Raw genomic sequence first — 144,179 nt, 5'->3', positions numbered from 1 at the left:
GGGGTGGTACCGGCTCCAGAGGTGGTGTGAAGGGAGGGAGACCCGGGCCCACCCTTTCCTCCGGGTCCCAGCCTGGGGCCCTAAGTGCAGGGGTCTAGTAGCCCCCTGCACGGCAAACGTGGGATGCGCTCCCTCAACACGTCTGTCCACGGACGCCAAAAGGGACCCGCCCCGGGCTGCTTCCTCCCCTATGCGGGCCTCAGGACCCTGTCCAAAAGATCCCCGGAGCCTACTGTAGTTCTCATGTCCGGCTTGGTGGATGTCCCTGCTTGGTGTCCGATCTTGGGTCCGAAGGTGGGAGGTACCTGCGGCGGTCTGGGGCCTTCGGGAAGTGATGTCTGCCCGCCAGCCACTCTTGGGGGTGGCGCTGACCCAACCACAGCCCAGGGCTTCCCTGGGCCCGGCCTCGTAGACTGCCCCCTCCCTCGCTGCCGGCGGGCCCTTTTGAAATGGTCCACCGGTTGTAACGTGCCTGTGGGCCCCCCCCCTCCCTGGATGCGGCGGACTCGCCTGCCTTCCCCTGCCCGTCAATCAGGGCGTCCACCTCTGGTGGCCGCACGCAGGGGGCGGGGCCAGCCGCCGCTCAGTTGCGCAGATGCGGGGGGAGGCCCTGCTGTCGCCGCCCATTCTGGGTCCGGCCGTAAGGACTGGGCACCTCCGCCGGGGCCGGGGCTTCCTCTGTCCCCTCGGCGCGGCTTACCATGCGGGCCAAAAGTGGCCTGTCACAGTGTCTGAAAATTGTAGGTACTGGGGGTACTTATAATTTTTTTTAAAATGTGAACTTTATAAAAAAAAGTTGAGAAACACTGACCTAGAGCACAGCAACTGCAGAGTTAGTGTACACTTAGTGCTTTGCCAGTGTGAATACCTCAGTTACAGTGTTGGGAGCTGATTTACTGCACTGTAACTTGCCAATGTAGATTTGGCTTTAGATTTTATTTTCTGAGAGGCAAGGAACACAGTTTACCTCTATTTATATATATATATATATATATAAAATCATCTAGAACACAGTCTCTTGGTGCTACCAGAATATATATTTGAATAATATCCACCACCCAGCCCTGCAGGCTGAGGCTGGTTACTCCATATATTGCATTACCACTGCACTGCCAAATGGTTTGGCAAAAATAGCTGGAGAATAAACTTGCTGATTTATCAGGCAGGAGTATACCTTTAAAGCTTCCAACTTTAAATACATGCTGTTTTTGTAAGGAAATTTGACAGCTGGAGCTTGGTTTTATGTAAAGCCTGCTTGTAGTTTCAATAAACGGTAGGCCTTTGCTAATGATACAGACTAATCTTAACATTCAGGATTTTGAAACGTCACTGGGTTAAAGTACCTCCACTAAAGGCATCATCCTGCAGTCACTAGAAGTTTTGCCATTGACGCCATAAGAAGAAGGGGGGTCTATGAATGCAATGTAATTAGGGCAATGATCATGAGCACAGATGAGCAATAAGCAGCCCATAGACTGGACAGGGTTAGCCCCTGCTGCAGTGCCAATGCTTTACTTACCTGTGTGTCCCCAGGAATGTCCACTTGCAGCTCCTGTTGGCCACAGATCACCATTCCTGGCCAATGGGAGCTGCAGGAAGTGATGTGGACCAGGACACAGCTTCCCACAGCTCCCATTGGCTAGAAACAGTGATCTGTGTCCAATGGGAGCTGCAGGTTGTGGTACCTGCAGATGTACAGGTAAATAAAGCACTGGAGGCTCACCAGGAGCTAATGCTGGCAATGGGTTCTCCAGCTTATTGTCCATCCGTAATCATGAGGCTACGAATCAGTAATAGCTAAGTTCTAACCTTGGCCCATTCGTGACTTGTTGTGTGGCCGCACATGAGTCTCTTGACTTCTGTTAAATGCACTAGCACAAGGCCAAACCTGGGAGGAGGGGGGACATGCAGGCCCAGGGCAGCTCCTCTCCTGCTGCAGGCCCCTCTCATGCTGCTGCTCTGCCCCCTTTTCTGAAGCCCACTCCCCCAGCAACACAAGCTGGGAGATTACCAGGGGCCTGGCTCAGGGTGGCTGCAGGCAGCTCGGCTCCCATGTTCACCCTGGTGGTGATAGCTGGAGTGACCTGGTAACCTGTTCTTCACTGCCCTCTCCCAGACTGCTCCACTCCGCTTCACTACAATGGCAGGAAGCAGAGAGCATTGGGGTCAGGGCACTCTGCTTCCTGCTGCCATGGTGAGGTTGAGTGCAGTGGCCTGGGAGAGACTGGCAGGAAGGGCAGATCGTAGCAGGCTGCTGGGTTGCTCCAGCTCCCGCTGCTGCGGTGGGTGGGTAGGTGTCACACCCCTGCTGTTGCCCCATCCCAGGCCTCCAGGTAATCCCCCAAACTGCCCTGGACCCATTCAAAGGATGGTTGGGGCAACTGCCCTGGGGCCCCCCAAAGTGGAGGGCCTGGGGTGGCTGCCATGAACCATCTAAAGGACAGGATGGTTTTACACTAGCACTTACCTTCCAGTATTGAATGGGTTAGTTAATGTGTGGACAGGGCTTTGAAAAGGTTTGGTGCTTAGGGTTAAAGTCTTATTCTCCTGTCTCTGATGCTGCCTAAACATATAACTTTGCAAGCTAAGCCAATGTATTGTGCAAGCTCCACAAAAAGGGCACAATTATCTTCACAGCCAGTGTCAGATTACCAGGGTGCTCTGTCTAGACAGTTTCACAGCGCCTGCCAACCAGTGTAACCTCTTCCTTGTTTGATCAATGGCATTCTTCCTATCTCAGCTCATCTCAGAGTCAGGGATTAGGTAGCTGGCCAAGAGTGGGATGAAATTCCTAGAAGGCAAATAGCACATAACAGCCCTATTGGTCATACCAAAGATCGTTAGCCCAGTAACCTGTCTTCAGTGTCAGGTGCTTCAAAGGGAATGAACAAAACAGGCAATCATTGAATGATGCATCCTCTGTCATCCGCTCACAGGTTCTGAATGTCAGAGGCTAAGGACACTCTTGTGGGGCAATTACACCCCGTCCCCATTTGGGGTAGGTCAAGGATGTTGTGGCTGCAGTTATGTCTTCCTGCCTTCCCTACTTGTTCCAGCAGTATGGCCCTATGACCAGAATCAATAGTTGCCCTCTCCCTCAGGCTGTATGGCCTAGCGGCCAGTGTCAATGTAACTGCCTTAGGGCAGTGTGGCTCGGTGGCCAGAGACAACAGAACTGCTCTCTCCCTCTCTCTCTCAGGCTATATGGCCTAGTGGACACAGTCAATATGCCTCACTTCCTCAGCCCAGTTATGCAACGTACTGGCCAGAGTCAATATTGTTGCCCTTCTTACCAGGGCTGTGCAGAGTCAGGGAAGTGGTTGACTACTAAGGAGGACCTAGTGGCCAGGGTAGGACGACATGGGCTCTCCCTCTCCACAGGATCCCAGCTCAGGGCTTTGGCAATGGCAAGTGTGTGTGCCACAGTCAGCAGGGATTCAGTTCTGTAACTGGTCCACTGACTAGTTCCCCTGGGCTACTTTCTCCTGTATCTCCCAATGCTGGAGTCAGGATGTTTTCAGCATCTCTGGGTCCCGCAGCCTGCACAGCTCCTGGCAGCTCCAGCCCCCCCACCAGCGTCCACAGCATGTGGACATCTGCCTGAAGCCTCTGGTTTCCATGGCCTGTGGCTTCAGCTGCTCTCTGGCTGGAGCCTGTGGTGGTCATCCTGTCTCTGTGGTGGTCAGTCTAGAACAGTGGTCACCAAGCAGTGGATCGGGATCTACCAGTAGATCTTGGAGCCTCTGCCAGGTGATCCTGACTGGTTTGGCCAAGAGGCTCTCAAGTGTCCGCACTTCAGCTGCCCCCTCCTCACACTACTGAGCACCTCCTGCCCTTTGCCTTGGAGCTGCTCCTCCCTCTGGAAGCCTCCTGCTTTCTGTGCAGGGGAGGGAGAGGAGGGGGGCTGAAGTCAGGGTGCCCCCGCTCACTCTGTATCCTTTCTTCACAGAACAGAGCGGGGGAACAACAGGGAGGGAGGGAGTTTGCTGGCTGCTTTTGGGAGTGCTGCAGGGCCCTGCCTTAGCCCCACCCAGCAGCCACCAGCAGTGCCCAGCTGGAGCCCACATCCCAAACTCCTACCCCAGTCCCTGCTCTAGCCCCGAGCACCCTGCATTCAAACACCCTCCCAAAGCCTGCACCTAGAACCCCCTCTGACATCCCAACTGCCTGCCCCAGGCTCAGCTCAGAGCCCTTGTCACACTCCAGAGCCCTTAATCCAAGACCAGAGCCTGCACCCCAACCCTCTGCCCCAGCCTGATGAAAATAAGCAAGGATGGGCAAGAGTGGGAAGATGGAGTGAGCAGGGGCGGGACGGAGGCGGGGCAATGGTATTTATATTTGAGGTAGATCTTGGATTGCACTTAAATTCAAAAAGTGATCTCATGCTCAAAACCGTTGGAGACTACTGGTCTAGAATGAGCTTAGCTGCTCCTTTTAATACTGCAGCAGCTGTTGGAGCATGCCCAGTAGGGGTGAGGGGATATGGCTTCCTCTACCCACAGTGTGGAGATGCCCCGTACTAAACAAGAAGGGGTTAAGTACACACACACCCAGAGCATAGGGACCTATCCTCCGTGAAGCAGTCTCTTTTGGTTCCACACTGCTATTTCCAGTCTGCCTCTTACCTTACTGTATAAAGGTATCTTAGTGACATTATACTCTAATTCAACTATCATTTAATTTGCTCTCCCAGATCGTTCAAATATGCAGTTATGCATTTTTCTTTGTTTATTTGGTTGTTCTCACAGATTCACTTTTAAGCAGCAGCTGGGATCACTTTGAATGGGTATGAATTTTAAGAACAAGCGGATGTTAGACTTGTGGTCAGTTTCATTTCTTGTTTCAGTGTTTCATTTTTGGACAGTTTGTGGTTAGCTTAGTATCCACGTGGGGGGTTAGAAATGGGCTATTGGCTATTTGTTCTCCCAACTCCACAGGACTGGAAATTGGAAAAGATGCCTTTTTAGTGCTGATGGGAGTTGGAACCAGAGGAGTTCCCTAATTCAATGTAAAATGTGGGAATTTCCTGGAAGAATTCCTACTTGCATAGACCTTAGACAGCTATGACACTCAGTATTCCCTCCAGAGCAGAGGTGGGGAACCTTTAGCCCAGGGGCTACATTCAGCCTGCTGCTTAATGTCATCTGGCCTGCAGCAAAGCTCTGTGCCATAGATTGGAAGCCTCAGCATGTCCCATGTCCCTACAGCCTCTAAACACACAAGCGATAAGGGGAGCTCTGTGTCTACTAACACTGAGGGAAGTGGCAGTAGGCTCCTAAGTTCCCATTGGCCAGGAAAGGCAGTCAATGGGAGCTGCAGGTGCAAGTAACATGTACCACTCAGAGCCACCTGGGCCCCTGCTTAGGGGAGGGGGGCAGACATATCAGCAGCTTCATGCACCACCAGGGCAGGCAGGGAGCCACCTTAGGCCTGCTGCTTCACTGACCAGGAGCTGCCTCACTTAAGTGCCACATGGGCAGAACCCACATATCAACCCCCTCACCCCAGGCTAGAACCCCCTCCTGCATCCTAACACCCTCCCAGACACTGCACTCCAACCCTAACCCACTCCTGGCCTCCAAACCCAGAGCCTCCTTTGACACTCCAAACCATTCATTCCTAACCCATGTAACCACCACTGGCCAGATTTGAACCTGGGACCTCTGGAGCTTAGTATAAAAGCCTCTGCTGCTTAGGCTGTAGAGCTCCCTTATGCTTATCGCTTGCTGTAAGTGGTCTAAGTGCCACTACGTGGGATGGACAGTGAACCACATTAGGTGTGTGGGTTACACCCAGGCTATGTCTACACTGGCAAGATTTTGCGCAAATACTTTTAACGCAAGAGTTTTTGCGCAAGAGTTTTTGCGTTAAAGTATTTGCGCAAGAGAGCGTCTACACTGGCATGTGCTTTTGCGCAAGAAATGTGCTTTTGCGCAAAAGCATCCGTGCCAGTGTAAACGCTCTCTTGCACAAGAAAGCTCCGATGGCCATTTTAGCCATCGGGCTTTCTTGCGCAAGAAATTCATGTTGCCTGTCTACACTGGCCTCTTGCACAAGAACAGTTGCGCAAGAGGGCTTTTTCCTGAGCGGGAGCATCATAGTTCTTGCGCAAGACGCACTGATTTCACACATTAGAACTTCAGTGTTCTTGCACAAGAACACGTGGCCAGTGTAGATAGGTAGCATGCTTTTGCGCAAAAGTGGCCGCTTTTGCGCAAAATCATGCCAATGTAGACACACCCCCAGAGCCTGCCCCCCAGACACAGCCTTTGTCCTCTCCTGCAACCAAGAGACTGGAATAGTTTATTATTATTCCGGAATAGTTTATTCTGAAATAACTGTGCAGCGTAGACATAGCCACGGTGTCCTGTCTGTAGCAAGCCACCTAAATGCATTTCCTTTGTATTCATTAGCTCTTCCACAATTAGAATCATAAGACTGGAAGGGACCTCTTGAGCCCATGTGGTTCGGTCCCCTGCACTTCAGCTTTTGAATGAATAAGACAAAACCTGTTGTGGTTTCTGCCTCCTTAACAAAAATACTTCCTTGAAAATTAACATCTCAAAAGAACCATCAGGTTTGGTAGTGGTGGGATTGTGTACTAGGCTGGAATAGAATGAAGAATCAAACAGACAGACCTTGCCCTCTCCCCTTCCCCCCACCTTTAAAATGTTCACTGGGGAGGAAAGTGAATGAGATTCTGCATATACAGGTGTGAAAAAGCTGAAGGGATCTAAATCTAGTCTTGTGCAAAAATGTGTTCTCCGGGACACTGGCCTGAAGTCAATAAGGCTGCAAAAATGTAACTGTCCCCAGGAATTGGCCTTTGTTTCATTCCCTTCTCAAATCGCAGTCATTCTATGCTTACCCAACATTTCTCACTTAGGAAAAAAAATAGTTTGAGTTGGGGCAGAAAAGAGATTCACTTCAGGTATATTTAGCTTTCAGTTTTTGGAATGAAACCAGAAGTGACAGTAAGGCGGGGTACCAATGCAGAAAGATCCAGCTAGGGCCCTCAGCTGCAGGAGGAGGTGGGTGTACTCCCAGCGGGGCTCCTGGAGCTCTCCTGCAAGCTGCTGTGCTATGCAGCAGGTAGGTGAAAGGGGATGGCTGGAGGTGCACCCCACACTGGTCCAGGACTGCCTGAGACACTGCCCCCCTCCTCCCCCCAGGGCTGGCCTTACCATGAGGCAAACTGAGGCGGCTGCCTCAGGTGCCAGACTGTGGGGGGAGGGGGTGCCACTAGGACCCAGAGAATTGAGACCTTTCAAAGTTTTGGCCCAAGCGAGGGGGCATCATTTGAGTTCCCCATCTCAGGTGCCAAAATGTTGTGGGCCGGCCCTGCCTCCCCAGCATCCTTTAGGAAGGGCAGAAGGAGCTGAAGCCTCCCCTCAGTTCCCACCATGCTGCCTGTTGCTTACTGTTCTGTCAGGGAGTGAGAGGGGGCTCCTCCTAAGCCACAGGGAGCTGCTTTGCCTTTCTTTCTTTCTTGCTGGCAGGAGTGCTCCAAGCTCCAGCAGGGCCATGTGAGCAACCTCACACCCTCTTCCTCAACTGGCAGTCCCTAGGGCGCCGTGGGCCTGGGACAATCCCCCTCATCTACCTCCGGCCCTGCCCTATCTCTTCTCCCGCAGCCCTGCCACACTCCACCCCTTTCCCTAAGTGCCTGCCCCAGCTTTGTCCCTGCCCTGCCCTGGCCTCTTGCCAAAACAATGGGAGGGCCTAATGCTATTAGCCTAGTGGATAATGTGGCCCTGCTTCCAGAGTGCCCAGAGATGAGCCCACCATCCATTTCCCAGGGCCTAGTGAAGTCTGTCGCCAGCCCTGAGCCTAAGCTTGGGTAGGAGGGGGCTGTTGTTGGGGAAGCGGGCTGGGGGGAAGGGGAGAATCTCTCTCTTGTCAATTTAGAGCAGCTACCAGACAGCTTACAGTGGCGCAGCTGCAGCTGGGCTGTTGTGTGAACTCTCTAGTGCAGCCATAGCCATTGTCCTATGATTGCAGAGATGTTAATTGCCCACTTCACCCTGAATGGCCTCTAATGTGTGTTAATTACTTATGCTAAACAATCTGTTACATTTTGTATACAGCTGTGATGTCCTGGTTACTTCCTTCCTCCCCCTTCTCCTTTCCCAAAAGAGCTCAGTGTAGCTCAAAACCATGTTTCTAGTCTTTTCCCCAACAGATGCTGGTCCACTAAAAGATACTCCCTCATCCACCTTGTCTTTTTCATATAACATACATACATACACATACTATTGTTTCTATATTGCGGTGGTTGGAAACACAAATGAATGAGGCAGTTGTCCTATTACTTTTTCAACTGAATGAACCCATCTGAGTTCAAGAGTTCTAACACAAATTGAATTGATCAACTAAAATTATATGTGAATTAATCATATTTCTGTGAAAGAAATATTCAGTAATAATTAACTACCAGAGACACACATTGTACAATTTGCATCTTTCGCTGCATAGTACCCTTCTTTACACAACAAACTAATCTTAGGGTTAAGAACAGTGGCAGTGCAGTCCCTAGGGTGCTGTGAGCCTGGGATAATCCCACTCATTTACCTAGGGTTGCCAGGTGTCCGGTTTTCTACCGGACAGTCCGGTATTTGCACCATCTATCCGGTAGAAAAATTCAGAAAATACCAGACATGTGCAATGTCCGGTATTTTCTGAATTCCTAGCTGGGTGCCGGACGGAAACCTGGCAGGGGCGGGGGAGTGACTGGGAGGCAGGGCTATGATTGGCACTAGGAGCCTGTGGTCGTGTGCAAAAGCCGGGAGGGGAGGGGGGGCTGGGACTCCCAGCCACTCTCCCCGCCCGGCTCCTGCACACAACCAGAGGCTCCCAGTGCCAATAGCGGCTCCGCCTCTCAGCTGGGAGCCTCTGATTGCACCAAGAAGCTGGGTGGGGAGAGTGGCTCCCAGCCCCTGCCCCCGTCCGGCTTCTACAAGCAACTCGAGAGAGTGATTGCCGGGGGTGTGGCCCCTTGGACTCCAGCTGCGGCCAGGTGCTGCACTCCCCCTACCCCCCCATCAGCTCCACTTCCCGCCCCCCTTCTTCTGGCCCCCCCCATCTCCCGCCCAGCCCTGTGGCCCCCGACCCTCCCCAGCTCTGCTTCCCAACCCCCCTTCCTCCCAGTCCCCCGTTCCTCCTGGACAGCCCCGCGGCCCCCCCAGCTCTGATTCCTGCCCCCCCTTCCTCCCGGCTAGCCCCGCGGTCCCCGGACCCTCCCCTGCCAGCTCTGCTTCCCACCCCGCCCCCCTTCCGGCTGGTCCCTCCCCCCCCGCCCATCATCAAATGTGTCTGTTTTTTTGGCGGTATCTACCTGGTAACCCTACATCTACCCCAAGCCCTGCCCTACCTCTTCTCCCCCCTGCACTGCCCCACTCCATCCCTTCCTCTAAGTGCCTGCCCCAGCTTTCCACGATAACCATGGCTGAATGCAGGGGAGAGGGGCTCAATAACTGCTGCCAGCATCAGGCCTCCTACTAGTCCCTTGGGTCATCCTGGGCTCCACAGGGTCCCCAAGGCAGCTGCCCCAACACGTCCTGTGGGCTGGATGGCTCTGAAGAGTGGTAATATAAAAAGGCAGTTGTAATCTTTATGGATAGCCAGAACACTTTAATGTTCTTCTGAAATCTGAAAGAGGTTTCTCTTGGAGAAAGAGCTATTTCAGCCTGAGTTAGTCTCCAAAGAGGAAAAGATTCTTGTCTTTTAAGAGGAGTGTGCCAGGTTGCAGGATTCAATAACCAGATGAACCCCAAGACATATATATATAAAAAAAAAGGAAAAGTGAAAAACACAAATTCCTCTTTTTAGTACAATATACCCAGCAGAATAGCAAATCTGAACATCTTTCAGTCACAAACATAACAAAGTTAAACACAATGAAGTTCCCTAACTTCACAATGAAGCCTTTAGGAATTGTCTCTGAAGGGATTATTTTCAGACCATGAGAATGCAGAATATTCAAACATTTTCCTCTCTCAGATGACAGTAAAATTAAAATCCCTATTATCACTATAGATCATAATTTCAAAACTATGATTTTGGCAACTACAAAATCTGTATATGCATCTTTTGTACTTGCATATCCCATATTTTTGTGCACAAATATGCATTTGCATACAGAAATACAGATTTTGCATTCAGACCCTTCTCTTGTGAACACACCCCTATTTATCTTTTCATACAGGAAATCAAGAGAATATGGAAGGGGAAAGAACATGTGTCTCTTCCCATTACCAAATACTCAACTTTTGGTTTCAAATTCCTCACTTGTCAAAATCTCCCAACGTTCCCCTATTAGCTTCTGAGAGACAGCTATGCATTTTCCAGTATGAAAAGCTGCAGCACACAAGTTCTGGGGGCAAAGTAAAACACAATGGCTATGTCTACAAAGCTCCCCTTTGCGCAAAAAATATGCAAATGAGACAAAGGGTGGAATATCGCCATGCTTCATTTGCATAATTAATGAGGCTCCATTTTTGCACAAAAGGGTTTAGTGCAAAAAGGAGCTATCTACATGGCTCCTTTTTTGCGCAAAACCCCCCTTTTGTGCAAGAGCTGTTCTTCTGCATTTTTTTTCAGGAAGAATGGCTCTTGCACAAGAGGGGGTTTTTGGCCAAAAAATTTAGCCTAATTAATTATGCAAATGAGGTGTGGAGATATTCCACACTTTGCCTCATTTGCATATTTGTTGCGCAAAACAGGGGCAGTGTAGACATAGCCAATAAGTTTAATATCAAAATAAACAAACCAGGGATATGATAATGATTGTGCTTGGCCAATAGCATGCGGGCAGTGAAGCATACATCTAGGGCACATCTACACTATACCCTTATTTCAAAATAAGCAATTTAGGAATAAAAATTCTGAAATGGCTTATTTTGAAATTGCACGTCTGCACTACAAATGCTCATTGAAATAGCGCTGAGCTATTTCAAAATAGAGCATCTAACATTGATTGGAGCCTCAATCGCACATAAAGCCCCGCAGTTCATCAGGACAGCAGTCACTTCCTGGAGCAGCTGACTGAGGCTAGCTAAGGCTCGTGCTTAAAGGGGACCCCCCTACATAAGTTTGTCTCAGGCTCTTCTCCATTGCCTACCTTCTTGAGGGATAGCACACTCTTCCCACTGCCTGCTCTGGTTGCCCTTGTAGACATCACAGTATGTTAGCCATGGAGCTGGACCTGCTGTAAAGCAGACGCCAGCTTTTAGTCCTCATGCCGCACGTTCTGGTGCAGTTACTGCATGTTGCCCACATGGCTCTGGAGCAGCAGTACCCACCATGCCCTGCGGGGAACCTCTTCTTCTCTCATCTCCTCTCCTCTCTAGGCTCTACTCATGTAGCACAACTCCTTCCGCCCTCCCCGGTACACCGTGCACCACTGCTTCTAGTGACACCAGTTCCGACTGGTGGGACCGCATCGTCATGGAGCAGTAGGGGCTCCAGAACTTCTGCATGCAGAGGGACACCTTCCTGGAGCTGTGCAAGTGGCTCACCCCTGTCCTTCGGTGATGGGACACCCACATGCAACCTGCCATCCCTCCAGAATAGGGTTGCATCACAGTTTGAAAGCTCACCACGCCGGGCAGCTACTCCTTCATCAGGAACCAGTTTGGTGTGGGGAGATCAAACGTCGGGGCTGTGCTCGTTCAGGTATGATTCTCTCATGATATTGTCACTGGAGGGTGGTGAACTTCTGAAATGAAGTTCCCTTGGGAAGGGCAGGAGGTGGGGTGGTAGAACCTCCCTCTCTGGAAGGTTTGTCAGTCCTGCCTTCACAAAGTCCTGCCAGGTGATGGGGTAAGTTGGGGTTGGTCCTAGTGTGTGGGAAAGGGGTTGAGCTCGGAACTCCCGAGGATCCTGGCAACCCTGTGATTCCATTTGTTGTCTTCTACAGGTAGTGAGGACCATCAATACCATCCTGCTGCACAGGGTCATCATCCTGCTGACACGGACCCCATCATCCCCTGCTTTGCTGCCATGGGCTTCTCCAGCTGTGGGGGGTGGGGGGAGCTTTGACAGCACCCACATCCCCATCTGGGCCCCTGACTCCTGGGCATCAGACTACATCAACCAGAAAGGGTTCTTTTCCATGGTTCTGCAGACTCTTGTGGACTACTGAAGCCACCTTACGGACATTGTTGGGTGGTTGGGGAGGGCGCACAATGCCCACATCTTCAGTGCTGTTCCAGAAGATGCACGTCGGCACCTTTTTCCCTGACTGCACCGTGTCAGGTTGGAGATATGGACATGCCCATGTGCATTGTGGAGGATACAGCTTACCCTCTGCTCTCCTGGCTAATGAAGCCCTACCCTAGACCCCTTGATACCACCAGGAAACATTTTAAAACCAGGCTCAGAAGGTCCTGCATGGTTGTGAAGTGCACCTTCAAGCGTCTTAAAGGGAGGTTCTGTTGTCTCCTCACCTGCCTGAACCTTGGCACTTGGTGGCATCCTGCTGCGTCCTGCACAACCTATGTGAAAATAAGGGGGAGACATTCCTGCTGAGCAGCTGGCAAAGGGTCTTTGTACAGTCACACGGAGCTGCTGTCCAGCAGGCCCACCAGGACACTGTGCACATCTGGGAGGCCCTGAAGGACAGTTTTAGCCAGGACCAGATGTGAGACTATCTCCTGGGCCTCCCCACAAGGGGTCTCAGCAATGCTCTTCTGTGCCTTTCCTCCCACACCCCTGCCTTCCCTTGTCCTCTCTTCCCACCTCCCCCCCTTCTCCTGCAGATACAATAAACCCCTTTTTCATTTGGAAAGAATAAAATGTTTTTTAAATTTGGGGTAAATGTAACTGGGGAGGGGGAGGAGGGAACTGGAAGGGAAAGAGCGGGAGGAGAGGCTAAGGCAGTTGTCCCCAACGCGGTGCCCACGGGTGCCATGGCACCTGCTGGGGCATTTATGTGCACCCGCCTAGCGACCAGGGCCGGCCTGAGCCATTCTTGCACCCCGGGTGCCCGGGACATGCATAGCCCCCGCCCCGGGCACACGGCAGCCCCAAAAGGTTGGGGACCACTGGACTAATGGATGGGGCTAGGACTGGTGCCGCCTTGTGTGGGGCCCTCGGTGGTCATGGGGGGAGCTAGTGGGGTGAAGCCGGAGGGGCGAGGACAAGGGTGGGAGCTGGGGAAGGAGTTGGAGCAGGAGTGGCAACAGGAACAGGGGTGGGTGGCTGCTGAACCTCTCAATAGTGGCCACCCAGTGGTTGACAGCAATGGTGAAAGCAGCACACATGTTCCGGACCTGCTGCAACAGCTCCTGCCAGGTGATGCAGTGCAGTTCCAGGTCTGCATCCAGTCTGTGGTCCTGCCTACGTGCCCTGCAGTGATGTGCTCCCAATGCAAGTCTTCCTGGGGTTGCGGCACCTGCCGGTCTCACAGGATCGTGAGGTTGGCACAGGAGATATGGCTTGTACCTCACTTGCAGCTGATCCAGCTGTGAAGAAAAGTGACAAGGGCAGTCATCCCAGGAGACAGGGTCTCTGAAGCCCAGCCCTCATCTCTGAGCCAATACCAAAAGGTCTTGGGTCAGATGAAGGCGAAGTGCTTTGAGCAAGTCCATCTGTGGCCTAGACAGTGGGCCCTACCCTGCAGGGGCACAGATGTCCCAGGAAGGCCTCACTTCTCCCATGGACAGGCCAGGAGCCTGCAGGTGGGAGGGGGGCAATGGAGCAGCTCAGCTTCCCTCTATGCTGCAAACATGCTGGATCTGGCAGTGGTGGCATCCCACAGGGAGAGGACTTGTACTCCTACCCCCTGGAGGAGGTGGGGGAGGGTGTTGGGGAAGCTGTGTGTGAGCGGCAGATGCTGCTTGGTAAGGAGGTGCTACTGGGTTACCCTCCACTCCCTTTCTGTCCCGGCAGGCTCCCCTGGCAGGGGCTCAGTCGCCTCACCACACTTGCCTGGGTGTGGCTGCCACCCCGAGAGTGTGGGCATTCCTGTGTGCAGACTGCTGTGTGTGTCCATGACCCCAACATCCTTAGTGGTGGGTTGTGGTGGGAAGGTGTCTCACCATGGGGTCAGGAGTAAGACTGGTTTCTCCAGAACCCTTGCGAGCAGGAGTGCAAAGTTCCTGTGTGGCAGCCTCATTGTGGCAGTCCACTCCGGGCTGCTGCTCCATGTGCACCAACATGCACAGGTTGCTGTGTGATCCCCAGGCTGAGAAGGCCGGGTGAGGAGCGTGTAGCTCCTCACCACTTCTCCCCGGGTATGTCTAGGGAAAGTAATGCAGCTCATCTGATGGGCCTTCCTTAGCCTTGTCTGAGCCCTGGATGACATCCTGGGCAGGGGGTATTGACCCAGAGACAGGGTGACCTCCTGGCTAGTGGGTATGGTATTGATGCTAGCCTCCTTATCTTCTTCCTTCTACACCTCCTCCTCCTCCTTGTCCGCAGCCACACCCTCTGGGAGGCTGGAGACAGGTGTCTGCAGCCCAGAGTCCACAACAAGGTGGGGGAAGGGACTGACACCCCACTCCTCACAGGATGCAGTGGAGGTGCTTGAGATAGAGGAAGGAGTGGGATGCCACCCCAGAGTAGGAGCTGTGCTCCCTGGCCTTGGTATAAGCCTGCCTCAGCTCCTTTACTTTCACTCGCACCTGCTCCTAGGTGTGGGTGTGTCCCTTCTGGCCCAGGCTGTTGGTCATCTGTCCGTATATGTTGGCATTCCTATGTTTGGTGTAGAGATACTGGAGGTTTGCCTCCTCCCCCCAGACCTCAATGAGATTCAGGATCTCTGCACCAGATCAGGATGGTGCCTTCCTCTTTTGCCCCTGGAAAGGGACTTGGGAGCTGGCTGCAGCAGTGCTAGCAACTGTGGAGGGCTTAGGAGGCATGCTGGGGTCTGCCATGGCAGCAGGGAAGGCAGAGCAGGGCGTTGGTGTGTGGCATAGGCTAGCAGGGCCTAAATTGCACCACAAGACTTTTCCCCTGTGGCTGCAGCTTTAAGGGCTGAAGGGGAATTATAGAGTTCTGATGAGTGTGGACAGAGTGGCTACCAGGGCACCTGTGAAAAGCTCTGGAGGCCACTTATTTCAAAATAACCACACCTGTCCTGTCTAACCACAGCTGCCCTGTCTAAACACACCGGCTGTGTCTACACTGGCAAGTTATTCCGGAAAATCAGCCGCTTTTCCGGAAAAACTTGCCAGCTGTCTACACTGGCCGCTTGAATTTCCAGAAAAGCACTGACGATCTAATGTAAAATCATCAGTGCTTTTCCGGAAAAGCTATGCTGCTCCCGTTTTGGCAAAAGTCTTTTTCCAGAAAACTGTTCCGGAAAAGGGCCAGTGTAGACAGCACAGTAGTGTTTTCTGCAAAAAAGCCCCGATCGCGAAAATGACGATCGGGGCTTTTTTGCGGAAAAGCACGTCTAGATTGGCCACAGACGCTTTTCCGGAAAAAGTGCTTTTCTGGAAAAGCGTCCTGCCAATCTAGACGTGCTTTTCCGGAAATACTTTTAATGGAAAACCTTTTCCGTTAAAAGCATTTCCGGAAAATCATGCCAGTGTAGACGTAGCCACCTTATTTTGAAATAGCTATTTTAAAATGGGCATTATTCCTCGTCAAATGAGGGTTACAAACTCAGAATAAGAAGCCTGTTATTTTGAAATAATGGGCTTGCTGTGTGGATGCTCACTTTGTTATTTTGAAATATCATGAATTATTATAGGGACTGCTGTGTAGACATACCCCTAAAGTCTCTGGTACAAAACTCTGGTCTTATTTACTGATTGGAATGTGGATTGGGACTTAATTATGTCTTGTCATGCTTGAATAGCTGGATTTATTTAATTCTAAACTAGTAGATCATTCAATTTAATGAATGTTAGTGACTGGGTCTTGGTAGTCTATGGTTTCCAAATTATTGGTAATATTTTTTAAAAAACCTTTTTGATAGTGGCACTGGAACTATATTTAGGGTGAAAGTGCTGAGCTGCACTTCTTCCCTTTCTGTCTGTGATGTCCATGTTTGGAAAGGGAGTTGTTAGTGTGAAGGCAAGTACTGCTTCTTTTAAGTCTGTAATAGGAAGTCAGGGAAGAAGGCAGAATTTTACAGTGAAGTAAAGAGACAGAAGGCGAGAAGAGGGTACTTTGTTATTAAATAGAGTCCCTTGCTCAGTGTTAGAAGAAAGCAATTTTTCCATGATTCTTTGCCATTGTAGTAACGTCATCACATGAAAATAATGCCATAAATACAAAGACATTTAATCATCAGTCATTGTGGACTGGCTTGAAAATATGTTTGTTGTAATCAAAGTCAGCTAAATCTAGATATGTGATGAGTGTCCTTAGCCCGATGAATCACCTGCAAATCCTATGGGTCCAGCCAATCCACAAGCAAGTGTTTTTAACCAGGTGACTCTCCAAAGCAGGTCTATTGGCTTGGCTCCTAATTACAGCAGTCATGCCAGTCTGCTCAAGATTAACTACCAGTACATTGTTAGGTATACTCCTAACTGCCTGCTAGTTCTGACAGACTATCCTTGCAATACTCTATACCTGTTCCTGTCCTTGCTCCATCCCATGGCTGATTGCTAAACTGTTCTGACAAGACTGTTCAATGTTTCTGAATAGTATCCATTTTACCCCTAGACTCAAAACTCCTCAGGGTAGAAATCTTTTTTTGGGGGGGAAGGGCACAGTTCACTTATTGTACTGTACAATGTGTACTAAGAACTTTATATACATATGCTCATTGTGATTTAGACAGCACTTTAATGCAGGTTAAGTCAATATGGGTGGCTTTGGGAGTTGAAATGCATTGTGACTAATATTTATAAATATTTTGTATATTACAGCAAAACCTGACTTAAGCAACCACCCAAGAGACCTGCAAAAAGCAGTTGTTTAATTGAAGTTGGCTTTTATTAGAGGTTGCATAAAGTTTTACTGGCATTACTGCAGATATTTTAAAGTGGTTTGTCTATTGGAAATTGTCTCAGTATTAAGAACCTAATCAGAAAGTCGTTTTTTCTCAAGTAAAAATTCAGTAAAAAGTCTAAATATATTAGGCTATGTTGTGTATTAATTATATCAATCAATTTGAAATCCCAATGAACATTCTGTGGATTGGGAGGGTTAATCCTGAGATCAGATCCAGAGTTATTAGAATTATTATTATAACTAGCAAGTGAGGCCTGATATTGATCAGGCAAAGTCATTTTGTGTAGATTACACTTATAGGAAAGTTCAAGAAATAAAAAATTCTGTTACATATATTTAATTATGTGCTTGCAAAAGGGAAGTAAAAGAATAGTTTTAAATTTGTATGATTTCAACTTCAAACATTAGTCATTTTATTGAATAATTTCCATACATAGTAAATTTGAATCAGAAACTCGTAAAGTTTCCATTACTCTTTCCATAACTAATTTTTAATTATTTTGAATATTTTTGAATTATTTTGTGCTTTGTAACAGTAAAAAATTTGCTTGCACTGAAATGGCAGTTGAATAGGTGACTCAATTTTAATTCTGTTAGCAAATATTTTTATGAACTCTAATCACAATAGTCATGACTTTTTTTCTAATGAAAAACAAAAATAATTATTTAAACCTTTCATCCCACATATTCCGGTGTAAAAAGTAGCACATTCAGCTAATATAAGTGGCAGAACTGTTTATGCAAAATTTGGTATCTGTAGGTAATCACAAAGTATAACTTTATTTTGCACAAATAAACCCCCAAACAAACTAACTCTTCGAAATATATAATAGATTATGGAACTCCAACATGCACAAAGGAGACAATTACAATTTAGAAAGGCATTTTGTCCTTATAACACTTTTATTCAGCACAATTAACAAAGTCATATTCACTCCAGCCAGGCATCCATATACTCACACCATCCCTTGCTGAAAAAATTAAAGTGTTAGTCATCTTCCTCATCACTGTCAGAGGTCATCATCCTGGCATCTCCCAAGGCACGCAGGCTGGGAGACAATTTTTATAATGTGTTCTGCTGAGGCCACTATGCCTATTGAACATTCAATTCGGGTTTCAAACCCTTTTCCTTATTTAAACTTCCACACCCTACTAACATTAAAGGGCTTTTCGATCCTAGACCAATGGGCCTTTCACCTCGGGTATTTTAGCATATGTGTCAATTGGTTCCATGACATTATTGTGGCCAGACATCTGCTGATGTTCCTAACATAAACATATCGTAAGCTGGTACAAATGGGCATCTTGTGGTTACCTGTCAGAAGTGAAGTCATTACATTAATCTATCTTATGATCTGGGGTTACTCCTGGTTAACTGCCTGTTCTAAGGCTTTTTGTACCTTATGCCTTGATCAGTTTAGCTAAGCTTTTATCTTATAGGCCTTGAGGTTTGTAGGTTCCCTGCTTTACTGACTTAAATTATACCTGTGTCTTACCTAGCACTTGCCTATATCTTTAGGCTACCACAATGAAGAAAAATAACTGTCTTGGGGTTCAATACAGTCCTGACCTTCCCAAAGTAATTTCCCCCCCTTTACCTTCCAAATAGCCATTGTTGTAGTGTTTCCCCTGAACTCTGTGCAATGGGATGGACAAGCAGAGCTGATATTAATCCTTTGTTCACCAGTTAATAGGTATATAATGCTTTGTAGAAAATTGGCTTTATTGATAGTTTAAAGCTGATTCAAAACTGAAATTGGAGCTGATTGGGAACTGGATTTCCTGTTCCATGTCAAAATGTAACAAGAAATGAACTTTTCAAAATATCCCGTGGAAAGGTAGTTCTAAAATTTAATTTAAAAAAGAGTCAAAATGACATTTTGTTTCAGGCTGCGAAGTCAACTAAAAGGGAGGTGGAAGCCTTGGGAGCTTGAGCTGTTGTGGAGACAGGAGCCTGGGAAGCAGGGCTCCTCAGCTTTCAGGCCCGCAGTTCCCTCATCCAGCCTTCTAGGTGGATGTTGAGGACACAGAAGGATGAGCTAGCAGGAAACCAGGTAGATTTCCAACAGAAACCCGCCTGACTTCTTTCAGAATTTCACTTGCATTCCAATGACAATTTCATCATGTTCCAATGACAATAGGAAAAAGACAACTGGGGCAAATAGGCATTTTCTGACAGAAAAATGTTACACTGAAAAATTTTCAACCAGCTCTAATTGAAACATTGGATTACCACCATAGAATAACTGGATACTTAATGATTTCTTAAAGTGCGGCTTAGATATTAATGTGTTGTGTGTCTGAAAAACATCACATAGAGATGTTTTTAATGGAAGATGTGGCAGTACAATGTGCCATGGCTCATGTTATCTCACTATTCTACAAGAAGGCAGTTTAGAAAAAAGGATACACACGGTTTCTTTGATATTAGCTGCAGTAAATACAAATGAAAGATTAACTACCAAGTAATGGAAATAGAGACATTATCTCCATAAGAATATACCAAGGATACAGGTCAGAGCAAAGTTAATATAATTGCTTTGAGCAAATATATCAAGAAAACTAAAGTTCTGATCTGACCAACATTTACAAATGTGCTTAAATTTCAAAATGTACTTAAGTATTGCTGGAATCGAGGCCTAATATATTTATTAACTTAATAATTACTGCATTGTCCTGGGGCAAATACACTGTTTTCATTTATTTAGATTTATACATAACATAAAAAGCACCTAATAACAATAATAGGATTCTAGGCACTTGTGCTATAAATGAAAAATACAAAGGAACACAAAGAAAACATACATAAAGGGGGGAAAACATTCTCGAGATGGATCTTCTCAATCTTCTATACATAGATCCCAGCTACCCTTCCCCATTTGGCTTCAGGTCATATGTCTTGGAGATAATGTGGTGTTCTTGAGGCATATGCAGTAATTGGCTAATTTGATGTGCAAGAACATATCTCTATTTCTGAGACATAGGCGGAACTGGTAATAGCAGTGCTGATAGCCTTGTAATTTGAATCTGCTGATTCTTTTTCAGTGATGCAAACTGTAATGGGCTTTCCTGCTCTCAACATCTCTGTAATGCATTCAGAGGCTATTATATTAATTGGAGTGTGCTCCTCTGTGTGAGGTGGACTTTTAAAGACCATTTGGAAGCCAGATTCTCATACCTTTGTTCATGCTGAATAGCACCATATGTCAGACTATCACAAGTGAGTGCCAACCTCAGGACAAATTGTTACAAACCAAGGTGCAACCCCCAAATTTGCTGTGTTTTTTATAGTTATATTTTACCAACCCAGTAACAAGTGTGAACTCCTCAAGCACTCTTACAGCCTTAACATGGAGTCACAGACAGTCCTCTGGGGCACTCCTGTCTATCTTTCCACCCAGGCAAGGCTGCTGTTGTGATAGGAGGTCTTTTATACAAACAATCACAACAATATTCAGGTTATTCCCAGTTCCAAAGGACCAGTCACTTACTCCATGTCTATTGTACCTTAGATCTCTCACCAAAGAAAATGCTTGTAGGCAATCCTGTTAATAAACTAGCTAAAGATTTATTAACTAGGAAAAAGAGAGGTATTTCCAAGGATAACACAGGTAAATATATACATGCAAATGAGTTAGTCTGAAGTTCCAAAATGTAATAGAAGATGCTGTAATATGCAAGACCTATATGTCCTTTAGTGAGTGGCTGATTAGCTACTGGGCCAATAGAGTCTATGCTCAGAGGCCCTGGCCAATTGAGGACCTTCATAAAAATGGTGCCCTTGTCCTTGCTTTCTGGCAGGAGTATCAGGGGATAAGGTGGTCTGCAGGTAGCAGGGTTGGGCATAGGCGCTGGAACTAGGGATGTGAAGGACTAGTCGTCAGTCTAGTTGACTAGTCACTTCCCCCTCTCCCCCCTATCCCCCGCCTTGCTGCCTCTATCAGAAAGAAGCAACAAGGTGTGGGGGGGGAGAGGTGGGAGTACTCCAAAGTGGCAGCCCTTCTTGGAGCCTGGGGCCAGACCTTGGGCTCCATGCGGTGTTACTGCTTTGAAACGCTGCGTACGGCCTGGGGCCAGCTGGGTTGTCCCCAGGCTGCACATGGCATTTCAAAGTAGCAGCACCACCACGTGGAGCCCAGGATCAGCTGCGGATTCCCCTGCTGACCCCGGGCTCCATGCGATGCTGCCACTTTGAAACGCCATGGGGAGCCAGCATCAGGCTTCTTGCAGCATTTCAAAGTGGCAGTGCCGCACAGAGCCCAGGATCAACTGGGGAGTCCCCAGATGACCCCGGGCTCCATGCGGCACTTTCGCCTTTGAAGTATAGCCACAGCCCTAGGGTTGTTGCTATACTTCAAAGGCAAAGGCGCCCTATCGACTAATTGAATAGTCGGTGCAAAATGCAGTGGATTAGTCAATTAATCAGTTTTTAACATCTTTAGCTGGAACTGGAAGGGTGGGGTGTTCTGCACCCCTAGCATGAAGTGGTTTCCATTCTACTGAATGCTTTAATTTCGTGCAGTGAGGGTATGTCCACACTGCATTCCTCTTTCGAGAGAAGAATGCAAATGCAGTCAAGCGAAATTGCAAATGAAGTGCTGATTTGAATTTCCCATGCTTCATTTGCATAATTGCATCCGGGCGCTATTTTGAAATACCCTACTTCGAAAAAAGAAACGCTGTCTAGATGTGTTTATTTCGAAAGAAAACCCTTCTTTCAAAATTAACCTTAAGTTTTAAAGGTAATTTCGAAATCAGTATCAGGAAAGGAGAAGATTGAGAGGGGACATGATAGCAGTTTTCAGGTATCTAAAAGGGTGTCACAAGGAGGAGGGAGAAAAATTGTTCTCCTTGGCTTCTGGTAGGACAAGAAGCAATGTACTTAAATTGCAGCAAGGGAGGTTTAAATTGGACATTAGGAAAAACTTCATAGACTCATAGACTTTAAGGCCAGAAGGGACCATTATGATAATCTAGTCTGACCCCCTGCACAATTCAGGCCACAGCATCTCACCCACCCACTCCTAAAATAATCCTTTCACCTATATCTCAGATATTGAAGTCCTCAAATGGTTTAAAGACCCCAAGATGCAGAGAATCCTCCCACAAGAGACCCATGCCCCATGCTACAGAGGAAGGCGAAAAACCTCCAGGGCCTCTGCCAATCTACCCTGGAGGAAAATTCCTTCCCGACCCCAAATATGGCGATCAGCTGAACCCTGAGCATGTGGGCAAGACTCACCAGCCAGACACCCAGGAAAAGTTCTCTATAGTAACTCCTATCATCCCTCCATTGGCTTATTTACCACTGATAATGAAAGGTCAATTAGTTACCAAGATCATGTTATCTCATCAAACCATCCCCTTCATAAACCCATCTAGCTTAATCTTGAAACCAGATAGGTCTTTTGCCACCACTACTTCCCTTGGAAGGCTGTTCGAGAACTTCACTCCTCTAATGGCTAGAAACCTTCGTGTGATTTCAAGTCTAAACTTCCTAATAGCCAGCTTATATCCATTTGTTCTTGTGTCCACATTGGTACTGAACTTAAATAATTCATCTCCCTCCCTGGTATTTATCCCTCTAATATATTTAAAGAGAGCAATCATATCTCCCCTCAGCCTTCTTTTGGTTAAGGTAAACAAGCCAAGCTCCTTGAGTCTCCTTTCATAAGACAGGTTTTCCATTCCTCGGATCATCCTAGTGGCCCTTCTTTGTACCTGTTCCAGTTTGAATTCATCCTTCTTAAACATTGGAGACTAGAACTGCACACAGTATTCCAAATGGGGTCTCACCAATGCCTTGTTTAACGGCACTAACACCTCCTTATCCCTACTGGAAATACCTCACCTAATGCATCCCAAGACCATATTAGCTTTTTTCACGGCCATGTCACAATGGCGACTCATAGCCATCCTATGATCAACCAGCACTCTGAGGGCCTTCTCTTCTTCCATTACTTCCAAATGATGTGTCCCCAGCTTATAACTAAAATTCTTGTTATTAATCCCTAAATGCATAACCTTACACTTCTTACTATTAAATTTCATCCTATTGCTATAACTCCAATTTACAAGGTCATTCAGATCTTCCTGTATGATATCCCGATCCTTTTCTGAATTGGCAGTACCTCCCAACTTTGTGTCATCCGCAAACTTTATTAGGACACTCCCACTTTTGGTGCCAAGGTCAGTAATAAAAAGATTAAATAAGATTGGTCCCAAAACTGATCCCTGAGGAACGCCGCAAGTAACCTCCTTCTAACCTGACAGTTCACCTTTCAGTATGACCTGCTGTAGTCTCCCCTTTAACCAGTTGCTTATCCATCTCTCAATTTTCATATTGATCCCCATCTTTTTCAATTTAACCAATAATTCCCCATGTGGTACTATATCAATTGCCTTACTAAAATCGAGGTAGATTAGATCCACTGCATTTGCTTTATCTAAAAAATCTGTTACTTTCTCAAAAAAAGAGATCGGGTTGGTTTGGCACGATCTACCTTTTGTAAAACCATGTTGTAATTTGTCCCAATTGCCATTAACCTCAATATTCCTAACTACTTTCGCCTTCAAAATTTTTTCCAAGACCTTACATACTACAGATGTCAAACTAACTTCCTAACTGTCAGGGTGGTTAAACACTGGAATAAATTGCCTAGGGAGGTTGTGGAATCGCCATCACAGGAGATATTTAAGAGCAGGCTGGACAGACACCTGTCAGGGATGATCTAGATTCTAGAATGTGCTCAGTCCTGCCGTGGGGCCAGGGGACTGGACTCGATGACCTCTAGAGGTCCCTTCCAGTTCTAGTATTCTATGATTAATGTATGCAGCAACTCAAAACATTTCATAAAATCCAAGCACTAAATACATTCAATATCTGCTTTAACAGTGCTAACGCACAAGTCATCCCATCTGGTTTCCAGCTAGGCATTTGTTCATTGAAGCCCTGGGCTTTGGCTTGAGTTGGCACCAGGTCTGCCAGTGTCATACCATGCTCCACAAATAGCCTGTTGAAGTAAATGGGGCTACTCATAGAGGAATTTGTTACCCAACATGAATAAGAATGTTAGACTCTGGCTCAGAGGCACTAATGTGATATGACATTCTGTGATTCAACCTAGACCACTAAGGGGCTATGTCACTGCCTGCCCTGCAACTCTGATTGCCTTAAATGTTCTGTAGCTGTGGCTCACAGCCTGGACACCAACAGCCAGCTGATAAGCATGCAGTTCCCTACGTATCTGTGTGCTATACGGCCTTGGTTCAGTGCTTCCTGACTTCCTCTAGCTTTGGTTACTACTTGCTGGATGACCCCAACACACTCCCAATTCCACATTCCTTCAGAATCATCCTTGAAGTGTCCAGCCCTCTCCTGGAACACTCAGGCTATGTCTGCACTACAGAGTTTTTCCAGGGTACCGGTGGTTCTTTTGGAAGCCCTGTATTCCGCATTTTATGAGAAATAAGGGCTCTTTCGAAAGAGGACGTTTTCCCCACATTTAGCCTCATATAGACGGGCCAAATGTCGGAAAAGCCTCTTCCGAAAAAAGAATCAGAAAAAGGTACGCAAATTGCAGTTTGCAAAGAACTGCAATGTAGACATAGCCTCAGAGTTGTAAGAAGGTTTGCTGCTTCTTTAATTATGTTAAGTGGAAAAATGATCAGTGCAAGTCAAACACAGCAATAGGTTGCCTTCAATTCCAAATAAAACAAACTTATTAACAGAATGATAGGTTTTAAGTGAGATCATGCATAAGGGATAAAGACAAAAATGATAATAGAAAATAAAAATAAAATATGCTTTGTAGTAGCTAAAGCTAACTTAACAAGCTACACTCTTTATTCAAGGTAGATTTCTTACCAATCTTACTTCCTTCCATACATGGCTGGCTTTCTGTCAGTCAGAACCTTTCACAGAAGTACAAGGTGCTGGTTTTCCTTGTCTATTTAGGTGAAAGTTGCCAAAATGACTCTTTGTTTTCCCTAATATTTCTCAGAGTTCATTGGCCCTTTCTAATAGGCAGTATGGCCTCCTATTGGTCTTCCCTTCCTGTGGACTACCTATCTCCCTGATGGTTTGTATGTAAATGGGCTTCCATTATTTTGATTCCATTATGCTACCTTCCCTCCTGTTTCTGTGCTTGGTCACATAATATCAGTAAACATTCCTAATTCCTCATATAATGCTAATAGATACCTTCTACAATAGCATTAATCACCAGCATGTCACAGGCTTTCATGAAATACATTACTCAATACAATTCTGTAATGTATTAATATTATACACAAATAGTTGCTTAAATTGCTTATTATTTGAGATTCAGAGCCCTGTAATGGGCTATTTCTTCTACACCGAGGACTTGGTTTATCTTCTGTGTAAACAGACTTTCATTATCTCTGCCTGATGACCCCAGGCTGATCAGATAAACAAATAAAAATTCCTTTGTATGGGGAAGACTGGACTTATACATGTCTTGCTAAACATTTCAGCACATTTGTAATTTTGTATCTGTTACCGTCCATGCATCTTGCAATAGTATTCGTGATTAATGAGTTATGAGTTTTACAATGTACATATATAAATACACACACACACACAATCATGCATGCCACCTTTCAGGTCTATGGCATGACAATAACATGTGAGGTCTGGTAAGTATGTCAGGCCTGATGAGTTGCTGACAGAGAGTAGTGAACACCAGCTTCTGTGTCACACTTCAGCACGCTAGACAAGAGATCCCATTGATATTCCAGACAGAATGCTATGAACTAGGGCTATACAAAACAACAGATATTGGAAATCATTAGTCTTTCAAGCCAGTTTACTGCATTTGTGAATAATATGAATAGCTATTAAGCCTTTGTAAATAGATGCAGTTACAGGCAGCACTGTAAGAAATTAATAACTGGAAATATTAGGTTTACATGCATTGTGTTTGATAGAAACCCAAAATTATAAATATATGATGTAACTTGTAATATTATGGAAAATTGAAGCTGATATGTCTGAATACTAGTTCAATTATAATTAAAATGCTGCAGCTGGATATGATGAGAGGAGGAAAAACCCTGGTGATTGTTAGTATAATTATACATGAGCATTTAATTTGATCAGGTGGCGAGGAAGAGTCTCTACACATCTCTTAACTCGGGGATCTCCTGTCTCCAATTCAGCCAAGTGTTTGGTGCTCACCACCGCAGTGCATGATTGTGAAAGCATGTAGCTCAGGAAATAGAGCCTGGATCCTCTGGAGTATATTTCATTTAATAGAGGTGAACAAATAATTGCTTGTTCAGTTTGTGCCAAGAAAAAAAATTGGATTTAATTTGAACTGAAGCCATTTTTATTATATTTATTGTTGAACCTAAAATTTGAAAAATAATAGTTTTGAATTGACCATAATATTTTAGGTTAATTCAAATCAATTTTTTCCAAACTTTTCATTTTGATTATGCTCTTTTTGGGTGCTTTTCACCATTTTAAAAAACAAAATGCTTTTCTGAAATGGAAAAAGTGTAAATGAAATATATCAAAGTGAAAAAGTTGAACCAAAATGTTTTAAAAAAGGAAATAAATACTTTGACTTAAAAAACAGGTGTTTTTCCCCAAAGCCATTTGTCAAGTGTGAATAGTTTCTGAGTTTTGAAAAATTTATTTTTTTTAGCAAAAACTGTATTCTCTGAAATAATTGAATAATTTTGCCCAGTTCTACTTCTAATGCCAATCACATCATGGTGAGGACTAGGGATGTAATAGTGTAGTTGTTTAACCAATTCACCAATAAGCAAAAGCTCATTTCCCCTCCCCCTTGTCCCTGCCCCTGCCAGTAAATATTTTAGCAGGCTGGACAGCAGCCCAGCTCAGTACTGATTCACACTTGGTCTGGAACATACCCCCACTGCAACTCTGCATTTAAACTGTATTAGGAGGCAAGCAGGCAGGCAGGCCAGCTTGTTTCTAGCTCGTGCCAGGTCTGGGAGCTCAGATTCCCCCTAGACAGGGGCTGCTGCTGCCTCTTAATCAGAGGTGACAGGCATCTGGTCTGCAAGGGGGGCTGTTTTTGAGACTGGCTCTCCTCATGGACCACCTCCCACAGAGGGCAGGCCACTCCTTGGGAGTGGGGCAGGAGCGCAATGGCTGCCAGCTCTGCCCCTGGGGACTATTGAATATTCGACTAACTGATAAGAATTAATGAAGTCACTCAACTATTCAATTAACCAATATTTAACATCCTTAGTGAGGACCTGATTAAATTCATGACCATGAAAAACATGACACACACCATGAAATCTGGTCTTTTGTGTACTTTTCCTCTATACTATATTATAGAGAGAAAGTGTATAAAAGTACAAGTATTTTCCAGACTGGAGGTCCTAACCCAAAAAGGACTTGCAAGGCTATTGTAAGGGGGTTGAGGTATTGCCACCCTTACTTCTGCACTGACTTCAGAGCTGGGCAGCTGAGGAATGACAGGTGCTGGCCAGATGCCCAGCTCTGAAGACAGAACTGCCACCAGCAACTGTGCAGAAGTAAGGGTGTATTGCCATTCTTATATCTGCACTGCTGCTGCTGGGGAGGGGCTATCTTCAGAGCTGGGCATCCAGACATCTGTTCTCTGGCTGCCCAGCACCAAAGGGAGGGTAGAAGCAAGAGTGGCAGTACTGTGATCCCCCACTACAAAAGACTTGCAACCCCCTCTTGGATCAGGACACCCCGTTTGAGAAATGCTGACTTACCGGCTTTATGTGTTTATATTTTTCAGTTTTAAAATATATATTCATTCTTATAACACCATGAAACTTAAGATTTAAATATCTGAAACTGAAATTCAAGATGTTTAAAATTCCATGACGATGAAATTTACAAAAATGGATCATGAACTTGGCAGGACCCTCCCCATGGGACAAATGGGAAAAAATATTCAGTGTATAGTGGAGAAGAGCACATCTATTGTTATAGCAGACTTCTCGTAAAATTGGGAGATGAATCTGTGTCAGCCATTTTCCTTGTGCTACTAGCTGCCATGTATGTTACAATAGAATGTTTCCCAATAGAGGGTGGGATAGTATAATTATCTAACATTAAAGCCCGGGAATTTAACAATACAGGCAGTCCCTGGGTTACATGGATCCAACTTACATCGGATCCCTACTTACAAACGGGGTGAGGCAACCCCGCACTAGCTGCTTCCCGCCAGCAGACCAGGGAGATGCGAAGCTAGCGCCCCCCACAGCAGACCAGGGAGATGCGGAGCAGCTTTTCTCAGCAGACACCTCAGCTTGAGAATAAAGGACTGAGGGAAGTGAGGTGTGGGAGAATAGAACTGAGCTCTGGAGAAATGTTTGGCTAGAGTTTCCCCTACAATATGTACCTGTTCCGACTTACATACAAATTCAACTTAAGAACAAACCTACAGTCCCTATCTTGTACGTAACCCGGGGACTGCCTGTATTTTTTTCAGGAAGTACTTGATGAGACAGTATTGTCTTCGTGGGAAAATAGTAAAGCCTGGCTACTGCATTATCTTGATTTTCTTTTTATGCCCACACACTGAACAATATATTATTTCAGTGCTAAGCCATACTCTAGGGTAAGATTTTTAAACTATCAGTAGTAATAACTTATAAATAAACACAGAATGGATGCTGCGGTAATGTAGCCTGGTTACTTTCTCAGCCTTAATCTGTCCTTGTGAGTGTATGTGTCTTGAGTCAACAGGAAGGGCGACACTGCAGAGTGCCCTGCAGGATGTGTCAAAATTAAACTTCCTGTTGAAGTTAGCTCTTCATAGCATAGTAATTAGTAGACAGAGTTTGAAGATTTATTATATAAGAATCAGAGAGATTGTCATGTTAGTCTGTTTTAGCAAAAACAACGAGGAGTCTTGTGGCTTATTAAAGACTAACAAATTTGTTAGGACATAAGCTTGCATCTGACAAAGTGAGCTGCCATCCATGAAAGTTTATGTCCTAATAAATATGTTAGTCTTTAAGGTGCCACAAGACTTCTTGTTATTATATAAGAATATGTCTCTTTAATCAGTAAAGTAATAATTGCCTGATATTTATGCCATGTGCCATCCTTGGCATACATAAAATGCTATACTATAATGCCAAGTCCTGTTTTCATTAGTTGAAATAATGGCAGAAAATTTTCTAAAGGAAAAAAATAGGAAACTTGAAATTTTAGGAGCAGGGGAAAAAGTTGGGTATCCTTTCATTATGGTTGAAAAAATATTCTTCCCCCCAAAATTAAAAAGCAAATAGCTCCAGGGAAAAAAAAGGAGTCTATTCCAAGTTTTAGCTATACAAACATATGCTACAAAATTTGGGTTGCAAAGTAAAGCATTCAAAAACAAGGACAAACTAAAATTATGATTGCTAGTGCAGCCTTAACTCTGTCCCTTTAGTGCATGCATTATAATGCATTTTTTTAATTATATGAAATTAGTTTGCTACTTGTACTATAAACTCTCTTTCTACAGGACTCCTGTCAAATTCAGTGCATAAGTGGGATGAGTCAATTGTTCAATATTTATATCTTCTCTGTTCAATGAGTGAATCCCTGTTTCACTTACTGTCCACCATTTTGAGCTTTGCTTCATTCACTAGACAGCATTTGGGCAGAGCCATTTCATCCATAGGATGGTTTGGGGTGGTCACCTCAGGCCCCATGCTTTGGGGGGTTCAGCAGCAGCCACCCCAACCATCCTATGGGTATAAGGGCCCGGTCTGGTACAAGGTGGCAGTAGGGTTCAGGCTCCCCCACACTCACTGCAGTGGCAGGAGTCTCAGAAAACAGAATAACCCAGCAGGCCTGCTCTGCTGCCATCTCTCAGCTAAGTCACTGTGCTTCACCACAGTGTCAGGAAGCAGAGTACCCCAGCCACCCCTTGCTCTGCTCTACTGTATTCTACTCTGAGGACTTGGGAGAAGAGAGCACATCTGGCTGAGGTCAGGCAGGGCACTCCACTTTCTGCTGCTGTGGTGAGCACAGGAGGGCACAATCCCTGCTGCTCCCCCATACCAGAACCCCTGGTAAATCTCCAGCTCCTGTCTCTCAGAGGAAGGGATTGTGGAGTGGAGGGTGGGGTGGGAGTAGAGCAGGAACAGGAAAAGGCAGGGCAGGGAAGAAGCAGCAGTGGGAGTAGGGTTGCCAGGTGTCCGGTTTTGAACCGGACAGCAGTATTTGAGCTTTCTGTTCAGGAAACAAACTGAGAAAATATAAATGAGAAAATACAAATGTCTGGTATTTTCTAAATAAGATGTAATGTAGATTGTGATGTAATGTCAAGTGTGTCCGGTGTTTTTATTGAAACCACCTGGCAACCCTAGGTGGGAGGCTTGGAGAAAGGGGTGAAGTGGTGATGGTGATGCAGGTTGGGGGGATGCCCCCATGCCCTTCTAGGTATAGCTCTGCATCTGGAGAACCCTTTTCTTGAGAGGAGACTGGAAGAACTTGCCTTGGTCAGTCTCGCAAAATGGAGGTTGAGAGGGGATATTAATTGCTCTTTCTAAATACATTATTGGGTAAATACCAGAGATGGCGAAGACTTATTAAAACTAAAGGACAATGTTGGCACAAGAAAAAAATAGATAAACTAACCAGGAGCCTAGTCAGGGTGCTGGATGTAAGTTTTCTAGCCATCAGAGGGGTGAGATTCTGGAACAGTGTCCCAATGGGAGTTGTGCGGGGAAAATAATTAATTAATATCCAGATTGCTGGATAAATTTATGACAATTATATGAGAGGATTGCTTGTGATAGAAGGGGACAAGGCTCACCAACGCTGGAACTCAATTTTGAGTAATGTTTTATGTTTCCCAAAACTTTTGCTTCAGTGTTTTAGCTGACTATCTGCAGGGATAAGGAAGGGATTTTTTAAAATCTTCCCTTGAAGCATCTGGTAAGACCACAACTGGAGATTGGATGGGGAGGGCCAAGGGCTCTGAGGTTGCTCCAAGCATTTCTTCTCTCAGGTGCTGGGCTGGCTGGTTCTTGTTCACATATTCAGGATCTGACTGCCATTTGTAGGGTCAAAAAAGAATTCTCCCCCAGGTCAGACTGCAAGTGACCTTGGGGTTTTTCACTTTCTTTTGCAGTATGTGGGTGTGGATCATTTGACAGGATTATTTGGGTATATCTCACATAATCATGTCATTGCTTTTGTGGATGCCTCGGGCATTAAGTGCACCTTAGTCCTTCCTATTTTCCACCTGTGACACATAATAGTCTAGTCTCCTGGACTTTGATCTAATTTTGGTTGATGGTTTAATGTATGAGTGCTGGTGGCCTGTAATACAGGCAGTCCCCGACTTACATGGATCCGACTTATGTCGGATCCGCACTTACGAACGGGGCTTTTCTCGCCCCGGAGCTCACGGGCGGCGGGTCGCCACCCGTGTCCTCCGGGGCGAGAAAAGCTTCTCCCGGTCTCCCTGGTCTGCTGGGGGGGTCCAACAAAGCCGCTGGACCCCCCCCCCAGCAGACCAGGGACACCCGAACAAAGCCGCCGCCTGGGCGGCTTTGCTCGTTTGCCCGGGAGCAAAGCCACCCAGGCAGCGGGACCCCCGCTGCCTGGGCGGCTTTGCTCCTGTCCCCCTGGTCTGCTGGTCTGCAGGCGGCGGCTTTGCTCGGGTGTCCCTGGTCTGCTGGGGGGGGGTCCAGCGGGTTTGCTGGACCCCCCCAGCAGACCAGGGAGACAGGAGCAAAGCCACACGGGTGGCGGGGTCCCTCCGCCTGTGCGGCTTTGCTCGGGTCTCCCTGGTCTGCTGGGGGGGAGGGGGCGCAGCTAGTGCGCCCCCCCCCCCAGCAGACCAGGCTTTTGTTGCGGAACACCTCAGGTAGAGCAGCTGGGGTGCTGCCGGGTTGGTCCTGTGGGAACCTACCGGGCAGCGCCCCAGCTGTTCTGTCCCAGGCTCCAGATTCAGCAGCTGTTGAAACTGATCAGGCTGATTCCAGGAAGCTGGGGGCAGAGCAACTCTGCCTCCAGCTTCCTGTAGTCAGCCCCTGGTCAGTTTCAGTGGCAGCAGCTGAATCTGGAGCCAGTTCCGACTTACATACAAATTCAACTTAAGAACAAACCTATAGTCCCTATCTTGTATGTAACCTGGGGACTGCCTGTATGCAGGAGGTTGCTAGATGATCTATCTGGTGATGCCTCCTGGCCTTAGATTTTATGACACTATGACTCATTCTCTGCACAAGTTTGATGGTATGTGCAATGAATGAAGCAGGGATGTGTAGTGAATTGGGACATATTCATGTTTGTTTGGTGGGCAGTGAATGTCTTATTTTCTGGTCCTAGAGAGTTTTATCTAGACATCCAGAATCAACCAGCTGATCTTAACAGTCACCATGAGATATCTTATATTGGGCCAACTCCTGTAGATGGAGGATACAAGCTTCCACTAAGAGAAGGTGTTCCAATAAAAGCTATTATCTCATCTGCTCTCTCTCTCTCTCTCTCTCTCTCATATTATGACTACAAGAACACTATAAACAGCAAGCTTAAGAATTTTTTGTTTGTTTAGTGTAGGTGTAGCTCTGTCCAATTTAGGGGTTTTGCGGTCTACAAGCATGGAAAATTAGAGAACATTTCAATGTTTACTTAAACTTTTTTTTTATCCTTCAATCACTGTGTGTATAGCTATGATTGTTGCTATGATTATTTTTTGGAATACTGCAGAGAAAATTATCTCAATTAACTTTCATCTGAGGTCATTACCAAAGGCTGCAAAAGCAAAACAGAAAAGTGGGCAGAATGTGTTTTTTATGCCTCTAGCTCAATCTTGAGTTGCACTTTCAAGAAAAATGAATGGCTAAAATACAACCAATTTTTTCCCCACTGGAAAACCTTATACTATGGTAATCTCAATATCTAAAACAATGCACAGAACATTCAGTATGTATTTAACTGATAAAATGCAAAACTTTTTCATGGCTGAGCACCTTTTCTGCCCCCAGGGGACAGCTGATGACTTAGCAAGTTCACTGTAGTCTAAATTCTCAATTCTAAACATATGAAGAAACCAAGTAAGAAAGCAGTAGAGTACATATTTGAACTATACATATTATAAGGCTCTTCTCTTGTCTATTGCTGTTTACTAAGCAACCATGAGTAGGAGTAGCTGCTGTGATTTGTTGGTTTTGATATTTATAAATATGAACATGTTATGTATATGCTGTGGCCCTTTTGTTCCTGAACTGTGTATTGTATCATCAGCTTTTACTACCTTTTGATGTGACTAAGTAAATAAATGTGTTACTAATACTAGAGAGACAGGGTGGGTGAGGTAATAACTTTTATTGCACTTAGCTTGTCTCTGTCACCAACAGAAGTTTTCTAGCCATACAGAGCCCCTGTTCTTTGGTGTGGCTCAAAAGCTTGTCTCTCTCACCCACAGAAGTTGAGCCAATAAAAATGATCTCATCCACCTTGTCTCTCCAGCATCCTGGGACTGCCATGGCTACCACTGCACTAATTTACTGATACAACAGTGGTAATGACTTGTCTCAGGAGCTTGGAAGGACAAGTAGGGAGCAAATTTGGTTTAACCTGCAACCTAAGCAAAAGAAGGTTTCCCCCCCCCCCAGCTTTGGTATTTAAATTCTCAGGTGATTTTCAAAATCTCTGAACCAAGAACCATTTGTCTCACCCTGCCCTGCTAACGTGAGCAAAGAACTAGATAAAGCACAGCGCGCCCTGCAAATCACCAGTGCTTGTCAAGGGTCAGTTTGAGCAAATCGATCCGTGCGCACTAGTGGCAATGAAACCATGTCCCCAGTCGCGCGAACAGAGGGTGACACAGGGAGACTTTGTGCCGTGTGTGTGTGAGGGGCAGGAGGGGGGAAGCTGAGAGCTACTGAGCCAAACTGTAAACGCGGATTCCGATGCAAAGCACGTCAAGCCGGGGGAGCTGGCTTGCAGTATCCCTCGCTCCAAGGCCTTGCAGGGAGCTGCTACCTGCGTGGCTGCGGCGCACTGCCCGGGCTGGGGGCTGGGCGCTTGGCGCGAGCCCGGGACCTGCGCTTGCATCAGCACCTCGCCCGGGCTGCGCTTGGCCCCGCCTTAGCAACCCAGCTGTCTCCAGCGTCAACACTGGGGCGGCCGCGCCTTGGAACCCGCCGCGTTCGTCACAATAGGTGGGGAGCGGCGGCGGAAATTCGGAAGCCAGGTGAGGGGAGTTTGCGCGGGCCGCGGCGGCGGGGGGCCGGCAGGGGGCGCCGCTGTGGCCGGGATGGAATGTCACGTTTCCACGTGGGGAGCGGAGCTGCAGGGCCCGCCCGCCCGGCGGGGTTAAACCCGCACCTCGTCCCTCCCCCCCCTGCCGCTGGAGCCCTCTCCTGCCGCGCCTGGGGCTGCCCCCGGGACAGGGGTGCAGCTCCCAGCCCCCACCGGGCCCAGCAGCAAATTAAATGTTCGTTGTCGTTATTGTTCCTTCCTCAGGACAGCCCTAAAGCCCCAAGCTTCTGGGGGCTGTTGCTGCGCTGCCCTTAAAATACCCCACGGGCTGCTGGAAGGCGAGAGGTAAGACTAGGCTAGTGCAGCCCCTACCGTCCCTCCGCACTCATGGCTGGTTTGCAATGCGAGCTGTAGTCGTGGGGGTCAGAAAATCAAGCTGTGGAGCCCTACATCGCTCTCCATCCTTCCTCCCCAAGGCATGTCTTTTCCTTCCCTCCAGTCGTGCATTATCACGTGCTGTGTTTCACGACCCATCCCTTACCTCAGTTTCGTAGCATTGACACTTCTGCATGGCTCCTGGCTTCTAAAAGGGTACGTCTACACTACCGCGTTTTGTCGACGGAAGTTTTGTCGACAGATACTGTCGACAAAACTTCCGTCGACAAAGAGCGTCCAGACACATTGAGTTCTGTCGACAAAGCAAGCTGCTTTGTCGACAGAACTCCATAGTCTGGACGCAACGTTACAGGCAATAACACCTTCTGTCGACAGAGTTCTGTCGACAGAAGGTGTTATGCCTCGTAAAATGAGGTATACCAGCGTTGACAAAACTGCTGAGTTCTGTCGACGTTATGTCGACAGAACTCAGCGGTAGTGTAGACGCTGGTATAGTTTTGTCGACCAAAGTCCACTTTTGTCGACAAAACTAGGTAGTCTAGACACACCCAAAATGTCCTAGCAACTTCCCCGAGCCCAAGACATGGGATAGGTGTCAGATCCTTAACAGCCCTTTCTGTGTTCCCCCTCTCCTCATAATCTTTCAACTCCTTTAAGATCTCATCCTTCCCTAACTCCCCCCCTCCACATGAAACAGCCTTCTATCTTAGCCCCCTGACTACATGTTCCATGCTAGGGGCTCACACTTTGCCAGATTCTCATTGGTTCTATTCCAGTCTTGAAATCCCCCAGGCTTTCCCAAGGTGTTCTTGTATTTATCAAATAGTCTAGTTTTCCCAGCACAAGGTAAAAAACTCAAGATGTACAGTAAGCAAAGGTGCAGGGGACCTTTCTGTACTGGGAAGAGTGAAAGGATAAAGGTGAATTTTATTGAATATAAAAATCTGTTTTGGTTCAGAATTTGGGTTCAAGGTAAGCTGATAACCTCAAATCTAAAGGAAAGGCACATTTGATATTTCTGTTAAGCCATTTCATACTCTTGTCAAAGTTTCTTTGTGTAGACAACTCCCCCCTACCCCAAATTCATTTCATGTGCAGATGCTGTTCATTTGGGATGAGCAGGAATGGTATTTACACTATAAAATGAAGAAAAATCTATAGTCAAACCTTTGTGCAGCTGCAAAAATCGGATGGTTTCTGGGATCCACAACTCAAATGCAGAGGACTTGAAAATGCTGACCAGTTTAGTTGTTAACATGAGGCTGCTATGATAACAAACCTCATCTATTTCTGGTTAGAAATCACTCAAGTAGCTGTTCCCCTGCAAAAACATATCTCCTTTAGTTGTCCAATAAAAGTAATTGTCTTTGAATGTTATATTGACAGCTAAACCTGGCTAATAATGAGTAATTTTATTAAGTTAAAATAAAATTATTCTGTACACATGGGGATATATGTCCTATGCCTAACATATAAGGTTGCAAAGAAGACTTGCTTTTTGTCTTACCAGAATTGCTAAGAACTAAGGTTCCTAGATTATAATAGTTAATAAAATAGTTATGTAAAAGATAAAAATAACACTTGATTCTACAAAGGAGGAATAGTCCTTTTGTTACAGATTAGGTATACTGTAATTTATCCTATCTCTGTAGTAATGCCTATGGCAAACTCCTTAATGACAGTAGTTAGCAGGTGGCCTGATAGTGATTCATAAATATTTTTTGTTTGTTTTATTTAAAAAAAAAAAACCTTGAAAATCTAGATGTCTCAAAATTGCCTAGTCAGCCAATATATGCAATCATGTGTTCTTGTTAGTCTCACCTGTCTCACCCCTTGCCTTTTTGTTACATTTTTCCCACATTTAAGACCTTAGATGTGCATGGTGTTATCTAATGGGACAACCTCCATGATTATAGCTACTTATGTGTTTCTAAGCCTGGCTTTCTAGACAAGAGGGGGCAAACTTTTTGGCCTGAACGCCATATCTCAGTATGGAAACAGTATAGAGGGTTGGCCGGAGTAAGCGTGTGAGGCACACGGGGCGGGAGGGTGAGGGCTGTGGCTGGGGTGCAGACTCTGGGGTAGGGCTGGGGATGAGAGATTTGGGGTGCAGGAGGATACTCCAGGCTAGGATGGAGGTATTTGGGGGGGGAGAGTGGATCAGGGCTCAGGAAGCGATTTGGGCCACACAAGGGGTGCTCAGGGTGCAGGAGGCAGGCAGTGCTTACTAGGGATGTAATAGTATAGTTGATTAACTGAAAAGCAAAAGCTGATTGGTTAATACTATAGCCTACATGCATTTCCTCCCTACCTAGTACATTTTTTTAGCATGCTGGCCAGCAGCCCAGCTCAGTCCCGGCTTGCACTGGGTCCTGGGCCTAATCCCACCGCGGCTCTGCATTTAAAGTAGCCCAGCTCAGTTCTGACTTGTGCTGGATCTGGGCGCTCAGACCACCCCACACTCCGGAAAGGGGCTGCCTGGGGACTATAGAATAGTCAACTAACTGATAAGAATTCATGAGGTTAATCAACTATTCAATTAACTAATATTTAACATCCCTAGTGCATACCTGAAGCAGTTCCTGGAAGCAGCTGCCTGTCCCCCCGCCGCCCGCCCCCGGCTCCCACACAGAGGCGGGTCCACAGAGCTCTGTGCACTGATGCCCTGTCCTCAGGCACTGGCTCCTAGCTGCCTTTGGCTGTTGTTCCTGGCTAATAGGAGTTGCAGTGCTGGTGATTGGGGCCGGGGTAGCATACAAAGCCCCCTGGCTGTCCCTGCTCCTGGGAGCCGTGCAGAGCTACTGGGGAACGGAGCGAGGCAAACTCTCAACCCTGCTCCCTGGTGGGAGTTCAAGGGCAGGATTAAAAGGTCCGATGGGATGCTTGTGGCCAGCGGGCCACAGGTGACCCTTCCCTACTCTAGATGGTAAATGCTTTGTGGTACAAGCTGTTTTATTAATTTTATACTTGAAATTGCCTAGGTCTCAATTATGATCAGGCTTCTGAATGATTTTGCATTGAATACTATTTGTTTGGTTTTAATTCTTCAGGTTTTTAAGAGGGAAAACAAGAGAGACCCAAAATCAAGAAGTCCAGAATGACCGGCAATCTGTGTAAAAGAGTTGCCTGGAGTGACCGTGAGTATCTTAAGAAGTAGATCTACTTTGCATGTATTCTACGATGATTTACAGTACAAAGCACTTGATGTGCATGTTATGATTGGCTATTATTAGTACACGGTCCCAATGTATAGGGTGAAGTTTCTTATAGATTTGAAGGATTGCTTACTGGCATACTGGATGTAGCCTTCCCAACACTTTTGTTTTGAAAAAAAAAAAAAAAAGAGCAATTTTTGGTGATTAAATCCAATTTAGTGGAGTGAATGTGCATGGAGGAGGAAGAGGGATATGGTAGCTGGGAAACATATGGAATTGAAGGTGACTTTCCATAGTTAAACACACGTTTCTGTGGAATGAGAAAAAGGTAGAGAGATAAGTATAAAAATGCTTGGGAAGAGGACTGGTGAGAGAAGTGATGGTGGAAGAGAATAAACAATTTTTTGGTAAATCTCAACACTGTTTTTTTTCCTTTTCTCTCTTTATAGAGGTTACCTTTGATATGAAATATGAAAGAGAACAAGAAAAGTCTGATTCTGACGTTGCCCACAAAGGGAAGTCAAAAGAAAAGGAAAAGCGACTGAAAAACACATTGTGGAACTTGGATGTACAGCCTCTCATCTCATCCAATAAATGGCTTCAGCTTCATGGACTCAAGAGAAATAAACTGTCCCTCTCTCAGATTTTATCTCAAATTGGATTTCAGCACAGGGAAGGTATGAGGGAAACCAATGGTAAAAACTAAATCTTGATTTGGAATAGTCCAGACTTCAATGGATTTTTTTTTTTAGCAACACAGTATATGTTGTGGAGCCTTTAACATTGTTTCTTTTCTTGGTACTATCTTAGAAAAGAGATAGGAAAGTCACATTATGCTTCTTAACTGTAGCTTGGAAACATATCACATGTGGCTTCTCATCTCTGGAGCAGAGAAAAAGGGTGTTCTCTTTAATCAGCACCATCATTTTTCTCACTTTAATCTTGATCCCAATCTAGCTACATTTGTGAAATAACTTTAGATACAGAATGTTCCAGAATCAGAACACACACAACCTTTCCCCTAGCACCTGAAATGTAACTGCCATAAGGACCTTATCCTTTGTGGACTGAAAATGCAAAGATTCTCCTGAGCTCCATGCCATAAACTATTATTGTCCTTCCAGTTGACCTGTGTGCATGGATTGTCGGAGAGTTTTCCCTTAGTGGTATCCAGCAGGGGAGCCCGCTGGAGTGGTGCTGGTATATAGGTGCATATATATCCCCACTTGCCCTCCATCCCCCTCAGTTCCTTCTTGCCAGAATGCTCTGACGCTGGGGAGGTGGGTGGGATGTGGATTGGACGTGAGCAACACAACTTGAAGAACACTTATGAAAGTAAGTAAACATTTTTTCCCAGTTGTGCAGCAGTTGGAGGAGAGAGTTTGTGAGAGAGCATGATTATAAATCATTTACATAATAATGCTTTGCAGCGCACAATAAGGCATTCCTGACATGAAGAATTTGCCGTTTAAAATGCAGTAGTTGTAATGCATTAAGAATTGGTTTTAGCTGTTGAATTTACAAACTTAGCTGGCTTGGACCCTGAAGAATTCAGAGTTTAGCACTACACATCCAGCAAAACTGTGTTCTTCCCTGCTAGAAGAGTTGCTTTCATTAGTAGAAGGCTAGAGGTTGTATACTCATTCTTTTCTGGATTAAGAAGTTAGACAATCCTCCAAGAAGTGAATGCTTCTTATAGTAAGTTTCACCAGCAAAAAGCCACTGGGTTAGCAGGGGAACAAGCTATTCCCTGGCTCTTAAATATTACCACGCCCTATGTTTTTCTGTCAATGGAGTCCCAGTTATGTAGAGCTACTGCCAAGAAATTTTTGTTATCAGGGGAGCAGAAAACATGCTTTTCCTTCTTCAGGGTATGCAATTGAAGATTTGTTTTGCAGCCCAGGTAGGCATAGCTGTGCTAATTTTGATCTAACTAGCATGATAAAAACAGCAGCATAAACATAGTGGCACCAGCCTCCAATGAGCTATATGAGCCCTTCTAGGGACATAGTCACATTGCTAGCACATGCTGAAGTTCCTGCTGCCTCTGCATCTTTGTTGTTATTTTTAGTGCACTAGTTAGTTTAAAACTAGCAGTGCAGTTATGTTACCTGTTCTGCAAATAGCATATTTTCAGATGCAATATATACATGCCTTCTGCTGCATTTACTTTTGCTCCTTTCAATATATGTCGTGGGAGAGCATCATCCATTCAGTTTTTTTCTCTCTTTTGACTGACAAATACTTGTACTTGCATTTATGAGGTAAATGGAGAATACAAAAGTTGAATTTCAGAAATCTGAAGTCCCAAATACCTTGTTTCCAGTAAGCAAGATGATACTTCCCCCCCATTAGATATAACTAGACATGATTGTAGAAAACAAAAATAATTTTTACAACTCAATATAAATAGAATATTTTTAAAGCTCACCAACATCACACGGATAGTACAAATCTTCTATCCCAGTTGCATGTACCTAAATTCAAATAGTAATTCTTTTTAGGATCAATCTATCTGGCAATGCAACATGTAACACTTAGTGGAAAAACTTCCCTTTTATCCAAAAAATCTTACTGACCCTTCAATAGAGGCATTGGTGAATGTGGTTCTTAGATAGCTGTAAAAATGTTATTTGGCTTACCAACAGAAAATAATTTAATGATAGTGCCATTTATTCTCTGTTCTTTTGCATATGACTTAGAAAAACAGTTTATAATAAAATAATCTCCAACTTGAAACCATTTATAATCTTGAATGTAGATTATGTGTCCACCTTGGGGAAATTTGTGGCTTCTCGGTATGCAGATGGTCTGTTTCCTCAATATTTGAGAGCACAAGATGGCAGAGTATATAATGTAAGTGTGACTGACTTTGTTTCAATAGAGTAATAACATTCCCCTATTTAAAAGATAATGTCAGTGTAACACTGATTGATTGAAGTGTCTCCGCTGCTAAAGAAATGTTGCCAGGAAATTGATGTATTTTCAAAATGGGAACTTTATCTTTTGCTGATTTTTATTTCTGTTGCACCAAATGATTAATGATACAGAAGCTGGGTTGCTTTTCTGATGACTGGTGATACACTAGCCCATATGAAATGTGGAGTAAAGCTTTGAAGAATATCCTGAAATTTCTAAGTAATAGATTTACCCTATAATGACAGGGAGAAAGCTTAAAAGGAATAGGACTAAACTGAGTGGTTACCAGTGAAACAAATGGAGGCACTCAGATGAAGAAACATATTGTGATGTCATAACTGATCATTTATTTCCAGCAGGAGGACACAAAGGACTTAAACTAGTCTGTGAATATAGTTTGATGGAACTCTGCCCAGACTTGTGCTCTAAGGAGCATGTTAGTAGTAGCTGCTATCTGTCCCATTATTTGAAAAGATGGAGTGTGAAGAAATCTGTGCATCAGTGACTAAGAAAAAAATTAATTCATAAAAGTAAAGACTTAAAAAAATGAATAGCATATCATCCTCTGATATCCAGAATCCCTCCCCAGTTATCAAGCATCCAGAACATCTATCGAGTGTAAAGCTGGCAAAACATAAAATTTCTGAGTGTGTTAGTCCACCACCTTTTCTGTGACCAATTCAGTTTTTAACACCTAATCCTGTGTTAGACTGCTGTATGTTCCTGAGAAATGATTTTCAGGACTACTGGGGCATGCTCAGATAGCATCAATACATAGTGTAAGGTAGGAACTAGACAATGGAGGTTTGCCTAATGACACTCTGAGAGAGAGCTCAAAGTTTCTATTTCTGACAGAATTTTATTTTGAAAACTCCTAGTCTCCAAGCCTGCATGTTAGCTCTTGGAGAATCTCTGGGAGGTGGGGGGATAGCATGTAAATGAACTTACATAAATTAACATAGAGTTAAATTTAGTAACAATCTTAAATGAATCAATCTGTAGCACGGAATCTCTATGGATAATTATTCCATGCTTGAGTAACAAGTAGGAATATACTGCTGACCCCCTCCCCTCACCCTGTGACCAGGATGGAAATGTTGACTGTGGAATGCTCAGGGAGTTTAGAGAGCTACAAACACAGAAAACCCAGTAATAATAGGGTATTTCAACTATCTCCATGTTGACCAGGTACATGTCACCTCAGGATGAGATGCAGAGATGAGACTTTTAGACACCATTAAAGACTGCTTCTTGGAGCAGCTAGTCCTGTAATCCATAAGGGGAGTGACAATTCTTGATTTAGTTTTAAAACAAATTTAGCTGAACTGCTCAGTAATAGGGATGTCAGTGACTAGTCAACTATCCGACAAGCAAAAGCTTATCGGATAGTCATCTAGTCCCTCGACAATGTGAGGAAATGCCCTGGACTGAGATGTCAGTAGAAGATGTTTTGGAACAAATAGATAAAGAGAAATAAGTCAATCTGTTGCTTCTCTACCAGATGACTGGAAGATAGCTAATGTGATCTCGGTTTTTAAAGAAGGCTTCAAAGGTGATCCTGGCATTTACAGGCTGTTAGGTCTAACTTCACTTAGGGACGTAAGCGACTAGTTGACTAGTCGAGTAACTACTCCCCAATACTGGGGAGGGAAGAAGAACCCTGAGCCCTGGGGCGGATCCAGACAAGTCGGGAGCCGGATGCGGCCCCCGGGCCTTAGGTTCCCTGTCCCTGACCTATAACTTTGCCTAGAGTCAAATGTCTTAAGGGCTAGAAAGAAGGTCTTAGGTTTATTTCCCTTTTGTTATCCAATTATTTTTCTTTCCAGTTGTGGGTCTTGGCTTTGCTTATTTTATTGATTGGGCTGGAGCTTATGGAAAATAAGTCTTTATATTTAATTTGCATTCCTGAAATTTGTACCAAATGCCTCAATATAAATATTTAGGCCCAACAATGTTTGGAAACAGAACAGAAACGCTGGCTCGACAAAGAAACATTTTAATTTTCTTCCGTTGTTTCTTATGAACAAGATTGAGATTATACTGCCCCAGAAAAGAACTATACATCCCCTTATTCCCCCACACAGCATTTTAAGAGCAAGTCACAATCTTGCCCTAACTTAATAACTAGTTTCCAAGTGTCTCAGTTTATCTATTCATCTGCTTTGCAATCTTTTCCCACCCTCAATGCCCCTATTTCTTTTAAGTCGCTTACCTTGCTCTGATCTATTCACAAACAAATCATGCAAACTAGTTGACGCTGCTCTGAACTTGTTTTAAATATTGTGGAATGCAATCAGAATAAAGCACAGTGGCTTTTCCATTGTATGTGAGTGATTCAGAGGCATTTGTCAAGTATTTTCTGCTAAATTAGTGGAAGAAAAACTGGTTGTTTCTCTTGCTACCTTGGCTGGCATATCTGGCACTATAAATCAGTCATTGCAGCTTTGCTGGATTTGGGATTGCTTTGAGTTATTTGTTTCGATCTTTGTTTTCATTCATTTATATTTAAATAAAGCTGACAGCCAAAAAAGAGCTAATTCTTCATTTTGTGGACTGTCTAACTGGAGCTATTGAGCTGTACAAGCAGAGAATGGAATGGCTAACTGGTGAAAGTCGGCAGATATTTGGAGTGATTCAGGAATCATGCATCATCATTGTTCTGGACTTTGGTACTGTGTGTGGAACAGAATTTGACCTATGCCGTGATGCGCTTTCTATGGTCCTCTCACAGCAAGTGGCCCAGCTCGCTAAGTTTAACCTCATTTGGTAAGGGAAATTATATTTATTTCCTACTTTTAGTTAATGAGATTAAAAGGAGCACTATAGAGTATAGATCTCTGTTCTGATGATAGACTTGCTGCAGTAGTCATGATCATTATTATTGTTTGTATTGTAGTAGTGCCTAAAGCCATGGTGTCCAACCAGTTCTGAGGCAAACTAGCCACACTCAACTGGCCAAATAGCCACATGTGGATAGTGGCTAGCATGTTGGACACCACGGGCCTAAAAGCTACTACTAAGTTGAGCACCTCACTATGTTAGGTATCACATGTCCAAGACTGTTTGTTCCCTAAAGAAACAAGACAGATTGGGAGAAAGGAAGTATTGATGTGCAAATTTTATAGGCGTGACACCATGCTGCAGAGCAATAGTGATTTTTCCCAGTGTCACACAGTAAATCATACAGCAGTCGATCTGGGAAACAAAACCAGATATCTTGAGTCCCTGTTCAGTGCTTTAACCAAGAGACCAGATTCTATTCCTAGAATGAGTAAATTAATTTGTACTTAGCGACAAAGAGGCCTAGTTTTCCAGATTCATATGCATGTGTAACTCTCGGTATACCATGCCCAGTGAGCCCACCAACAGAAAGAACAATGAGTCTGCTCTACTGCCTAAGCTTTTAGTTCATGTGATACAAGCTCATGCACTAAACTCCAGTGGTTCCAGGTTTGATTCCACCTGCAGATGATCTGGGTCTGCTGGCGTTACACATGTGCAAACTTTTCTTAATATAAATGTTTGCACACACAAAACAGGATTTACATTCACATAAGGATGGAAGTTTGTGTGCATGCAAGTTATGTGTATGCTAAGGTTTGTGAACAGCTTAATACTATTTTGAAAATTGGCTTCAGAAAGTCTATTAAAGTTAGATTGTGACTTCTAATGTCATTTTGTACACGATTTATGCCACAGACTTGATTCCAGTATCTCCTCCCAATAAATCTGAGGTTTGAACAAGTGAGCTTATACAGGCAGTCCCCGGGTTACGTACAAGATAGGGACTGTAGGTTTGTTCTTAAGTTGAATCTGTATGTAAGTCGGAACTGGCGTCCAGATTCAGACACTGCTGAAACTGACCGCCAGTTCTGACTTACATACAGAATCAACTTAAGAACCCCAAGCGTCCCCAAGTCAGCTGCTGCTGAAACTGATCAGCAGCTGATTCCAGGAAGCCCGGGGCAGAGCAACTCTGCCTGGGGCTTCCTGTAGTCAGCGCTGGTCAGTTTCAGCAGAAGCTGACTTGGGGACGCCTGGGGCAGAGCAGCTGGGGTGCTGCTGGGTTGCTCCAGTAGCGCCGCTCCTCGGTGCTACTGGACCAACCCAGCAGCACCCCATCTGCTCTGCCCCAGGCGTCCTGATTCAGCCGCTGCTGAAACTGACCAGCAGCGGCTGAATCAGGACCTGGGGCAGAGCAGCTGGGGTGCTGCCGGGTTGGTCCAGTAGAGCCCAGAGCGGGCGCTGCAGGACCAATCGGCAGCGCCCCAGCTGCTATGCCCCAGAGTCCAAAACAAAAGCCTGGTCTGCTGGGGGGGGTGGGGGGAAGCACACTAGCTGCGCCTCCTCCCCCCAGCAGACCAGGGACACGGGGAGCAGAGCCGCAGTGGCAGCGGGGTGCCGCGCCTCTGAGGCTTTGCCAGAGCAAAGCCTCAGAGGCGCGGGACCCCGCCGCGGCTGCGGCTTCAGTCTGGGTGCCTGTGGTCTGCTGGGGACGGTCCCCAGCAGACCACAGGCTCCCGGACTGAAGCCGCAGCCACGGGGGGGTCCTGCGCCTCTGAGGCTTTGCTCTGGCAAAGCCTCAGAAGCGCGGGAACCCGCCCGGTGCCCCTGGTCTGTTGGAGACGGTCTCCAGCAGACCAGGGGCACCGGAGCAGCTTACGAACAGGGCTTTCTCGCCCCGACCTCCGGGGCGAGAAAGTCCCGTTCATAAGTGCGGATCCGACATAAGTCGGATCCGCGTAAGTCGGGGACTGCCTGTATAGCCTTTGAAAAACACCCACTACATTTTTTAAAAGGTGATCTGCAAAGTTATATAAAAATGGAGGCACAATAAAGTGAATTTATCAAGCTCTGGGGTATTTAGCACAAAAATATGTTATCTTTTTTAAAAATTTCTGTGATGATACATCATTGCTATCCCAGATTTGCTAGAAACTCTCCAGAATGATGCTTTCTGGAATGTCACAGACATTCTAGCCACTTGTTTTTCTTTTTTCTTCTTTCTTTTTATATACACACATGCATGCACACTGCGCACGTTTGTAACGCCTTCAAAGCAAAAACTTCAAAGCACTTTAAAAACACCAATGAACTCAGCATCCCAACTTTCTGGTTTGGTAGGTAGGTAATTATTAATCCCATTACAGATGGTATGGAGGCTAAAAAATCACTCTTCATTCACAAAGGTGACACAATAAGTCAATTTTTAGATAACATGGTAATTTTTTTTTTATCTTCGCAACACTTATTGTTGGAGTATTTCTGTTTTCTTCTCACCACATCTCACCAGCCTGTATAGTTTGCTACTTCTCAGATAGATCTTTATTATTGGTTCTAGCATGTTTAATGAGAGAGATGCTCTAGAAACTGATCTTAAAGCAGCGTTATTTATAAAATAAAAAAATATAAAATCATGACTGGTGTAAAGTTAGTAGATAAGGAAGTGCTATTTACTCCTCAGAACACAAGAACTAGAGGTCACCAAATGAAATTAAGAGGCAGCAGGTTTAAAACAAACAAAGGAAGTACTGTTTCACACGATGCATAGTCAACCCGTGGAACTCTGCCAGAGGATGTTGTGAAGGCCAAGACTATAACAGGGTTCAAAAAGAACTAAATAAATTAACGGCAGATAGGCCCATTAGTAGTCAAGGTGGGCAGGGATGATAACCGTAGCCGTTTGCCTGAAGCTGGGATGGGCAACACTTGATCATTACCTGTTCTGTTCACGCACACTGGAGCATCTGGTATTGGCCACTGTCGGCAGTAGGATGTTAAATTTTGATTAATTAACTAATCAAATAGTCAATGGGATTTCCATCGACTATTCGATTAGTCAGTAAGGACTAGCGCAGTATCCCAACAGGGGCTCTTGTGCATTTCAAAGACTGAAACACCGTGTGGCGCCGGGATCCAGGGGGGAGTCTACTGACCTCGAGCTCCATGCAGGCGCTTCCGCTTTGAACATTTCAAAGTTGGAATGCTGCCACTGTGCCCCTGTCCCCTCCCAGAACTCCCCCCCCAGCACACCCTCTTCCTTCCCCCTGCTCTTGCTACCTCTTTCTGATAGAGGCAGAAGGTGGGGGGGGGGGGGGAAGCGACTAGTCGATTAGTCTCTTGCATCCCTAGTTGGCAGACAGGATACTAGGGTAGATGGACCTTTGGTCTGACTCAGTATGGCTGCTTTTATGTTCTTTAGTTATCTTAATTCTGCTTAGGTAATATCTGCCTTAGAAACTAATTTTCAAACTTGTAGTGGATTTTGAGGTATTTTGCTTCTCTATCTCATTGCTTGTTAGTTTTTAGACTCTCCTGTCAATGGAATACCACAACCTCAAGAATTGGTGGTTTATTATCATTAAAAGTCTAATAAAGTCAAAATATTTTGAGCTCTGCTGTTGTATGTTGCTGGTGGCTCCTTATTACTCCTGAATAATCATTGATGTTATTTTTAGCACTGCACAAGATCTTGTGAAGTGGCAACAGAAAGCTGTTCCTCTGTCTGAATATTCTATAGAGTCGGCTGTTAAATGGCTCTGGAAGTTGGACCATATGCCAGCCATCAGCCACACTAGCTCTGCTGAGGCTCTGTTGGAAGCCATAAGTGATAATACAGTAAGTTTATACATCTCTTCTGAACTCTCCAGTAAACTCAAGAATATTGAGTGGAAGAACTGGATTGCAAGTTTTATTCTAATAAATTATGATGGGCTAAAGAGAGAACTTGTGGCTCTCTAGAAGGTATTACTTTCCAGTAGATTTACAGCCCATATCTACCAATACCCTATATATAGTATTTTTGCCATTAAATCTATTTATTTTTAAAGGGCCATATTATGGTACTCATTAAAAGAAAGCCAAAAGATATAAATATAAATACCATCATTTAAGCCAGCCACTCTGCTACCAGATTTACCCATTTCTTTGTAGTATGCTCATTTATTAGGATTACTCTTCTGAAATCAGAGGTGAAGGTTGATAATTCTATCAATGTGCTGCTTGTGTCACGTGTGTTCTCAAACAGAGCTCTACTTTTTCCTTCTGCCAACTCTCTCCCAATGGAGCTATCCTGCAGGACCTAAGTTCCCCAAGACTGGGTTCTTCCAGTCTTAGAATCAGATGAAAACACACTTTCACAGTGCACATATGAGAGGGCTGGTTAATCAGCACTCAACAAGCTGACCCCTTATATGTCCCTGGGCTCAGTAGGCTGTGTTGGACAACAGTGCCAGGCTGTGACCCTCATCTGCCCTTGAACTCAGTGGTCTGGGTTAAAAAGCACTTTAAGCTGCCATCCTCTCATACCTCCCAGGTTCAGCACTTTCTTATCCCCACTTTCATTCAACAACCGTTCTGCTAATAACCCATTTGATGAGCAAAACCCCGGGATATTTGGGTGGTACAGGGATCTTTAGCTTAGGTGCAAGGAATGTTGTTGTAGAATGAATGGGGAAAGTAAAAAAAAACAAACGTAAAAAGGGTGGAGGAGTGAAAGAGAGAGAAGCAACCAACTTAACCATGACAATTATTTATTTCCAGGAAGTAACCATCCAAGGGGAGCCAAACAATATTAAATCTAACTTAAATCTGATTACAAATGTTAGGGCTAGCAAACCTAATCTGATCACATAAGGCAGGGTCAGAAGGATATAATGAGAGGCTGCGTCTAGATTGGCATGATTTTCCGGAAAAGCATTTTCGGAACAGAGCATCTAGATTGGCACGGACGCTTTTCCGCTTTCAGTGGTTCTTGCCTTGGAATTGCTGTTCTCTATTCTATACTCTATGCTAATGGAGATGCTTTTCTGTTCTATCTATGATGTAAATGAGGCTCGGGGAGTTTCTGGAGTTTAGGCGTGTGTTCCCCTGCCTATTCATTACAGAAGCTGGGGAAGAGAGTGGGGAGTGGTCTTTCAGACAGATTGGATACTATGATCTGGTTTGCCAAGAACACAGACAGAGTATGTAACAACCCCACACCTGTGGCAGTGAAGACACATTAGGCAAAAGTCATTTCTGGTGAAAACTGGTACAACTTGCTTAAAGCAAATTCAGTAGTACATTTGGTCCTCCGAGTTCGGACTGAGTTATCAGTTTCCACTGGGGATATGCAAAAGGTGAATACAAGGTTCCACTTGAGTCTTGACTTTAAGAAATTATTTTAAGTGGGATATAGGCTTAATGTTTCTCTACCATGGATGGATGTCACCCTGGATGAGTATTGACTGGTGTAAGTTGATATGAAAATTAAACTGGAAGCCACTGCAGGGAGCGGGGGCTTCCTTTTGAAATGTACAAGAACTCCATCAACAGGCCTGCCAATGGGAGAGCAAAGGAGGCAGTTGCCCTGGGGCCTGGTAATTCAAAGGGGCCTAGGGTTCCTGTTGCTGCTGTGGCAACAGCAGTGCCCTGAGCCCTTTAAATCACTGTCACCGTGCTCCAGGCAGCTTTTAGGGCTGTTGGGAGTGGTGGGGGCACCATGCGGTATGCTTCAGGCAGTGCTGGGAGGGGCACTGCTGTCTGGGCAGCACTAAGGGCTGCTTGCCCTCAGCCCCACCCCTTCTGGATAGCGATGTAACCGACTAGCTGATAAGCAAAAGCTTATTGGCTAGTCGATTAGTCGCTCCCCCTCCCCTTGCTGCCTCTAACGGAGAGAGGCAGCAAGGGGGTGGAGCAGGAGCCAGTGCTAGGGGGAGCCAGCTTAAAAGTCAGTTCTATCTAACACCGTCTCCACAGGGGGGAGGGGAGGTAGAGGCACAGTGGAAATGGTGCGAATGGGGATTGAAACAGTCTCTGCTTGTACCACTTCTGCTGCGATTCTGCTTTTGAAATGTACAAGAGACCTAATGGGGCTCTTGTACGTTTCAAAAAGAAGCCCCCGCTCCCTGCAGAGCTTCCGCTTTTGAACTGTAGCAAGAGCTCGGTAGTTCAAAGGTGGAGGTGCCCTTATAGACTAATCGAATAGTCGATGGAAATCTCATTGGCTATCCAATTAGTTAGTTAATCTAAATTTAACATCGCTGCTTCTGGGAGCATGGAGCCAGTTTCCTTCACACTCCCCCACCTTGCCCTAGGGTCCAGCTTAGCTGTCATCTCCCCTGCTCTTTAAGGTTGTGTCTACATTTTGAGCTGTGGCTATAATTCCTAGTTCAAAGAGACATACACGTGCTAGCCCTGATTGAGCTACTCTGCTAAAAATAATGTAGCAGTGGCAGTGTGAATGGTGGGACAGGCTTGGTACTCAAGTATATAGTGGTCCAACATGTTAGGTATATTCTCGGGATAGCTAGCCTCTCCTAGCACTTTGCAACTGAACCTACACTTTACTTTTAGCATGCGTGAACTTGGATTTACAGCCTCAGTTTAAAGGGTACACATACCCTTTAGAAGGCAAAGAAGGAAACAATCACTAGATCTAATGGAGTATTGAATCTGTTTTTCTGTGCTGCTATACCTCACCGCAGCATGAAGACGCAGATTGGTTCTTGAATACCTTCCCAGGCTCAGTTAGTATTATCTTCTCTTATTTCCCTTAGTGTGTGGTCCAGAGCTCCTTACTGTGTACATGGGGAGCTAGAGTGGCTTCTTTTTAAAAGTGATCATTTACCAATACATACACAGTGCCTGAGGTGCCGCAGTTAGTGCCATATTCTGTCTCTGCTATTATGGTGTGATGGCATTGGGACTGGTTCATCTGGCACTTCAGCCAGTTTTATGCTAGTGTAACTCCACTGACTCACCTATGCTTTGCACCAGTGTAAGTGAGGAGGAGAGCCCAACCTCTGTTAGCCTCATGGCTCTCATAATGAATCAGCTCTGATTTTTCTTTCCTCATGTCAACACAATGCAGCGTTAGAATAAATCCAAAGCAGCTATACACAAAATAAGTCTTCCTATTCTTCTTTTAATACTATGCATAATGTATCTACCATAGGTTGAAGCTGTTTATTACTTTGCTGTGGGTGATTTTCCAAAGGACATGAAGCAGCTACTCTTGCAGAAGGTTTCTAACAGCCCATACCCAATCCACACAGTATCTTTTAATGCCAAGGAGGAAGAAACCATTCTTTTCCTAAAGGAGCTGAGCCATCTAACCTCTGGAAGGTATGGAGAACACTACTATTAGTTAGTGATTTCAGTACTTTTGAAGGACTATACAATAGGAACATGTGACTCCATACAACTTACCTGGGAGGTAAGTGAGTATTATTCCAATTTTACTAATGATAAAACTGACACACATAGATTAAGTAATTTTCTTAAGATCATAGAGGAAATGATTGTTAGTGCTGGAATGAAAATTCAGGTGTTCTCGTTCTCAGACCAAATCCCCCTCCACCCATATACTCCTGGTCTCTCTTTAAGCCTGTTTCTCATTTGTACAGTAAGCTATCTGTCAACTCCTCCTATTCTTGGCTATGCAGAAAAAAGGTGTAGGAAAAAAAGATGAACACACAAATATGCTGAAACAGATGACTGGCTAATTTGTTTTCTATATTGAATTGCAGTAATAGCTGTCAGCAACAGTGAGGAATTCATAACCCTTTTGTATTAGGTATTGTACAAACACATAATAAAAAGACAACCTCTATTTCAGCTCACAGTTAAAGTTATGACAAGACACAGGAGGTAGACGAGACAATGAAATGGGTGAGTGGGGTTGGAGAAATAACCATAAAGCAAACATATTATTGACTTAATTACAATCTGTAGAGTTACGCAGAGGCTGCAGTGATCATAGTTAGCAGCTGTGCTAGGTAAGTGTTGGAAAACTAATATGGCAAAGTACAACATGTCCACAAGTTCTTGGATATATTGGGGACAATTTCTTGTTTCACACAATGGAGTAAAATAACTGAAAGGATAGCCATTTTAGACTTAATTCCATCTAACAGACAGGAATTGGTTGCTAATTTCAGATTGGTTGCTAATCTGAAACTTAAAAGCAATTCGGGTGAAAGTGATCACGAAATGATAGATGTCATGATTCTAAGGAAAGTGGAGTGAGAGCAGCATATGATTCCATGCTGATGTGCCCAGTGCCCCAACTCCTTGTATTATTCCTGTATCTTTTTTCTCTCTTTCCCTTCTCAGGCCACCAAATTTCCTCCAGTTCCACTCCATCCATTTATTATCTGAAATTTTGCACTACATTTACTACTGTTTGCCTACAGATGCGCACACACACATTTTGCATGATGGAGCTGCTGTGGGAATGTAAAATTGGTTGCATTCAGCGTAGAGTACCAAATGCTATCTGTAATATTATTGTACATTATATGATATTCTGAACTTATCATTAGTCCATTGTCAGATCCTGCTTCCATTTCTGAGCCTGGTTCATCTTGCTTTCATTCTAGAATATGAAGTATTATTACATGCCAGTATGTTCAGAAGCAGTGGTGGTACTCTACCTATTCTTAATCACTTTCAGAGAAAAGGTCAAAATCTCAGTCACTTTCCTGGCATAGAAGCTGGACTCATGAGCAGTAGTAGGTTTTGATGATCTGCTAAAGTAACTGTTAAATGCATGCTATAATGTAAGCACACTGCCCCTTTTGGGTCCCTAAGTCCAAGTTCCTGCTCCTGAGACTTGCTTGTGCTGCAGAACTTTCCACCTTGGTTGCAGTTCTGCCTGTACCCAAACTACGTAGGCTGTCCTGCATGATTATCTGGAAATCATAAGGCTAGTGTGGCTTTCTCCCTTTTGTGCACTGTCACAACCTTGTTCCTCTGCTGTATCATGAATACCATGGACCCCAAAGCAGTGCATAATATATGTCCCATGGTAATCACCACCTGCAAGAGAAAACAGTTATTGTCACTTCCTCTTTTTATATCAATAGATTCCCTCTGTCCTTCCTTCTATATGGTTTCAGGTGCATAGTAAACAATCATTGTTTTACCCTCCCCCCAATTCTTTTTCTGAACCATGGATGGAGTAGTCTTGTCCATTAGTAGAAACTCTCCCAGAGTCCCAAGTGGCTTTTGGAAAGGGCTTTTTATTTGAGATATATTGCACAAAGTTTATCTCCTACTTATATGCTTTGCCAGAGGCTTGGCAACCAATTGTCTTTTTTTTTTTTGGTTGGGCCTCATTCCATGAGGAGTAACAGTTAATTTGAACTAAGGATTTAGTTCGAATTAATGTTTCACTGCTGCTTGTAGCTGCGCGGCAGTGAGTTCAGACTAGTGAAATTTCAAAATGGCGACTGGACGGGAACATGCAAATAAAGCCCGGGATATTTAAATTCTGGGCTCCATTTGCATCTCCAGTCGCATCATTTGCCTACCTAGCTCAAATTAACGAGCTAGTGTAGACATACCCTTGGATACTTGAAAAAATATTCCTGATCAGCATGCTGCATCAGGTAAGAGCTAATAATAAGCTTGATGCATTGACATGAATAATTAAACAATTCAGAGCATTTATGCTAGTGTCTTCATATTGAAGAACGGTATTCCCTCTTCTCAAGTACCCAATTTCTGGCCTCTTCACTATATGGATATAGAGTAACAAGAAATCAATGAGTTCTACAGAAGGACAGCAAAGATGTTCAGAGGTACATAATGAAGGGATAAACTAAGGATGATTTACATAAATTACTTAGACGTGAAAACCTATTTTATATTACAGATTCCATGCATTTGCTGAGAGAACTGACCACATAGATGTCATTGGACTTGTACAAAAGAGTGAAGAGGATGGAGACAATAAGACTACCCAGAATTTAAGAAAATTGAAAGGAAAGGTGCCTATAGGTAAAAATAATAAAGGCTGTTCTTTCTTAAAACCTTCAGAAGAATCACAGTACAATTTAGGAAATTTAGCTAAGTGTTAATAAAAATAAGCCTGAGCAGTGCTCCCACTTCGCCATCTGGGAGAGGGGGCAGGACAAATGGCTGGTCTTTCTGAAGAAAAGGGAGGGAACCATGCAATTAATCAGAGGGAGGAGGAAGAAGGAAGGAGAAATGGACAAAGATTTGTGTATATGAGATGAGAAAAAAACAAGATAATTTTGTTTGGAAAGAGGGAAAGGCGCAGCTATACCCATGCTGGGGATGTGGCGGGAGCATTTTAATAGATGGATAAAGGTATGCTGCATATCTGAAATTACTTCTATGCCACTTTTTCTAAAGATGAATGAGGAGTAGCTTTAATCACCCAAAAGTGAAGTAATCCCTTTGAAATACACTGTATGGCATGTCTTAGTGCTATTGTGGACTAGCATTTACAAGTTAAAAAGGAAGCAAATTAGCCCTGTGCAATTACTAAGCATTATAGTCATGGTTATGGCATCACTGACAGCCAATCAGGAAGCTCCAGCTGTGTCTAAATTCTAAATCCTTTCGGAGCAGAAAATATGTTGACATGATTACTCTGTTCTTGCACGTCTGAAGTCTTTTGTGTTAGGTTGCCTCGTTGAATGATGCAGAAGGCAATAATAATAGAACTGCTGATTAGCCCCTACTATGTTTAGAAAGTGTTTTTTGCATATGTGAAGTAAAAGGAAATAATTGGAAACTGAGGCTATGTTTACAGTGGCAAAGGTGTACTGATGCAACTGCGCTGCTGTAATATTGCTCGTATAGTCACTCTATCCCTGTGAGAGAGAGCATTCCTATTGACGCAGTAAAATCCACCTCAAGGAATGGCAGTAGCTATGTTGATGGTATAAGCTTTCCCACTGATGTAGTGCTGTGCTTCTTCTGGTGAAACCTGTCACTCGGGGCTTTTTTTTTTCACACCACTGAGTGACATCAGTTTAGAACTAGAGATTTACTTTTCTGAATGTGCTGTTTTATGTACATTAAAGAGAAGGACATGGAGGTTCTGATGCTGTCTTTTTGCATTGTGAATACAACAGCAGTAAACTGAATCTTTTTGTTCCATTTTATGGATTGAAGGAGGCTATTTCACAGATGAAAATATCTGAGAGTCCTCGAGGTTCCCACAGAGTGTCATTCTTTGGCAAATACAAAACTCCATTTTTTACTCCCGCTCAGATAATATTCTTCAGTGAGTGAAAAATGAACTACTTAAGAACATTCCGTTAATTTCAGACAGGGGTCTAATTCTCACATCCTGTAGCCATTTAGAAAGTGAGCATGAGACCTGACTGAATCATAAAAGTTTGGATCCCTGCATCATTTCAGCAGAACCCAGGATCAGCTGGGGAATCCCCAGCTGACCCTGGATTCTGGGGAAATGCCACGGGGAACCTGGGATCAGCTAGGGAGTCCCCAGCTGACCCCCAGGCTCCACGGCACTGCCCCTTTGAAACATCGAGGCGGCATTTTAAAGGGGAGCGCCACACAGCTGAACCGGGGATCAGCTGTGCTGTGGCTGCCCTTTGAAACACCACCTCAGTGTTTCAAAGGGGTAGCGGTGTGAACCCCCAACTGACCCTCGGTTCCCCATGGCATTTCCCCAGAACGCAGGGTCAACTGGAGACTCCCCAGCTGATCCCATTCTGGGGAAGTGCTGCTCGGAACCTGGGGTCAGCTGAGGAGTCCCTAGATGACCCCAAGCTCTGCGCGGCATTCAGTGCATCATGGAGCCCAGGGTCAGCGGGGAACACTGAGTTCCCCGCTGACCTTGGGCTCCATGGCTTTAAAATGCACAAGAGTCCTTGCTGGGGACTCTTGTACACTTCAAAGCTGACATGCCTGCGTGCAGCCCAGAGTCAGTGGGACTTCCTACTGGCCCCAGGCTACACGCGGAGTTCTGCATTCCTCCTTTGAAATGTAAAAGAGCCCCAGCGGGATGTGGAAATGACTATCGATTAGTGGAATGCGCAAGTAACTATTGACTAGTCGAGTAGTTGATGGAAATTCCATTGACTACTCGACTAGTCAATTATATACAATTTAACATCCTTAGTACAGGGCTGGCAAGGTCCCTATGAAGCTCTGTGTAGCTCCTGGAAAGCAGAGAGTATGTTGCTCAAGCTTCTAGGTGTAGAGGCAGTCACAAGGGCTCCATGCACTGCCCCAATCCTGAGCATCAGCTCTGCAACTTCCATTGGCTGGATCACACAACTCTCAGCTCTGAGTCCCTTCCTGTACTCTGAACTTCTTGGCTTCAGCCTGGGGCTCATCCCGAGCCCAGTCCCTGAGCTGGTACCTCCAGGTGTAGCCCTCACCCTGGCCCACCCTGGTGTTTTCACCTCAGTCCAGAGCCTGTATCCCCTCCCACACTCCAAACCCCTGCCTCAGCCCAGAGTCCCATCCTACACTTCAAACCCCTTGGCCCCACCTAGTGTACCTGGTTAATTTTTGAAGTTTTGCCTTTAAACATCAACATTTTAAATAATGCTGCTGTGTTCTACTGCCACACAGTGACTGAGGCAGGGAAGTGCTGGAAGAAGTTAAATTCCCCATCTTGGCTTGTATTCAAAATAAGGCCACATCTTCACTTCCCAGAAGATAGATGCTGTGGCAGTCGATCTTCTGGAGTTCGATTTAGCAGTTCTGCTAAAGATCCACTAAATTGAATGCTAGAGGCTCCCCTGTCGATGCTGGAAATCCTACTCTTTGTGAAGGGTAAGGGAAGTCGACAGGAGTGTTTATTGACCTCCCTCTGTGAGGACAGCAATGAAACTCAGCTTAAGGGTACGTCTAGACTACATGCCTCTGTCGCCAGAGGCATGTAGATTAGGCTACCAGACATAGGAAAATGAAGCGGCGATTTAAATAATCACCGCTTCATTTAAATTTACATGGCTGCCGCACTGAGCCGACAAACAGCTGATCAGCTGTTTGTCGGCTCAGCGCGGCAGCCATGTAAATTTAAATGAAGCGGTGATTATTTAAATCGCCGCTTCATTTTCCTATGTCTGGTAGCCTAATCTACATGCCTCTGGCGACAGAGGCATGTAGTCTAGACGTACCCTAAGGTACATTGACTTAAGCTACATTTTTCACGTAGCTGGAACTATGTACCTTAAACTGACCTTTGGCTATTGGTGGACCTGGCCTCAGTTTGAGCAACTTAAAATGTCTAATTGTCTTGCATTTGTCTATTCTCCCTTTGTAAAGCCTGATCTGAGTCAGGTGATCACAGAACTAATTAATATTCCAATTCTTTCTTTCTTTCTTTCTTTCTTTCTTTCTTTCTTTCTTTCTTTCTTTCTTTCTTTCTTTCTTTCTTTCTTTCTTTCTTTCTTTCTTTCTTTCTTTCTTTCTTTCTTTCTTTCTTTCACTTTTAAAAATGTTGCTGGTTTGGCAGGGCTTTTTGTTTTGCTGGTGGCTGTAAGGTACTTTCATGTCATGGAATAACAGGCTGTAATATGGGATAGCTGTTGGGAGGTTAACACTGGAACAGATTGCCTTTGGAATAGGTGTGATGATGTTCAGAAATTGGGAGGTAGATATTGGGTGCTTGTTGAGGATAAAATGTTAGTGGTAATGTGTGTGTATATGTATACACACATATACAGACATGGTAGAAGTTATACTCTCTTTGCTGTCCACAATCAAACCAAGCTAAAATGCAGTATTCACAATTTTAATTTTTAGTTATTTCTTGCTTTTTTGGAGCATTTTAGCTATCACTACTTTTGGTTATAATCCCCTTCAGGCAGAAAGTCCCATCTTTATTTGTACTGAGAAGTACATGTCTTGCACTGTAATAAGTAGTAAATAGTTAGTAAAAGGTTTTTTAATGTCTTGGGCTCAATTCTAAAGTTCTGTTGTTAATTTTAAAATATTATTCTAGTATGGATTTGAACACAGTTAATTGACTATTTTACTCTTTTAACACTGAGTCAGTGATACAATTTTAAATGTTTGCTTGGCATGAACTAAAAGCTTGTTGTGTAAAGGAAATATGGGGCTTGATTTACCTTTGTGGTGTTCTTGCTTAATGTTGGTGCAATTCTGCTGAAATCAGTGGCGTTACATAGACACAAAATTAGTGCAACACAGTGGTAAACCAGGCAGAAGAAAACTAAGTTTAAGTTCAGCTTTCATTCCTGCTGCTATTAGAGAGTCCATATAAAAACTGTAGGCATATTTGTCCAGCTGTCTTTTGTCTATTTCCAATGTAACCCCATGGACATCACTGGGTTCTCTTCCCTTTATGAAGTGGAACTGTCGAGTTCTTCAGGTAGATCCAAGGAGACAGTTAAACTGACAAGCAGTGCCGCGGGAGTGGGTCTGCTCTTGATTTCCCCCTCCGCTTCCAGCAGATATACCATGTCCACGATTGAAAATCAGGTAATTGCAATAAAAGTGGGCCCCAGCAGCATTGCTGTTGAGGACTATTAATACTTAATGGGAAAAATGAACATTAAGACATGGTCAACAGGAGAGCCAGTACCGGAGAGGAGGGCAGGAGAAAACAAGGATGAAGAATAGGACAGTATGATTGCGATCACTTGGGAGACTGTGCATATAAAGGACACTGAAGTGTATATTATTATACAGTATTTTTATTTGTGAGGGAGAGTTCTCGGGGGGAGGGGAGTCTCAAGCAGTTTTTTTTCTTTCTGTGACTTTTGAGGTGGAAGAAGATGAGTGTGGGTGTGAGGATTTGCCTGCGTATGTGGGATAGAGAAAAGAGAGAGCTGATCCCTTCAGGTGGATTCATTGCTGGGCATGATGCTAGGCAGTCTTTGGAGAGACTGGATTGATGTGGGGGACTAAACACCAGGTAGGACCTGCTTTGATATCTTGTCCTTGGTCTTGTAAATCCTGGTTGTGTTGCTTGGGTACAATATATTCTGTGTTGCTGGATTGTAGTCATATGCATTTATCTTCTAACGGATTTGACATCAAGTACATCTGCTATTAAATGGACATAAAAGAAAGAAGTGATAAACGTCAATAAATGATTTACAGTGAAATATTGAATCCCATTGTTACCTAGGGGCAAGGGCCACTAAGAAAATATAAATTAAAAAGTGACCCCTTGTATCAGGGAGGCACCCTGTTTCAGAGGATACAGGCTCCTTTCCCCTATCTACCATCGGTTGAAGCAACCCCTCAGTGTGTTCTCCCAGTGTGATGTGTAAATAAAGGACACCCTAAATTAAGATAAAAATGTACTAGGGAATTAAATTACAATAATGGGAAAAATGGGGATGTTAAGGAAGAACCAAAACAATAACACAAATGATAGTAAGCATCCTTACTCAACTGTGACTAAATAACCGTATATAGCAGTGTAGGGATTTCATCAGAGACGCATGACACCTGGGCCCAAATGTTCCCTTTGGTCAGGATGAAAAGAAGAGAAGACAGAAAAGAACTCCAAGAAAATAAACCCCTTTTACATTTCGAGGCGTCAGTGGTATTAGGCTGGATGGTGCCGTGCTGTCAAGGCCTGAGACCTACTATCCTAGAGCTAATTGAAAGCTCTCAGGGAAGAACTCCAGGGAGATCCCTGTGGAGAACTTCTGTGATGGTGGTGGATCACTGATCATTGATATTAACTCTTCTCTCTTCCTTGTCACAGCTGTGGTGGTCTGATGCTTACAGGAGCATAGATGGAAGAAGCCACACCCCCTCAGCAGCTGCGTAGGGCCTTAAAATGCTTCTGTGGTGCAAAACTCTGAGGTGATGGCATGTTCTGCTTGTTGGGAAAAACCAGTTATGGCTGATGAGAGCCAGCACAACTCAGAGTCTCCAGCTGCTGACAGGCATTCTGACCAAAATGGAGTCCTTGGGTCCAAAGTTCACTGCCTCCATTTTGAATGGTTTTAACTGACCTGTTTTAGTCCCAACACCATGCTGAAACATCATCAGTACAAGCAATAAGTTTTCAAAGCATTTACATTAGAAAGATGCGGAGAAGCCAGCAGAACATTTTAAAAGTGACTGTCTTTCAGCTTTTCAACGGAAACATTAAAAACCTTCACAGAATTAAATTGGAACCCCTTTAGTAGGAGATGATGATTTGAGAAGGAAATGTCTTTTTCTGATTAAATCAATGGAGGTTGCATTCATTAGCGCAACATTATGTTCATTACCTCTAGTAATACAGATGATTGATTTTATATTTTATAGTTTTATTTCCACATCACAGTGACTAGTGCATGTTTAAAGGCCTGATAGTTGTAGCTGATTGCAAATTTATAGCACATTTATTTTCTTATATAACTCTGCTTTAGTTTTGCCAACTCTGATTCTTTAAGCGGCGTTTCTTTAAAAATAAAATAAAACTGAATCAAGCGTTTTGATCAGAATATTTTTCTTCTGAGGTCAGTGAGAGACGTTTTGCTTTCAGTTTTATGCTGTGGAATGTTTCAGTTTGCTTGTTCTTTTTATGAGTTTGATTTTCCTATTAACTTGCATTGCTAAAACAGACCTCTTGAAATACAAGAAAATACCAGGAGATGGCAGTGTACAAAAACTAATTATAAAATATGATGTGGAAAATTAACTGCATTTCACATTTAAAATGGTGTTGCCGTATTTGCAAAATTTATACATATTCGTATAAGGCAATTCTGGGATGTTTATTGAACAGGTGAAATTAGTGGGTTTATTTAGTGTAGATTAACTGATACAGGTTGGACCTTGCTAGTCCAGCACCCTCGGGACCTGATTGGTCCCAAGGGAGAGGATTTGCCAGGCCAGGGAAGGTCCCTCCTCTTGTGGCCATGATGCCACCGGGCTAGGGCTCCAGCCTGCCCCCGCTGCTGCCTCAGCCCCCTGGGTCCACTGCTGCCGGGGCAGGAGTACCATGGCCAGAGCTGCACAGCTGGGGCAGTGCTCCGCAGCCACCTGGCTCTGCGGCCGGGTGGAGGGACAGGGCTGCAGCTCCGCAGCCTGGGTCAGAGCTCCCTGGCTGCCACTGGGGCTAGAGTTCCCCAGCCTCTGGAGCCAAAGCACAGCCCGAGCTCCCTGGCCAGGGCCGGAGATCAACACTGTGCTCCTGACAGAGTCGCTGATGCCGCTTACAGTACTCCTGCCCTGCCGCCAGACCGCCATCTTCCTGGGCTCTGTGGTCCAGGAACATCCGTGGTCCATACTGGAGTCCAGGGTAAGGGAGGTACAACCTGTCATTTATTTTAGTAAAAATGGGCTTGAGTATATTATCAAGTGTGACATATCCTGTAATTGCTTGGGTACACTGGACAGGACCAGAAGATGTTAAGATATAGTTGGATTAATTCAGTATTGTAATATGTAATTCAGCATTATGTTTGTAGAGAAAGGTGCACTTATGATTTAATCCTTTTATATCTCTTATATGTTCTATTATGTCATTCTTCCATCCATTCCATAAACAGTATTAAGTTCTCACAGACCACTCTGTCTAATTTATTCATAGCATTGTGTAGACTTCTTGAAACAGAACTACATGCTGTCTCTATTTTTCAACTTTGAACTTTCAGTTTTTGTATCCTTTAATTCCAGAGATCAACTCTAACTTTGGGTTTTGCACTGAATAATTTGATTTGTATCTATCTGCATAATTGAAAACAATGTAAAAAAATTACATAGGTATCATTAGTGTCCCCATAATTAAGGTTTTGGTTAGTTGTAGTGGGGGAGAGGAGGGAATGTATAAAATGTATATTTCTAAAATTCTGCTCTTTAGAGGACTGCTTTAATATTTGTTAAAGTTTCAAATATATATGCTCAGTAGTTTTAGGATTTTGAAGCAACAGAAAATGTCTGCTTTTTTTTAGATTTTAGGGTTGGGCTTTCTCATATAAAAGCCAGTTTTAATTAAAAAAAAAAGAAAAAGAAAAAAAAGAACCAAGGTCTGGATTTTCCCCTTCTGCGTTAACAACCATAGGGGATTTCGAAGAGAATTTCCTTGTAAAGTTTCCCTATGCTGAGAAGAAGGATTTGCCTCTCACCATGGAACAAGCTAAAACGAAAACCCAACAGCCCAACTCAGAAGGCTGTATACCTCTATTCTGAGGCTATGCCCCAGGCAGCGCACCTTAAATGGAGCATTGTTTCTGATGCTCCTCTGCTCTCTCTCTCTCTCTCTCTCTCTCTCTATATATATATATATATTCCTTGAACACCTGTTAAAGACAAGAGTTCCCCCTGCAAAGGGACCCTATGGAAAAGGTAATGAAGTGGTACCCAGGCAATTCCATTGATTTTAAGGGTTGTTGAGCGTGTGTAAATGTAAAACAGAGTTTGTCTGAAATCATCAAAGTCTGTGCATTATTTATCCCACATCAGCTGGTGTTAGAGAAGATGTTTTCCTGATCTGGAAAGAGTTGGAAGAGGCCAGAAATGCACTGATACAACTTCAGAAAATTTTATCAGAGTCTGACCTGCCTGTATCTGGAAAAGGTATTGTTTATAGTTCCCTATAGAAAGATACCATTGTGTTCATGATTAATTTGTTTCATATGTGGGCCGTTTTGACGAACTGCCTCCTTATGAATGATTTTTCTTTTTAAGACCATTTATAATAAGCAGAGCCAGTTGTGACATCTATAGTTATGGTTTTGTGCGCTTACTTTTATAAACTTTAATTTACAGTTTATTTTAACTTTGTTAAACTTTCTGGGTGAATTTTTCCATGCTTGCTCTCTGCTTTTTGGAAAGGTTCAGCAAAAACTACTCCATTGTCAGGGATGGTGTCCCTGGCCTCTGTTTGTCAGGGCTGGGAATGAGTGACAGGAGAGGGATCACTTGTTGTTTACCTGTTCTGTTCATCCCCTCTGGGGTACCTGCCATTGGCCACTGTCAGAAGACAGGATACTGAGCTAGATGGACCTTTGGTTTGGCCTACTATGTTCATTCTTATGTTCTTAAGGTACAGCGTATAATTACACAATCACATGCTATTAGTTCTACAGAACTTCTGCTTCATTCAGTACACAGGTTTGGCAGTGAATGAGACAGGGATTCAGGGAAAGAAAGGACATACTTTGGAATAGTACTATGGAACTAAGTTCCATTTGTGGGGTTGCCAGATACTGATGTTGTGCAAGATTTTCCTAATAAATATGTGCAAAGGACCTGAATTAAGGTTACATGTACAATTTTAATCCTGGCATGTTCCAATTTATAAGTGCTTGACTTGGCAAATTTAATACTGTTTTAATGTACTTTTAATATATAATCACTGTATGTAATTAAAAATATTTGTATCATACACCAGATTTAATTAAAGAAAACATTATATTCAAGTATGATGTATAGCTGAACTCTGTTAGCTCATCCCTCTCCTGTCACTCATTCCCAGCCCTGATAAACAGAGGCCTCGGGTTTGTAATTTTTGGCCCAAGTATCGTATATTAATCTTCTTTTTCAATAGCTTACAGAAACTCTTTGGTGTACTATACTTAGTGCAACTAGTTATGTATGTTTTCAAATCAGCAACCAAAACTGACCCTCCAGTGCTTGAGACAAAACCTGAGGATTATATAACTTCTAAAAAGTGGTTGCAGAAGAATGGCTTGAAAGCTCAGAAGCTGACTTTGTATGAGGCACTAGCTGACTGCACTTTTCGGCATGCTGACGGGGTGGTTGACATAAAAGCCAAGCCAGAGGATGAATCTTTACAAACTGATGCTGTAAGTACTGTTAAGTATGCCTCAAATGCTGTGATCTTTTTAGCTTTTGTCTGGTTTTCTGCTTCTCAGACTTGTGACAACACTTTATAGATGAGCCTCTTACACAGCATGTGGTCTGTCACTCCATTCTTATTTGGAGGATTGCAATAAAACTTTGTTAACGGAACAGGATGAAAAGGTTCATGTGAAATGGAATGGAGGTGACCTTCTTTTTGCCCTAAAAGGGCATCTTAGCCTCTCTTTCCTCATTCACCATGTAATCCGCCATAAAGGCTGGGGGAATGGTTTCAACCTGCTTTTCCTTATCTTCATAACTCAGTAGAATAGAGCAAGTGAATGTTTACCAGTTTCTTCTCTGTTCCACATTGGTCTAGGAGAGGTAGAGTTGCTCTAATACTACTGGGTTTCAAAGCAAAATGTGTGGGATTGGATTATTCTGTGTTTTGCTTGCTTTTCCTAAACTCTATCAGAGCACTTTTCATTATACTACTTCTCCTGTTCTTTCTAGCTAAGAGCAGGCCAAGGAGGACAGGGAAACAGTTTCTATTGATTTCTTATCAGGAGCTAATGTCTTGAACAGGCTTATAGTCTGTGGCTACTTCTGCAGCTATGCAGTTGCAGCAGGTATAGATCCCTGCCTTTTCAGTGTATTTTTTTTCAAATATTGTTAAGTATGTTGCAGAGATCACATTTTAAAACACCTTGCCCTTGTAGGAGACGAATAAAAAAATAATCCATGCCAAATACTGTGATAAATTTGTACACACTTACTGGAAAGATGGATCTGTGGTTCATGTGTATGTTTCTACTGAGAAGTACAGGCAGTATGAAGAGAGAATGAAGAACGCTCTTGGACAAATGGAAAGAAGGTTAGTTTGGTTTCAAATGAAATCTGTTCAGATCTTTGCAGTAATGCAGAAAAGTGTAAAGTTTACAGCCATGGCTGATGGAAGCAACTAGTAAGCACCCAATAAAAGTTATAAAGCAGTTATTATCTTTTGTAAGTCTGATGTGTATGTGTAGGAACACTTAGTATTCATTTACTAGAAAAGACTGATGTATGTATTGAGCAGTTTTGTAACCTTCCGTTCTTCTGAGTGGAAGGAAAAACAGTCTGTTTTCTGCAACCAGGAGTGTATGATCAGTGAGATGTATTAATATAAGAAGTTGAAAAAATTACCTTTTAGTAAAAGGCACTAAGGTACTTTCAGAATTTGCAATGAAACGAGATAGGCATTTATTCCAAATATCTGTGAGCTGAAAGTTTCTTCTTCAGATCAGACGCTACAATAATAAATACTAAGTTAGATAGATGATAATTTATAATTGTTTGCACATGTATAACACCTTCCATTAGAGCATCTCAAGTGTATCTCTTTGCAGAGGAGCCAGCAATAATTGCAATCCCTCTGCTCTTCTGGGAGCACAGATTGTTCCCAGTTAGTAGTACCCACCCCAAGAAAAGGTGGAGTGGGGGTTAGGCTATGACTCTCTGGTACATTGTGGGAATCACTTAGATTAGTCATGGATTCTGTCCACCATCTGCTCTGTAATCTTGAGTGCCTTAATGATATGCACTTATGACATAAAGCAGTGGTGGGCTGCACATGGCCCAGCGGTGTAGCCAATAGGGGAGAGCTGGAGGGAACAGGAGACATTGGGCTGCCTCCCCCCATACTGGTGTGTGTGTACATGTTGACCAGAGGTCCTAGGGATATACCCAGAGAGCAGGATCCATGCATGAGGGCTTGCCCTGTTCTGCTTACCTGCCTGGCACTCCACTCCAGAAGCGGGTTCTAGCCCCGCTCCTGACACTCCATGGCTGGAGCACCAAGCAGGTGAATGGAGTGGAGCAAGTCCTTGACCCTGCTTCCAGGCTAGAGTGTGTAGCAGAGTGGGGTAAGCCCCGATGGCCTGATCCCACTCTCTGGCTGGAGCATCCAGCAGAGGAAGGGAACAGGGCTAGCTTTCCATCCCACTCCATGGCGGGAGCATGCCTGGCAGAGGGGGTAAGCCCCCCCCCCAAAGCCTCAACCCCACTCGCTGGCTAGTGTGCCTTGTGAAGTGGGTTATGCCTTTAAGCCTGCTCCCCAGCTGGAGTGTGGAGCAGGCTGGCGGAGGGGGACAAGATCTGGGGCATGAGGAGTGCCATTGTGGGCTGCGGGGCTGAGTCTGGATGCAAAGGGTAACCTGCTGGGAGGTTGCAAGACAGTTTGTTTACATGGCCCTCTGCAGGCACAGCTCCCTAGAGTTCCCACTAGACCCAGTTTGCTGTTCTCAGCCAGAAAGAACTGTGGGAAGTGGTGACCAGCATGTCCTGCGGCCCTTGCTGCTTCCTGCAGCTCCCATTGTCTGGGAACAGCAAACCAAAGCCAGTGAGAGGTATGGGGGGGCCCATTTCTGTGGAGGGTCAATGTAAACAAATGGTCACATGGCCTGCCAGCAGATTGCCCTGATGGGGTGCAGGTTGCCCACCACTATCTTAGAGCCAAGTTACTCCTTGCAGGGTGCCTCCAACAGTGCTTCTAGCCCTCTTAACTACCAGATACGTGGATTTTTCCCCTCTGGTTTGTCACCCCCAGAGGTGTGAAAACTGACCTGTTATCAGTTCACATTTACTCTCACATGCAGTTTGCACAACAGAGACCTGCTTCTTGGAGTAGAACCAAACAAAGGTTTGTGTAATAGAAAAATCAGAGATTCAAAGATTAATTTATGAGGAAAAACAAATATATACAAGTCACACAGAGAATAAATACACAGTCTCAGTCTTTCTATTTAGATAAATTCACTTTTCTAATGTAAGTTACCTATTGACTGAACAGTTTTGCAGTGTGCCCCAGAGTTCCACGGACAGCACCATGCCTAGGTGCAGACTCAGTTTTTGGATATCCTTCACTTCAAACCTCTTCTCTCTTAAGGATTTGCAATTTTTCTTTCTTTCTCTGAGACTCTGGGGATACATAGATGGTGGAAATTCCCTTCTCTCTTCATTTTCCAAGACTGAGGGTTTTGTTAACATTTCAAGATATTGCAGTGTTTCCTCATTAATTCCACTGCTGTCACTTTCTGACTGGGCAATGGAAGGGTACTTGAAGTTAGTTTTGTGTGAACAGCTAATCTGGACAGTGTTTCATGTTTGAAATACAATATTGTATTTCCTGCCTGATTGCTTCACTCCTCTGTGAAATTGCACCATAGCCACATTGTTCAAAACATATATGCACTCTTATGTTCATAGCCATGACATGTGTACACCTCTCCCAATGATCATGAGGGTGAGAACATCACAATATTTCATAAAAGATCTTTCTTGATTATATATTTATACACAATAACATTGTATACAACCATGTGATTCAGTTGTTTATTCTTTGGGGTTCAGACCTTTTGTTCCCCTCTTGGGGTATCTGAATCCTGATTGTCACACCCTGCTCTCTGCCCTAACTAGATCTTCTGTCTAGCCAAAGAAAGGTGCTTAGTTCTAGAGATGGCTCAGCAGTGGAGCTCCCTAGGAGCTCCAAGAGGCCATTTGCTTCTCTAAAGCATAATCCTTCCCAGAGCATCTGCTGGTACAGTGCTGCTCTTCCACACCCAGTGGTTTGGTGTACAATTAATAGGCATCATATGGCCCTTATTGTATTTGTCTATAAGGGGTTATAACAGAAATAATTGTGTTCTAGGATTTTTCTCTATAGTTTTTCATGTTTCTTCCCACCAGGGGTATCAGTGCCTAAATATATTTAGCAACATCTAGGTTTTTGTTGTTATTCCTTGGATTATCCTATCTTCATCATCTTCTGGTTGAAGTTTACATGCCAGTGAAAGCTCCTAGGAGAAGATTTGAGAGTCAAGGATATTGTATTTCAAATCTGAAGACATCAGCATAGATTTTCTATTTTACATGGCTTGTCCATTAGTCATGAAACTTTGGTAGCATACATCAAATGCTTTTGTGAAATACTCAATGAAAAAATGTCATTTAGCAGCAAATATGAAAGGAATATTTTATTTTCTGTGGCATCAATCTCCTTTTAACTTGCATAGAGGCAAGTAATCTTTATTTCATGTCCATTGCACCATTTATTAATAGCCCACGCTACAATGTATGCAGGAGCTACAGCTCTCCAGAGGAACCTACAATGGAACTAGTTAGAGGCATGAATCAGGAAAGCACTCAAGCACACATTTAACTTTAAGCCTGTACTTAAATCCAGTTAATTTAAAATTAAGCATGTGATTAAGTCTCCATTTGAGTAAGGCTCGTTTAAATTCCTAACATTACTGTTATTTAAAGGGCTTAAGTTTCATGCTGAATCAGGGGTCTGCTCATTCTGGAAGATTATTGATTTTATAATGTTACCATATTGCTTTTTGCTCCCTGTCTGTCCAAAATATTATTGAAATGTTGCCTTTCACAGCATGACACCATGTTCAGTTGGCCAGTTATTTTATTTATTTATTTTTTAGGGTTAAATGGCTTCAGCAGGGAAGCAGAGGACTCTTTGGGAATGTGCTTGAAGATCATGTCTATATTCTCATTGATACATCTCAGTCTATGAAGAACAAACTTCCACTTGTGAAGGAGAAAATATTTCAGCTCATTCAGGTTAGATTCAGTGGGGATTCCAGTGACTTGATACGTGTGGAATTCTAGCATTTACAGTTCATTGAAGCTTTCTTTCCATTGTTTTCAGTTAAATTTATCCATTTTAAAAAAATGGAACATTTTGCAAAAACATTAGATTTTCCTAAAAAAGCTCTCAGTTCGGGTACCTAGTATCAGCCCTCAGCAGCAGAGAACAGGGTGTAGTGAAAATCCAGCTCAGCCCTGGGCTGGATCATGCCCCCTGTGGATAGAATTTGTTGAGATTTTAGGTACGTGCTAGCAACTCTCTACTGAGTGTATGTGAATTATGATTTTTTTGCTCCAAAGGCTTATAATTAGAGGTGGGTGACACATTTTTTTGACAAATAGTTTATTAACCACAAAGTGAATTTTGGGATTAACCAGACTAGTTTGTGAATTTGTGCAGAGTTCACTGAATATTTTGACTGAACTGAAAGAGTAAAAACATTTTGGTAATATTGCAGTGAAACATTTCATTTCAACCTGCATACATTTTGTTTGGACTTTCAGGCATTTTGACAAAAACAAAGAATTTATGAAATAGCTGGTGGTGAAGGAGAAAGTGGTTGTGGTGCCACTCCCTTCCTTATAATCTTTAGCTCAGAGGCAAGGGCATTCACCGGGAGATCCATGTTTAAAGCTAAGATTTTGCTGGGGATATTTTTAGTAAAAGTCACTGCTAGGACTTGGGCACAGAAGCCTGAGCCCTGTGACTTGGGGCTGGAATCAAAATCCCTCCACCCAGCGCTTATAGCCTCTGGGGGCTGACGTTGCAGAGGTCACATAAAGTCATGGAGTCCGTTATTGACTCGTAGCTTTACCCATGTTTTAATTCCCCCCTCTGCCTGATGAGGAAAAGGGGTTAGAACTTGGGTTTCTCACATTAAAGGTAAGTGCCCTAATTACCAGACCACAGTCATTCTCATTCTCATTGTCATTCCAAAGTGGAAAGTCATTCACGACAAAATTATAAGCAACCAGAGGGTCTTATAATGGGAAATGTCAGGCAAACTAAATACAGATTAAACTTCTAAAGTCCAGGACTTTCTGGTCTGGCAACATCTATATGGTTTGGCAGAATCACAGATATTGCTGGATCAGAGATCCCTGGCTGACAAGGTTCAGGGGATGGAAGTGCAGCTTGGGTGGCAGCAGGCCAGTGTGATGGAGAGTACAGCCCTGCCTGGGCCGCAGGCATTGGGGGCTGGTGCCCGGGAGTGCAGCCCTATCCGGGCTGGATACAGTGGGGCCTGGCGCCCCCAGTGCAATGGGGGGGCGTGTACAGCCCTGACCCCAGACAGGAGCTCAGCTTTGGCAGGACTGGAGTGGGGAGCAGGGCTGCCAGCCAGGAGGGGAGTCTCCTGAGCGTGCCAGAACAGGGAGGTCCTGCCTGTAATAGGTAATGCTACTTATCCCCCACCTAACATATATGTATAAAGAATACTTGTTATTATTTATTGGGATTATACTATCAATTATATGTGAACGAGAACTGCTCTTGTGGATGTTGCTCTCCAAACTTAACACGGGCTCATTTTTTTTTAAATATTGAGGAAAGTGCAACTGACTATCTCTTACAGGAGCAGCTAAGAAACAAACACAGATTTAACTTTGTGAAATTTGATGCTCAAGCAGTAGCGTGGCAAGAGAAACTCACTGAAGTTAATGAAGAGAATTTGCAAGATGCTTGGCTTTGGATAAAAGAATTGGAGGTAAATTAGAGAGGAACATATAAAGGAACATGTATAATCTAAGTTACACTTACACCCCCTATTTGTATAATAATCTTTCTTTAAGTTAATTTGACTAGGAATGTGGCAAGTTTGCTGAGGAATTCTAAAAGGCATTTCTATGCAGTAGTTGTATAGAGTTTGTATTTGATTTTAGTGGAGCTGAGAGACAGCGTATTAGAATAGTCTAACAGTTTTATATTGAATATTTATTATATAACATAAAAAGCATGTCCTTATGATACTAAAATTATTTAGTAATATGTATATATTTAAGTGATTTATTTGTGGAGTTCCTGGGGTGGGCAAAGTGAAGAAGCTGCATAAGGATTTGGAAGCTGTGAATTAAATATAAAGAGAATATCTTAATATATCTAGTAAATTGTAAGAAACTGTATATAGAGAGGAGGAGAAAACATTAACCTCTGAGTAAGGACTTACTGAATGTTTAGAATCAGAGAACAGATAGTTTTGTGCATTTGAAATTGAATTTTCTGGACTTCCTCCATTCCCTGCAAATAAATTACTGCTTTAGTAAAGCCACATATGTTTAACCATATCATGCAATATTGTACATACTTTGAAAAGGGATCTATTTGGCATAATTTCAGCCAGTCAGTGAGGAACATCCATTTTCTTTGTTTTTCAGTAGGGTTGGCTAAGTGATTGTCTTTAGGTTTGCCAGATACCTTCACAAAAAATCCCAAACACGATGGGGGGAAAAAATTGGTTGATCAAAAAAAAAAAAAAAAAAAAGGTGGTGGTGGTGGTGGTGGAGAACCAGACTTGTTGAGCAAAAGAAAGAAAAAAAAGACACTGTGCCTTTTAATTCTTGCGTGTTCCCAGATGCGGCAGGGGGAAAATGGCCCCACCGGCCTTCCGTCCAAGAGAAGGTATTTACATGTCCGGTATTTTCTGGATTTTTTTTTTAACCGGACAGAAGACGTGATTTTCAGACTGTTGGGGTGTAAACCGGACACCTGGCAACCCTGGTTGTCTTTATGAATTTCCTGTCATGCACTCAGCTCTATCTCTTTTTGTTCTTGTTCTATTCCCTGTACTTTTCAAACTATTGCCAAGCATGACATCTGTGGTTGACCTTCAGTGCTCTTAAAACAAGATGCATATTAAGGATGTTAACGACTAGTTGACCATCCAATAAGCTTTTGCTTTTGCATATCGGATAGTCAGTCGACTATTTGACTAGTAGATTTTCTCTCCCCCCCCTTGCTGTCTCTATCAGATAGAGGCAGTGGGGAGCGGGGAATGGGTACTTCAAAGGGGCAGTGCTGCATAGCTGAGCCCAGACTCAGCTGTGAAGCACTGCCCCTTTGAAATGCAGAGGTGGCATTCAAAAGGTAGCACCTCACAGCTGATCCCTGGGTTCTAGGGAAATGCTGCGGGGAGCCCGGGATCAGCTGACAATCCCCAGGTGACCCCGGTTCTGTGTGGCTTTTCAAATCCGCAATGCAGCATAGAGCCTAGGGACTCCTGTACATTTCAAAGCTGGCACACCGCGTGCAGCCTAGAGTCCTCGAGTATTCCACTTTCTGCCTTCTAGCGGGGACTCTTGTACATTTCAAAGGAGGAATGCGGAAGTGCCCATTGACAAGTCAAGTAGTCGATGGAAATTCCATGAACTACTCGACTAGTCACTTAACCACTATTTAACATCCTTAGTGCATATAAGTCTGAGATCAGAAGGTGGCTTTAAAAAGAAAGTAAAGGAGAGCAGCAAACGACTAGGATTCATTGTCTGAACATCCTTTGCAAAGCCCCTTCCTTTCACTAAGGGCATTGCTCTGTAGTCACTAAAATGGAGCACCCAGAGGGACACTCTTTGAAGAAGAGGAGGAGGAGGAAGAGGAGGAGTTACTTACCTTGTGCAGTAACTGAGATTTTAATATGATATTCCTGTGGGTGCTCCACTGTTCATCCTCTTCCCTTCTGATTTTGAGTTCAAAGATTTATGCTGTGGTGGATAAGGAGTGGAGGGTAGTTTGGTTGCACTGTGCTATGTAGCATCCAGGAGTAGTGCAAAACAGGAAGAGATCATGTGTGGCCCAAATGTATCCTACTATTGAAAGTCAACGATTTTCAGCCAGAATGGAGAACCCATAGAGACACCCATTTTGAAGAACCACAGTTACTGTGCACGGTGAGTAACTCTCTCGTCAGCCCTTTGATTCCAAAGTTACACTTGTTTGCACAGACATGGAATACTGAATTAGTGCAAATTATACTATTTTACCATGTACATCAATTTTTTTGAACAGCTGACACACAACACGTAATTTATCTCATCTCACTGCCTTATTGTAGTATCTGTAGTTGCTAGAAAAAAGCTCATGGTCTGTTTTAGCAGTTTAGCAATATTTTGTGTATTTCTCTCTCTCATATTTTGGTTTTTAGGTTGGAAGTTCCACAAATACACTCAAAGCACTTCAAATTGCTCTTGCTGATAGTGACACTCAAGCCATTTATCTTCTTACTGATGGGAGACCTGATCAGGTATTTGTGAAACAAGAAAATAGAAATGGAATGAGAACCCCCTCATCCATGGGATGGTTTGGGATGACTGCTCAGGGCTCCCTGCTTTGGGGGTCCCGTAGGGCCCAAGAAGGCCTGGGGCATGCCCCCACAGTTGCCAGCAGGAGCCACGGGAAGCGGAGTGACTAGTAGCCTTCTTTGCCTGGGCTGAGCTGGGCTTGGGGAAGTAGAATTGACTTGGTTGGAGCCGGGTCACTCCGCTTCCTGTCGCTGTGGTGAGCGTGGACAGTGACCTCTTCTTCTGGCACCAGGCCCCCTAGTAATTTCCAGAGTCGCATTGCTTTGGGAAGGGATGGAGTGGGGGTAGGGCAGGGCCAGAGCAGAAGTGGGAAGAGGAAGGCTGGGGACAGAGCTTGGATGGGACTTAGGGAAAGGGTGGAGTGCAGGAGGGGTGAGGGCTGAGCAGGGATGGGAAGAAGTAGGGCAGGACCTAGGGTGGAGGCGGGTTGTCCTGCACCCTGCATTCTTGAGATGGCCCTGACTGGAGTTGTGTGATGATGTGGTGGTAGTAGCAGAATGCCAAAGCACTGCTTTAGGGATGAAAAAAATATCCAGGAGACTAAGTCATTTGAAGTTGTCTGTTGCAAAGTTGATTAATTTTAGCTCTAAACTAGTGATAATGGGGATTATGGATTTATATCCTGAACTCTTTAACAGCAACTCTGTTTTATCTGATGTATGGCACCTAATATAATTCTGTAGGAAGCTTTTTTAATCAACTGGTGGCTGCCTAAAAAGCTGTTGGGATATTTTAAAATCAAAGATTAAATAGTGAAACTTGTATATATTGTAATATTCATAGAAAAAGTCTCACGAATTAAGAAATGGAGAAAAATTGAAAATCTAATATATTTGGATTTTAAGACCCTCTCCCCCTTGCAGCATTACAACTGGAACCTTGCAATCTTGTTCTCTGCATGAGAATCAGAAAGTGATAATGACTAGTGAGAGGATAATAAGATGCTCCTTCAGCTACAACACTTCCTCCCATTCCCAAGTAACACATACAAAGTAGGCAATACAAATGGCACCTTAGAGACCAACAAAAATATATACGTTACACAAGGCATTTTGGGAGCATGTCCTGTACGTTATCTCTTTGCTTCACAGCCCTCCTGGGGCTTGTGGCTTGTTTGCGCTATTTGGAACTGCCAGTTCTTGCTGTGCACTCCAACATCTGCTGTGAGAAATCATGGATCCCAGACTTCTCTCCTATGCTGTGATCACTATGACTGGGAGAGCATTCATTGCAGCAGAGCTACTTTTGAATTTAGTCTGAGGAAGAAGACTCGGATGCAGATGACAGTGTGAGTGGCAGGGACAGAAGTGAAGTGACATTGCATTGGGCCGTCACAGAGCAGCTGTGCACAGTAAAGCATTGATTTTGAGCTACAGAAACCAACACTGAGTAGTGGGACTGCATTGTCATGCAGGTGTGGGATAAAGAGCAGTGGCTATAGAGCTTTAGCATGTGTAAAGCAATCTTCCTGGAGCTGTATGCTGAGCTGGCCCCTGAACTGCAACACAAGGACACCTGAATGACAGCGGCTCTCTCTAGAGAAATGTGTAGCCCTTGGTTTGTGGAAGCTGGCGACTCCTGACTGCTACCGTTCAGTTGCAGATCTGGAGTGGCGAAGTTGACCGTTGGGGGCAGCACTTATATAAGTGTGCAGGGCAATAAATTGCATTTTGTTGTGTAGGACTGTGTTTCTGGGAAATGTGGATGACCTAGTGTCCGTTTTAGCAGAAATGGTCTTTTCAAACTGTAATGGGGCAAATGATGGCACACACATTCCCATTGTAGCGCCACCCACCTGGCCACAGAATAAATCAATCAGATTACTTCTTGATTGTACTTCAGGTGTTTATGGATGATCATCATGAGTAGTGGGAGAAAGCCCAGCTAGGAAAGGCAAGCCTGAGACCCTGCCCCTTCTGCAACCTCCCCCACTGTGGAGTCAAGCCTGGCCTTGCCCCAGTTGGTGGAACCTATCAGTGGGGGGAGCATATTTGCCTTCTCAAGGTCTGGTCTGGAAAAATAACCATTAACAGGAATAGAGTGACTGTTCTATTCCTAATAAAGATTGAAACATTTCACTAATGTGCACTTCTCTGAATACAACCTGTCACTTTCCCTGTTACCCTAGAGGCAAATGCAGATCTCTCCAGACATTCTGAAAATGGTGAGTTTTAAAGGTGAGGAGGGAGGAAAGGAGGAAGGCTGGGCATAAGCAAGTGTGGTCCTCTCTTGTGCAGCAAGCATACATGGAGACAATTTTAATAATCCCCCATTTGTCCATAGGCTGCCATTACTCTGACTGACCTCTCCCTACTGAGGGCTTGTCTAGACTATGCTGAAGTTTCAAAAAAGAATATGCAAATTCAGTAGGAATTTGCATATCTTCCGATCTCACTTTCAAAAGCAGAGCTTTCCAAAGTGAAAGTAGTCGGGACGTGGGTTTTTTGGCAACCTCCCTCCCCACCCCCGTTTTTTGAAAAGCCACTCTTCCTCAAAAAATGAGGTTTATGCGGATTTTTGAAAAAGGGAAGGTTTGCCGAACCCCCCCCCACGTCCCGACTACTTTCACTTTCGAAAGCTCTGCGGGAATTTGCATATCCTGCTTGTGGATGGGAGCGGGGGTGCATCCCACTCTTTATGCAGTTCAATTCTGTGCCACCTTGGTACCGGCAGCACAAAGTGAGGAATGGTTTGGAAGAATGTTGTAACCTGGGAGGAAAGGGGGAAACTGCAGCCCTGCCATGGAATCTCCATGAGAAAATTAATAAAGTACACCAGGAAAAGCTTCAATGCCATCTTCCTACAAGATTCTATTGATATCTCTTTGTGCATCAAAGCCCTGCTTGGACATAATGCTGAGCCAGGCCGGACTTAGCCAGCTCACAAAAACAAAGCCACTGGTCAACCCTTGCATCCGCCTTCCCCACTGCAATAGGGTAACTTACCCTGATTCCCTTGCCTTGTGTCATGCTCCATGTCCAGCTGTTGCTGAGAATCAATATGGGCCTCAGGATTTGAGAACGGTTCCTGGTTGCCTTCTGCATGGGGTAACTCCTGGGTGAGCCCCTCATCCTTGTCTGCCTCTACCTCTTCATGAAGAGCTTCTTCCTCTGGATTAAGTCTGTTTCTGCTGACTCTGTGTCATGGGAAGTATCCACAGAGTCCTTGCATGTGGATGTGGGGTCCCCACCCAGAATTTCATCCAGTTCTTTATAAAAGCAGCATGTCTTGGGTGTGGCACCAGACCAGCAGTGCCTCCTTCATTTTATGGTACAGTTGCTGGAGTTCATTTATCTTGGCTTGGTTCTGCATTGCAGAGTATCTTGGTCATACTCTACTCACGTAGGGGCTCAAGAAATGTGACCATGTGTGTCCCAGGTCCTATGAGTCACTCACAATTGTGATTGCGCCAATTCTTCACCCCACAAACTAAGCTCCAAGCAGGAGAGCGTCTTGAGTAATCGCTACCCCTGGGTCCCTGAGAAGATGCCATAAGGAGCATTCCACAAGGAACCAGCCAGCAGAAAATGGATTTTAAAGTTCTCTGGGCTTGCAAGGAGGAGGGGCACATTTCTTTTACATGGCTGTAAAGCAGCAGAGTTCAAAGTGCAGGCCAGAGCAGCTAATTGGGCATTGTGGGTAGTATCCTGGAGTTCAATATACTTTAAAAAAGCCTCCTGTAGTACACACTGCATAATTTCACGGAGGTAGAAGTTTTTTGTTGCTGAAACCTGGTATTTTTCATGACTTGTTGCGTTACAATGTGAATGCTCTCTGGGTTTTGTCACCAAAAGGGGTTTTTGGCAACAAAACTTGCCAGTGTACACAAGCCTACCATGTTTGAGAGACAGATTGGGTGAGCATGTGTGACAGTGTGTGAGATCGTATGTGGTACAGTGTGTGACATAGCGATTCTGTGTGTGAGGCACAGTGTGTGACACAGAGATTGTGCATTGGCTGCTGCTGGATATGTTTCTGAGAGACACCATAAATGATCACTAAGGGTATGTCTACACTACCCCCCTACTTCGAACTAGCGGGGGTAATGTAGTCATACGGAGTTGCAAATGAAGCCCGGGATTTGAATTTCCCAGGCTTCATTTGCATGAAGCCGGCTGGCACCATTTTTAAATGCCGGCTAATTTGGACTCCGTGCCGCGCGGCTACATGCGGCACGGACTAGCTAGTTCGGATTAGGCTTCCTAATCCGAACTAGCTGTACACCTCGTTCCATGAGGTGTTCCATGAGGCGTACAGCTAGTTCGGATAGGAAGCCTAGTCCGAACTAGCCGGCATTTAAAAATGGCGCCGGCAGGCTTCATGCAAATGAAGCCTGGGAAATTCAAATCCCGGGCTTCATTTGCAACTCCGTATGACTACATTATCCCCCCCTAGTTCGAACTAGGGGGTAGTGTAGACATACCCTTAGACTCTTACTGAAAGCTCTCGTGCTCTGTTCCTGAGCCCGGCAGAGATGGGATACATGACGCTTTTGGGGTGGGGTGGGGGGACAGCCTGTATGTGTGTGAGAGACAGACAGAGAAAAAGAGACTTTGTGAGCTGTCTGCTGGAGAAATCTCAGAAACAGTGCATTGCCTCTTAAAGAAAGGCACTCACCACAGAGTAGACCTCAGATCACAGCTGCTCCGAGTCTTCCTCCATGCCGTTTCTCTGATTCCTGCTCTGTGAAGATGAGGTATAAGCAGAGGGAACACACTGACATCAGCTCTTCCTTTCCATTCTCTCCTTTCCAGTCTGCACAACTAGCAGGAGGGTCCTGGGAGCAGCTGCAGGATGGAGCAATGTAGGGGACAAGGCACCTAAGCACTGCTGCTAGCTGTATGAGCCCTGTGAATCACATGCCACCCCGCTGAATCTCTTCTGTGAGAGACAGGCAGATAGAAATGTGAAAAAGGCTGGATCCAGCCATGGACCATATTTTGCCCACCCTGTTCTGGAATAGCTTTACACTCTTGATTTATATAAGTGGAAATGAGATTTTTAAAATGTGCCAGTATGTTTATAGCAGATGAAGTTGTGTTATTTTAGCAAAAAATGGCTTGAGGTTTGAGAAATAATGCAGCAAACAAAACTGAAAGGAAAGCAATTCTTGTTCAGCTACAGGTGCTAAATTTGACAAAATTGAAATGTTAAGTTATAGTACAGTGCGAAAACTGGTCCATATGCTGATTAGGGCATTTTAAAAATTCATTTACTGTACCAAGAAAAATTCAACTCTGTTGTAACATCTGGCATCCAGGAAAGTTTAGGTGTTACTTAAATTAAAAGATGTGTTGAATGATACCTGAAGTGAGTTGCTTAATCTCACATGATAAATCAGTGCTTTAGGTAGTGTTATAAACCGGGATACTCTTAGATATCGAGGAAAATGTTCAAATATTTTTTTGTGCCTTTTACAGAAGAGATTGGTGCTACAAGTAGTGCAATAGCTAATGGAATTCTGTGCAGTGTTTTATTTAATAGTTGTTTATCTGCAGCATATTTAACACTATTTTCTTTTACTTTCTTTCTCTTTTCTTTTTCTTGTTGTTTTTCTTTTTCAGCCACCAAAAACAATTCTGGCCCAAATCCTACTTCATCAAAAAATTCCTATTCATACCATATCTTTCAACTGTGATGATACAGAGGCTAATAAATTTTTGAATGAACTGTCAACTGAAACAGGGGGACGATTTCATTACTATAATATTTACATGACAGATCCTGATGCTCCAGAACCTACTGTGGTAAGTATTTCAAGCTGAATTTTGGAATATTAATCTTTATGGAGTGTAAGGGGCAACAGAGCTTGAATATATGCAACTTGATAAGTATGTGGTTTAGAGTATGTCTACGCTACAGGTTATTTCAGAAAAAGCTATTCCGGAAGGTATCTTCTGGAATAGCTTATTTTGAAATAGAGTGCCCACACTACAGGGAAGCCTCAAAATTAGTCCGAGGCAGGCTCCCCTAATGTGGACACGCTATCTCGATTTAGAGCCCCAGGAGGCACTGGGGAGGAATAACTTGGAATAGCCCTGGTGAGAAGCTATTTCAACATAGCAGCAGCAGAGCATTCACGCCCACCACGTTCTTCCGAAAAAGCTTTTTCAGAAGAGGCATTATTCCTCATGGAATAAGGTTTACTAACATCAGAAAAAGCTGTCCGTTATTTAGATTTTCTTTCGAAATAACACAATGGCTGTGTGGACACTAGTATTGTTTTTCCAGAATATTGTGTGCAGTGTAGTAGACGCATCCTTAAAAAAGAGGCTAATAATCTAATCACGGTCAAGCTAAAGTGATCTTGAAGCACCAGACCTGCCATTGCATAGTGCTAGAATTTTATTAAATCTAAATTGCAACTATCATTTAATATACATATTTATATGATTATTGGTAGTTTAAATACTTATGGAGGTAAATTCTGCTCTGGAAAAAGCTGGTGTGATTTCTGGTGTCTCAGATGGGAGTTATGCTTACTCCTGAACTGAAATTGATCTATGATTTTTACCCCAACAGTAAATGTCTTGTTAATTAATACAAATATCTATAGCTAAAGAGAGTTTCACACATTTATCACTGAGGGGTGGAAATAAAACTAGATCCGTAACCAGTACATTTACAAAAACAGCACTGGCCTACCAAGTGTAACTAACAAGCTCAGACTAAAAATCCCCAGTAGTAAATTTCTTCATGGACTTTCAGAAATAATTATAGTTTTAAAAAAATCAACCAATTAATTACTTCTCTAAATGCAAGGAAAAATGGAATAAAAATGTGCATAAATAGGAACAAGAGTAGTATGAAATTTTATACATCACAGACAGTAATTCAGACTAGAAATAATGCAATATAAAATATTCCATAGGATGTATTAGATGTCCTTACAGCTCAGTCACTGTGGTTTATGTGAATCTAGTAGGTACTGTAAAGGTGGGAAGGATGAAGCTTGTATAATCTGTGCTCATACATTAATAGGGCAGTACTAGAGCCATCTTCAGAATTCACTCTCCATCCCATCTTTGGTCTAAAATCTGTTCACCTTCCAGGCATGCTTTGGGATCTACCTCTTTATCACAAGTTTGGAAAGGCAGGGACATGATAAAGATGGGTGAGATTTTTTGGGTGTGCAGAGTATTAGTTTGGTTTCATGTTAATCTCTTGGGCTATGTCTACACTCATGGCTTCTTGCGCAAGTACGGTTGTTCTTGTGCATGAATCTGCAGAGTGTCCACACTGCCCGCCCACTCTTGTGCAAGGAAATTTACAGTACGGCGTGGTAAGAGAGGGCTCCTTGTGCAAGAGTTATGCTCTTTTTTATCAGGTGTAAGCCCTCTTGTGCAGGAGCTCTTGCACAAGAGGGCAGTGTGGACGCTCAGCAGGGATTTCTTGCGCAAGAAAGGCCTATGGCTAAAATGGCCATCAGAGCTTTCTTGTGCAAGAGAGAGTCCACGCTGCCATGGGAGCTCTTGTGCAAAAGCACAGCTCACACATGGCAGTGTGGATGTTCTTGCGCAAAAAGCCGCCAGTGTAGACACTTGCACCCTCTTTCGAGAGAGGGATGCAAATGAAGACATTCAAAATTGCAAATGAAGCCGGGATTTAAATATCCTGCGCTTCTTTTGCATATTTGCATTATGGCGTTATTTCGAAATAGCGCTATTTCAAAATAACAGATGCTGTTAAGACGCGGTTATTTCGAGAGAAAACCCTTCTCTTGAAATAACCCTTATTCCTCATACAATGAGGTTTACCAGTTATTTTGAGAGAAGGGTTTTCTCTCAAAATAACCACATCTTAACAGCATCTATTTCAAAATAGCGCTATTTCAAAATAGTGCCATAATGTGAATATGCAAATGAAGCGCAGGATATTTAAATCCTGGCTTCATTTGCAATTTCGAATGTCTTCATTTGCATCCCTCTCCTGAAAGAGGGTGCAAGTGTAGACATACCCTTGTAGTTTATGTACTTATATTCCTGGCTTTAAAGTTGAAGAAAACTCCTGGTTCTATTTATTATTTTACTGTACAGGTTGAACCTCTCTAGTCCAGAATTTTTTGCATTATTGTTGGTCTGGAATGATTTTAGTTAGCTGTTTGTCCTCTTTTCATCGGTGTGGCCAAGTTTCCTGCAGTCCCATAAAGTTTGTTTACAGCTACCAGTCCTAGCTTTCAGTGTTCTGTGCTGTTATTTATCTCTAATTTATCCCTAAGTGTCTTCTAACAGCCCAGTAAGTAGTGAAGTGTTGGTAATGCTGCTAGACAATATTGGCTTCCCATGATTCAGAAAATTCTCTGGTTTGGAACCGGTCAGGTCACAAGGGTGCTGGACTAGAGAGGTTAAACCTGCACATTAAATTAAATCAATGGTACCTTCAAGCTCAGTCTGAGTGCTTTTGCCCCCATTGACATTAGTTATAAATAGGAACAGTAATCAGTATTAAGGACTGTCTAAGAATACTAATGGCTAGTTAAGAGAATATATGCATAATATAACCATTTAAAAAAATGGCTATCAGTAGAGCTGATGCAAAATGTTTCTAGAGAAACGGAACAATGTATAATTACTGCAATCAGTAAATGATGGGCATAGCAAGCACTATTCTTCAGTAACTGCTTAGGATAAAGTCTCCACTGCTTTTTCCCTGATGTAATTACTTACCCCTGTGCAAAGTAAGTATAAAATGCTACCATTTTGCACTGGTAATGTTTTACCTCCAGTGTCCACACATTTGCACAGGTGAGATTATTATGACACATTGTGTAATTAGGCCCTGTCAAGAGTGCAGAAGGAAGAGGTCAGCAACGGACCTTAAAAATACCTTGACTCTATTGGCTTCTGCTTAAAAATACCCCAAGATTGCAGATTACCTGATTTTGGGAGGTAGGCTGACACTACCTACATGAAGAAAAACCCTTTTTTCTTAAACCCAGGAAGAGTCACTTGGGAACTTCTTCAAGAGGGGTACCCTACACTCTTTTACCACAAAAGAGCTTGGGGGAAAAAAAGAAAACAAACTTTAATCTCTTAGGCTACGTCTACACTGGCCCCTCTTCCGGAAGGGGCATGTAAATTTCACGAGTCGTCGTAGGGAAATCCGCGGGGGATTTAAATATCCCCCGCGGCATTTAAATAAAAATGTCCGCCGCTTTTTTCCGGCTTTTAAAAAAGCCGGAAAAGAGCGTCTAGACTGGCCCCGATCCTCCGGAAAAAGTGCCCTTTTCCGGAGGCTCTTATTCTTATCTTCAAAGTAAGAATAAGAGCCTCCGGAAAAGGGCACTTTTTCCGGAGGATCGGGGCCAGTCTAGACGCTCTTTTCCGGCTTTTTTAAAAGCCGGAAAAAAGCGGCGGACATTTTTATTTAAATGCCGCGGGGGATATTTAAATCCCCCGCGGATTTCCCTACGACGACTCGTGAAATTTACATGCCCCTTCCGGAAGAGGGGCCAGTGTAGACGTAGCCTTATAGTTCACCTCTCAGTTTAGGCATGTATACACAGACCTCCTATTACTTTCCAGGACATAAGAATCAGTTCATAGTCTTAAAAAGGTGATTTTATTAACAAAGTAAAAAGATATACTTGGTAAAGCATACTTGGATGCTAGGTGTTATAGAGCAACTTAGGAAAACAGATTAAAGCACAGAGAATTTCTTCTCTGGCATTCAGCTTTAGTTGCAGTGTAAGTGGGGGGGAAGTACATCGACTCAGTACAGAGGAGTTTAACCAAACAACAAAACAAAGAAAATAATCTGATCGCATCTAATTAAACATTCCCTATCTACTCACATATCTGTATTTTCAAGGTCCAGTACAATTCTAGGTAGAGATTCCTTTTCTAGTCATGTATCAGAGGGGTAGCCGTGTTAGTCTGAATCTGCAAAAGCGGCGAGGAGTCCTGTGGCACCTTATAGACTAACTGAAGTGTAGGAGCATAGGCTTTCGTGGGCAAAGACCCACTTCGTCAGATGCATGTCATGCATCTGACGAAGTGGGTCTTTGCCCACGAAAGCCTATGCTCCTACACTTCAGTTAGTCTATAAGGTGCCACAGAACTCCTCGCCGCTTTTTCTAGTCATGGTATCCCTGCTTGGTTCGATTAATCTTTTCCCCCCAGCTCCTGGTTTTAACTCCCACAAAAGAGAGAACAGCAGGCAGATTTCCTTTCAATTCAAATCTCAACACTTTCTTCTCATTGGTTTTCCTGGCCTGCTGCCAACGCTTTCTAGGTTTACCCTTTTAGGGTACGTCTAGACTACATGCCTCTGGTGACAGAGGCATGTAGATTAGGGTACCGGACATAGTAAAATGAAGCAGCGATTTAAATAATCGCCGCTTCATTTAAATTTACATGGCTGCTGCGCTGAGCCGACAAACAGCTGATCAGCTGTTTGTCGGCTCAGCGCGATAGTCTGGATGCGCGGGTGTCGACATCAAAGGTATTTGTCGACCACCCAGGTATGCCTCCTGGGATGAGGTTTACCTGGGTGGTCGACAAATACCTTTGATGTCGGCAGGGGAGAGTCCAGACTATTGCGCTGAGCTGACAAATAGCTGATCAGCTGTTTGTCGTCTCAGCGCGGCAGCCATGTAAATTTAAATGAAGCAGCGATTATTTAAATCGCCGTTTCATTTTACTATGTCCGATACCCTAATCTACATGCCTCTGTCGCCAGAGGCATGTAGTCTAGACGTACCCCTGGTTACTGAATGCTGGAATGTTTAGAAAAGGGCAGCACTCCTTCCATATATCACAGGCCCTTTATAAATTATGGTACTTGGAGCATTTCAGAAATATCACACATGAACCCAATGCTGAGATGCAGGTGAAAAGTGTCAAGATGGGTACGATCTGAGTCAATGAAGTACAAATTTTCTTCTATTTCTTGGACTTTTTTGTTACCTTGTAGATGCTGTATGTGTTTTCCTGACCTGTTTAATTCTGATACAACTCTTTATTTAAGTAAAATGCTTCTCCTTTGCTAAAAGATATTTCTGTGTGGGAACATGCCATCATCATTTTCCTCTCTCTTAATTTTATGCTAATGGGCAATCTATGTATGGTGAAGGACCAAAGAAAACTTTGTTTTAGAAATGAAGGAAACTTTTGAAAGAAAAAAAATCCAAATAATCCAAAATGCCATTCCTTTTTTCTGTGTGAATCTACACCCAAACTTATTTATTGGATTGTTTCTGTTAAGTGTAATTATAATAACACATTTAATTTTCATTTTGGCAGAGTGAAGATATATATCTTTTAAAAAAAGAAATTGAACAAGGGGAAAGAGATCTTGAGAAAGTGCAGGGCTTTCATACTGAATGCCTGAAGATGGACTGGAATAATGGAGAAAAAGATTGTGAAAATAAGTATGTACTCACATTGCCGTTATCCCTTGTAGTGCTCTATAAGTTACTCAGAATACTGTTAAATTTCTTGTCTTCTATTCCTTTTACAATTCTGACATTCTCCTTAACACATTTTCCTTTTGTAAAGAAATGTTGAAAAATCATTAATTAAAATACTATTGTTATAAGCTTTATGAAAACAAGTCTGGGAAAAAAAGAGATGTGGGGAATTGGAACAAATGGGTTATGAGCCAATGTGACAGCTGTAATATAAACCAGTTCAGATAATCTGAGCATTCTTCTGTCTCCTGCAGAGATTGCTTACTTGGAAAAAACCAGTTTGTCCCTTCAGTTTATGATCCCACATAACACGTGTGTACATTCATTCCATTTTGATCCTTGTCGTCTCTGTTCAGTTTCCCTCCTAAAATACCATTCAGCACCAATCAATAAGCACATTTGAAATCTATTTGTAAGGTGGCTCACTCTTCCCCCTTCCTCTCTTGAGAATTCAAGGCATATTCTGGCCTCAGTAAAGCATAGACTATTTACATGTTTTCAGAGGTTTTTTTTACATGAACCTTAGTAAAACTAAAATTGTTAACCTGTTTATGAAATCAAGACTGTAGTAAAATAATGTCAATCATTTTGTAATGTTACAGAGTATTGGAAATCCATATTTAAATGTTGCATACATTTAAACTTAATGTTTGAAAAGCAGTTCCTTACAAATGCATTTTTACTCTTGAAGGTTATTTATTTGCTTGGTTTTTGTCTTTATCACTCATAAACAGGCAGCATAAGCAGACTCTTACGGCATCCTCTGTAACCACACACATTCAGGAGCCAAACACTTCTCCTACCATTAGGTCACACTGTGCCTCAGAAGAGCCATTACTGACTTCACACCAGCGTACAGTAGATGTATGGCAAACTCACTGTGACAGTCCAGTCAGAAGAAAGACAGCTCTGTATGCAGGTAACTATCTAAATTGAAGTGTGGCTATTATTCAATAAATTATCTTAAAACTCTAATTTATCTTCCCTCATTTTGTTAATCTTGGAAATTTACGTTAGACTAGTCAGTGTCCAGTTATTTGCACTTTTTGGCACAGTGCTGTGTTGGTTGGCTTTCACATGCTGCAAGGGAATTCCTAATTTAAGCTAGTTTGATTTAAATTTGAAAAATACAATGTAAGCAGTTAAGTAAATAGTAGAGATTAATCTCTCCCTCTTTAATGCAAATACAGTAAGTGAATCTTTGGTTGTAGGTGCTGTGAAGAGCTCACATGTATGTTATTAGTTACAGAATTTTTTTTAAAATAAATTTTGAGAAAGTACAGAGAACCAGTTAGAGCTTACATACTGTTATTACCTGTGAGGGCTTGTATAAGACAGCTCATTTTTAAGAACATGGAATGAAAACCAAAGAAATGTTATGTTTTCATGAATTGCAGGAAGCCATTTGATTTGTATATTAGTTGTCTTTTTATCTCTGTCTGAATAACTGCAGAGCAAACGAAGACTAGTCTGCTGAGGATCCTGGGTCAGCAAATGAGGTCCTGTGAAGAAAGACCAGATGAGAGGATATCTCCTGAAAGAAAGGGGTTTTTGCCCAGAAATAGTTTGAAATTTGATACTATTTATAAAGGCAAGTTATCACAACTGGGGGGATTCACGTTAATTATTATAATATGTTTAGATCTGGTAGTATAGCATTTGAGACAGAGATCAATTGTTGATAAGTTTTTAAACTGAAGTAAAAAGGGATTCTGACTAGGTTTTGCTGGCCTGGTCAAGGAAGCATTTTCGGCAGGATGGGTAAATATGCAATATTAAAATATGATGGATACTCATTGAACAATGAGTACTCATTGAACAATGCACATATCTGTAACTAGCATTCAGTTCAGCATCCTTTCTAAGGGAAAGAATGTTGTTGTTGTTGTTGTTGTTGTTTTTCAGGGCGGAGTCCCTCAAGATCTTTGTACATTATTTATCACTAGTCTCTTTGGTAGGGTCATTTTCCATGAAGGTAGGGTTGTTGATACAATTTTGTTGTTCAGGCAGGGGCTTTTTCACACTCCGAGGCAACAAAAGTTTAAGCAACAAAAGGGCCAGTATAGAAAAAGACCAATTTTATCACTTCAAAATTATTTTAATTTTCATTAAATTTATAACCTATAACTCAAGAAGAAAGATTCACCAAGCTTGTTCCTCAAATCAGGCCATAGAACAGGGGTGGGGAATCTAAGGTTTAGGGGCCAGATGCAGTCCCCGGCTTGTTGAAATCTGTCCCCCGAGATCAGGGCTCCTTCCTCCCCAGCACTGGCTAGTCCATGCTGCCACTCTAGCCCCCACTGTCCCAGTCTGACTGATTTTCTGTTGCTCAGTGGCCCCGACCCAAAAAAGGTTCCCCACCTCTGTTATAGAACATAGCAGTGTCAATGGCAGGATAGCCAGGATTACTAAATTAAGGTTAATCTGTATAAAAATCTCATTAAACTAAAATACAATACTCACATATTTTTTTTTAACAATTAGCAGTTCTTAAATATGCACCCTCTTCAGGAAAATTCATGATTCAGATGTGCCTTCAGCAATCTTCAATTAAAGTATTCTTCAAAAGTGCTGGTCAATGAAGCTACTGTCCCATTTGGAGGTGGTTTTATTTTGTTGCTGAAAGTAAAAGCAGCCATACAGCACATCTTATAATATCTTGGCTGCAGCAGCCTAGTTGTGCTGTTGTAAAGAGTACAGTGTAGATACAGCATTAGTGCTATCTTCTTTTATGTTTATTAGTTCTTGTGAAGCCTGGGTGGGAACTCTGTTAATAATGATCAAGAGCAACAATTGAAATCCAAGAAAGATTCATTCTCATGAATAAATTTAGTAGCTTAATAAACATTATTAAACGTCCTTAGGAGCACTTCCAATAGATTCAGATAGAGCTGTTGCTAATTACAATGTATTGTATATGTTTGTGAAAAGCTATTACCTGATGCCTTTGTAAGTTTGCCAATATTTTTCCACAGAGCTGAATACACAAAAGATGGCAAAAAGAACATCTAAAGAGTATGTACATGCGTGTCACAGAAGTGATGGTGGTTTATATTTCTTTATTTTCAGTAACTGCTATATTACCAAATATGTTTCTGTCTGATATTACGTCTCACAATCTCTTATTTTTAGTTCTCTAGATACATCTTCAGCTCATTGGTTAAAGACTCATGGTTTGGTGGCTAGACGACTTACCATAATGGATGCCTTAGCTCCCACAGCTATTCCTCACAGCACAAAATACATCCCGGTTTTAGACAAACATGTTGTTTCTAAAGTATTTGATGAGGTAAAATCTTATGATCTTTAGGGGGAAACTTAACATTTATCATTAACAAAAGGGTTTTTATCAGAGGGGTCTCTGTGTTAGTCTGTATCTGCAAAAACGAGGAGTCCTGTGGCATCTTAAAGACTTACAGATTTATCTGGACATGAGCTTTTGTGTGCAAAGACCTTTTGCCCACAAAAGCAAATGCCCACATAAATCTGTTAGTCTTTAAGGTACCAGAAGGGTTTTTATTATTCATCTAGATAAATATTGAAAAATTATGTCCTCAAGAGTCCACAGCAGAGTGTGTGTTATTCACAGTAAATGTACTGTGTATATTTGGAAATAATTATTCACAACAGATACTAAGACAATAAAATTATATTAATTAATTCTATTTCCTGCAGGGTGACAAGATAATAGAGCTTAATATTATTTTCATTTCTTTATATACAACTTGGTGACAGTGCATAGCCACATTGAAATTTGTTCATTGGCCATAGACATTTATGATATTGGTGAGATGATTGGAGCTCTGAATTATGGGCTCAGTTAATCAGCTAGTGAACTAATGAAGCTTTCCTGGATCACTGAGTTCTGAGGGCTACACATATTCTCAAGTACATTTAGAAAAACAAAGACTAGAATGATGGAGGCTTCTGTCTTGATAATTGCCTCTTGAGATATTCTGAGGGTTCATAATTTCCGCTGAATTATCTGTCATGAAATTTGAAACTGTGCCCTCCTTAGAGGTCAATCCTTATTGTGCAGGGTTACTCTGAATGAATTCTTATATTGGTTTATTCTCTGAACGTACTGAAATTTTGCCACAGTTAATTCTAAATAATAAATGTTTTTCAAAAACAACATGGCAGTGGGAATGCTGAAGAGCATGAGCTTAAAGGGTATGTCTACACTGCATTCCTTCTTGGAGGGAGGAAAGAAAAACAGACGAATGAAATTGCAAATGAAGCGCGGATTTGAATTTCCTGTGCTTCATTTGCATTATCGCGTTATGACACTATTTTGAAATGGCGTTATTTTGAAAAAAGAAACGCAGTCTAAATGTGGTTATTTCAAAAGAAAACCCTTCTTTCGAAATAATCCTTAGAGGAGTAAGGGTTATTTTGAAAGAAGGGTTTTCTTTCAAAATAACCGCATCTAGACTGCGTTTCTTTTTTGAAATAGCGCCATTTAGAAATAGTGCCATAATGTGATAATGCAAAGGCAGCACTGGAAATTCAAATCCGCGCTTCATTTGCAATTTCGCTCATCTGCATTTGCCTTCCTCCCTGAAAGGAGGAATGCAATGTAGACCTATCCAAACTGAATAATGAGGAGGTAGAGGCTTTGTGAATTGGATATGATGTAGACCTGAGTAAAATATTCATAATGAAACATGAACTTACACATAATTGAAGATTTTTTTTTAAAAAAAATCTGTTTTAAATGTCAACGTATGGCCTGAAATGATAAAGCCTGTATTATTGTAGGTCATGAATATGTATGTAAAGTAAGGAAAGAAATTAGAACTACTAATGAGTGGAATCAACAGAATTACCTTTATCAGCCCTGGAACCCATTCTCCTCTGGAAATCAACTTTGACAACACTTAAAGGAAAAGGGTGTGACTTTCTATAAATAGGGACCTTCCAAATTCAAAGCCATGAAAAATACATCACAGACCATGACATCTGATCTGCCTGTGAATTTGGGCAGTTGTAGGGGAGAGTGAGTGCCAGCTGCTAGTCCTGGCTGGCTGGGGAGGGAAAGGTATTCATATTTATCTTCAGTGGCTATTCCTGGGGCCGGGGCAGATTCACCTATAGGAGCTTCCATAGGCTGCAAGGAAGTTCTGTGGCTGCTGGTCAGAAGCCCAGCTCTGATGGCAGTGCAGCGGTAAGGGTGTCAATCCTGTCCATTAAATTGATCATTTTAAAAATCCTGTAGTTGTGAAGTTGATCAAAATGGACTGTGAATTTGGTAGGATTGCAGTTATAAAGCTTGTGAGGGAATTATGAGATTTCATTAAGAATCTGGGTTGTTCCCGTGCTTTGAAAGGCTCCAGTCAGAATCATAAATAGAATACAAACTTTTTGTATGTTTCTCCTTAGATCTTGGTTTTGATGGCGTTAGAATCCTTCTTGGCTTTCTTGGAGGACAATATTCTTTTTATTTTCGTCCTCTACCAACATTAATGCACTAATATCAGATTTGTTGTTTTGGAAATAGAGAAGCAAGCAAAAAGTTTTCCATGGCAATTTTTTATTGACATCATGCTGCTATGTTCTTTTTGCCCCAGCAGTTTCACCTGAGCTATTTCAAAGAGATTAATTCTTTATTCAACTCATCAATGTCATAGCCAGAAAAAAATGTTCTGGCTGTTTAGCATAATGTATAGTCCCCCTCTGGTAGTTATGGAGGGGGACTTCATAGTTCTCTTTCATTAATAAAGAGAGCAAACTCTGATTTTTCTCCGTGTAAAACTTTTATACAGAATAAGATGGACTCATTTTGGGGTTTTATCGTATTTGGGGCTGTGCTTCTCAGTGCTGACAAGTTCCTGTAACTAAGCCCTCCCAGAGCTTAGCTATTAACAGTGTCTGCGTTGCTCTCCTGGGGCAGGCTGTTACCCTTAGTCTGTGCCTTTGCTGGGGGAGACCAGAGCATCACACAACAGGATAAGGTGGTGGGGCACCCCATAGGGCAGGTAGGCAGGCTCAGTGGTATGATCAGCCCATCACATGACAGTCTCAAGGGGATTTCTGTGATCCAACCATCACACCCTTATCAGGGTGTCTGGCTGTGCTCTTTTTTATGATGAAACATGCCTCTGTAACCCCTGTTATACACCTGGAGCCAATTTTTCAGGCATTTAGACCTAAAAATGTACATTATACCTTATGCAATTTTTCAAATTGCCTAAATAGTTGAGGAATTAAGTATCAGAGGGTATGTCTACACTACAAAGTTAGTTCGAACTAACGGATGTTAGTTCGAACTAACTTTAATAGGCGCTACACTAGCGCTCCGCTAGTTCGAATTTAATTCGAACTAGCGGAGCGCTTAGTTCGAACTAGGTAAACCTCATTTTACGAGGATTAAGCCTAGTTCGAACTAGCTAGTTCGAATTAAGGGCTGTGTACACCCTTAATTCAAACTAGTGGGAGGCTAGCCCTCCCCAGGTTTCCCTGGTGGCCACTCTGGCCAACACCAGGGAAACTTGTCTGCCCCCCTCCCGGCCCCGGACCCCTTAAAGGGGCACGGTCTGGCTACGGTGCCCGTGCCAGGTGCAAGCCTTCCAGCACCCAGCCAGCAGACCCTGCACCTGGCACAGATCGAGCCAGCCACCCGATGCCCCCCAGCCCTCCCCCTCTTCCCGGGACCAGGCTGGCGGCTCCCGGGAGCTTGCCCGGGATCGCAAGAGGCGGGCACCCGCCTGGGCTAGTGCGGAGATCGTGGACCTCGTTCACGATCTCCGCACTAGGCACAGGAAAGTGGCCATCTAGGGCAGGAGAGCTGCCAGCCTGGCCACCCAGGAGCAGGTGTGCATGAAAATCAAGGGGGTCCACTGAGACCCCCGACCCTGAGCCCTGAGCTTACAATGGCCGTCCTGGGTCAGACCAAAGGTCCATCTAGCCCAGTAGCCTGTCTGCCGACAGCGGCCAACCCTAGGGACCCTGGAGGGGATGGACCGAAGACAGTGACCAAGCCATTTGTCTCGTGCCATCCCTCTTCAGCCTTCCACAAACCTTGGGCAGGGACACCACTCCTACCCGCTGGCTAATACCACTCCATGGACCCAACCTCCATGACTTGATCTCACTTCCCTTTAAACTCTGTTCCAGTTCTAGCCTTCACAGCCTCCTGCAGCAAGGAGTTCCACAGGTTGACTCTTTGCTTTGTGAAGAAGAACTTTCTGTTACTAGTTTGAAGCCTGCTACCCATTCCTTTCCTTTGGTGTCCTCTAGTCCTTCTTTATGGGAACTAATGAAGAACTTTTCTGTATGCACCCTGTCCACCCAACTCCTGCTTTTAGAGACCTCTCTCCTGTCCCCCCTCCGTCTCCTCTTTTCTAAGCTGAGAAGTCCCAGTCTCTTTAGCCTCTCTTTATATGGGACCTGTTCCAAACCCCTGATCATTGTAGTTGCCCTCCCCTCTTTCAGCCTCTCTCTTCCCCTCTCCCACCTTCTTTTCCCAGTCTCCCCCAGTTTTGTTCAATAAAGACAGATTCCATTTTTGAACACAATTGTCCTTTATTTTGTACATCAAGAAAAGGGGCTAGGGAAGGGTAAGCGGAAGGAGGTGAGGGAGGAATGGGGTACGAGCCCCCGATGGGGAGGACTGGGCTGGCTCTGTGGGCCTCTGGGAGTGGAAGCTCTCCTGCAGCCCCCCAATTGCCCCCTCTCCCCAGATGGTAGCCTGCGGCAAGTGCAGCCGGGCTGATGGCCGAGTGGTATGATGTGCCCAGTGTGGGTACTCCGGGCACTCCAAGCCAGGACTGGTTTTCAAGCGGGGCACCCCTGAGAACTGTCTGTCCGGGGTGGGGGTCGGGTCCCTTTAAGCACAGCCCTCGGCTAGCCTGAGACAGCATCTCCACGCTCTAAGTCCTCCTCTGATGCCCTGCCGGCACTGCTTCCGGCCATCCTTAAGCCCGGTTCAGGGTCCACTTAATGTGGACATGCTAGTTCGAATTAGCAAAACGCTAATTCGAACTAGTTTTTAGTTCTAGACGTGTTAGTTCGAATTAGCTTAGTTCAATTTGAATTAGTAGTGTAGACATACCCTAACCTACTTTGATCTTTTGAAATCACAATAGGTACCTATCTGCATCTTTAGGAACCTAAATATCTTGGGAAATCAGCCCATAGAGTATAAAATATGACACACAAAATGTTTAAATGGTAAATTGCCCATTTGTATTTTGTGTAGAAATAGATGGCAATAAGCTGGTGTTTCTTACAGAAGTGTAATACAATGAGATATTAAAATAATATAATATATAATATCATTTTGTGGCTCTTGTTTGCATCCTTTCTGTGCTACCCTTTAACTATTAGATTAAGACTGGAGAGAGTACTGCTTCTTCCATTTAGAATTTAAATAGAGATTTAGCTGGCTTAATTTCCTTTGCCTCATAAGAATTCATTTGCAGGGTTCCAACATTTGTTTCCAGGGGTCACAGTAGCTCATAAGATATGTGTACAAGTAGTGCAAGAAAATTATGTCTTAATTCAGAAACAAATGTGATGTTTCATCCTCATTACCTTTGTTTGGTATCAGTCTCATGAGTCTCCAAACACTTGATCACTCACAATCAACTGCTTGCCTTGTATACCTAAGGTTGGGGTATTCCAGCATTCTGGTAGATAAAAGAATTAACACAATAAATGAAGTCTTTACCTTTTTTGTGTTGTAGGTGTTATCTCTGGCCCACATTAGCACTGACAAGAAGCGGATCACACTGATTAATCCGCAGGCAGTGAATCTTGATGCCTATAAAGAGAAGCTGGAACAAGCAATTAAATTCTATGAAAGGCAAGTTTGCTCTTTTTCTGGGCTGACACCATTTTTCATATGGTGAACTGAGTTTTTACATGTCTGACTGCCTCACTTGTGCTTTGCTCAGTAATCTATCTCCTCAAAGATTTATTTTAACATTCTGTGCATTTGAGCATCTTCTTCGAGTAGTGTCCTCGGGGGTGCTCCACTGTAGGTGTCAAGCTTGTCCCCGCGCCGCAAATAAGAGATCTTTCAGCAGTGGTCTGCCGGACCGCGCATACGCATCAGGCTTCTCGTGCCGTTTGTGCCGTTTCTTAGAGCGTGCCAGGCACGTCAAGCTCCCGCCAATTCCTCCTAACTGTTCTTCGGTCGCAGATGGAGTGAGCTCCTTCTCCTCAGATCCTGTCAGCCATTAAATTACTTGTTAGTTAGTTGGTCTCTTAATAATTCTTAGTTAAGTTTAACAGCAAGGTCAACAGTTTTACAATGTTTAAAAAACAAAACAAAAGAGTTTGTATAGATACGGATAGATAGAAAACAGGCAACCATGCTGGGATCGTCTGGTGTCAAAAAATGTGATGCCTGCAGGGAGTCCATGCCCGCGTCGGATGGGCACTCCCGGGCTGTGTCTACGCTGGGCCACTTATTCCGGAAAATCAGCCGCTTTTCCGGAATAAGCTGCAAGCTGTCTACACTGGCCCTTGAATTTCCGGAAAAGCAACGACGCTCTACTGTACAAAATCAGCCGCTATTCTGCTCCCGCTCGGGCATAAGTCCTTATTCCAATGTAGACAGCCCAGTAGTCTTTTCTGGAAAAAAAGCCCCGATCGCGAAAATGGCCATCGGGGCTCTTTTCCGGAAAAGCGCGTCTACATTGGCCACAGACGCTTTTCTGGAAAAAGGGCTTTTCCGGAAAAGCAGCCTGCCAATGTAGACGCTCCTTTTCCAGAAAAACTGAAAATGGAATAGTATTCCGTTTTAAGCAGTTCCGGAAATTCATGCCAGTGTAGACACAGCCCCGTTGTATATGATGTCTCGGGGAAGGGCATATTCCCCAGAAGTGCCTTGACTGCTCAAAATTGAAGGCACGAGCATGCAGAGACAGAGAGATGAGGGTCAGAATGCTTCTCTTCCACAAAGAACTGCATATGCCCACTATCATGATGACCGCAGAAGTGGGTTTTCCTCGGGATACTCTTCACCACCTAGATACTACTATGACTGCCACCAGGATAGCTCCTACTACGAATATCACCACCTGTCACACTACTCTATTTCCCCGCACTGTTCTGGGCATTGGTCTCCTTGCTGCCACAGATCAGACACCAGATGGAGCTGGATCAAATCTCCTCCACACCAGCCTAATCCCCCCCAAAACTGTGCCTAAACCATCACAGCTTTCTGAGCCTGAGGAAGATCAGCTCTTGGACCACGAGCAGCCACAGGAGCTTTCACCAACTGACCCATCCTTGTCTTCACCCAATGAGGCGGTAATCCCAGGGGACTCATCACCATCCAATGAGCTCCGTCAATTCCAGGACCTTTTTAAACGAATGGTGGACAGTCAGGAGGTCCAGCTCATTGAGATATAGCAATAGCAGCACTGACTTAAAAAATCTACAGCCATCCCAAAAGTCCAAAGTAGCCTTGTCGAGGGGCAAGGCAAATCTTAGAAGTGGTGGACTCCAGCCTCAGTACCAGCAACCAACAAGAAGGCTGATAAGAAATATTCCGTGCCTGCCCAGGGAATGGATTTCCTTTTCATGCACCCTCAATCCAACTCTCTCGTGGTTGATGCGGCGCAGCAGAGGGCCAAGAACCCACAATATAGGACCAATACTGGTGACAAAGACAGTAAAAAATTAGACCTTTTTGATAGAAAAGTATATTTAATGTAACTTTTTGATAGAAAAGTATATTTATATTTAGCTGAGGATGGCTAACTATGTGGCCTTCCTCATGAACCATAATTTTGATAATTACACGAAATTAACCACAATGACAACAGCACATTACATCTTCCACATCTCTGCGCATTACATCTTCTGGACGACAGCCACATCAATGGTAATGCACAGAGCTTCTTGGCTGCAATCTGTGGGAGTACCTAAGGAACTGCAGTTGAAGGTGGAGGACCTCCTCTTTGATAGACAGAATCCCTTTGTGGAGAAAATTGACGAGGTCCTTCATACCAGTAAGAACTTTAAGAATATTGAGTACGTACACAGCTTCGAACAGACGCAAGCACAACACTCCATACCAGATACGCAGACCCTTCCCTTACTCAGCCCCCCAATATAGGTCAACTGACCAGCACCGTCCTACATAGCATCTGCAAAAAGGATGCCCACAGAACTACAAGATGGCCAACCAGCAGAACAATCAGCAGCAAGTTTGACGCGTTGGTCAAGAGTCTGCAAGCCATCCCACTATCTGGTCATCTAAGTCAGTGGTCCCCAACCTTTCGTGGCTGCTGGCTGCCCAGGGGCGGGGCCGCTCATGTGCCGGGCGTTCGGGGTCAGGGCCACTCATGCGCCCTGAGCCTAGGGCCGTCACTGCGCATGTGCCGAGTGCCTGGGGTAGGAGCTGCCCCTGCGCCCGGGCCTGGAACCACGCATGTGCCGCGCGCCGGGGGCGGGGCCAGCCCAGATGTTTAGGTGGGCACACATAAATGCCACGGTGGGCGCCATGGCGCCCGCGGGCACTGCGTTGGGGACCACTGATCTAAGTGAAGACACTTGGTTATTCCATCACCGTGTAAAACCATTCCAAAGACGGTGGGCCACCATCACCTATCGATGGGTTCTTGAGTTAATAACATCAGGTTACTCAATACCCCTTCAATTCCTTCCCTCCTTACTTTCCCAGTCCCTCTTCAGGGACCCCTCTCACGAGTCTCTGTTGAGACAAGAGGTCTGGGTCATCCTGGGATGAGGCACACCTGGGTGGTCGACAAATACCTTTGATGTCGGAAGGGGAGCGTCCAGACTATCATGCTGAGCCGACAAACAGCTGTTCAGCTGTTTGTCAGCTCAGCGCGGCAGCCGTGTAAATTTAAATGAAGCGGCAATTATTTAAATCGCTGCTTCATTTTACTATGTCTGGTACCCTAGAGGCATGTAGTCTAGACGTACCCTTATTGTTTGCAGAACTATATAGGTAATAAACATTGAAATGATATTCTAAATCTTAACTATTTATTTTGTGGCTTTTAAGTTTGTGGTTTTTGAAAATTATGAGATTAATAATCTTAACAAGGTTTTATGGACAAAAATTTTAATCAACTGTATGTCTGCTCAAATTTTATTCTAATAAAATGTACAGATTTAGTGATTAATTTACAATGTGAATCTTGCTTTTTTGACTAATTGCAGTGTTGGTTTCCCAAGTTTTAGACTTTGTCAACACTACAGAGTTTTGTCGACAAAAGGCAGCTTATATTGGCAAAACTATGATGTAACTTCTGGTGACAAAAATTACCTATTTTGGCAACAAAATAAAACCACCCCAATGAGAGACATAAGGCTTTTTGAGCAAAAGTTTTGTTGACAAGGTGCCAATGTAGACACGGTGCTTAATTTTATGGCTTTAATAAGTCTCCAGGAGGTGTGCCAGAAGGCCTATTCTGATCTCTGTGGGCAGCAGTTTTAATTCTGCTGCCCTGCAGCCAGGTCAACAACCAGGTAAACAATATCTCCTTCTTTAAAGCTTTGGGAATTTTTAAAATTACATTTCCTGTTTGCTTGGTATGGCAAGACCTTATCACATCTTACCAGGTGACTAGGATAGCTTCTCACAGCAAACGTTTTCCCTCTTGGACCACTGTGGAGCTACTGGATCTGCCTAATATTTGGGGAGAAGAGATAGCGCAGTCCCAGCTGTGCTTTGACCATAGAAATTTTAATACCTGTAAGCAGATTTCTCAAGGCTGGTGTGAAAAGGGCCATGATCAGGACACCATGCACAGTGAAGATAAAGGAGCGGAGGCAGGCATATTAGAAGGCAAAGGAGGCAACCTGGTGCTCTGGTGTTCCACTCAACACCTGCTGGTTCTTTAATGAGCTGGATGCAGTCATCGGCAGCAACACCACTTGCACTGCCATGAGTGTGGATAGTTTGGTGGGCCTCGAGGTGGCTGAAAAGGATGTAATCCAGATGACAGAATTAGATGATGATTTGGAGCCCACAGTGGGGTTGCCCACAGTGGGGCAGGCATCTAGGTCCTGCTCTCCATGCCAGAGATGTTTAGCCAGTCTCAGTAGTTGCTGTTCAGTGAGCAAGAAGCAGAAGAGATGCCTGGTAAGTGACTGTGCTTTGTGTAATGAGGTGGTGGGTTTAAGGTATAGAAATGTACAAGGCTGGCTGTGTTTCTGTCTGTTGAACACTTCCCTGAGCAGCTCAGTGGAACAGGAAACAGTGTTGATGTACTCTTAGATCTCACAGGAATCCTCCAGAGACATCTCTGGGAAACTTCCTTGGAGGTACTCGGCAATCCTCTGCTTGAATGTTCCTTGCCAGAGCTTCTTTGTTCCTTTCCCATTACAGGAACTTTTCCCACACCATTCAGCAGCAACTTGGGCAGAGACAAAAGCCTCACAGAGGCGAACAGCATAGGGACCAGGGTAGAATGCATAAGTGTGTAATAGGTGCGCTCTTGCTTCTCTACTTACCCCCAGCAGTGAGAGATCTGCTACAGTGACTCCAGCCATTAGGAAAGTGGGAGAATTCAGAATTTTTTTCCTACTTGAGTGCACTGCAACGCTGCTAGAGTGCTCTCTTCTCTGTGTAGAGCTCTTCCTATTTCCCGGCTAACACTCACAATGATTTGGGTATTCGCCAAGATGTGTGCTTGCTAATGGTCAGTGAAAAAGTGATTGTAATGCTACCAGAAGTGTATTTTACTGAAATGTTTCAGTGCTTTGTATGAACTTACCAAGCATGCTTCTGTGCATTATTTCTTGTCCTTAAGGGACACCCCACACAACTGGCATAGTGTTTCCTCCAGATTAAGTGCCCATGATGGAGCTCAGATGACATGTTCTAAGGCATCCTCCCTCCCTCATCCTCACTCACTTTCACCAGACTGAGGCAGTGGGTTGAGGTGCAGGCTCTTGAATTAAGGGATCTGGGGTGTGAGAGGGGCAAAGCTGAGCCTGGGGCAGGTAGTTGGGTTGTAGGAAGGGTTCTAGGTGCAGACTTTGGGACAGTGTTTGGATGCATGGGTGCTCCGGGTTTGACGAGCAGGAGGGGGTTCATGACTGGGGTAGGAGTTGGGGATGTGGGCTCCAACTGGGCATTGCTTACCTCTGGTGGCACCTGGGTGGTGGTGTAGTGGGGGCTAAGGCAGGCTCACCCCTGCCCTGGCCCACTCTCTAAAGCAGCCAGCAAACTCCATCCCAAGTCCTGTTGTGCCCCCTCCATGCTTTGTGGAGAAAGGATACAGAGTGGAAGGGGGCATCTTGACATAAGTGCCCCTCTTCTCCCTACCCTGCCCAGAAAGTAGGAGGGTTGCCAGGGGGAGGGGGAATCCTCAAGCTATAGAGCAGGAGGTGTGTAGCAATAGGGGGAGGGGCAGCTGAAGTGCTGGCATTTGATAGCCTCTTGTCCTAACCAGTCAAGGTCAAGGACCAGAGGCTCAAAGATCTACCAGTAGATCCCAATCTACTGGTTGGTAACCACTGTTCTAAGGAGTACTGCATGTCTCCAATGCAGAGGAAAGGGAATGCAGGGCATGGAGGGAAGCTGAAAGGCAGGACAAAAAGGAAAATAAGGAGTTCATTAAGGATGCTACAGTATCAGTGATTAATGTCATGGAGGAACAAGTGCATATGCTGAAGTCCTTAATAATGCTGCAGACTGAGCAGATGCATGCCCACCCTTCTCTGCAGAATACTCAGGACTCTTTTCCTGCCCCTACCCCCAACCTAAAGTCCACCAGTATACTCCTTTCTGCTTTCTTGGACTTATCAGTTTCCCATTCACTCCATGCTCTTGGAAAACTTTCAACATGAAAGCTGCACTACACACACCCAGTCCTGGAAGTCTGCACTTCCTTGGTGGTACTTTTTCACGAAGCGCATTTGTATGTAAATGTTTTCTTCTGAAATCAAAGCAAAGTTTTTAAATATCTAACTTCTGTGCCCTACAAATTGGGATAGCATGTACTACCAAGCCATAAACAGGCAATTTAATCATTTGCTCACTGGAATTTAAGCCTCTGGATTTCACAATTGCTTTCTATGAAAGCTATATGTAATGTAACATTGCAGTACTAATTACCGAGATATACATTACTGGTTCTTATTTTCATTGTGTTGCTTCAAAGCCTCCCTTATTTGAATTGCAGCATTTTTTTCTTGTGCAGAATACAATTTCTAAACTATAATAAGTCAATGTTCAGTTGTAAACTTCTGAATGAACCACCATAATATTTTGTTCATAGGTATGAAGATTTCGGAATTATAAATAACCTCTGTTCCCAAGATGTTTGTAACTCAGAGGTTCTTCTGTATGTACCAATTTTTTGTAAAAGCAGTTTTCTAAAATCCCAAATTCTCAAACGATAAATACTTAAAACTAAGCTGATAAAATAGTTACACGGGTATAATTAAACTGTAGCATTGCAGTTGCAAGGCTGCAACAGTGATTTTAACAGATTCACCAAATGTCATTATGAATGCGGGTAGAGTACATGTAAAAGGTGAAATCATTCCTTTCCTAGATATATGGATGCCAAATTTCTACTTGCGGTGGATATAAGTGACAAATCATAACTCTACATTTCCATCTGACACAGCAATTAACCATGCCTTTGGTGCTATTAATATAGCATTACATTTCTGATAATTGAATTTGCAAGTTTTGCTAGGCTTCAGCTTGGTTAATAGTTGCAAATTTATTTTGACATCTATAAATTAGACAACAGGTTAGTACATGCCAGTTTGAAGAACAGAAGAAATCATGGCAATAACCTCACCATACATAGATTGACTATTAGCATAAAATTAAGAGGGAAAAAGTAATGATGGCAGTAATTTCATGTTCCCACAAAGAAACATCCTTTAGCAAAGGAGAAAAAAACCTGGGATCTCCAAAGCATGTGTGGGTCTTGAATAGTCACAAATGTTTACAAATAAGCTAGTTATGAATGTGAAGCATCTTAGAAGTGTGAAATAGATAGCTGAGCATGCTAAGAATGCAGATTATGAATGTGCTAGTGATTTACACTCTGAAGTAGCCGGTTGTTATTTCCCATAGCCAATAACCTGAATCAGTTAGAAGCTCATGTTCAGAATCTAATTTTGTATAGGCTTTTAAAAAAATACAGCAGTTTAATTCACCAAGACTGGAAAAAGACAAGTGTTTGAAAAGGTCTGAGTCATCTATAGAATTAACTGATGCTAGTTCATACATTTGCAAACAATAATATAGCAAAGTTCACTTTTCTATACGATGGCAGCTAGGACCCTCAGAGATTTTCTTCTGCATTATGAAATAAGAGATTATGTGATGGATCAATTGTTGGGATGTTGACATTTAGGGATAAAACACAATCTAAACTGGCTAGTAGAAATAGTAATCTATGCTTAAAAAAAGACAAATAATCTGAAACAAAGACACCCTGTTGTGATTTTAAAATTACAGAACTAGAATGGTTTAAAACGGGCAGCTGTGTTAGTTTGTTTCAGCCAAAACAGCAAGGAGTCCCGGGGCACTTTAAAGACTAACACATTTGTTAAGTGTAAACTTTTATGAGATACAACTCACTGCCTTAGATGCTGAAGAGAAAAAAAAAAGGATGGGAGTGTGATATCAGTGCTATTTAAATCAGAGTGGATGTGGCTTATCTCTAGCGGTATGAGGTGAGAGTACCTGAAAGGGAACTGACCTATTACAATGTGAGAACCACTCCATGTTTCTGTTTAAATCTTTTTTCAGGGTGTATGTGTGTAGGAGAGGTTTTAGCTAGGGGCCCTAGCTAATGGCTAGTAGCATTATGTTGCTTTCCTTGCTGGGTCTGTCCTCTAGAAGGTGACTTCTGAGTATCTCCTTGGCTTTATCAATCCATTTCTTCACTTTAGGTAGGTACTATAGTTTTAAGAATGCTTTCTAGAGATCTGCAGTTCTGTTTTCACCACAGCAGAAAGGAAGGCAGAGAGGACCGAAGTAGAAATTTAAATGGTGTGATTGCATTTGATTTTTAAATGGGAAAAATAATTAACATTATTTCTCAAGTACTTTCATGCTGAAGCTCTTAACTTGTGGGGGACAGCTCTTGGCTGACTTTTAATTAGTGCTATTGGTTAGTTTAGATTACTGCATGCTGGACTGAACTCTCCACTGAAATTCCTGCAGGAAACAATAGTGAATGCCACTAATCTCTCAGTGACCCTGAAATAATCGTATTGCTGCTAGATGAAAGATGTTGTTTTCCTGTCTCCTTTTGCAGATGATAAATTCATAGTTGAATGATAAGAATACAGTTTGTGCTTTCAGAATACAGATCATGGTAGATCAGTATTTCTCAAAATGTTCCGAGGATCCACTCTGAGAAACCTGCTAGCTGGCTGCTGCGGTTTGTTTATTTAATGGCTCTGCAGCCATGGATTGGCTCCAGTTCACCGTTTGCAGCCAAGGGGAGCCGCGGGAAGCGGCAGCCCAGCCCACCACCACTTCCAATGGCCCCCCTTGGCTGCAAATAGTGAACTGGAGCAGTACTCCATGACTGTGGAGCCGGAAAATAAACAAATCACAGTGGCCAGTTAGCAAGTTTCTTAGATTGGATCCGCAGACCACTTTGAGAACCTCTGTAGTAGCTAGAACTGTGTGTTCTTGTTTATTCATTGATATTTTGATAATCAGCCACATAGTCTACATCTAGATTGCAGGCTTCTTTTGGAAGAAGCTTTTCCAGAAAAGATCTTCTGAAAAGATTTCTTCAGAAAAGAGAGCATCCACACTGCCAAAGCGCATTGAAAAAGCAAACTGCTTTTTCGAAAGATACCATCCACACTGAATGGATGCTATCTCGCATTTAAGCTGTGATTACTATGGACAGAACGGCCACCAGGGCACCTGTGCTTTTTCCTCTTTCTTCTTCTTTCGAAAGAACTCATAAGAACATAAGAACGGCCGTACTGGGTCAGACCAAAGGTCCATCTAGCCCAGTATCCTGTCTACCGACAGTGGCCAGCACCAGGTGCCCCAGAGAGGGTGGACCGAAGACAATGATCAAGCGATTTGTTTCCTGCCATCCCTCTCCAGCCTCTGACAAACAGAGGCCAAGGACACCATTTTATCCCCTGGCTAATAGCCTTTTATGGACCTAACCTCCATGAATTTATCCAGCTTCTCTTTAAACTCTATTATAGTCCTAGCCTTCACAGCCTCCTCTGGCAAGGAGTTCCACAGGTTGACTACACGCTGTGTGAAGAAGAACTTTCTTTTATTAGTTTTAAACCTGCTACCCATTAATTTCATTTGGTGTCCTTTAGTTCTTCTATTATGGGAACTAATAAATAGCTTTTCTTTATCAGCCCTCTCCATACCACTCATGATTTTATAGACCTCTATCATATCCCCCCTCAGTCTCGTCTTTTCTAAACTGAAAAGTCCCAGTCGCTTTAACATCTCCTCATATGGGACCCGTTCCAAACCCCTAATCATTTTAGTTGCCCTTTTCTGAACCCTTTCCAAGGCCAAAATATCTTTTTTGAGGTGAGGAGACAACATCTGTACACAGTATTCAAGATGTGGGCGTACCATAGTTTTATACAGGGGCAGTAAGATATTCTGGGTCTTATTTTCTATCCCTTTCCTAATAATTCCTAGCATCTTATTTGCCTTTTTGACCGCTGCTGCACTCTGTGTGGAAGTTTTCAGAGAACTGTCCACGATAACTCCAAGATCTCTTTCCTGATTTGTCGTAGCCAAATTAGCCCCCATCATACTGTATGTATAGTTGGGGTTATTTTTCCCGATGTGCATTACTTTACACTTATCCACATTAAATTTCATTTGCCATTTTGTTGCCCAATCACTCAGTTTGGTGAGATCTTCTTGGAGTCCCTCACAGTCTGCTTCTGTCTTGACTATCCTAAAGATAGTATCATCTGCAAACTTTACTACCTCACTGCTTACCCCTTTCTCCAGATCATTTATGAATAAGTTGAAAAGGATTGGTCCCAGGACTGACCCTTGGGGTACACCACTAGTTACCCCTCTCCAATCTGAAAATTTACCATTTATTCCTACCCTTTGTTTCCTGTCTTTTAACCAGTTCTCAATCCAAGAAAGGACCTTCCCTCTTATCCCATGGCCATGTAATTTATACAAGAGCCTTTGGTGAGGGACCTTGTCAAAGGCTTTCTGAAAATCCAAGTATACTATATCTACTGGATCCCCCTTGTCCGCATGTTTGTTAACCCCTTCAAAGAACTCTAACAGATTAGTAAGACAGGATTTCCCTTTACAGAAACCATGTTGACTTTTGTCCAACAAATTATGTTTTTCTACATGCTTCACAATTTTATTCTTTACTATTGTTTCGACTAATTTGCCCGGTACTGAAGTTAGACTTACCGGTCTGTAATTGCCAGGATCGCCTCTAGAGCCATTTTAAATATTGGTGTCACATTGGCTACCTTCCGGTCATTAGGTACGGAAGCCGATTTAAAGGATAGGTTACAAACCACAGATAATAGCTCAGCAATTTCCCATTTAAGTTCTTTTAGAACCCTTGGATGAATGCCATCCGGTCCCGGAGATTTGTTACCATTAAGTTTTTCTATTTGTTCCAAAACCTCCTCTAATGACACTTCAATCCGGGACAGTTCCTCAGATTCATCACCCACAAAGGACGGTGCAGATTCAGGAATCTCCCCAACGTCCTCAGCCGTGAAGACTGAAGCAAAGAAATCATTTAGTTTCTCCGCAATGGCTTTATCGTCTTTGATTGCTCCTTTTATAGCTCGATCATCTAGGGTACCCACAGGTTTTTTAGCAGGCTTCCTGCTTCTAATGTACTTAAAAAACATTTTGTTATTTCTTTTTGAGTTTTTGGCTAGCTGTTCCTCAAAATCTTTTTTTGCTTTTCTTATTACATGTTTACACTTGATTTGACAGTGTTTATGTTCCTTTCTATTTATCTCACTAGGATTGGACTTCCACTTCTTAAAATATACCTTTTTGTCCCTCACTGCTTTTTTTACATGGTGGTTAAGCCACGGTGACTCTTGTTTAGGTCTCTTGCTATGTTTTTTAATTTGGGGCATACATTTAAGTTGGGCCTCTATTATGGTGTCTTTAAAAAGTTTCCATGCAGCTTTCAGGGATTTGGCTCTAGTCACTGTGCCTTTTAATTTCTGTTTAACTAACCTCCTCATTTTTGCGTAATTCCCCTTTTTGAAATTAAATGCCAGGGTGCTGGACTGCTGAGGTGTTATTCCCACCACAGGAATGTTGAATGTTATTATATTATGGTCACTATTCCCAAGCGGTCCTGTAACAGTTATATCCTGGACCTGATCCTGCACTCTACTCAGGACTAAATCGAGAATTGCCTCTCCCCTTGTAGGTACCTGCACTAGCTGCTCCAAGAAGCAGTCATTTAAGCCATTGAGAAATTTTATCTCCGCTTCTCTTCCTGAGGTGACATGTATCCAGTCAATATGGGGGTAATTAAAATCCCCCATTATTATAGAGTTCTTTATTTTGGTAGCCTCTCTAATCTCCCTCAGCATTTCTATGTCAGTATCGCTGTCCTGGTCAGGTGGTCGGTAATATATCCCTACTGCTAATTTCTTATTATTGGTGCATGGAATTTCTATCCATAGCGATTCTATGGAACATGTTGATTCACTTAATATTTTTATTTCATTTGATTGTACATTATCTTTCACATACAGTGCCACTCCGCCACTCCCTCTTCTCCATCCACACACGCCTTTTTCCGAAAGAGCTCTTTCAGAAAAAGGCTTCTTTCTTGTTAGAAAGAGATTTACCAATGTTGGAAAACGCCCTCTGTTCTTTTGATTTTTTTTTCAAAAAGAATACAATTGCAGTGTGGACGTAAATGAAGTTTTTCTGGAAAAATGGCCGTTTTTCCAAAAAAGCTCTGTAGTGTAGATATAGCCATATTGACTACATTCCCTCACATTTTTTCTTTTATTGAATAGGCGCCTAAATCTAATTATTTGGAGAGCACTATCTCAAGAGGAAAGAGACAAGTAAGTTTTCGTCGTCTTGCTAAACAGTTTAATTTTTGAAACATTTATTAATGGTATGGGGGGTATGGTGCTCAGTGCCTCTGAATATCAGGTCATAAATCTGTAGTACACTTTTTTGACTGCTTCTGTCCTGGCCAGATTATTTTACTTTCATGTCTGTGCCTAACTGGTAAAACAAAACAACCCCCCCCCCAAACCTCCCATGACCCAGGTAGCATTTAATCCTTAGGTTTTAATTTGCCACCCATTCAGTAACAAAGTGAGAGGGCTTTTTCTCTTTGTTGTTCACTGTTGTAAAAGGGATTATGCACTTTAACTTACTAGTATCAATTAGTGCTCGGCGTAGAGTGGGAAGGAGTTGGAAGGGCAGGGACATCATCTTCTTTGGCACTGGCGCAAACCCTTCTCTGCTCAGCCAGTGAGTAGCACCTCAGGGGCAGGTTTGTCAAGGAATGAACTAAACTGAGTATGAATACCTTCATGACTGTGTCTGCACTGGGGGTTTGTAGCACTTTAGCCAGATTGAGTTTTAAACTGGTACAGTTAGAATGATACAAAAGCTGTATTTTCTTTACAGGGCAGTGTGCTACTTTATTACTTAGTGTTTGGAAAGTGTCTTGAAGATGAAAAGCATTATTATATATAATTGCACACTGTTGTGATTTTTTTTAAAGGTTTGAGCAGGAGCAGCCAGTCTCATATATGGAACACAAGGAAGCTTTGCTACAGGCCTTAGAAAACGTGGGATGGCCTGTTTCGTATGATGATGTGATACTTTTGGAAGATGAGATACTGGCAGGGTTAACATATCTCCAACAAGCCTCTGATCTTCAGGAAGCTGCCAAAAGGAAAATTCAGAGGACTTCTGAATCTCACATCCACCACAGTAAAATGGTAGGTTGTACTAGCAGGGCAATCAAACATTTTCTTTCAGATATTCTTCAGTGTGTGCTCCTTGCATAATTTCACCTGTCACACTTAGCTGCTTGATAGGTTGGCATTAAGCATTACTCAGTACAGATTGGGGAAGAATATGAGTTGCTAGTCATCCTTTTAAAAAGGAGATGAAGCTGTAGTGATCACATACTCTTTTGTAAAACAATTAGTTTCCCTATTGTGACCAGACCAGTAAGGGCTGTGTCACTGCCTGCCCTGCAACTCTGGATTCTTAAATGCTATGCTGCTATGGCTCACAGCTCTGACATTAACAGCCAGCAGATGGGTCATACGCTGGCTTCCATTGCCTAGTTACCTTTTGCAAGGTGACCCCTATTCCTCCCCAGTCCCAAATTTTGCCAAAAACTGCCTGCCCTATAGTGACAAAGCCTCTTGTTGAACATTTGCAGAAGTTATTAAATTAGCTGCTTCTTAAAGATATAGTACGTAACAGCTTATCACCTTAACCGGGGTAAAGGTAATCACTCTATTTGAATCAAAGAACTAAATTAGTTTGATAGTAAAAGTAAAAAAAAAAAAAAGTAAGTGATAGCAAGTATAAAGAATAAAACTAGAAAGGGTTACAAGCAAACAAACATGAAAATAGATGTTTAAGACTAAAACCTACTTTAACAAACTAGAGTCTCTTGCTCAAAGAAGTGTTTCTGATTTCCAACATGGCTGACCAGGCATTCTAGTCACAACCTTTCACAGAGCTCAGAGTGTATGTTGCCTTTTGTCTCTCTAGGTGAAGTATAACTTAGGGTTTTTCTTCCTCTCTCTTTGGAGTCCAGTTAATCTTTGAAATGTATTTTTGAAGGGTATCCTCAGGTAAGTTCCTTTTGTCCTGCTGGATGTAGATCACAGGCTGTTTGGTGTACACTTCAAGCTGACAGTTTTCCCCCTGGTAATTTTGACACGGCTAATAATCTCTTCCTGCAACCTCCAATACATTGGAGAAGCCTACTAAATTTATCCACATCTGGGCTGAGGTGTTGGTCTCTTTCCTTTGTGTGGAGAAAACCCATTTGTCAATTCCCCCTGAAATGCCTCATCTAAACACATTTTAGTCACATATTTCAAGCACACCTGTTAAGTTCTTTGTGGGTTAAACACACATATATCACTCAATTTTAAGGATAATTGAGTTATTAGTTTTCCAGTGATATATTACATGCTGCCTTTTGGGTTAATATCGTAACACTGTGCTATCTGGCACTGGGGGCTCTTAGTTCACACCTATAAACGATATACACACACACATACCCCATATTTCAAAGAAACAATGGTAGTTAAGCATGTATCTCCTATTGAAAGTCCATGGAAATTGGGCACTTAATTGCCATTTGAGACTTATCCCTTGTATGTTTGGACAGGAAGATAACATACAAGGGATAACTGACAAGGAAAATTCTGTTCTTGAATGTGCACATGTGGTTCTCTTTGATTTCAGAGGGAGCCACACACACTTCCTTGAATATTGCTTTTTTTAAAAAAATACCTCAGTTTGACTTTAATCTCCACTGGTTGTAATGTTTTGGCTCTTTTTGACAATCCCAATGTCTGTTGAAAGTGGCAGGTGATACTGACATGAATGACAATCTTGATTGCCTAACAAAGAGTGCTTAGTATGTCAAATGCTGTTTGAAACTTGACAGCACAATGTCAGAGTCAATGTGTTGTGGGTGCTGAGAGTAACCCATTCAGAAAAAAACATAAAAGTGCACTGAAACATCTCTAAATGACTCAGGCCTCTCAAAGATTGCCACTTCAAAAGGATCCTTGTGCTATGCATTTGAATGTGATTAAAGATATGACTGCAAAGTGTGCAACATGTCAGCCTCAGAGTAGAATTTTGCTTTTTCCCAGTAGGAACACAAATATGCTTACTACCATTAGTGCCAGCGTGAATACAAATAAGTCTTTAAAGAGCAATACCTTGTCCTTAGTGAAAGGTTGTAATCTGGATTCTCCATCCACACCTTCTTGCAGTGTATTTCTGTGTTTGTAGCTTTTTACAGTCTAAGAGCATTTACTCATATTTATTTTTCTATGTACTGAAATTCATTTTTCAAAATCTCTACATATTTTACTTACAACTACACACATAAAACATAATTCAATAGCATTTTGATTAATAGAAAACTCCCCAAGACAAAGAAGAATCAATTCACCTTCTTGGGTAGGAGCCTGAACGTGAAATTCGCTCCCATGTAGAGGGGGCCACATTAGGCCCTGTGCACCACTTACACTCTTATCACAGGATTGCAGTGAAGCTTAAGTAATGAAGAGGCCATTGGGTGCACACTGGGGTAAATTGTATCCAAAGTGAATAGTTAGACCTTGTATTGTGCCTGTTCAATAAAATTCTGCACTGCTGATTAAGGAAATAGTTGAGTTGTGGGATATCATTGTGAATGTCTTGTTGCCAGATTACTCAGAAATCAACATCTAACTCTTCACTGGAAGGCTAGAGTAGCAAGAGAAGGTTTGCTGAAAACAGTTCTTTGCAAACTGTATTCCACATAGATGTGACATGTCCAGCATGCAGGAGCTGGAGAAATTTGCCTGCCAGTACTATTAGAGAGGCTGTGTTCAAGCCTCATGGCTATAGCCTCTTCGCTGGTTACATGAAGCAGTACCACCCCTGAGCTCTGTGTGGTCTTAACCTCTCAATAAGTTTATTTTTTCTCAGATATAATTATTAGTATCTTAGTTTAAAGTAGAGTTATTTGTAGAAGTTTGTTTCTCTCAGTGGTGCCTTCATAGAAGTTTAAACATTGTTTTTCATCTGAGGGAGTGATCCCTACTGTTTCAGGTCTCAGGGTGACTCTTCTGCCTCCTTCAGGAAAAGCATGGCCCTACAGAAAGCAGGTGCTAGAGTGCAGAATTGTGTAGGTACCTCTAACGCTTCCCTCGGCAGGTTGAAATTTCTTATGTACAACACCAATATTGAGGTAATGTGTGGATGTGCACCACCATTACAAACAAAAAACATATATATATATTAAACCGTCCATAGATGTAGTAGAAAATATATTAAAACAAGGGATAATTAACATGGGGCAATGCTTATGATGTTTATTTAATATGAAATCAAATAAAAAGAAAATTAACTCTATTTTTGGAGTACATGTATTATCATCCTTTCTAATAACTCAAGCTAGTAAACACACCAAAATGCATATTATCCACACATAGCTCAGCTTTAAGATGCTAAACAAATCTGAGTAAACTAGAAATAGTTATGCTCTCCTTGCAAATATTAATACAGTATTTACTGACACTAGAAAAGAGAGAAAAAGCCATTCAGGCTTTTACAGTTTTGCTGGGGAATGTTTAGGATCCATGCTATACAAATACAAGTAAAACAGAGACCTTTGAAAACAGATAAAAGTTCTCCTCATTTGAAACTTTCACCTTGTGTGTGTGTCACCAGCTCAAAGAATAGAAGCCCTAGAGCAAATTCATACATGACTTCCGGGTTTGTAGACAGACTCATGTTTCAAACAGCTTGCAAATAAGGATTCATCCTACAAAATAACTTGCATCATGCCTAGTAATTGCTACTTCTGACTCCTAAGAGCCAGAACTCTATCAGATAGCAAAGTTTCAGCCCTAATGCAATACAGTTTACCATGTATTAATTAGTAACATAGCATTTAAAAAAAATTAAGATCAGAGTTTTACATATCTACAACACTCCAAAAAATTCTGTTAAAAGAATCTTTTTCTTTCTTACTTTAAGCCATTAACACCTATGTAAACTTTATTTGAAATGTAATCATGCAAACGTTTTGGCGCGCGTGCGCACACACGCACGCACACACTAGCCGACGGAAAGGGTCTCATTTGCCATCTGAACTGCAGCAAGTGAGACAGGACACCTCAACCAATTTCCCTCCCCCCTCACCCACCTCCACCTCACTGCATAGATGCCAGCATCCACCCACCTCCTCTTTTCCCTCACCTACCCCTGTGCAGTTTACTTCCTCCAACCCAGATGAGGGCTGGGATAAAATCCTGCTTCTTAGACTTGCAGGTACTAGCAACTTAGCTGGGATTTAGGACTGGGCACACAGCACAAACTCTCTACCCACACTTCACCCCAGGACGCAGCACAAACAAACTCTCCATCACCAGCTCACTCCAGTCCTCCTTATCTCTCATTCCTGCCTGCTCTCTGAGCTCCTCTGTTTGTAGCAGGCAGCTGTTGCTGCTCAGTGAGAGGGCCGCTCCCCCAGCCTGTGTATGAGCTCTGAGCCTCTTGGTAGGGCTCATTAAACAACTAGCTACAGGCTAGTTGAGATCAAACTAGCTACAGGCATAAAGGGAAACAAGAAGACCTTTTATAAATACATTAAAAGCAAGAGGAAGACCAAGGACAGGGTAGGCCCACTGCTTAGTGAGGAGGGAGAAGCAGTAACAGGAAACTTGGAAATGGCAGAGATGCTCAATGACTTCTTTGTTTCGGTCTTCACCGAGAAGTCTGGAGGTGTGCCTAACGTAGTGAATACAAGCAGAGAGAGGGTAAGTTTAGAAGACAGGATACACAAAGAACAAGTTAAAAATCACTTAGGAAAGTTAGATGTCAGCAAGTCACCAGGTCCTGATGAAATGCATCCCAGGATACTCAAGGAGCTGATAGAGGAGATATCTGAGCCTTTAGCTATGATTTTTGAAAAATCATGGCAGACAGGGGAGATTCCAGAAGACTGGAAAAGGGCAAATACTATGCCCATCTATAAAAAGGGGAATAAGAACAACCCAGGAAACTACAGACCGGTCAGTTTAACGTCTGTCCCAGGGAAGATAATGGAGCAGGTAATTAAGGAAATCATATGCAAACACTTGGAAGGTAATAAAGTGATAGGGAATAGCCAGCATGGGTTTGTGAAGAACAAGTCATGCCAAACTAATCTGATAGCTTTCTTTGATAGGATAATGAGCCTTGTGGATAAGGGAGAAGCGGTGGATGTCATATACCTAGACTTTAGTAAGGCATTTGATACGGTCTCGCATGATATTCTTATTGATAAACTAGGCAAATATAACTTAGATAGGGCCACGATAAGGTGGGTGCATAATTGGCTGGATAACCGTAGTCAGAGAGTTGTTGTTAACGGTTCTAAATCCTGCTGGAAAGGGATAACAAGTGGAGTTCCTCAAGGGTCTGTTTTGGGACCGGTACTATTCAATATCTTCATCAATGACTTAGATATTGGGATAGAGAGTACGCTTATTAAGTTTGCAGATGATACCAAACTGGGTGGGGTTGCAACTTCTTTGGAGGATAGGGACATAATTCAAAATGACCTTAGCAAGTTAGAGAAATGGTCAGAGGTAAACAGGATGAGGTTTAATAAAGAGAAATGCAAAGTGCTCCACTTAGGAAGGAACAATCAGTTCCATACATACAAGATGGGAAGCGACTGTCTAGGAAGGAGCATAGCGGAAAGGGATCTAGGGGTCATTGTGGACTACAAGTTGAATATGAGTCAACAGTGTGATGCTGTTGCAAAAAAAGCAAATATGATTCTAGGTTGTATCAACAGGTGTGTTGTAAGCAAAACTCGTGAAGTCATTCTGCCGCTCTACTCTGCACTAGTTAGGCCTCAGCTGGAGTACTGTGTCCAGTTCCGGGCGCCACATTTCAAGAAAGATGTGGAGAAATTGGAAAGGGTACAGAGAAGAGCGACAAGAATGATTAAAGGTCTAGAGAACATGACCTATGAAGCCAGTCTTCATGAATTGGGCTTGTTTAGTTTGGAAAAAAGAAGATTAAGGGGGGACATGATAGCGGTTTTCAAATATCTAAGAGGGTGTCACAAGGAGGAAGGAGAAAATTTGTTCCTCTTGGTTTCTGAGGACAGGACAAGGAGTAATGGGCTTAAAGTGCAGCAGGGGAGGTTTAGATTGGACATTAGGAAAAAATTCCTAACTGTCAGGGTGGTCAAATATTGGAATAAATTGCCAAGGGAGGTGGTGGAATCTCCCTCTCTGGAGATATTTAACAACAGGTTAGATAGACATCTGTCAGGGATGGTGTAGACGGAGCTTGGTCCTGCCTTGAGGGTGGGGGGCTGGACTCGATGACCTCTCGAGGTCCCTTCCAGTCCTATGATTCTATGATTCTATGAACTGTGCGGCTACTCACCCGTGCAATGTACAGGGAACCTTGGTACCAAACCGAGTTCTCTAGCAAAGGCATTGGCACTAATAGGTGGTGATGGAAGAAGGACATCATAGAAAGATTTGGAGAAGCCACTAGCTATTAGTATAGAGAGAGCCTAAAGACCAGGGGCCATGTTTTGTGATAGGGATGTTGAACAATTATAGACATTGTGTTCCACATTAAATGTCTGTAGGCCAGAATGAATCTGAAGCTGTAGTGTATTCTGGGTTTTTAAAATTTTCAGCAGTACATTCATTTAGCAGTGTTTTTTATGCATTCATGAAAACAGGGTTTGGGTTGTTGACAATGGAGACTAAGGATAAAATTTGAAGTTAAAAATGCTCTAGTGCAGTGGTATACAAACTTTTCTACTCCTGCCCACTTGCTCCCCATTTCCATTCATGGAATTTTTTGCATCTTCCTTATTTATTTGCTGCTTCTGGGTTGGGGGTGGGAGGCATGCTGCCTTCAGAGCTCAGCAGCTGGAGCATGGTAGCTGCTGGCCAAGGCATTCATGCTCTTTGTAGGACAGGAGGACTGATTTTTTTTTTAATCATGCTCTTGTTGCTCCTTGTAAAACCCATTCTGTTTTTATTCTGCCTTTGCTATTATGTCAGCAAATCTTGTGGAATACACAAGATCCCAGGTTTTTTTGAACCCCCGAGAAGCTCTTGTATCCCCCCTTGCTCCTCCTTGGACACTGCTGCTATTTTGCATAGCCTTGAAAGGCACCATGCTATCTTGTCAACATTTTTTATACTGCAAGTGCCTCAAAGCTTTATTTGTACTAATAAACTTGTGTGTTAGTTTATTAGTACAAATAAAGGTAGAGATGAGAGCTGTTATTCCAAGGGACCTGGGGCATGAGGGAAGTTAAGACAACTTGCAGCATTACAAGCCAGATTCTCTGCTTGTGTGACATTACAAAGTTTTATTGAGTTCAGTGGAACTATGCTGATTTACACCATCATAAATCTGGCCCTATGATTTTAACTTTAATGCTAAACTGTCAGTAAGACAAAAGAAATATCTCATGAGAATATAAAAGTTATAGCTTTCTGAAATGTTATTGAACATACAAATTCAGTGTACACACCAGCTTTGGAGTCACTGCAGTGTAACAGACATCTTCAGTGAATCATAACATACATCCTGTATGTAGAACTCTAGAGACCTAGGAACTCTCTGAACGGACCTAGGATGATTGTCACTTGGGACCAGAAACTGAATGCTTGTGCAGCTATAAGAAAAATTCTCATTGGGAGTCTGCTGAGAATCACTTCACTGGTCTCTATGGCATTATGAAATAAGCAATGCCTATATGCTTTTGTTATCTTGGTCAATCGTAATCAACATATGCTGGCATTTTTCTGGAAGATTTGGATTGACAACCAGTATAAATACTATTTGCCCACCCACACTGGGTATGTCTACATAGTGATAAAAGACCTGTGGCTGGTCCAGGTCAGCTGAATCGGGCTTGCGATGCAGGATGAAAAATTACTGTGTAGATGCCTGAGCAGGATGTGTCCCAGACCTTGGGCTACAGTCTAAGCCTGGACATCTACATGGCTCTTTTTTTCAGCCCCAGAGCCTGAGCCCACCAGCCTGAGTAATCTGATCTGAGCCAGTTGCAGGCATTTTATCCCTATGAAGATGAACCCATTATGACATTGTTCATTTATAATGCGAGAAACTTGTAACTGCTGTATTGTGAGTGTTCTCAAATTTGCATGGGTTAACTAAGCATTCTCTCAGAGTAAGCAAAGATGTTTTGACTCTTACTCCTTTTACCCCACAGACCATAGAGGGGCTCCCAGAAGGGGAACGTTTGCTCTTCCACAAAAAAAAGTGGAAGAGCAAACGCGTTCCTTGGACGTGTAGGGGTAGTCTAGACGTAGCCTCAGAAATCAATGGGAACTTTGCTTTTGACTACAGTAGGATCAGCATCTGTCCTATGATCACTATTCTGTGGGTATTAGAAAATACCAGGTAATCCTCATATGTTTCATGCTTAGTTGTTGGCTTTTTTTGTAGACTAATGTGAAGATAAAAAGAACTCTGTATTATGTTTAAATTGAATTGGCTTCATATAATAACATAGGCCCATAACATATTGAATGAATGGTGGAATATGAATCTAAAAGATATTTTAGAGAACAGTTTTTCCATAATTTAAAATTAATTTGGTAAGATGTATTGTGTCCTCAATTTTTCTCTCAACCTATACTTTTGCTTTGGATAATAATCCTAGGGCATAAAAGAGATTTATGATTTGCAAGATAGCTATCAAAATTGTTGTAATTTTTTAAAGGACAGAGCTAGACTAGAGTTTTTTCTTGAAACAAGTTGTTTTGTCCCCAGTCACTTAATGCATCAAGATTCCATAATGTGGTAAAATAATTGTGTCTTATGGAGCGTATCTGTGCTTTATGAACTGCACATGTATCCTGTTCTACCATGGATAAGGGTTAACTTAAAAATGGACTTTATGGGGGCAGTTTCTTCGTGGGTGTTTTGAAGGCTTGGTCAGGAATGTGGATATGATGTCCTAAGGATGTTACAATAACTGTAAATGGCAATATCACTGTCAGTAGTACACAAACGTGTAGAGGCAACAAGCTTCAATAGTATATGCATCATGTCTTATTTTTTTCAAATATCTAAAAGGGTGTTACAGAGAGGATGGAGAAAAAATGTTCTCCTGGGCCTCTGATGATAGGACAAAAAGCAATGGGTTTAAATTGCATCAAGGGGAATTTAGGTTGGATATTAGGAAAACTTCCTGACTGTCAGTGTGGCTAAACACTGGAATAAATTGCCTAGGGAGGTTGTGGAATCACCATGACTGGAGATATTTAAGAGCAGGCTGGATAGACATCTGTCAGGGATGATCTAGACCAGTGTTTCCCAATTTTATTTGGCCATGGAACCTTTTTAAACTTGAAAGAATTTTGCGGAACCCCTAATAACACTTATATATGGAGCTAAAAAAGTAGACCACAAATAAGTAAGGATAATGATAAACCAATGCTAAACAAGGTCATGGGATCCAGATTTAGTTTAATTGCACATATTTAAAATAAAAAATCACATTTAATGTGTACAAAAAATAACACTCAAAAACTAATATGCATTATAGAGGTAGTTTTCAATGGGAAGAGTGTTTTTTCTTTTTTTCTTGGCAAATTCTTTTTATATGTGGTTTAATACAGGAAAGTTGGATTTGCATAATTGGCGCAGCATTCAGTTGATTTCTGTATATCGTTTTTGTTGCTGCATAATTCAAGAACCCAGTTTCACACAAGTATGTGCTGGTGAAGGGTGGTAGAATGTAATGGAATTTTCTCACGGAACTCTTATTTTCATTTTGTGGAACCCCATTAGGGAAACACTGATCTAGACAGTGCTTGGTCCTGCCATGAGAGCAGGGGACTGGATTTGATGACCTCTTGAGGTCCCTTCCTGTTCTAGTGTTCTGTGATTTGTAGTAAGTGTTTGGGAGGTTAGGAACAAGAAATTTCTACCTTACTACTTTTGCATTACTGCTCATGATGAAGTGGCACTTGGGTTTGAAATAGATATTTGTATCTTAGAAGATACGAGCGTGGCTTTAAGGAATATTGTGTGTGTGTGTGTGCGCGCGCGCGCGCACGCACACACACACACATATATATATATACACACACACATACAAACAAACACACACTCTCTCTCTCATTGGAGGTTCACCGTCAGTTTCCTATGAATGTTAAGGAAAGTTGTTCTGAAAATGAAACATAGTTATCAGAGATTTGGATCTTGTTTTTAAATACTTTCTAGATTGTCAAAAATAGGCTCGGATTTATGTATTTTATTTGTATCTGGAACTATTAAACTTGTCATGAAGCTGTTTATATTATTATTTCATCTCCTTTCACATAAATATAATGATAAACAGTAACAGAAACATGTTCATGTTTCATTTGTTCATTCTGAGTAATTTTTCTGCTCTTCCGAAGTATCAGTGTATGTTGCTAACCATGATATGATTAACATTGTGCAATCACTTATCCTGAGTCAACCTGCTTTAGGGCCTAATCAGAGCACTATCTTCAGTAATTGCTAATCTGCCACTGAAAAGCTTTAAGAGTGAGAGGCAGAAATGCAGATGTAATTAGAATTCCATTTATGCAATGCAAACAAGCGTAAAGCTTCTAGTCTTTAAACTGTTCAAAAGATTACTGCTTTTTTCTAATTGTGACTTCAATCCACTAAATGGATGTAAATAATTTTAACTGCCAGTTAAAATATATGACTGTAACTATCAACAGTCCTTAAATAGCTTGTGTATGATGGAATGAAAATTGCTGTAGTAGATAGTACTGTGAATGATGAACAATCAATAAACTCTTTTAAGTCTGTTCAGCAAATAGATAAATAGTCTGATATTATCTTGTTAAAATTTAAAATAAAACCTTTATTTTTAAACAGGACTATGTAACTTGACAACTATTTAAAAGCAGTAGTAATCCTTTTTGGATGTCCTTGTTACAGCAGCTTTCTGTGTAAGCCTGCAACTGAATTAAAGATGTGGTTTATCCTCACTCTGTGCTTTGACCTTCTGTTGGTATTGTATTCATGTTGCCACTGTGTTGAGGTCTGCGAAATTGTGCCTTGTTTAAAGAAGATGAATTAGACATCTGAGTAGAACTATGCGAATTTTGAAGACCCCTTGCTATATTGATTGTAGACATTTTGGGGATCTGACTGGAAGTATCCTGGAAAAGCTATGCTGTGTCCAAGGAATGCATCTGCTTTTTCGGAACAATTTCCGAAAAAGCGGATGCATTCTTTTGCCATCCCTGTGATCCTTGTTCTATGAGGAAGAACGGATGTGCTGAAAGAGGAGGTTTTTCTGAAATTTGGCACCATGTAGATAGGCCAAATTTTGGAAAAGCCTCTTTCAACAGAAAAGTAGAAAAAGATATACAAACTGTGAACTGCAATTTGTGTATCTTTTACTGACTTTTCTTTGCAGTGTAGACCTGATACTATGAATGCATGTACATTGGGCTGGGTATGGGGCTGGGGGAGGCAGAATTTAAACAATGAGCTATTTGTTAGAGCTCATTGTCACCAAAAGAAAAAGTTGGCCTTAAAGGCATTTTTACTTCAGATACAACACAGGATAACACCAGTAGTAACAGATAATATGACAGTGTTATTTTCTGAGCGAACAAGGGGGGGGGGGCCTCATTATTTGCAGTCATGCATGAAGACAAAGGGAGTATAGATTATAGTGTTTTCCCCCAATAGTGATCCATCTAGCCAGGGAGCTAAATACCCTTGTAGACCAGCTGAGCAGATCAAAATGTCAGGTGCATGCGTGGTCTTTGAAAGATATAACATACCTTTTCAGTTTATAAGGGAATCCAAAGAGATACTTTTGCATCCAGCAAAAACAAAAATTATCAATTTTTGGTTGAGATCAGGCTGTGACAGAGAGTCAGTATCAGATGTCTTTCTAATTTATTGGGGCAAGAGTCTAAAGTATGCATTTTCTCTGATTTCCCACATTCAAAAGGTCATAAATAAAATGAGATGGCACAAGGCCAAGGTAATTTTAATAGTGCCGGTTTGGCTAATGCAGCTATTTGGACTTAGTTCACCTGTCAAGAAATCTAATGGAACCACTATTTCTAGCCCTGGATTTGTCACAGGAGTATGCATGATTTATCATCCAGATCTTCAGTCTCTCCACTTAATAACATAGGGGATAGGACTCTGGGAAGTTTAGAAACTAATTGGAGGTTCAGAATGTATTTTAGAAAGGAACTTGCAAGACAATGTTACACTCACAAATGGAAAAGGTTTTGATGGTGAATTTCTATAGTTTCACATATCGTAACAATTATAGTTGTGTTTTATGATAGCTATTATATTTTAAAAAGATAGATCTCTTGATGTCTGCTGTAAAGGCTCATCTCTCAGCCATATCTGTGTGTCATATACCTATCGAGGGAAAATCAGCTTTTACTAATAGCATTTTAAAAAGGTTTAATAACTTATGCCTCCCAATAAAACACCCTATCCTATCTTGGGCTTTGGATACAGTACTCTTGCAGTTGATGAGCTCGGTCTTGAGATTTTGGGTAACTGTGATTTGTTTTATTTGTCTATTAAGACTGTGTTTTTGATAGCCATTATATCTGTCAGACGTACAAGTGAAGTTTGTGCATTGATGGATGATCCAACCTTCACAATTTTTATTCAGATAAGTTAGTTTTATGTGTATATACTATAGCTTTTTACCATTAGGGTATGTCAACACTTTGGGCTAAAGTCAAAATAAGATATGCAACTTCAGCTACGTTAATTGCATAGCTGAAGATGAAGTACCTTAACTTGGCTTTTAGCTCTGTCTACACTGCGTGAAATCAAAGGAAGAACACACTTCCTTCGACTTCCCTTACTCCTTGTGAAATGCGGGTTACAAAAGTCAGAGTAAGAAGCCCATTATTTTGAAATAATGGGTTTGCTGTGTAAATGCGCACTTAGTTATTTTGAAATAACGTGAGTTATTCTGAAATTATTCTGCTGAGTAGACATGCCCTTCGTGATTCAGATTTTCCTGTAAATCAGTTTATAATTATGCTGTTTTTCTTTCCTAAACCTCATATTCAATGGAGAGACTATACAGGTTGGAGCTCCTTGGTCTGGCACTGTTGAGACCTGACTGGTCCCGAACGAGAGAATTTGCTGGATCAGGGGAGGTCTCCTGCCTCTGGCTCCCAAAACTGCTCTAGCAGGTGCCCTGCTTCGCCTCCCACCTCCCCTCCCCCCCCAACCTGGCTGGACTATTAGCTCAACTGCTGCCAGCTCCCTGGGCAGCAAAAGTTCCGGCTCCTGCCATGGTTGCTCTAGCCCTCACATCTGGGAGCAGCTGCAAGACTCTGGCCCCAGCCCTTGCTCCAGGAGGCTTCTGCAGAGCTCCATCTCCACCCCTGCCTTCCAATGGGCTGCTCCAGGGATCCGGCCATGTACAGCCACAGGGTTCGACTCGAGTCCCATGCCCCTGGGGGCTGCCATGGTTCCCTAGCCCCATGCTCAGAGAACTACTACGGGGCTCCATCCCAGGCCCCACGCTTCAGCAAGCTGCCAGAGGACTCTGGTCCCATGCTGCCGTGGGGCTTCCACCTCAGCCCCAAGCTCCTGGGGGCTGCCACGGGACTCCAGCCCAGTGCCAATCTGTGCTGCCAGGGGACTCCTGCATGGCTCTGCACTGCCTCAGGCTGCTGGAGGCTGCTGTGGGGCTCTGGCTCCAGTCTTGTGCTGCCCCCAGTTGGGCTGCTGACCCTGTTGCCCCAGTCCCGGCTGGCCCTCCTGGCCTTTGATGCAGGATCATTGGTGGTTCTGCTGGTCAACGGATGTTGCCAGACCAGAGAGTGCTGGTTTTTAAAGGTACAGACTGTACTGAATGCTCTATATGTCAGAAAGGCTTTAGCTGTTTATTTAGATGGTACCAAACAGTTTAGACAGTCTCATAAATTGTTCATTGCTTATGAAAGAAAAACTAAGGGTATGTCTACACAGCAAAGTTATTTCGAAATAACAGCCATTATTCTGAAATAACTTTACCAGCATCTACACAGCCAAACCACTATTTCTAAATTAAATCGAGATAGCAGAGGGCTTATTTCGAAATTGGTAAACCTCATTCCATGAGGAATAGTGCCAATTTCGAAATTGCTATTTCGAAATAAGCGCTGTGTAGATGCTTCTATCGAAATAGGGGGCCTCCAGCCCTTCCCAGGGTGCCCTGGTGGCCACTCTGGGCACAACCAAGAAAACTCCTCTCCCTCTCCCACTCTCCGGAACCCTTAAAGGGGTAAATTCTGGCCACAGTGCCTGTGCCAGCTCCAAACCTACCAGCCCAGAGCCAGCAGTTGCTGCACCTGACCCAGTGGCCCCAGCATGAGCCAGGCAGCCAGTGCCAGCCAGCCCGCCACCGCTCCCCAGGACCAGTTTGCCAGCTCCCAGGAGCCTGCCATGGGCCGGAAAAGGCGGGTGCCTGCCTGGTCCAGTGCGGAGATCAGGGACCTAATTCAGGTTTGGGGGGGGATGCTTCCAACGTCCATGATCTCCACACTAAACAGAGGAACGCAACCATTCTTAGGTGGATGGCTGCCAGCCTGGCCACCAAAGGCCTCATGCAAACCCAGGAGCAGGTTCGCATGAAATTAAAGGAGCTGCGGCAGGTGTATGCCAGGGCCATGGGATCAGCTTCCAATCAGGGGCAGACCCAGACCCCTGCCCCTATTTTCATGCCATGGACCACTTTCTGGGGGGTAGGATGGTCTGTGCCCCTCATGTAGTCATCGACCCTGGGGCAGAGCTTGCTGCCTCCTGCTGTTCCAGCCCCTGCTGCCTCCCCCTCCCACTCCTTCTCCCCCTCCCGCTTCTTCCTCCCCACACCCCCAGGGATGCTGAGTCCCCCGCACTCACGGTGCTGGGAGACAATTGGGCCAGCGAGACCCCCAACCCTGAGCCCTGAGCATCTCCTCCCCCTTCCTCCCCTTGCCTCCCCCTGCCAGCTCCCTCCTCCCAGGTTTCCCCCTCCCCTCTCCCACCCTCCCTCTGACCCTCTCCCACATTCTTTTCCCAGTCTCACCTCAGTTTCATCTCCCCCCCGCAGTTTTGTTCAATATAGAGGCTTTGTTGTAATGAACATGTGTCTTTTATTGTACAGCAGGAAGGGGGGTTAGGGAGGGGTGGAAGGACGTGAGGGAGGAATGAGGCACAAGCCCCCATGGCACACCAGGAAATCTGTTACTGCCTGCAGAACCTGCTGCCAGGCTCACAGCAAAACGTCCAGGAGAAACACCAGAGTGCACAGGGGGGCTCGGGCTCCATGATGCAGAGTGCTCTGGTGTCCTGAGTGAGGGCAACCAGAGCACACAGAGAAAAAAATGCTTTGTTGTCCCTCAGCAAGGTAGGCAAGCAAGCAGGGAAACCTTAGAACTGGCTGTCCGGAGTGGTCCCTTTAAGCACAAGTCTCAGATACCTTGTATGGCTGCTGTCTGAGGCTAACTCCTGACCAGATGCCCTGCCAGAACCAGTTCCGGCCAGCCTTAAATGCGATTCAGCACCCTGTCAGTGTGGACACACTATCTCGAAATAGCAAAACACTATTTCAAAATGCATTTTGTGTCTAGATGCATTATTTTGAAATAAGATATTTTGAAATAACGCTGTAGTGTAGACATATACCCTAAGGGAAAAGCTGTTTCTATACAAATGCTCTCTAGATGGGTTCGATTGTATTAAAATTACCTTTGAATCAAAAAGGCTGTCCTTAGTTGAGAAATTAGGACACATTCTGCCAGGAGAGTATATATGGCTTTTTCTACTTGTATTCCTTTAGTAGAAATATGTAGAGTGGTAATGTGGACTTCTATCCATGTGTGTAACACTGTTTTTTAAGTTTAGAATCTGAATCTGATACAAAATTTGGTAAACTTTGCATTTTCACCAAATCCTGCTTGGGAGTACTGCTTATCAATCTATCCCATGAGTAGGAATATGGAGAAGTGACACTCAAAGAAATGAAGGTTACTCATCTGAATCCAAGCTTCTTTGAGATGTACTCTGCATTTTCATGCTCCATGCCTGCCTCCTCCCCCAACCCCAGGAGAGCTATTTATAAAGGAGTTTGGGTATGTCTACACTACCCCGCTAGTTCGAACTAGCGGGGTAATGTATGCATACCGCACTTGCTAATGAAGCCCGGGATTTGAATTTCCCGGGCTTCATTAGCATAAGCGGGGAGCCGCCATTTTTAAATCCCCGCTGCTTCGAACCCCGTGTAGCGCGGCTACACGGGGCTCGAACTAGGTAGTTCGGACTAGGGTCCTATTCCGAACTACCGTTACTCCTCGTGAAACGAGGTGTACCGGTAGTTCGGAATAGGCACCCTAGTCCGAACTACCTAGTTCGAGCCCCGTGTAGCCGCGCTACACGGGGTTCGAAGCAGCGGGGATTTAAAAATGGCGGCTCCCCGCTTATGCTAATGAAGCCCGGGAAATTCAAATCCCGGGCTTCCTTAGCAAGTGCGGTATGCATACATTACCCTCCTAGTTCGAACTAGGAGGGTAGTGTAGACATACCCTCTGACATTACAGGGGAAGCTGGAACTTTATGCCCCTTTTATATCTGCACCTTAAAACATTCAATATTCTGTAAAGGGGGCTGTGAATATGCAGAGTCTGTTACCCTGGAATTTGACATTCCTGTGTGTACCCCAGAACTTGAGAGTATTGCAGTCAGCAATTCTGTATGTTCAGTCATTGCTAGGTCAAAACCAAATATCACATAACTAGGAATGAGGCTAGGCCTTTGTAAAATAAGATCAAATAGCTGCATATTGCAATTTATTAATCAAAATTAAAAATAAAATAAAAAGTTATTAAAAAGATAAATTGCAACATTGTTTTAGGTTTTCCTAATGTATAGTTATAGCTAACACTCTAAAATGTTTTTAAAATGATAAATAATGTTTTAAAAATTAAAAAAATTAGTAAATCAATAAAGGTTATTATGTTAACCCACTAAAAGTCATTTTAGGTTATGTGTTTTGTTAACTGTTAAAAACAGGTAAAAGTAAATACCTTGAAGCAATCCAAGGGAGCTTTTCTTTGGGAAAAGAACTGACACCGAATCTCCCCATCCACTGGGATGAAAAAAAGGGCCCCTGGACTTGCTCAAAACCATTTCAGACTGTGGATAACTGAATCTAAAATGTCCTAAACATATTGCTCATGTTTGTGCTTAGTATCTACTAAATTGTAGTTTTAAATAAGAGCACAAATTAAATTACTTGTATTAATCATTTATCAGTCAGAAATTGCCCCAATTAATTATTCCTAATACTACCTAAAATAAAAGAATTAAATTACCACTGTTTTGGGGTTCTAATAACCTTGGTAACAGATCTGGTGAGCCAGTTGCTAGGAGTGGTAAAAAGGAAGGGAATGATTAATATAGGTGGTTTGTTTTGCAATAAGTGAGGGGTGGAGACAGTGAAACAGTGTTCCAATCTACAGTTTTCCAGGCTGTAAAGTGTGAGTTGATTTCTAGTCATATTTTATTGTTGAGTTCAGGCCTCGGGCTGTAAAGCCTGGTTGAGTAAAAGGATATATGAGAAGTACAGGGAACATCTGGAAAGAAAGAAAAGGAGGAAATGCATTTGGATAACAGCTTAGCAGATTCATGCAGGAGCATGATAGTGGTTTTTTGGACACCTGGGAGCTTTACTTGTCCCAGAGCGTTCCTGCAGCTCTGTAGGCAGATGGTAGTGAGAAAGCAGTTAAAGGCAAAAATAACAAAGTTTCAAAAAAAATTAAGAAAGACAAAGAAAAATGCAGCTCGGACTATGACACTATATAAGCAGGGGTATGACAGTGAGCAAGAGGGTAACAGCCTGGAGCAGGATGTGTCTGGATTAAAACAACAAAAAATTGAGAGTGAATCTTCTGTTAGAGCCTTACTAAACAATTCCCGGGATAAGACCCAGGCAGATCATGGGGAATGTAAGAGACAAAGTGGTGCTCTCAGAGACATATTGAGAGAACAGAAAGGAACAGTGGCTGTGATTCATGGGAGTCACAGCCTTAGGAGGAGGGGTGAGACAAAGGTACATCTCTGCTTGTATCCTTCTCATTATAAAGATGAGAAGAATGGTTTCTTTTCCCTTGGACTCTTCTGGGCAGTCCCTGAATGGTCCCTTGCTTGAAACACTGGAACAGCTGCAGGTACCCATCATCCCCACAGCAAGGCAGAACTTAACTATACTACAGGCAGCCATTTTGTATGTACAGACATTGCTAACTAGAAACCATAGTTAAAAATATAATCTTAAGCCTTTGTAAAACAAGATTAAAATAGTGGCACATTTGTAGTTTACTAATAAAAACAAAACATATAATTAATATTAATTTAAAATATCCCTAACATAGTATAGCTAAAATATTACAAATATTTTAAAATAACAGATGTATTAAAATTTTAAAAATTAAAAACCCAAATGCAATTATTATATTACCCCACTAAAGTCTCCATACATTATATATTTTATTAAAATTAACAGTAAAATTAAATACAAATAAATACCTCAAAGCAGTCTGCAAAAATTTGCCTTTTTTTTTTTTTATTAAGGAAACACTTAATCTCCCTATAGGCTAATTCCCTCCTTCTTCAAAATCCCTTTATAATTACTCAGAACCATCCCAAACTGTAAGTAACTGTATCTAAATATTCTAAACCTATACATGCTTAATATCTAATAAATTATAGTTTTAAATAAAAGCACACATACTTGTATTAATCATTTATCAAACAAAAATTGTTGTGTTCCCATTAATTTGTTCCTAAGACTGCCTATTGCTTTGGGTTCTAAAATCCCCGGGTAAAAAGTCCTTCTCAAAGACGTTTGGACAGGGGAGTAACCTTCATTTTTCCCTTATCTTGGTCTTAGGTGAACTGTTTTTTGTTGAGATTTTCCAAAATACTTCATCTGGAGGCAGACACATAGCATGGAAAATTTTAGCCTGGATAATTAATTAGCAATGTTCCAAGCAGATGAAAACCGGATCTTACAATAAAATCTCTAAATTTAAAAAAACCATCTGAAGAAATGAGCTGTGCCCACAAAAGTTCATGATACCATCTACATGTTTTGTTAGTCTATAAAGTGCTACCAGACCATATGTTGTTTTTTAAGTTTATCCTGTACAGGCTAATTCAGGTACCTCCTGAAGCTTCTAAAAAGGTCTAGTTTGGCTTAATGATGGAAAGTGCTGGCAACAATACCTATCATGTAGTTTATCATATTCACTGAGGACATTTGGTACTTATAGTGGATTATCAACAATATTTAATACATCTAATCCATAGCATGAAATTACACAAATGTTTAATTCATTAAAAAAGATAAAGGTGTGCTAATTGGGTTATCAATACAAATAATATCTTTTCATCTTCCCTATTACAGAAATGTACAGAAGAGAATGTAAAGGCACAGTCTAAGAAAAGACTGAAAGGAAAAGTGTTTGAGACTCTCAAAGGCCAAAAGGTGATTGCAAGATCAGACATTACAGGCTTTTATTTTCCAGGTAAATAAAGTTTGTGTATATTTTAATGTAAAAAAAATCTTTGGAACGATTGCTGAAAAAGCAAAAATTACCTAATCTCTTTCAGTTGGTTTAGTTTGAATTTGTTTTACTGTACATATTGTTAGATTTTTCATCTTTTCTCCCCATAATGCTTCTAGTGTGGTATAGAAAACCTGCAGACACCCTACCAATAGATCTGTTTATTTAAGAAGAGGGTGGTGGAAAATGGAGTACATTTTAAATTGGAAGACTGTGTTAATATATTTCTTTTTCTTGCTAGGCTAGTTTATTTCCATTTAGGATTTAGTAAAGGCTGGGCCATCTGCTGTCTGCAGAATATTCACTAGATGTTTTTGTTGTTTTGTGGAATTTTAAGTCAGAATGTTTGTAGTGTGAAATTGTATCCCATGATATATCATTGAAGAAGAAGATCAAACTAATCCATATGCCTCTTTTGTATGATTGACATAGTATTCTAGGACAGTTTCCATCAGAGAACATCTCGCTAGTAATTTGATGGCATTTGGTCTGTCCTTAGGAGGGGTGCAATAATTGACCAGCTGGCATTAAGGATATACCAACAGAAAGACTGTTTCATCTACAGATAAAATACAGAGAAAAGTTAATTCGTTTTGTTAGCTTGGCTTATTTTTTTCTATACTTTGATTGCCTGATAACAATTTTCAGCTGAATACTCACAGGCTGAATTTTTTAAGTTTATATTGGGATCAGAAAACTATCTTGCTATTTATCTAGCTTTGTAGCTGTTAGTGATGATAATGGTCTGATGCTAGTGTATATTCTTTTTCTAATCGTGTAGTGGAAAGTCACTCTATCTTGTCCCCAAATGCTAATTCAGTAAAACATCAAATGAGTGAAAGGTAAGAGATTTAAAAGGGAGATAATTTTTTCCCTACCTTAACATGAATAGGGACTGTACAGTATAAATTTACTGAGATGTCCATTCACTATTTTTTCTCAGAATGTAAAAACTTAGGATAGATATTGGAATTGTTCCAGTGATAATGCTATAGTAATAACATTGTGCTGAATCTCTTTAGAATTTAGTATGCTAGTTTTCACATATAAGACCAGATTTTCAGAAGAGGGAGCTTGTGAAAGATTTCTTTAAGGACGTGGTGCCCATTAAGTATGGGTTGAAAACGTTTTGTGATACCCTGTATGGGTCCCAGTGTAGGGTGGTTTAAACAAGGGGTGTGTGGTGAGAGTTGTTTCCCCCTGTATTGAAGCAGGTTATCCTTGCGTATTTGGGACTATGTATTCTAGTTCTAGTATTCTATGATTCTATTTGCCTAGGGAGGTTGTGGAATGTCCAACACTGGAGATATTTAAGAGCAGGTTAGAATGATGATCTAGATGGTACTTGGTCCTGCCATGAGGGCAGGGGACTGGACTTGATGACTTCTCGAGGTCCCTTCCAGTTCTAGTATTCTATGATTCTCTGATGCAATCTAGTTCTCTGGTGGAGTGTCCTTGTTTGATGAATGTAGTTTTAAGTGTGTTAATAGATATTTGAAGTCCTGACTGTAGTTAACAGATTTTTTTTGTATGTTTGGGGTGGTTACTGGATCTGTGAATGTAGGTGTGGTAATCTGTGGGTTTCTTATATGTAATAGTTTATAGAATTCCATAGTTGAAGTTTATCATGCTATCCACAAAATTAATGAAGAGTTGGTGGATTGGTGGTGGTGATTGAACTTGTGTTGGAAATCTGTAAGGGAGTGTAGATCACCTGTCCAGAAAATGAAAATATAATTGATTTCTTGGTGCATTTGCCCACAAGTTTTTCCTCAGGGTGTCCTGTAAAGATGTAGGCATAGTGCGCTATGGCAATTCCCATGTGTGAAAGCAGGCTCTTTGCTGGCCAGGCTCCTTGCGCGTATTGCCACCAAGCAAAAGGTCAACTTCCCCTTGATGGAAAAACCTTACACTATGTAACTTAAAGATCAGCGAAGAACAGGAACCTAAACTAGACATGAGAAGTTAATGTAAAGTTCGTGCTGGTTGTGCTGGCTGTGCCATGCCTGATAAGGCAGACAGGGAAAAACAGGAAACCATCTCACCCACTTACTCCTGTCACTTAGGCTAACAGACAGGGTCTGCTAGCCTATCACAAAAAGTGCGTAAAAGCTTTCTCTATAAAACAGCTTCCCCTCCTATATCAAATTGAGGAATCCCGAATAAACATTGGAAGGCAGAATACGAGCCAGGTCCGAGGACTAATCACCCAAGGGCCACCTCCTGCTCACCGAACCTAATGAGTTCCTGTAGAGCGTAATGTATACCAAACATAATGTATACCAAATATGTTGTTGTTATTATTTGTAGTTTGTGTGTCTGTAAATGTAAGTATCGTTATCTGAAATTGTTTAAAGGTATTGTTTAGTAGTGTTAAGAGTTTTATATAAATGATTAGTCTTACAAGTAAGACTGATGTAAATGTAACTGTTAATAATCCCTGGTCCCTTGTTAACAACTATTGGAATTTAGAAAAACCTCATGGAATTATCTTTACTGTATTGCATTTTGCTTATTAGTCATTCTAATAATTATTTGGTGCCTACGTATGTACAAAATTGATAAAATAATAATTTATACGTAGAAGTCCTTTAATAAAAGTTTAAAAGATATTTAGTAATAGTTTGCCTGTTTCTACACCTCCCTGGGACTAGCCCTATTCCCTAACCTTTTACTTTATTCCACACCATGGATTGAACAAAGTGTTGCTGAATGTAAAATTGCTGTGGGTGAGGATAAAATGGATGAGTGTAGCAATGTGTTTGGGTTGGATATCTGAGTGTTGTTCATGTCTTGCAAATATTTGAGGCAGGAATGAAAGCCATCATTGTGAAAGATGTTGTTGTATAGGAAGGTGACATCTATGGGGCAAGGGTGGTGACCTGGATAAAGCTGGCACTTTGTGGGTGAGTCGTTGGAGGACTGTTTCTATGAGTGCTGATATTCCTTCTGTAAGAGGTTCTGGTTTCACTTGTTTGTATGTTTTGGAAAGCATATAGAAGGACCTGGAGTATCAGGAGGGATTCTGGACATGAGGTTTCAGAGTTTCTATTGGGGATTTTGGGCAAAGATGTGAAGATAGTCTAGGCAAATTGTGATGGTGTGGGGTCTTCTTTGAGTTCTTTATAGTATGTGTTGTCAGAGAGCTGTCCATTGGTTTTGTTGATGTATTAATCAAGTTGAGAACTACACTGAAAACTCTGTTTGCTGATTTCATCGCTATCTGGTGGTGGAGTATCAGGGACTGTGTAGCTATCATCTTGGTGGTGGAACAATTGTGGTGGATTTCACAATCAGCTGTTTTTCCAGAAGCAATCAAAGTAATGATCTATGTGTGGTTTCATCCATTGTGAGGTGTCCAGTCAGATTATTCTTTTTTTTTGTCATGACTCTTGGTGGGGAGGTAGAGGTTGTTGGTGGTGGTATCCTGGCTTATGTAAAAAAAAATTCTTAGAAGTGAAGTCAGTGAATGAATCCTTCAAGTTCTTCACATGTTAATATTTATATCAGGTTCTGAGGTGGAGCAGAACTTCAATTCCTTGGAGAGTACAAATAGTTCAGCTCCAGAAAGAGGTACTCTGGATATATCTATGATGTTGCAGTGTTATGTAGTATGCACATTGTGGGTCCTGGTCTCATGGTTTATCCTAGAGTTGAAATTTAATGGATTGTGGAATTGTTGCTGAATCAATTTTTTTCTTTTTGAATTGAATGGCTGCCAGCAGGTTTTGATAGTTTTGGGTTTCTTGAATGATCTGCAGCTAGGTTTCCTGATTTTTTTTCTTTTTTACATAATTATTTTGCAGAACACAGGCTTTATAAGTTATTTTTGGGGGGAGGCTTTCTTTTTGTGCCTGTCTTATATAGTACAATGTACATGGTGCAAATATGATAGATTCTACTGTGGGAAGTATAGGGACAGGATTTTTAGTATTTTTACGTAATGGTAAACATACTTTTAAATAATGTTAATACAGAATGTATTCATATTTGTTTTCTAGGGACTGTGATAAAGACTATCAGTTCCTTCGAAGCACTTGTGGACTTCAACCATGGAGAGACACAGATTGTTCCAATAAAGTTCATTATACCTGTAGGAGGTGCTATGCCTTGCCCATCTCTTCAGGTGAAAAACTGTTATTTTTTTAAGGCAGGACACGTGCATCATTAAATGTGTTCTGCAGCTCACTCATAAGCACAATGATCAGATACAGTTTGGTCATTTCTGTATTTTGGATAAATTTATCAATATTAAAGAAAATTCTCTATTCATAGTGAAATTTCCTGTAGTTCCATGATACAGTAAAACTCCAGTTGCCCAGCATCCAGTGGTCAGGCACTCCTGATAGTCCGGCACCACCTGGAATCTGAAAGTGCTCCAGGAAGCCGGACAATTGGAGCTGCTCTTCCCCGGGCTTCTCCGAGTCAGCCGCTGGTCAGTTTTAGCAGTGGCTGACTGGGGACGCCTGGGGCAGAGCAGCTGGGGTGTTGTCAGGTTGGTCCCATAGCGCCGCCCCTCGGTGCTGCGGGACCAACCCGGCAGCACCCCAGCTGCTCTGCCCCAGGCTTCCCGAAGTCAGCCGCTGGTCAGTTTCAGAAGCAACTGACTTCGGGAAGTCTGGGGCAGAACAGCTGGGGTTCTGCCAGGTTGGTTCTGCAGTGCTGAGGGGAGGCGCTACGGGACCAACCTGGCAGTACCCCAACTGCTCTGCCCTGGGCTTCCCCAAGTCAGCTGCTGGTCAGTTTCAGCAGCAACTGACTTGGGGATGCCTGGGGCAGAGCAGCTGGGGTGCTGCCGGGTTGGTCTCTCAGTTCTGCCCTCCCCATCCGCCCCACCCCACCCCACCCCACCCCAGACCCTTCATAGCCCTCCCTTCCGATAGTCCGGTATATCTGATAATCCAGCACCCCCTGAGTCCTAAAGGTGCCTGATTATCAGAAGTTTACTGTATTTCCAGTATGTCTCATGTTTGTCACTTGTTATGATATGTGATAGTTTAGAATTGTTGCTCTTTACAATCACACATATTTGTACAGCAGAAATACAAATGATTTCAATCTAAAATAGTGTATTTTTTGGCAGTTCATTCAGCACAAGTGGTCTTATGGTTTCTAAACAATACACATAATTACGTTACACTCAGAGCATAGGAACCTAACAGGACTTGTTACACTATAACATACATCAGGTTCTAGCTATTCATTTTTCATAGTATATGCTTAATCCAACATAAGCACTTTTACTAACCCTAAACAAAATAATAAAAAATCATATTTCATTTCTGTATTTAAGTTAGCTAGCTAATCATCTGTTATCACAATTTTTCTTTCAAATGGGGCTTATTTTAAGAGAGACAAGCATGTTGGGTACAAAAAGCAATGATCTACCCTGTCTTGGTTACAATTAAGACCAAAGACTTAATTATTTCCTTGCACTATGTAAGTATCTCCTGCTGATATTAATAATATTTATCTGTATTCTGTCAGGCGAATCCAATTTTGGAAGTGTCCTGTAAAATTTAATAGAAAATTATAGTCTTTATATAGGTTTTCAAAAGTAATATTGTATAATTAAATTAAAATTATATTCCTGCCATAGAATTCCATATGATGTTTCCAATATGTAAACAAAAAGCTTTCTATATTAAATTCTAAGGGATTAAAAGTTAGAATAATTTTTATAGCAATCTATTAGCTTGATCCCTCTGAAACTCTTTAGGACTTTTCCATAAGATGCTGATTTATTGCATGATCCCTGTGAGATGCTTATCTAGTGGGAGTTGAAAGAAATCAGCACATGGTGTCATTGCTACCTTTGTTTTTTCCACTTCAGTTCCATATTAACCCACTAAAATGGATTAGTATATTGTTTTATATAGTCAAACCCATCATTTAAAACTGGTGTGCCATGAAGAACCTAATTCTTTTCTGGCATATAGGTTGGAGACTATGTATTCGCCAGAACTGGGGGACAAACTGGAAATGATTATTATCTACCTGCTATTGTCATAGCAACACCAAAAAGAGTTGAAGCAGATGATAAACTCTACACAGTTTTGAAGTACAACAATAGGAAGGTAAGTTGACCTGTGAACAGACATGAACTTTTCCATGGAATTATTATCATTTTTTTATGAGGCAGATATAACTGGCCTGGCTCAAGAGCACAGTGCTCCATTTACCCTCTTAGCTGACCAAAATCATATCAAATTTCAGAGCCAAGAAATGGACCAACATAATTGACAAACTGATCATTACCATAGAATAATTTATCCTTAAATTAAACATTACTCTACTCTCCATGAACCATGTATTGGCTTTCACAAGCTTCATACTACAAATGTACAGAATAAGGATTTTTTTTATTGGATAAAAGAAAACTATTTAAGTGTGTTTTATTACCTTTGTTTGTGGATGATTATTATCATTCTGTATTATAAAGAAATTGAACTTATCAGTAGAAAATTGTCATCTTGGTTTTTCAGATGCTGCTTACAGTTGCACTAAAGTGTCTATTTTTTGTGTTCCTTTATTCTTGGCTGCTGTTTCTGGGGTTTATAAGTCTCTGATCTAAACTGAATGAATTTGATTGTACTATTGCAGACACACTGTATACGAAGTGGACTTATAAAAATCAGCCAAACAAAGTATGCCTGTTCCTGCCGTTATATAAGAATGGCTCATATGGTGGATTGCCTGCTGTGAGTATGCTTGCACTGAAATATATAAACTTTCTGTTGTGTGAATCCTAAATTATAGGGCAGCAGAGAAACATATTTTGTATTCACTTTTGCTTTAGATTTTCCATATTTAATATGATAACAAGTGGCTTTTTAGACTAGAACAGGGTTCATTCAGGTCAGGTTTATGGTCCTTGACACATCACTGTGTCTGATCCATTAGGTGTTTGGATGTGAAGGATATTAATTGTCTGCTTCATGACTTTGGTCCCTGGTAGGGAGCTGCACCATATAGTTTTGGAAGGACTGGTGGGAGGTGCTAGTTTGGTTCTGAAGAACAGAAAATTCCAAAGTGAGGAAAGTTGGGTTGGAGATAGTGTTAGTCATGGAGCTGTTTTCTCATATAAACTAGTACTTCAAGTTATGACATATGTTTAGAATACTGTCTTATTGGTCTTTAGTCTGGGGAATGGTTTGGAAAGGGCGACCTAACCTCCGCTGATGTTTTCTGATTTGAATAGAACCTGAATTTATTTTGGTTTCCAATACATTTGGGTTTCTGTTTGGCTTTTATATAGATTGAGCCATGAACAATTAACTAGTAGATTTCAGAGTTTATTAGCAGTCTGTGTGTTGTGTGGCAGAAACCCTGTTCTGGGCTTTCAGCATTGAGGCAGTGGCTCCTACTCTCCCAGCTCCGAAGAAGGGGGAACACGAACGCTCTGTGCAATATAGTAAACCTGATCAGCGAAGCAGAAGAGATTCTTTCTCCCAAACATATCTGAAGCCATCAGGAAGAAAGTGATGACTCCCATCAAAATCCAGAGAAAGAGGAGAAACCAGACAATCAAAGAGTTAATACTTCCTACCCAAAACCAGGACAGAATCTGCCATTCCCCTTCATTCCTTTGAAGAAATTATTTAGGGTGGAATGGCAAACACCCAGAGAGGGGAAAAGGCTCAGTCAGTAATCCCTAATTTTACATAGAGCTCTTTTTTCCTCTCTGGTCAAGGCCACAGTGACATTACCATGCCAAGGGGGATTTCTTCCCCAAAGGCTCCATAAATAAAAAAAGATAAATGTTCCTCTTAGATGGACTTTGAATTGCCTTGAGCTGCCCTCAGGTCTCACTACCAATTGACAGGCCCACAAGTCTCACTGTGCTGACCTAAAAAATGTGGACCTTGTACAACTGTAATAAACTCAAATCAATATTAAAGATTTTATCCTTGGCTACTGAACTTGTAGTGGACCGATCTATGGATTTCACAAGCCTGAGAATAAAATCCATAGCAGGTAAAAAAGTGAGTGAGGTAATAATTTATTAGACCAACTTCTGTTGATGAAAGACACAAGCTTTTGAGCTACACTGAGCTCTTCTTTGGGCAAAAGTCCTGGCAACTAGTTCTGTGGTTCAAATGCACGCTAACTTTGGCTCAAGCTCCCGACAGCAGATGTCTATTCAAATCAATCCAATTATTGTTTGGGGGCAAACATGGTATAGTGGTGTCCATCATTGCAGACAATCAAATAATTTGCCTCCTAAATCAGAGCAACCTAAGAAAATCTACAAGCCTGCCTCCAAGGGTAGAAAGTTCTCTAGTTCCTATTCCAGAGATTCCTCTTTGTCAAGCTCAGAGTGAGGCCACCCTGACTTGCTGCGTCAGATGCAAAGGAAGCTATATAGCAGTTTCTGGCCCAAGCCTCCTGGCCATGGCAGACAGCAATCTAACATCTACACAGAAGTATTATTTCAGAATAATTGATGTTATTCAAAAATAACACAGAATGTGTCTACACTACAAGCTGTTATTTTGAAATAATGTCGAGCTGGAGGACTTTTTACTCCAATTCATGGTAACCCTCATTTTAGGAGGAGTAAGGAAAGTCGAAGGAAGAGTGTTCTTCTTTCGACTTCCTGTGTAGACCGCGCCAAAAGCCAGATTAAGCTATTTCAACTTAAGCTACTCAGTTGTTGTAGCTGAAGTTGAGTAGCTTAATTCAGCTTTAAATCTGCTGTGTAGGTGTACCCTCATAGTCTAGCAGTGGTCCCCAACGTTTTGGGGCTGCCGGGCATCCTGGGGAGGAAGGGGGGGACCACGCATTCACCACACGCCCAGGAGCGGTGCTACACATGCACCTGGGGCTCAAGAATGGCTCAGGCCAGCCCTGGTCACTAGGCACCCACGGGCACCCACGGGCATGGCATGGCACCCACGGGCACTGTGTTGGGGACCTCTGGTCTAGGACTATGGTGTCCAACCAGATCTGAAGCAATAGCCACTATAGTGGCTACTGCTATAGAGAACTAGCCACTGTCAACCAGCTAAATAGCCACATTGTTCAAGCCAACAAGCCACACTCAACTGGCCAAATAGCCATGTGGCTAGTGTGTTGGACACCATATGTCTAGGACAAGCGTTTTTTAATAGGTTCTTGACATGGTCTTAATTTGCTACAGGTGCTTCAATTAACCTGCAGTAACCTTCCCTAGTATAAAAAGAACCATGCCTTAATTAGCCTAGGACTTATAAATATCTCCTCTCCCACTCTCCTACTACCCCCTGCTGTATCACAGATGGTAATCAGGCTTCTGTCCATACACCTAAGCTAAGGGACAAGATATTCTACTTCTTAAGCACACATAGCCAAATAACAACAGACAAGTGAGTTGTAGAGCTGGATCAAAAATAGCCACACTTAAGAAAGTGGAAACCTTTCCATGTGTCTACTGAGACTCATAAGATTATATTCTAACTGAAGATTCTGATTACAAAAATATGATTAAATACATAAGCAAATAAATATAACTTCATTTTACATGCTTTGTTTCTTAACTGAGTACTTTATCAGTTTTACATTCCATCTTTAAACATATACTTTACTGACAAATTGATTTGCTGTTGTTACATACAAATACTGGTAAAATTGGGTTATTCCTTGACAAAAAGTGGAACTTTCCAGGAAAACAGTTGTAGTGAAAACACTAAATTTGTGCAGTGTGTAACTAAATATGTCCATTGGCATTGATTCTTTGGCAAAGTGTCTGAGACAACCACCTAACCTCAAGATGATTCTTACCAACAACCACAGGACATACCACACTAATACCAACCCTGGTACCTTCCTTTGCAACAAACCACGTTGCCAGCTTTGTCCACATATTCACTCTGCTGATACCATTATTGGACCTAACCAGGTGAGTTATAAGATCAAGAACACATATTCCTGCTCATCCAGAAATATAATTTATGCTATCGTGCCGAAAGTGTCCGTCTGCTATGTACATTGGACAAACGTCTCAGACACTTCGCCAAAGGATCAATGCCCACAAAACAGATATTAGATAGGATCACAAAGAAAAAACAGTTTCTTGCCATTTCAACCAGAAAGGACATTGTCTCAACGACTTGATTACCTGCATCGTGCTTCAAAAACCTTTTAAAACTACACTTGAAAGAGAATCCTCTGAACTGTCATTCATGCTTAAATTCGACACTTTACGCCTAAGCTTAAACAAAGACATTAATTATCTTACCCATTACAAAGATAGCTTCCCCAATTATCACCTCTAATATCATTAACTCACAGACATTTACCTTTCCCCCACACCCTCCCCCTTCTGTTCTGAACTTTGATTTGTCCTTTTCATATGTGTTCATTTTTTTAAATTGTATCCTTTGGTATATCTGGTTGTGACAGTTTTCTTCCACTATTTGATCTGAGGAAATGGGTCTGGCCCACGAAAGCTTATCACCTAATAAACCATCTTGTTAGTCTTTAAAGTGCTACATAGTCCTGTTTTTTTGTGTTTTATAAGGTGAGAGAAGGTGGCCTCAGATGAACACAATTATGTAGTGTAGCACACAGTGTCTAAGGAATGTTTTTAGGGCTGTCAAGCGATTAAAAAATTTAATTGCGATTAGTCCCGCAATTAAAAATGTAAATACGATTAATCATGCGATTAATTGTGTACTCCTCCCCTTTGAAATGCCGCTGTGACATTTCAACATGGCAGCGCTGCATGGAGCCTGGGATCAGCTAGAGTCCCCAGTTGACCCCGGGCTCCATGAAGTGCTGCCCCTTTGAAGCACCGCGGTGGCGCATCAAAGGGGCAACACAACATGGAGCCTGAAATTAGCTGGAGTGCCCAGTTGATCCCATGCTCTGCGTTGTGCTGCCTCTTGGAAATGTCACCCTGGGCACCTCCAAGGGGCAGCACATTAGGAGCCCGGGATCAGCTGGAGTGGCCAGCTGATCCCTAGATATGCGTTGCGCTGCCCCTTTGATGCATTGCTCCCATGCTTCAAAGGGGCAGTACAACGCGGAGCTGGGGAATCAGCTGGGTACTCCAGCTGATCCCAGGTAGGGAAGTTAAAGACTAGTTGACTATTCAATAAGCAAATGCACAAAACGTACAAAGGCAGAGGCACAGAAAGGAAAAGGCACAAAACTAGCTCAGACTAGCTACAGGCATAAAGGGAAACAAGAAGACATTCTATAAATATATTAGAAGCAAGAGGAAGACTAAGGACAGGGTAGGCCCATTGATCAGTGAGGATGGGGAAACGGTAACAGGAAACTTGGAAATGGCAGATATGCTTAATGACTTCTTTGTTTCTGTCTTCACCGAGAAGTCTGATGAAGGGATGCCTGACATAGTGAATGCTAGTGGGAAAGAGGTAGGTTTAGAAGATAAAATAAAAAAAGAACAAGTTAAAAATCACTTAGAAAAGTTAGATGTCTGCAAGTCACCACGGCCTCATGAAGTGCATCCTAGAATACTTAAGGAGCTGATAAAGGAGGTATCTGAGCCTTTAGCTATCATCTTTGGAAAATCATAGAAGAAAGGAGAGATTCCAGAAGATTAGAAAAGGGAAAATATTGTGCCCATCTATAAAAAGGGAAATAAAAACAACCCAGGAAAGTACAGACCAGTCAGTTTAACTTCTGTGCCAGGAAAGATCATGCAGCAAGTAATTAAGGAAATCATCTGCAAACACTTGGAAGATAATAAGGTGACAGACAACATGGATTTGTAAAGAATAAATCATGTCAAACCAATCTGATAGCTTTCTTTGATAGGATAATGAGTCTTGTGGATAAGGGAGAAGCAGTGGACGTGGTATACCTAGACTTTTTAGTAAGGCATTTGATATGGTCTTGCATGATATTCTTATCAATAAATTAGGCAAATACAACTTAGATGGGGCTACTACAAGGTGGGTACATAACTGGTTGGATAACCGTTCCCAGAGAGTAGTTATTAATGGTTCACAATCCTGCTGGAAAGGAGTAACAAGTGGGGTTCCACAGAGGTCTATTCAATATCTTCATCAACATATTGGCATAGAGAGTATCCTTATTAAGTCTGCAGATGATACCAAGCTGGGAGGGGTTGCAACTGCTTTGGAGGATAGGGTCATAATTCAAAATGATCTGGACAAACTAGAGAAATGGTCTGAGGTAAATAGGATGAAGTTTAATAAGGACAAATGCAAAGTGCTCCACTTAGGAAGGAACAATCAATCAGTTTCACACATACAGAATGGGAAGCGACTGTCTAGGAGGGAGTACTGCAGAAAGGGATCTAGAGGTCATAGTGGATCACAAGCTAAATATGAGTCAAGAGTGTGACGCTGTTGCAAAAAAACCAACCACCATGATTCTGGGATGCATCAACGGGAGTGTTGTGAGCAAGACACGAGAAGTCATTCTTCTGCTCTACTCTGTGCTGATTAGGCCTAACTTGGAGTACTGTGTCCCATTCTGGGCACCACATTTCAAGAAAGAGGTGGAGAAATTGGAGAAGGTCCAGAGAAGAGCAACACAAATGATTAAAGGTCTAGAGAACATGACCTATGAAGGAAGACTGAAAGAATTGGGCTCGTTTAGTTTGGAAAAGAGAAGACTGAGAGGGGACATGATAGTAGTTTTCAGGTATCTAAAAGGGTGTCACAAGGAGGAAGGAGAAAACTTGTTCTTCCTGGCCTCTGAGGATAGAACAAGAAGCAATGGGCTTAAACTGCAGCAAGAGAGGTTTAGGTTGGACATTAGGAAAACATTCTTAACTGTCAGGGTGGTTAAACACTGGGATAAATTGCCCAGGGAGGTTGTGGAATCTCCATCTGTGGAGATATTTAAGAGTAGGTTAGATAAATGTCTATCAGGGATGGTCTAGTCAGTACTCGGTCCTGCCATGAGGGCAGGGGATTGGACTCAATGACCTCTCGAGTCCCTTCCAGTCCTATGATTCTATGATAGTCAGTCGACTAGTGGCCTAGTCAATTTCTCCCCCCCTCCCCACCCAGCTTTGCTGCCTCTATCAGATAGAGGCAGCAAAAGGGAGAGGGGGCAAGGGGTACTTCAAAGTGGCAGCACCGCACAGCTGTGGAGTGCTGCTGCTTTGAACCCCAAGGTGGCGTTTCAAAGAGACAGCCATGGAGCCCGAAGTTAGCTGGGGAGTCCCCAGCTGATCCCGGGTTCTGGGGAAATGTCGCGCGGAGCCCAGGATCAGCTGGGAAGTCCCCGGCTGACCCCAAGTTCCATTGCTCCTTTCAAACACGTGGAGGCGGCGTTTCTAAGGGGTAGTTGCTGCACAGCTGATCCCCAGCTCAGCTGTGAGGTAGCTGTCCCTTTGAAACACCATCTTCTGCACTTTTCAAAGGGGCAGGGGAGCCCAGGGTCAACTGAGGAGTCCCCAGCTGATCCTGGGCTCTGCATCGCTCTGCCCTTTTGAAGCACCGCAGCGGCACTTCAAAGGGGCAGCGCAGCATTAACGCCTTCGATTAACACATTAAAAAATTTAACGCGTTAATCCTGGACTGCGTTAATCGCAGGCATTAATGCATGTCAGTTGACAGCCCTAAAAGTTTTCCTCTTTTATGAGAAACTGTGCTTTCAAAATCATTATTCAGTTGTATTTCATTAACTGCACATTAATCAGTGCTAATGCTAGCTGTGCCAGTTGTACTGCTTGAATAAAGCTTGTGGCAACATTTCCATTATAGTATTTGTTTTCACGGACTTTAGTCAACCATGGAATGTGTTCCTAGCTGAAACTTGCTGTGTATGGCATTCTAAAACGATCAGCACCGTGATGCTTAGCTTCGTGCTCATTCTTCCAACAGCTCATCATATAGGTCATTGATTCCCATGCATCTATCAGACAGCTATGATGCTGTCTCAGAAGTTGAGTTAAGTTTTTGCTTTTCAGTGTATTTTATTACTGTGCATGCTGCAGTGATATGAGACTTATTTACAAAGAGGTGGAGTCTGTCATTAAAACTTGATGATTGTGATATGTGTGGGGTAAGGTAGGTTCATGATGGATACCTGAACAGGATGTCTCCTTCCTTCCTCTACAAAGAATAGGTATAAAGTCTGATTACTTTGCATGTGCTTGTTCTTATTCAAATCACTACTTGGTATTGTCATTTGCTTGCTAATTATACTATGCAAAAGTAATACTTGAAAATAAATTGTTTTGGTTTTTTTTTGCTTTGTAAAATCTTTATGATCGTTTAGCTGTTGTTTGTTTAGATCTGGAATGTTCTAATAGGCCATCCCTGTATTTATGATTAGAAAACTCTGTAGTGTTTGGAGTATAATTAATTAGGAGTTAATTTGTAACACTATTTTTATAAACAAAAATCAATTGAAGTTTGACGCTATTAGTACTAGTAGCAACTGAGACCAGGGCCACATTGTGCTAGACACAATGTACATACAGAGTGAGCCTGGCATCAAGGTGGACAATGCAGTGCATATGTTCAGCACCCATACAAGTATTGTATCCTGTTGTCTACATCTTAGAATGTGGAGTGTCTGGGCCAGGGACTGTCTTTGTGTTTTGCAGGTTAGGTTGAGTCAGAAAACATTTGAACTCTGGCCACTTCACAAGGCTACTGTCAGCACAATGGGTGCTTTTCAAAACTGTGAGAGGTTGGTGGTGGGGAAAGATGTCATACAAAGTTAGAATAATAAAATGACAATAAATACTTTGAAATAGCATGATATACCATATTTACACACACAAACGTAGATGTAGATCAATGAATCTTCTCTTCTGATTTCTAGCCCAAATGTACAGGCTGAGAAATCCACCCAGAACTCATCTCTAGAAGAAGAAACAGAAAGGGAAAAAAAATTGAATGAAGATGGGGGAAAAAAGAAGAAAAAAGGGAAAGCAGAAAGCAAAAAGCACCCTAAGGAGAAGACTTCAGACTCTGATGATCTTTTATTTATCTCCAGGAGGGGAATGAAAACCAAAGGAAGGAATTCACAATCTAGTGACAAAGAGGAAACTGAAGGTAAAGAAGTGGGGAACAGATTATTTAATTAAAGTAATAAAATCATAAATAGTAGAAATGGAACTGACCTGTTAGGTCATTCAGTCCAGTCCCCTGCAAGTACAGAAAAGGCCCCACAGTATATTTTCAGGAGGTTTGTCCAGTCTAGTTTCCAAGGCTACAAATGTTGGAATTGACATTATTTTCGCAGGGAGATGATTCCCCAGACCAGCTAATGTCAGTGTCAGGATGTGCTTGCTTTCTTGATTTTGTCCACATATACTACAGATTGAACCTCTCTAGTCTGTCACTCTTTGGTCCAGCAACATCCATGGTTTGGCATCATTTTAGTAAGCCAGATGTTCACTTATCATGCATGTGGCCAAGTTTCTCTTGGTCCCATATAGTTTGTTTACAGCCACCAGTCCTGGCTCTCAGTGTTCTGTGCTGTTATTTAGCTCTAATTTACCTCTAAATGTCTTCTAAGAGACCACTAAGCAGTGTAAGTGTTGGTAATGCTTCTAGACAATATTAACTTCCCATGGTCCAGCAAACTCTCTGGTTCAGCACCAGTCAAGTCTCGAGGGTGCTGGACTAGAGAGGTTCAGCCTGTAGTTACATCCCATTGTATCAGTTTTAAGCAAATTTATCTACATCCTGGGTGCTTACTTAGATCCTCTCATTATTTATTATGTTCACTCCTCAGTCATCATTAAATCCGTACTCATCTTTTGTTGCTCTTATGTCAATTCCATCTAATTTACCTACATTTCTCTGGTACTGAGGCAGCATGATACTACAATACTGACCAGGTTTCTCACCCTCCTTGTAGAAACACAGCTTCCTTAGGAGCCGTGTACTGAATTCACCAGTATTTCAGTGTATAGAAGATGAATGAACATGAGATCCCATTAGCCTCTTCTGTTACTAATTCTCTGCAGGTTGAAGGAGGGATGAATATGAGGAGAGTGACTACTGCTTTGGCCCAACCCAACCATGCCTTACCCAGATCTGCAGAGTCTTGGTCACCTGAGTCCTCTAAAGAAGATTCTTCTAGGTGGTGTGAGGAGGAACATGCTGCAGAGTGCCCTTTTTATGGCACCATCACATTTATTACTATTTTTACATACCCCTGTGTCTCAGAATGGAGGGGAGTGCAGCAGAATTATTGATATTCATACGTTTAATAAAGATGTTATATGAAACTGGTCCTTACACTGATCCCTACAGGATTTCATTGCGTGTATTCCTTCAAATTGATACATCGCTGTATATTGTTACTCTTTGTTTGTAGGTATTCAGTTTTCAGTGGACATTATAGTGATTATCATATCCAAGAAAATCTGCAAATAAAAATATAGGAGTCAGTGTCAAATATTTTATTAAATGGCAGATGTATTGCATCTAGTTTATTCCCATCATCCAGTATTTATTTTAACTCTATTTAAATAAATTAATAAATAATAAACCCCCATTTGCCTGGCATCATTTTTTCTCATGGGCCAGATCTTCACATGGTGTAAACTGGCAATTTACAACAGCTGACCATCTGCCCCATACGTGCTGCTTATTCAGACCCCAGGTTTGCAACACTCACTCATACTAATGAGCGTTTAGACAAATGTTCCCGATTAAATCAATGGAATTACTTGCATGAGTAAGTTTTTGTCAGCATGAGTGAAGATTGCAGAGCTGTGTCCTATGAATGCATCATTCCATTAATTTCTAGAGATAAGATTTTAAAGGCCAAAACTCCTATTGATTTTCTATCTATTACAAGACCTTATCTAATATTAACATCACTATGCATTACAATATTCCATCCCATCACTTTAACATTAGAACATGCTAACATCAAACAGAGCTGGAGCTAAACTAGCATACCTGCCTGGCATGTCTGAGGCCTACATCTTGTGTTTAAGTTTAATCCAAACTTTTTGCTATAACATACATTCATTATAACTAATTAACTTCTTAGTTACAAAATTCCAGGGTTAGAAGTGTGACTCCTGCAGATACTCGATGCTCATATCTGACAAGCATGTTTTCTGCATAAAATGTCTGAGCGACAGCTATGTGGCACAGAAATGCCACACTGTCAAAACATGACTATGAAAGTGAGAAAGGACCAGGAGATGAGGCTTAAAAACCTCTTATGGGAGAGATTCCTTTAGCCGTGCAAGCCCAGCAAAACCTCTGAACCACCAACTCCGCGCAAGAGGGCTAACTCATCCCCTACGAGGGACTCCTGTAAGTCCCAGACCTCTCTTGCACGGTCCCTGCCTTCAACATCCTGTGCCGTGCATTCATTGGTGCTGTCTATCTCCGGCGCTGTGGAAAAGCTGAGAATGGCACCTACAAAAAGGGTGGAGTTGGAGCCAAAGAGGACTGCTTTTTGCCCGGCACCCACCAAAGCTGATATGCTGCCACCACCTGTGCCAGTGGATACCCTGACACCGACACAACACTCCGATTCCCACTATCAGTTGGCACCCAAACATACAGTGGCAGTGGAGTCGAAGACGGCTTCCCAGAAGAATATGCACATGAGGCACTGAACACCACAGCCGTCAGCACCAACACCACTGGCACTAAGCATGAATTTACCTCCCCACTCATATAATTGTGGAATCCAGTCTGCACCAACGCTCTTCTGAGAATATTTTTCTCACCTACACTAACACATTCTTCAGCCACACCACACAATCTTCCCCATCCCACCTTCCGCACTCACCTGAGCCTGCAGACGAGGATAATGACTTGCCTCATTCAGATTCAGATAGTCGATCTCTGGTTCATCAGTCACCTTCATTTCTGGACAAAGCTGTTTTCTTCTCTTCCTTTCCCCCTGCAGATGACCTGAAGCAATTTCAGAGTGTATTCTAATGCGTGGCACAGTCCCAGGATATTGTACTGCAGGAGGTACAAGAAAAACATTACAAGTTATTGAAAATCGTACAACCTGCCACATCCACTAAAATATTTCTACCAATTGATGAGGCCATTTATGGAACCATCAGAGGCAATATGGCAGACACCAGTCTTCATTCTTACCACTAATCACAAAATATTTTGTCCTGGCCAAGGGAATGGATTTTCTCTTCTCCCAACCCCAGCCTAACTCATTCGTCATGGACTTGATCCATCATCGGTTAAGGCAACCACAATTTAAATCTATGCCCTAGGACAAGGAGAACAGGTGGCTGGACATTTTTGGTAAAGAAAGTGTACTGCTCTGCTACCCTGCATTCCCTATATTGAACTATACTACTTGCAAATTATGATCACATGAATTACACTAGACTTCAAGAGCTCTTAAATCAGTGTTTCTTAAACTTTTTAAGACAGAGGAACACCAAACAATAATTTTTTTTTATGAGGAACACCAAAGACTTTTTGTTGGGGGGAGATACGGGGCCGGGGAAAAGTTATTGAAAAAATGGCAGGGGGGGGAGGAAGTTATTGAGCCAAAAAAAAAAAAAATAGGGTCGGGGGGAAGGGGAAGAGTCACCTGTCCCTTTAAGGGTGGCCATTTTGAACTCTGTTGTTCTTCTTCGAGTGGTCCCCGTGGGTGCTCCACTCTAGGTGTCGGGCTCGTCCCGGCGCCGCTGATCGGAGGCTTTTCGTAGCCGTAACTGGCCGGACCGCGCATGCGCGGCAGGCTTCGCGCGGTTTCTTCAGTCACGCGGTCCGGCCCCCCCGCCAGTTCCTTTCAACCGTCCTAGGTTGCTGACGGACTTCAGATTCTCTCCTCAGAGACAGATCCTTAAGAGATAAACGTTAAAATTATTACAAGTTTTCCACAGTTTATTGTTAATTAGTTAGTTAGTTAGTCGTTTGTTCGTTTAAAAAAAAAAAAAAAAAAAAAAATTTCGAAGTTCAGTAGATAGTTAGTTACGGTTTTTTCTCTATTATTCGTTATTGTTGTAAGAATATATATATATATATATATATATATATCATGCCCGGCTCTCCGGGGTTTAAGAAATGTGTTCGATGCAAGGACCCCATGCCAGCGTCAGATGGCCACGACGCGTGCATACGCTGCTTGGGAGAGTCCCATGTGCCGGGAAAATGTGCCCATTGCTCGAAGTTAACGGCCAGGGCACGTAAAGACAGAGACATGAGGCTGAAGCTTATCTTGTTTGATAAGGCTTTACAGCCCTCTGAAGCGCCTCAACGGGAGTCTTCCCGAACTCTTGAGAAGACGTCTCCACCATGCATGGGGTCGACTCAAAAGAAATCTAAGCGAGTCTCCCCAGCGCGCTCTCTGGCCGCGGTCCCTCGATCTAGAATCAGCGAGGGTGACCAACCGGGTACCTCTGGAGTGGGGTATAAACCCGCGAAACACAAGCGAGACAGAGGAAAATCAGTGGGGCGGTCGTCTTCAGCGCCGGCACCGTCCACTGTCGCCAGCTCTACCAGGCAGCAATCGGCACCGATGAGTCGAGAACGGCACCCTATAGACCCGGCCGACCATAAGACCTTGGCACCAC

At 42.9% G+C, this 144,179-nt stretch overlaps 1 protein-coding gene across 5 annotated transcripts; it reads left to right on the top strand.

Moving 5' to 3' along the window:
- The first annotated feature begins 33,786 nt into the window (after positions 1-33,786).
- Positions 33,787-141,157, top strand: VWA3B (von Willebrand factor A domain containing 3B). Of its 5 annotated transcripts, none has more exons than XM_075916526.1 (29): positions 33,787-34,094; positions 37,549-37,635; positions 38,103-38,330; positions 40,415-40,509; positions 43,088-43,338; positions 47,031-47,190; positions 50,510-50,679; positions 53,213-53,337; positions 61,729-61,842; positions 62,878-63,074; positions 63,789-63,943; positions 67,545-67,683; positions 69,285-69,416; positions 71,847-71,945; positions 77,568-77,750; positions 83,247-83,374; positions 84,148-84,332; positions 84,867-85,004; positions 86,389-86,428; positions 86,546-86,702; positions 92,101-92,219; positions 104,360-104,410; positions 105,085-105,304; positions 124,552-124,672; positions 128,713-128,837; positions 130,651-130,788; positions 131,315-131,412; positions 139,472-139,704; positions 140,625-141,157. In XM_075916526.1, the coding sequence occupies exons 2-29, from the start codon at positions 37,596-37,598 to the stop codon at positions 140,627-140,629; spliced, it is 3,846 nt and encodes a 1,281-aa protein (XP_075772641.1). In that variant the 5' UTR covers positions 33,787-34,094; positions 37,549-37,595; the 3' UTR covers positions 140,630-141,157. The 5 variants fall into 5 exon arrangements, with proteins under 5 accessions (XP_075772641.1, XP_025034411.2, XP_006137480.3 ...); XM_025178626.2 differs by lacking the exon at positions 33,787-34,094 and adding an exon at positions 34,106-34,447 and having other exon boundaries at positions 139,646-139,704; XM_006137418.4 differs by lacking the exon at positions 33,787-34,094 and adding an exon at positions 34,106-34,447.
- The last annotated feature ends 3,022 nt before the right edge of the window (positions 141,158-144,179 follow it).

This window comes from Pelodiscus sinensis, chromosome 1 (genome assembly GCF_049634645.1).
Source record: "Pelodiscus sinensis isolate JC-2024 chromosome 1, ASM4963464v1, whole genome shotgun sequence".
Classification (NCBI taxonomy): domain Eukaryota; kingdom Metazoa; phylum Chordata; order Testudines; family Trionychidae; genus Pelodiscus; species Pelodiscus sinensis.
The sequence above is the reverse complement of the archived record's forward strand: the minus strand, read 5'-3'. Positions and strand labels throughout refer to the sequence as shown.

Coding starts and splice junctions, on each gene's coding strand:
- VWA3B (XM_075916526.1), top strand. CDS start 37,596: ATGACCGGCAATCTGTGTAAAAGAGTTGCCTGGAGTGACC. Junction 61,843..62,877: donor CCTGCCTGTATCTGGAAAAG/GTATTGTTTATA, acceptor TTTTCAAATCAG/CAACCAAAACTGACCCTCCA. Junction 83,375..84,147: donor GAAAAAGATTGTGAAAATAA/GTATGTACTCAC, acceptor ACTCATAAACAG/GCAGCATAAGCAGACTCTTA.